We start from the raw sequence: 116561 nt of genomic DNA, 5'->3' as shown, positions 1-116561 counted from the left end.
GATCGATAAGATCTAATATGTCATCAACTATATCTCGTGAAGAGTCTTTGCATTATTACATTAAGATTCATATAATTTACGACGAATAATTATTTTTATATGTGTAAGTATATTAATATTATATGAGCAACATAACAACCCTCGATCAAATTTCTCAAACCAATCAAGCGAGATTTTCGTACCAATGTTATAATATTCATATTGCACGTATCAATTTGATTCTCGAGCAACCCAATAAAAAAATATCTTCAAATTTTTTATAAGTATAAAATATAAAAAAATACTTCAAATTTTATTATGATTTTGTTAGATTTAGAGAATTTAAGATAAAGAATTATAATGAATACACATGAGAGCATTTATGTTTAAGTTATGTTAACTTAAACTTATAATTAATATCATATATTAATTAACTTAGTTTTCTTTGTTATAGACCGACGATACATGAAGAAATATAATATACTCATAAAATAATCAAACAATTATTTTGATGGATTATTTTATCAACAAAAAAAAAAAATCTTTCATATCTCTAAAAACAACCCCGACAACACATTCAAACCTCCCGTGACCAAATCCCATGGACATGCTGCCAAGAACTCCTTTTTATCCACCCACCTCTCCAACAATGGATAACATATTTTTATCCACACTCCATTAATTAAATGTCAATATTGCACATACGTGCCTTCCAACCCAATGATTTTCCAGTCAAATTTAAAATAGATTTCTCTAAAAAAGTTATTGTCTCACTATTCTTTGAAACCCTAAACGATGCTAAAACCCTTTAAAAGCCTATCGGGTAAGACCACTAATATATTAATATAAACTAATCAGAATTAGTGGTGTATATATATATATATATATCTTCAAAATTAATATTTTTCATATATGCTCTCAAAGTGTATTATGCAATGTTCAAAAGTCGAGAAATTTATTTATATATATATATATATATATATATATAAAATTTAATTTGAGACCCGTCACTTATAAACCAAACATCAGAGACAATGTCAAAACACATAATAATATTATAAAAATATTTAAAACAATAAAAGAGCATTCAAGTAATTATTATTTTTGAGAAAAAAATTATTTATAAAAAAATAGTTTTTAAATAAATAATAACTTTTTTTAGAGGTATATTAAAATTGAAAACATAAATCAATCTGAGGGGATAATGTAGGAACACATAATAATATTATAAAAATAGTAAAAGGAATAAAAGAGTATTTATTATTTTAGACAGATTTAATTATTGAGTAAAAAAGATAGTTTATTAGATGAACAATAACACATAAAAACGAGAAAATTAAAATTTTGGAGGTATATTAAAATTGAAATGCATAAAAAAAGGAAAAATGCTTGCGTGGATGATTCTAGAACCCAGGAGAAAGAAACAGGTTGCAGTGTCCAGGATCACAACAGTCCCCACAGGGGACCACCATTAATTCGTGCCCCGCACCTCAGTAGAAAAATAAAATATAAGAGAAATAACATGCTTCATCTTATTTATTAATTATTTTTTTTTAATTTTTTTGGGCGAGTCTTTAAAAGGTCGCCCCGCTCGGTATGTATGGGGTCATTAATGACCGGCCTTGGAGTTTAAATTGAATAAAGAAGCGATCTCATGCTCGCATAGTGGTAAGTCGAGTAGAGGGGAGGGGAGGAGTGGTGGAGTGGAGAGGAGAGGAGGGGAGAGAAAGAGGATTAGGGTTTGTTGGTCGAGCGGGTGAGGAGCGAGATGGAGGGAGACGGGGGCGACGAGGCGGCGGAGGGGAAGAGGAACCCGCGGTGCTACATGGACGTCAGCATCGGAGGGGAGGTGGAAGGGCGGATCGTGGTGGAGCTCTTCGCCGGCGTGGTGCCGAGGACGGCGGAGAACTTTAGGGCGCTCTGCACCAGGGAGAAGGGCGTTGGGCCCCACACCGGCGTCCCCCTCCACTTCAAGGTGACGCCGTCTTGTCTCGCTCACACCCTCGCCTTTCGCCCCATCCCCGCCCCCCATTTTGTTTCCATGTGTTCTGGTCCGGTCTTGTTGGTTTGCCCTTTGCGTTCTTGCGAAATCACGAGCTTAAGTGGTCGTTCTTGACGTGGGTTTCTTGGTCTCGGTGGGGGTATTGTTGTCTTTTTTGCTTGGACTTGGAGCGGGTTCTACCTTGTCTCCTCGGCTGGCTAATAGAGGAATATTCAGAGACGACGGGTAGAGTTTCTGTTCTTGTTTTCTCTCTCTCTCTCTCTCTCTCTCTCTCTCTCTCTCTCTCTCTCTCTGTCTTGTTCTTATGGCGTTTGATATATCGCTGCTTGGGGGAGTCAGGAAGCGACTCTTTGGATGACCAAACTAAGTAATTTTCGTAGGCAATGCATCTTTCACCATCCCTCGAGATATGTTGGCATGAAGCAACTAAACAAGACAAAAAGAAACGTATAGATTCGGCTGTTAGATAGTTCAGGAACTGCTATGTAAAATTCTATAAAATATTGTGATGTTCTTGAACGCGAATCAGGAATATCCTTGAGAGCCTTCTTCCATCTGTTGCCGAATCCTATCATTCAGGTTATGCCTTATGTTCTAGTATTGAGAAATTCTTTTCTCATTTTTTTCAATTTTGAAGTATATCTCGGCGAGAGGAGTTGATTTATGCATGCCAGGTGCGAAGACATGATAAAATTTGAGCTGACGTTAAGATTAATGTCAAATTATTAAAATTTTGTTAAACCATAATTCATGAGTTGAAATGTGCATTTACTTGGAATGTCAATTTGCTATACAACTTCTTATTTCCAAAGGAAAAAAACAATAATAATGCTTTGAGGAACTTCCTGGTTCTTTTTCAATATAGGATGATGTGTGTTTTTCATGTATACTGAAGAAGCCTTTGCTGGATAGGATGGCTGGGGTAATGTATGTTTGAACAACTAAGATGGTGGGAGGTGAGGCCATTTGGTTGAGAAATTAAGGTGGTCCATATATATTAGCATTGGAGGACAGTTGGAAGGCAGGGCACAGTCAAGCTTTAACTATGAACTTTTTAATTTCTTTGCACTAAAGATAAGGGGCATTAGACCATATAGGTTGTTTTGTGCCAGTTTAGTGAGGCTTTGTTATGATGGGTGTATTTGTGTTCCTTTTGTTGATAGAATTCTCTTGAGTTGTCATGGGGGATCTACATAATATTCACCGAGCAGCTATTATCTTTTAATCAGAGCCAATCTCCTTGTTTTATTGAAGCAGGATCTAATACAATATTATCAAAATATTGACGTTACATGATGATATTTTCACAAGGGATTTATGTGTTGGTTGTGAAGAGGTAATATTTTTAATTTAGCTACACCTTTGACTTCTCCATGAGGGCCTTGATCCTTTTAGTATTGTTCTGACTGGTTTACCACTGTCTGCTTTTGATAAATTGTTTGGTGGAAATTTGTTGAGACGAGGCTAGTTGAGTTATTTTTTTTTAAAAAATATAGTCCACTGATTATGATTAGGATTCATTTTCAATTGAGCATCTGCACCACCCTAATCCTTTGCCAAATTTATGTGAATATTATGTTTCAGTTGACCCAGATTGGCATGGGATTCTTGATTGATTTGTTCCTTTGTGTTCTTGTCACTTTTTTCATGAACATTTTTTTACATTTGAAAACCAGATATACATTGTTGTTAATAAAATTTGTAACAAGTTGACCTTGTTTAGATTGACATTGGATTCTTGATTGATTTGTTTCTCTATGTTCTTATCATTTCTTTGTGAACATTTTTGAAAACCAGATGTATATTGTTGTTAATAAAATTTGTTACAATTTTTTGTATTCCGCAGTTCTGCTGAGTCCTTACTATTTTATTTCAGGGCTCATGTTTTCATCGTGTTATAAAAGGTTTCATGATACAAGGGGGAGATATATCTGCAGGTGATGGGACAGGAGGAGAATCCATTTATGGATTAAAATTCGAGGATGAGAACTTTGTACTGAAACATGAAAGAAAAGGAATGCTGTCAATGGCAAATTCTGGCCCTAACACTAATGGCTCTCAGTTTTTTATCACTACTACTCGAACATCTCACCTAGATGGAAAACATGTTGTGTTTGGGAAGGTGCTTAAGGGCATGGGAGTAGTTCGTTCGATTGAGCACACTCCTGTTGGTGATGCTGATTGTCCTACTGTTGATGTTGTAATTTCGGACTGTGGAGAACTTCCTGAGGGGGCTGATGATGGTGTATCAAACTTCTTCAAAGATGGTGACTTGTATCCTGATTGGCCAAATGATCTCGATGACAAACCAACTGAGGTATCTTGGTGGATGAATGCTGTGGACTCTGCCAAGACATTTGGGAATGATTTCTTCAAGGTGTAACATATTTGATGCTGCACATTGGTCTCTATAATATCTTCTGTTTTGGTGAAATATTTAATTTCTTTTCCACTCCAAATTTAGTTTGCTACCAAATACAGCTTCTCTTTTTCGGTTTTTTCTTTGTTTTGATTTTTGTTTTTCACCTTGTGTTTTGGAAGTTTCATGGTGCTGTACTTGCCTGGATAGCTTAGCATGTTGGTGTTGTGACTCTAGCATATTTTTGTTCACATGATGTGATGTTTTTATTCAGATCCTTTCTGTTTCTTTAATTGCTCTTTTGTCCTGTTTTAAATTTATAAAACTTATACACCATGCAGAAACAAGATTATAAGATGGCTCTTAGAAAATACAGGAAGGCTTTGCGCTACTTGGACATATGCTGGGAAAAAGAAGAGATTGATGAAGGCAAGTAACTCCTTTCATGAACGTTTTTGTGCTATTTAACGAGCACTTGTGATTTCTTAGCTAAACTACTCTTTGCTTTGATTTTTGGATTGTATAGAGAAGAGCTCGTTGTTGCGGAAGACCAAGTCAATTATATTGACAAACAGTTCTGTAAGCTTTCTTATTTTCATTCACATGCTTAAATTGTAGATTAAGGGAGACAAAATATTGGTGTTTTGTGGCATGAAGCTTTGCCAATATGTTTCTAGCAAAGTTTGATTATGGTGCTGAGCCTGTTAGCACGCCTTTCTATTGAACAGCATTGGGCAGAAACTGGTTATTCATTTCTCTAGATCTTTTGTTTGAGATGACATAACATGCTTCGCTATTCTTTTTTTTTTTGGGCACAGGATGTTCATATTTGTGCCATTTTGCAAACAATTCTTATGTAAGACTTTTATTAGTGTTAATTTTTTAATCTATTTATGCTGGTGTGACCTGAATAATTCCATGTATTTTTTCAGTAAAGGCTTCATTCCACGATTGCTGACTGAACTAGGTTTCTAGCCTGGGTTGATCTTTCCCTGGATTTGAGTCTGAACCCATGAAGAATTTTGGCATTCAACTCTTGGTCAATATCTGTCTAGCATCTTGCTTAGAACCCCATATGACATATTTCCAAATCATCTATTGTAAAACTCTGTATAAAGATGAATATCTTTCATTTGTACTTTTTGGTGAAACATTTTGATTCACTTTCTTTGGCACTTCCTCGCAATGACAGCCTCCATGAATCATTTCCTTTGATATTCTTAATGTGATGTGAATACATGGTAGCACTACTGAGTTTTTTTATAATAAACTGCTATAGGTACTGGTTGTTTGTCTCAAACAGTGCCTTGATTATCTTTCGTACTTGATTAGTCGACTGTCTCTTCATCCTGATTTGGTCAATGTTATCTGACTATTATTGTCTATCTGTCATATATCTTTTTCATATCTACATTTTCTGAATCTTTTTTGGGAAATGATATCACATTACACATCTAGACATCAATGCTTGTAGATATGGCTAGCATGCATATGAAAACCTACGTATTAAGAGACATTCATGATCATGCAGTCACATTTGCAAACTTATCTATCATCAAATGTCTATGTACTATGTAGTATTATCTATTGATGACAATCTGTAGCACAAAATTAGATTGCTGAAAACATAGAGAAAGACCAGGAATTCTCTGTCTTCTATGACAATACTTATATTATCAAATGTCCATTTTGCAATATTTAGTAATGTCTATCTGTAGCAAAGTTAATTGGGTTGCTGAAAGCATAGAAAATACTAATAATTTTTTTTGTGGTTTCAATTACTGGTTGGATTGGTATGGACCAACCAGTGTTTACTGTTCCTTGATTGGTGCTGGACCATATAGGTTGGTGCGGTTGGTTTGTTATTTTTTAATTAATTCTTTCTGGTGGTATCGGGTGGTTTATATGTCCTTTCATCATCACAGATCCTCCGGTGATCTTATTTTCCATCTGTATTTTCTCATTTGCATTGCCAGTTGAAAGTTGCCACTTGTCTGCCTTTAACTAATGTGACCTTGGAACTATAGATGTAGATGTGGTCATCTTAGTTAATAGCCTTTTGTTGACATCTTGTATCCTTAGTTAAAGTAGGATCAATAACTTATCCTAGGAAATCTCTCATTTTCACTTATTTTGTTTCCGCTCGTGTGCATGGAAAATCCTTGACAACTAGGAGATTGCTGAGGGTTTTATTTGGCATTCAGTTGGTTTGGAAATAACTGTAATAACGGAAATATCATAAATCATGCATATGATATGTTGATTTTTCTGATCTCGTTCTTGCATATTACTTGATGTCGGTTATTTATACCAAACAGTTATAATCTTCCTTGATTTCTTCATGCTGACCTAAGATTATTCATACTCTGATGAGTGTATCTTGTTTCATCTTTGTTTTACATAATCCAGCTAGTATTACTACCAGAAAGCGTTCTTTGGTAATTTCCAACCTCTAGTATATGCTTCCATTCTGAACAATATGAATTATGTGCATTATATTCTGATATAACTTTGGTAGTATGAACATTCTGGACCTTCCTTGGACAAGGTTGAACTAGTTTCATTCTCATGAAGATCAAATTATGTAAAATTGGTAAAGACTTAGTTCTGGTTGGTGGGAAGGAGTTTCTTACCCTGTTATATTCAACCATTTAGTGTGTGATAGCTTGATAGTTCAAATACTTCTGATAGACTGTTCACAGAAGTTTTACCATAACCTATGACCTAGTTGCGTGTCATGAACTCTCTGCGTAAAAATATTCTAAAAGTCAACTTTTGTTTAATTAGATAGAAGACAATGATTGGAGTGAATGTGGTATAGTTGCTTGTTGCTTGCAATTTTATTTCACTGTATGATATTTATTCTTTTGGCTTCATTCTCATTGGCTTTTTCCCTTAGGCTTGCAAGTTGAAGTTAGGAGATTTGAAAGGTGCTCTATTAGATGCTGACTTTGCATTGCGTGAAAGAGAGGGAAATGCAAAGGCGTATTTTCGACAAGGTCAGGTTAGTATGTTCTCTTTGAAGATTTATCTATGTTAATGCAACATTATTCTGAGGATCTTTATGCTAATTTCCAAGCCATACCTTATTACAATAACTTGGAGACAGCTACACTGCTATAATAGTATGTTTATGACATGATCATTTCTTGGTTTAAAACGTTTCGCTTTAGTATTGAATTTCCATAATTTGAGTAAATTGCTTGGTTGCAGTCTATCTGACTTGACATAGTAATAACTTTAGTACAAACTGAATCTTTCCATTGCTCTCAATAAACTGTATTTAATAAGAAAATTTCATACAATTTGTTATAATACTGATTTTATACACTTATATTGATTTTGATAATGCTTTCAATGGTCTGTACTTGATAGGACAGTGTTTACCTGACAGATGTGTGTTTTTCTCTTTAAAACCTTTGTTTCTAAAGTTGAATGTACTGTTAATCTTCAATAACCTACATACAGTAGAATCTGCAACGATATATTTGAATTGGTTGCTTGGGATGTGATCTGGACCTTCGTGTGTAATATGCCTTGATTTTTTTTTCGTGTATTTTTATGCAGATTTGCATAAAAAATATGCCTGTTTGAGATGCTGATGGCATGAAGCAGCGAATCTTGTAGTGAATGATCCTTTGCTAGTTTATTGTCTCTGCCTGATAGTTTATTGTTTCCCACATATGTAATGCGACCAAATGCATGTTTCTTTAAAATTCCAAGTGGTCACGACTGCTAGTTTTTGCTTCTTTCTTTTGTTTTTTCTTTTGCTATTTGATACTGTCTTTTGATCACATTGTTTATAAAAGCTATAACTATGCAAGCTATTCATTCAAAACTCTTACCAGGCACACATGGCACTCAATGATGTGGATGCTGCAGTTGAAAGCTTCAAGAAAGCATTAGAGTTAGAGCCGAATGATGGTGTGCTTCTTTTATATTAAACATGCATCCCATCTATGTTGTAATTTTAAAGATTTTGATTCGATTTTCTGATATTCTCAGGAGGCATAAAGAAAGAACTTGCAGCTGCAAAGAAGAAGGCAAGTAACCATCAAGTGAAAGTGCTTTCGCCAATCTTGATGTTATCTCAATTGCTAATTTGTCTACAGATAGCTGATAGACGAGACCAGGAGCGCAAGGCTTATTCCAGAATGTTCCAGACCTCTGTCAAATCAGTTGCGACAAATGAGGTTATTCAACAATGACATTTCTCAAGGATTTTAAAAACATATCAGGATGTTTCTTTGACATGTTTTCACCCTTCATGATAGACTTTTGGAAGTCTTATTCACATGAGCTGACACCATTCCTCTGGCCATGTCGTTATTGCAGGATAAAAATTGCTGAAGAGACTTCAGCTCCGAATTTTTGTGCATGAATTTTCTGGGTACAAGGGTCATATACATAGAGATTTGATTAGCATAAAAAATCATCAGGTGAATTTTTTTTTTCCATGTGATTTACCGAAACGAAGCAATTCATCCAAGTTGATAATTCACTCTTCAGCCTGTAGGTATGCACAGTCGGGGCTGAGAAGACAAAAGTTTCCGGATCCCGTGAGAAATCATTTTCCTTTTCTTTGAGGTTAGAATTTCAAGTGGACATTTTCATGATGGATAACGAGGGATTTTTCCCTAAACATTTCAAAATAAATTTAGGTTCTTCCGATCAAACATCATTGTCTCTTTTTTAAAATCTCCAGACATTTGAACACGTCTTCAACATTGCTGTCTTGCTTTTTTCGCTTGCCCATGTCGTGGTGGATGTGCCTATGAGATGAGTGTAGCGCTGTGAAACTTTGTTGCTGATTATTGCTACGTTCTCTTTTGACCAGTGTTCGTTGGTCATTTTGGAGTGTTTGTCTGCTTCGATGGCAACGAGATCTCCTTCCCCTCTTCTTTGGACAGCAGAGGCTGTTTCATATCGCAACTTTGCTCTATGCTGCTTTGAAAGCACACGTTAAGGACACATCTACATATAGCCAGCTGGCGGACTTAAAGCTCTCAGTGATTAGTGACGTGAGCCGAAGGGTTCAACCTTTCCAAATCTTTCAATGATTAATTATGTAGTTGTCGACACATACAAATAATGTGGGGCAACATGATTTGGATGTGCCCATTTCATCACCACTCACTTAATATGCACCGGATCTTATATATATTTTTATTATTCTAACAAATCCACAAGATCCATTTAGGTTCGAACACCTATTTCTCGAGATATGTCGAAAAAAAAGAAGGAAGAAATAACCGGAGAAACTTCCACCAAATTTGTGGAATGCTGCTCCGTCAGACGCCACGCGAACCATAGTCTGGTCTGGCGATGGGATCGGGTGGCCACCGGCATCAACGGTCAGTAGACAGTCACCTCATAAGCTGGGCCCCACCGCGATTTTTTCTCTACCCCTCCGATTGCTTGGGATGGCCCTTAAAATCCCCAAGCGCATGGCGGTGGTCACTTCGACGGCTCCCTGGGCCACTCGGTTCACTGCTCTCTTCGCCGCCCCCGCTCGTCTCCGCATCTCGCTCTCGATCGGACTACCGGGGAAGCACCGCACCCTCCCGTCCAGCCTTCGGAGGACCATGGCGTCCGCTTCGGCGGCGACTCCGCCACCATCCGGTGGCGGCGAGAAGGTCACGGCGCCGTACGGCTCCTGGAAGTCCCCCATCACCGCCGACGTCGTCGCTGGCGCTGATAAGCGTCTCGGCGGCATTTCCGTCGGGGGAGATGGCCGCCTCGTCTGGATCGAGACCCGCCCCGAGGAAGGAGGGTACGTCGAGAGCTTTGTCTAGTTGCTTTTCTGTGATCCTGTTACATTCGAGGTAGTTGTAAAGTATTTAATCGACCTAAAGATTTGACAACAAACCTAAACTAATGATTGTGACAATAAGGGTCGAGATAGGAAATAAGCACTCAAGTCATTATGGGTACGGAGATAAAAGGGCGTTTGCACAAAAGCGTAACTAGGCTGATCTCTTATGCCAGTCCTAAAATCCACTCTTTGAAGACAATATTATTGACTGGTCAGTTGCGGAACCAAAAGGTTACCCACAAATGAGCAGCCTTACCATGGTTACAAAGGTTGCCTTCAAATTGAGATCTTAAATATCAGGCGGCTTGGGGTGTTCTGATATGTCGTTGGCAGGAGACAACTTGGTACGGTGCACATGTCATACCTTCTGTGACTGCCAAAACTAGCCAAAATGTGGCCGCATGGAGTAAAATAACACTTCTTGTTACCCAAAACTTCAATGCTTGGTTCCAGGCGATACTTGCAATTATAGAGAGTTCAATATATAATAGCTGTTAATCTTTTGCAGGTAATTTCTGCATGGCATACCATGTTTTGGTATTTGACTATAACGAGTAAAGACTTGTTCATACCTATTGTGTAATTTACTATCAACCATTTTTTCCCTTCTTTTTGCAACAAAATTTGTATACTTGTAAGGGGCAGAGCTTACAATGCAATCACTTGCTTATTATGTTGCCGGGGAACCATCTGCTAAATCAATTAAGTATTCAGACGTGCAGTTATTGTGAAGGAATCGACAAAATTGGAAGATAAACCAACAGACGTTATACCTTCAGAGTTTGCATCACGAACCTTGGCCCATGAGTATGGTGGTGGTGCTTTTGCTGTTTCGGAGGATATCATTATTTTCTCTAACTATAAAGATCAACGCTTATATAAATATTTTGTTGGAGGTACAAATTGCTCCTCTTTAACTTTGTTGTTATGATCTTACTCTTTCTTTGATACTCCCTGCTTCCTAACGTAAAAAAGCTGGTGTGTGTGGAAGTTATAATTCGAAATCCATTAAGAAAAATGGTACCTGTTTCTAGTCTTAATTATTTCACAGAGCAGCATCTAGAGCTACTCCTTTGCAACGGATGTTAAAATAAACAGCACTTTTGACATCATTTCTATTTTAGTTGTAGGTTCTTTGTCTTCCATATTTTCAGTTTATCATACTACACTTATTATAGTTTTTCTGTTCTTTTAATCATCCCCTTGATAGCAGGCACTTTTGTTCACAGGTCCTTCACCAGTACCTATTACTCCTGACTATGGTGGACCTTTAGTCTGTTATGCAGATGGCTGTTTTGACCCTCACTTCAGTCGCTATATTACTGTAATGGAAGGTCAGTTAGAGACATTAATTGCTGTGCTGAACACCTGAAAGATTCAACATTACAAGTAGCAAGTTCATAGCATACTCTTCAATGTTACCCTTCCATTTGCTTTCTACAGATCATCGCAAAAGCAACTTGAATCCCAGCACTACAATTGCTTGTATTCATCTCAATGATGTAAACATTCAAGGTAAAACATTTTTGTGCAAATATTTATCTTAGCACATGAAATTACATCTTATGCTACTAAGTGTTCACCAAGTACATGCTAGTTGTGACATAATTTTTGAGGGACCAAATTTATAAATAATGCTTTTCTTCTTAATCTTATGTCTTCAAGATCCAAAGGAACTTGTTAGCGGCAATGACTTCTATGCTTTTCCACGTGTTGATCCAAGTGGGAAGAGGATGGCATGGATAGAGTGGAGCCACCCTAACATGCCTTGGGATAAAGCTGAACTTTGGGTTGGATATTTCTCTGATAATGGGTGAGGACATGCGTTGATATGGAAATAGACATTTCATGTTTTACACTGTGTAAGAGGTTATAAAAGCATAATTATGTTGCTCTTGATAGTCAGTGACTGCATGGCTGAAGCAAGGAGTGCCACGTTGACAACTGTCAGGCATGTGCTGGTCAAGATGCCACTATGCCAACCAGCACAGGGCAAAAAATTGGCCTTGTCATGTGTTGGCACTTGGCACCTTTAGCACAAGTAAACATGATGTGCCAATCAACATGGAAATCTTTGGGTTGAGTCATTTGTTTGATATGGTATTTTCTTTTGACAGTCAATTCATTGCTTTCATGTCCAATAAATGAGGACACAAGGCTCTATCACATTCTAAAATAGCTTTTACTACATAAAATAGTTGCTTTATTTGAGTGTATTATAATTCTTAGAGAAGTTTAATGGACTTTCCTTGATTCAGAGCTTTCGAGTTGAGATCAACAAGGTTCGGTGACCATAAGAGCCTTGTCAATGTCAACTTGTTTTTTTAGTTTGTTTGGGTTAATTCATAAATGCGTATATGTGCTTAATATAATATCTTTTTCTTCTATCATTCGGGTTTTTCAACTTTTATCTAGCTTATTAGTTAGCTTTTGCTTTGGAATTTCCATCTTGATCATCATAAGGTGAAGGTGCTTTACTCATCTGTCTTATTGACTTGTGGTGCAAAAAAATTCTTTACTTATTAATAGGATATTGATTTGAATTTTTGACATTATTTGAGATATTTCCTTTTACAGGCTTTGATTTTACAATGTAGTTAACTTTGATTGTAAGTATTGGTCTTCCAATACTTATTGTTTGTTTCATGTTTATTCACAGAGAGCTGTCCAAGCGAATATGTGTTGCTGGTGGTGATCCTACAATAGTTGAGTCTCCAACCGAACCAAAATGGTCACCCAAAGGTATATTTCCTGGTTTCGCATATTTCCCTTTTTTATGATACCCAAGATTTGCCTCTTGATAGCCATCCCATATGTTTTCCACATGATTTGAAGCAACTCATTTCTTAAGTATTTTCATGATGCTAATTGCTATTTTATTCAGCATCAGATTAGTTTCTGCTAAGTTATTCATTAAGATCTGATAAAATTTTCATATATATGTTCAGTTTGTGTTTTTGTCCATGTGAAAACTGTATGCTTTAAGCAAGAACTGAGCTTGAATATGGTTCATGTTGAATGGTCTTGTGATGCTTCTTGTTATTTTCGAGAATACTCTAGTTCTTGGATTTTCATGTAAGGTTTACATTGACATATGGATTTGATCTACCAATGTGGATGTTGAATTTGAATTTGTTGGGCACTTCTAAAATATGATATGTTGGTGACTAATATGTACAAATATGTATTTACCTATTTGATCAACGGTTAATAATGCATATTTTTTTATTAATTTTCCAATGATACTAAAATCATTAAGGTCAGCAGGAGTTGTTGGATTAGGTCCAAATTGTAGCCTCCATTTTGCTAAAAAAAAATATTAGATAAACAAATCAATAAGGTCGGAAGAATTCATAATCAAATGAGTAATTATATTGCTAGAACATGATTGATGAGCACTAGTCAGCCGTTTATTAGACACCATCTCCCTCGTGGTCTGTGCTTCATGAGGTTTGTGATGACAGTAGCGACATCAATAGTGGTGCATCGAAATAGTGGCGATGTTCAATTGATTATTATTGCCACTTAGTCTGAGGTTGGGCATGTATGGATGAGCCATACTTTACACATGCCACCCAAGATTCAAATCGCGAAGCTCGAGGATTTATACATATTGTTTATGTTAGGAAGGATAAAGGAAAGGATAGACAATCGATGACTTTGAACAAATGCGTCAGAGGGTCTACAATGTTGACACTAATAAGAGCTCGTTGTATTCGTAACCTTCATATTATGGAGGATCTCATGGCCAATAGATATATGGTGATAGTTGGTATCTTTTTCGAGTCTGATCGATCGTACATCATAGAGGAATAGGTTAGTTAGTAGATTCCAAACTTCGCTGCCCTACATGCCATGGTTATACTTAGGAGGCTCCTAGAACACGTGTTAATGATGATGATGGTTACCAATACATCAAGGGTTCGCGCACTACCAATATAATATGCCATGGGAGCAGCTCCAAAATCAGGTACGACGAATCTACCATATCTCATAAAAAAATATAGACATACAACTTAAAAAGTGTTGAGGATCCTGATTCACCAACTGTAGAGTCCTGTCATTCAGTTTGGTAGTAGAATCATGTTATTTCCATCAGACCAAGGTGAATTTCCATCAATATAATCTCTGTTCAAATCACTGGCCCAAGATGAATTTTAAGTGCATAATCTTTTCTTTTTTGCATTGTATAATTATTGAGTTTGAGTCCTCACAAGGATCTCGTTACCTGCATTTATAAATTGGAAATTTTGAATTGTTGGTGTCCATGCATTTCTATTTCGACAACTTGCAGAATTTGACCTGCCAATGCATTATGGATCTAGAAAATTATTTTCAACCTCTATATCCTTGTTGCGGGACTTTTTATGCTATAATCATATTTGTTGTTGGTGCCGATAAGGTAACATCTCAAAATTTTTAATATACTACTGTACCACACTTGCTATGTCTTGAACAGATGCCCTTATGTGTAGTCTCAACTCGGCACCACAATTATCTTTTCACATTGTACCAACTTCTCTCTGTGATGGTCAAACATCCAATCTTGAGATGGCATTTTGTATGGCGAGACAATTATGTGTGCTGTAGATTCAAAAATTTTATTGTTGGAGATGTTTATTGCCCCTACATTCGCCAATCTGTTACTTCTCATTGTGACTTCACAGGGGAATTGTTCTTCATCACTGATCGAGGCAGTGGGTTTTGGAATATTTATAAATGGGTAATGTTTTCTCTATCTTCAATTTATTTTGTTACTCTGCTTGTTACTTTATTTTTCTGTCTACTGTTTTCATGCTCCCATGCTTGTTCTGTTGCGCTTTCTTGTTTGTTCTCATAAAAAATGATGATAATCCTTTCTTTTTTACGTAATGAATTTGAGCTATGTCCTTTATGATTCCTTATGAAAACCTTGGTTCCTTTGTATATACTATATACTGCATACTGTTCTTCCACATAGACTAATAACAAAATATTAATTTTACTAAAACTTGGTTTACAGGGATTTTTGTTAAGGATAGTGTATTCAGTGAGACTATTAACTTAAGTTAACATGTACAAAAATTAGTATCTATTCTATCATTACCTGTATATTGTTGTACGCAAGATATGCAATTTCGAATAATACTATCCGGTACGGGTGGTACGTATCGGTTCGTCAGCTGACCGATACACGGACCGCCCGTTACCGGACGGAACGAAATATATATATATATATATGAGGCGACGTGACGTCGCCTTTTATAAAAATATTTTATATATAAGTATTTATAAATAAATAAATAAATATACATATATACATACATACAAACATACATACATACCTTGGTTGTACCATACCGTACAACCAATATCGTATCGTACAACCAATACATACATATATACAATATCGTACCGTACCGAGCGAATGTTGAAACTCCGGTACGGTACGATATTGCATGCCTTGGTTGTACGCATGATCTTTTTTCTTCAACAACAAAAGTTTAAACTTTACTGATTAAATCTGTAACTAAGCAAAACATCCACAAATGCTAATTGATTGAGTGTTAGAAAATTAAGAAGAACACATAAATGTTAAAAAAATATATAAAGAAAGATTTAACAAATTAACTATTTGAAAGATTAGAAATTATTATTTAAAAATAAAAATATAATAAAATAATTAGTTGAAAGATTAGAATTTATTATTTTAAAACAATGAATTTAAATCATTATTATAGAAATTCAAAGGCAAGAAATAAGTGTGCCTGATGCTTTTATTGCTCAGCCCGACGTTCTGTTTAAGTGTTCTTTTCACCCTTTTTAACAAGAGAGGAATAAACTTATCAAGAAGTCATCCTTGAGTTCTTCAACTTTACAATAGGAGGTTGTCAAGTTGATCATATGGGGAAAAACCAATTGCTAAAATGCATCCTAGTATGGTATTTTAGGTATGAAAGTTAATTACTTAATGGTTTTAATTAGGGTTTGACTTATTGTTCCGACTAGGGCACGTGCCGCGTTGTACCGATGTGCCTAGTGTTGGTATGACAAGGCATGTCGATGGCGCCAAAAAACTTGAAAAACTTGAAAAATGAGATAGTGTGGAATTTGAGATATTATCAGAGGATTTGATAGGAGGTCAACACCTGATATTGTTGATATTGATTCACAAGCCTATCCTCCACACACAACAAAACAAACAAGAATTGATGATGCTTACTCAAAAGAAAAGAAATGGGATATTGTTAAGGCAATAGTAAAGTGGAACAACTTTCACAAAATTCCAACAAACACAGCTTAAGGTCCATATTATCTGAGTATGATGTCTTCAATCCAAAAGACTGACACAAGGATCCAACCAACACCAAAGGAGATACACAACCTTTATTTAGATGAGGAGGTGGCAGAATTGAATGGTTGGATCGAATCCTTCAAGGGCCGATGGAATGAATATGGGGTTACACTAATGTGTGATAGTTGGATCGGATCTACAAGAATGAGCTTCATCAACTTTCCTATGTATTGCAATAAAAGGGTCATATTTTATTAGTTGGTTAATGCTTCCAATAAAATTCAAGATGCAAACTATATTAAGAACCTAATGAACACTGTGATAAAGGAGATCGGGCCATGATACATTATCCATATTATGATCGAAAATGGAGCTAATTTTAAGAAGGTCGATTTACAATTGAAGGAGCGAAAGAAATACTATTTTGGACTTTATATGTAGCTCATCATGGACCTTATGTTGAAGGGCATTAGTGAGTTATCATCAGTAAGAAAGTGTGTGGCAAGGGCACAATTGGTGACAAAGTTTATCTACAACCATCATAGTCCACTCGTTGATGCAGAAGTATACAAATAATGAGATACTTCAACCCGACATCACTCGGTCTGTTACAAATTTCATCGCCTTAAAGTCAATCAAGCAAAAGAGGCACGGTCTCAAGGTAAAGGCCATATCACAAGAATGGTCAGATTAAAGGTATTCAACATCAAGTGATGGAAAAAAGTTAGAAAAGATAATTCTCTTTTTAGATGTTTTGAGGTCGTTAATGAAATTATAACAGGAGTGGAACCGCTTTGCGTTATCCTCCGTAAGGTCAATAAGGAAAAGCATTTACAGATGACTTATCTTAGATATATGCTGCTTACAACAAGAAATGTGATATAGTAAGCATTCTCCGATGAGTTTATGGCTAATCAATACTTACAAATAATCGACCGTAGGATCGAAGCTCATATTAGATAAACATCAAGCTTGGAGTTTGAGCTTCACAATTCCCTCCGTTTCTTTTTTCTTTGTAACAATGCTTTTTCTCCCTGCTAATTCTACTAGCTCATTCACTAAACTCAATGTATTAGATAAACAACAATATTGAGAAGGCTGGGGGTAGTTTGTTGATTATAAGTCGCACTATAATGGTCATATAAGTTAATGATTATTTTATAACTTTCCTCATTTTTTCACTTTCTAAATGTAAACAATCATGATAAGTACTCAATAATTTGTACTGTTGCTATGCGTATAGAAATAGTATTATATTGCTGCTATAAATTGTGTATAGAAATTTATCTGTTTTGATGAAAATTTTGAAAATTGTGTATAGCATTGTATTGCTACTATTAACTTCCCATATAAGTTAATGAGAAGGTTTTCATGTAAGTCGCATCATGTCTATAGAAATATATCCGTGTTGATGAAAATTTTGAAATATAATTATGATTGTGTTACTGCTATAAATTAAAATTTTTAATTAACAATTAATTGAAAAAAAAGCAGTTCTGGTTTAGAATCACTAGAACTGAAAACATCGGTTTTGGAATCGAAACGGAACTGTTGGGATCCTCTTTGGCTCCGGTTCCAGAAAATGTAGAACTAGAACCATCTGTTTCAGAACCAGGAACCAGGATTCCTTAAGGATAAAATGGTTGAAGTTTCCTCTGGCTTCTACATAGTCCGTTGCGCTTATGACATCATGCTTAAAATCCTGATAAAGTAAATCACTTGTTATATGTTAGTTCTGTGGAATGTGTATTTTCCTTACATTTTATCATTTGTTTTGTTATGAATTTGATTTTTTTATATCTTTATGTGCAGATTGAACACAAAAACAATGTTGTAGCTGTTTATCCATTTAATGCCGAGTTTACAAGACCTCTATGGGTATTTGGCATTAGCTCATATGATTTTGTTGGAAAAGATGGGGAAAATGATAATATTGTTTGCACTTACAGGTTCATATAAATTTATTTTCTCTTTTGAATTTCTGTTAGTATTTTTGGTAAACTTTACCTGAAAATAACTTTGCCTTTTGCAGACAGAATGGGAGGTCGTACATTGGAATTTTGGACTCTGTTAAGGGTTCCTTTTCGTCACTTGATATTCATTTGACTGATATTGGTAACATTGTAAGTCTAACGGTTATAGTATAAAAGGATAACTGTTGAGTCATGAGTGGTTGTGTCAATTGACAATTTGTGTCCCTCTAAAAAAAAATATAGTGGATTATTATTTACATCTTCTTGTGTCTCCCTTAATTAGACGTTTAATGGCTTAAACAACTGATAAGTTCTGACATCTGTGGTCCAGAAGATTTTTATTAATTTATGATTTGTTTGATTACTTAGAATGTTGAGTGGTGACAATTTGTGTCCCTCTAAACATGGACTGTTGAGTGGATATACATTTTATTGTGTCCCCTAAATCAAGATTTTAGTTGCTTAAACAGCTGATAAGTTCCGATACCTGTGGTTTTGACAGGTTTCTGGCTCCTGTTGCTTATATATTGAAGGTGCATCAGCTACCCATCCATTGTCAATTGTGAAGGTTGAACAATGAACCACTGAAGATTATTGTTGGCATCATGGCATTTAAGATCTCAAATTATCAATGACATCTGACATTTTTCTGTGTTATCAGGTGACACTGGATGCAAGCCAATCAAAAGCAATAGAATCTTCAGTACTTTGGTCGTCTTCCCCAGATTTAACAAAATATGAACCATACTTTAGCTTGCCGGAAATTATTGAGTTTCCAACTGAGTGTCCTGGCCAGAATGCTTATGCATATTTTTACCCTCCTTCAAATCCCATTTATCAAGCATGTTCAGATGAAAAACCTCCATTATTGGTCAAAAGCCATGGTCAGTAATGATATTTCCTGTTAAATAACAATTACTCTTTTATCTTTTTAAACTGTCAGTTCTTTTCTGTGCATTTATCTTTCTATGTATGGTTAGTTAATGGAGCTTTTACCTTGTATAAGATAGTTCATTCAGGATGTGACATGCAAAACTATGGAATATGTCTATTCATGTTGAAAAGTGTATCAGTTCTGTTTACTTTGATTTTTGTTGAAGGCTGAGGGTTACATATTTTACCATATTAATATCTTACCATATAATAAGGCTCACTGCTAGCACAGACCCGTTTACTGGGTTTGTACGGGCTGGTAACCTCACATTGCGGTGTTAGCATCCATAAGAGGCATTGGAGCCTCTTTTGCCTGCCTTTTAGCAACCACTCACCCTCTTTTTCTCCCTTCACTCTCTCTTTCCGACTCTCATTTTCTTTTAAATCTCTTTTAGAACTCACCTAAATCTCTCTTAACTTCCTTCCAATTTATTTAGGTCTATTGGGGGAGATTGATTGGCACAATAAGAAATTTTAAATATTAAGATCCAGTTTGTATTTTCTTTAAATCAATGTAAATCCAAAACTACTGTCTAGGTTAATTTCATGCAATTATGTTAGGATTTATGGTTGATCTTCAAAACTTGGCCAATTATACCTAAGTTAGGGCTTCATATACAAAATTGAACCTTAGATTTTTGTGGATTTAAGCTATATCTATAAGGATTTTATATTTTTATTTTGCATCATATTGTTTTCTAAACTAATATAACTTCATTGTTATCAATACTTATTGTAATTGTCAAGAATAGTTGAGAAATAACCCTAAATTAGGTTTCTTTCATTTTCTCTTGATTTTTATAATGTTTTTTTTTATTTTCTCTATAAACAAAACCTGCATGATATGCGATTGGACCTACATGGGTCTTGTACTTAAAATTAACTTCCTTGATACGGAGGTCCACCAGTTTTGAGAGAGCTTCTTATTAGTTGTAAAGATGAAAGAGGTGGAGAGTTACCTTAGGTCATTGACAACTAACGTAAAACTATGTCAGATCTCATGAACATGAATCTTAATATATTTCAGTATAGAGCTAGGTCGTCATTCGAAAGTGATACGAGTCACCTTCACCACATAGATATCTCGAATTGCAAACGGTGGGTTAGGAGGTCGTCCAGAAGCGGCCATCACATCGGTGCCCAGATGTGGTGTCAGCTGTCAAGTAGGCAAGGGTTCTCTTATTATTTTGGACCAATAGTCTAAGAATAGAGGGTTAGGTTAGCAACTTAGAATATAGGAACACTATCAGGGAAGAAATTAGATTTGGCAGACAATTAAAAGAAGAATAAATATTATTTGCTTACAAGAGACTAAGTGAGTAGGGTAAAAATCTAGAGAGATTGATAGTATTGGATTTAAAATTTGGTATGCTCGAAAAGTTAAACACAGAAATGTAGGAATTGTTGTTGATAAGGATTTTAATAACAATGTTGAAGATGTAAAAAGATTTGAAGATAAAATTATAGTTCTAAAATTTATGAAAGGATAAGATGTTTTTAATGTCATTAGTGTTTATACCCCTCAAGTCGGATTGGATAATCAAACAAAAAGAGAATTTTGGTAAAGGTTAGATGATATCATTCGTTATAATTGAAGGAGATTTGAATAGTCATGTAGGGAAAATATATAGTGAATATAAATGGGTGCATTAGGGCTTTAGTTATGGCGAGAAAAATAAAGATGGTGGTATGATTTTGGATTTTGCAACTTCGTATGATCTTATAATTGTAAATACTCACTTTAAGAAAAGAGATGAACATTAATTACTTATAAAAGTAGTCATAACTGTAATCAAATAGACTTTTTTCTCACTAGAAAGATAGATAAAGTTATTTGTAAGAATTGTAAAATTATACCTAACGAAAGTTTGATGAATCAACATAGGTTCATGGCTTCATGGTATTAGATATATACTATAGAAAATGAAAGAAGAAAAGACAAGGTTTTTAGTTTTGAATAATATCGCCCGTACCAGACAGTATGTATCGGTCCGCCAGCAGACCAGTACATGGACCGTCGATTAGGGACCGAGGGAGAAGAAGAGAAGAAAGAAGAGGGAGAAGGGGAAGAAAGAATAGGGAGAAGAGGTGACGTTGGCGTCGCGGGGAGAAGAGAGGTGACGTTGCGACGAAAACGGTTATATATATATATATATATATATATATCGCTCAGTATATAGTACCGTATCGAACGAATCTCGAAACTCCAATACGGTACGAAATTTCAATCCTTGGTTTAAAAAATTACTAGGATTATATGGTGAAATTTTAAAGATGATAATGTAAACACTTTTAAGAATAAAATGGAAAGGGAGACGATTTGGAACTTAGATGAGGATAATATTAATATTATTTAGAGTACAATGGCTAATAATATTAAGAGCTTAACAAAGGAGATTCTTGATGAGACTAAAGGTAGAAGTGCAACCTTAACAGAGAGTTAGTGATGGTGTAAGGTGTAAGGAAGTTCAAAAAATAATTTTTACTAAAAGATTATGTTTTAAAGATTAGCAAAATTATAAAAATGAGAAAAAATTTAAAGATATAAAGAATATAAAAAAGAGGCTAAAAAAAGGGTTAGTATGACAAGAATGATATAAAATTTATGATAATTTTTATAATAAATTAGGTATTAAAGATGGTGAAAAAGATATATATCAAATTACTAAAGCTAGGGAAATAAAGTATAAGGATTTAGGTAATATTAGATGTTTTAAAAATGAAGATCAAATAATACTTATTAATGATAACTATACAAGGCTTAGGTTTAACGATAAATAATAGTGGTAGATTTAATAATTATAGATTTATTCATAAAATTAAAGCTAATTAAGTAAAATATACATTAAAGAAGATGGAAATAACTAAGAGTGTGGGACTTGATGATATCCCTATTGAGGTCTGGAAAAGTTTAGGGGACAAAGAAGTAGCTTGGTTAACTCGCTTATTTAACAAAATCATGAGATTCAGAAGGATGCCTGATGAATGGAGAAAGAGTTTTGCCAATTTACAAAAATAAGGGTGACATACAAAATTGTTTAAATTATAAAGGAATTAAAATCGTGATCCATACTATGAAACTTCGGGAAAGAGTTATCGAAAGTAGGATAAGACTTAAAATAAATATCTTTGAAAATTAATTTGGTTTTATACTTGGAAGATCAACCATAGAATTTATTTATTTATTAAGACAATTAATGGAAAAGTATAGGGAGAAAAAAAAAGATTTGCATATAGTTTTTATTGAATTAGAGAAAACCTATGATAGGGTTCTTTAAGATTTATTATAGTGTGTCTCAGAAAAAAAAAAAAAGGTGTTTCCATTAATTATATTGATATTATTAAAGATATGTATGATAATGTAGTCACTAGTGTTAGAACTATAGGGAGTGTGTCTAGTGAGTTTCCTATTAGTATCAGATTACACTAAGGATCCGTATTAAGTCTCTATCTATTCACATTGTACATGATCGACCTTCGTAGTGTGTGTTATTTACTGATGGTATTATTTTAGTTTATGGGAGCCTAAGTGGATTTAGTTATAAACTTGAGCTATGGAGGCAAATCATGAAAACTAAAGATTTTATATTAAGTAGGACTAAAACTGAATATATAAAATGCAATTTTAGTGAGTCTAGAAACAGACAAGAGAATATAGTTAAATTGGATGGACAAGAAGTTCCTTTAAGTAAAAATTTTAGGTTTTTGCAATCAATTATTCAACAAAATAGAGAGATTGATAAAGATATTATTCATAGAGTAAAAACCACGATGGTCAAAATAGCGAGGGGTGTCAGGAGTCTTGTATTATCATCGGATACCTTTGAGATTAAAAGAAAAAATTTATAAGACAATTGTGAGATCAACAATGCTTTGGATCTGAGTGTTGGGTAGTTAAGAAAAAACATATATAAAAAGTTTGTGTTGCCGAGATGAGAATGTTGAGATGGATTTATGGGGTTACTAGGAAAGATATAAAAAGAAATACCTTATTCGCGAACAACTAGGTATTGCTTTGATGGAGGATAAGATGAGAGAAAATCGTTTAAGATGATATGGGCATGTGCTGAGGAGATCTCTGGATACGATAGTCAGAAAAGGTGAAATAATTAATATTAGTGGCACGAGGTGAGGTAGAGGAAGATCTAAAAAGACTTTAATGCAAACTATAAATAAAGACTTAATGTATTCTGAACTTAACTAAATATATGACTTTTTATATATCTCAATGGCTATAGAAGATCCATGTAGCGAACCCCAAATATTTGAGACTAATGACTTTGTTGTTGTTGTTCTTATAAGTTGTAACCCTTGGTTAGTCCAAGTTCTTGATTAATTCTCAGAATTTCTTTTGAGTTATGGCTACGCAATAGTTGAAGATATTATAAACTGCAATGTGTACATAATGTGAGAGATATTCCTATTGAGTTTTTTTTTTCCCTTTCCATCCAAATAATATCTAAAGCTGAAGATTTGACATATATAGTTGTGTAATTAGAGTAGGTTCATACCTAATCTTTTTGCTTTTGCTTTTGCTTTTGACATGAAATTGATTTACTCTTATAGACAAGTGTAATGTCCATGGTGAAGCAGCCCAGTGCAGGAGGCTCATGCCAATGTAGGGTTTGAAGTCAATTAATTACTCAAACTTGTCCATGCAATCTAAGAAGCTAGTTTCTGGATTCGAACCTTGGTTAGGTTATAAAAGAGCATTCTTGCTATGATGCTATGGTGGGCAAGCAGATATCTATTTAGGTTTTATTGATCCTTGGGCAGTGCGTTTCTCTTTGATTTAGGAAGTTAAATTAGTTAGTTGTTACTTAGTCAGAGGATCTTCATATTAAGATTCTGGACAACTCTTTTCTAGTAGCATGAGCAAGTAGATTTTATGATGTAATGGAAATCATTATAAGCAATGTGTGTATGCACTGAAGGCATGCTTCCCTCTGTACAACTCATGTCTCAACAATTTTAGTTAAATCTAATTTTCAAGTTCTATATCAGAACATTTTTCTTGTATGATTATTTTCTGTCTGAATGTATAGCAGGTACTAAAGTTGATAGTGTGGGTCTATGGGTTCTGATCAGGTCCGAGTTGTTTCCTCCTATTGGAACTGAAAAAAAGAAATTACCATGTATATGGTCTTGTATGCATGTATGTATGTATGTATGTAGAGAGAGAGAGAGAGAGAGAGAGAGAGAGAGAGAGAGAGACAGCTGGATTTAAGATGATATACTTTATACTTATTGGCATGTGTGAACTTTGCAATTTATCATTTGGGTCTCAGTCACATGTCAAGGCACACAGGTACACGTGTTTGCATGCATGCATGCTCACAACTTGTATGTGTAAAAAGTGGGTATGTGTATGCATGTACAAGGATGGAACTCAGGTCTGTATTGAGTCTGGGTATAGTAGGAGTTACTTTCAATAGGCACGGACTTACGCCCAACATGAGTTCCTGTGTGGAGTTCTCAGCTGTCTGTCAAATGGATTCATGTTGACTTCAACACATGACAACCCTCATTATCATGATTTCCTTCTTCTTTGATAAAATATGGATTCTCAAAGATTAATATCCTGCTTTGACATTTCACTGATGTGTATACCTTATGCTGTAAAGAAGCATAAAATCTCTTTATGACATTTAAATGTGTGGACTGCTGTCTTAATATGCAATTCTTATATGTTTTCCATTGCTCTTTGTTCAAATTTTGTCAAATGTAGGTCTATTTTTTGAGAAGTCTAAATCTGAAGTTTGCTGAGTTGATACAAGGAATTAAAAGTATGTGCTGGATAACTAACAGCATTTGGTCTCTTAATAATATTGCAGGTGGACCAACATCTGAATCACATTGTATACTGGATCTTAATATCCAGTACTGGACTTGTCGAGGGTGGGCTTTTGTAGATGTTAACTATGGAGGAAGTACTGGTTCGTTACTTATAACTTTTCTTGTTTAAGTCACTCTTTTGACAACTTACATGTTCAGGCTATTCTGGCCTTTTGATTTTCTTTTCCAGTGAACCTTTTGCTTGTTCAAAACTAGAAAGAAGTTGGTTGTTACTACATCTTTAATCTTTTTATTTGCCACCTTAAATTTTTTTCCATGTATTGTTCATGACAACTTATGCTTGTGGAATACAGCAAGAAAGAAACAGAAATACGATATTGACTGACCTAAATGTTTTTTAAGGTTATGGGAGAGAATACCGAGAAAGACTTCTAGGACAGTGGGGCATTGTTGATGTTAATGATTGTTGCAGCTGTGCTAGATTTCTGGTATCTGTTTTGCTGAATCTCTTTTTTTCTGTGTAAGCATGAGCTTGTTGATAATAACCAAGAATATAAATCTTTTGGGTTTCAAGGTAGAATGCGGAAAGGTGGATGGAGAACGGCTTTGTATAACTGGAAGGTCAGCTGGTGGATACACCACATTAGCTTGTCTTGCTTTCAGAGAAACATTTAAAGCTGGTGCATCTCTGTATGGTGTAAGTTGATGTTGATGTATCAGGCACTATCATCGTGACTAAATGCCGAGATTGCGAGTATTAATTTGCATGTAGTTTATATTTGATAGAAGGTATTACCTGTGATATCCGTGTCTTTGATAATCATTTTAAATTGATTATTTTAATACTACAGTGTAGACTTCATCTGTAATAGTGGAAATGGTTGTCATTGTTGTGTAGCTACAGAACCTTTTCAGTTAGCTCAAATACTATTGCCAACCTGCCGAAATAATTTACAGGCAATGTATTATCCTAATGATGTAGGTTTTCTTTGGTCCTAAACGTAACCTGCAAGTGTTATTGAGTTTGGTTCCTTATTGCAGTAAAGTATGATCATCACACTTTCCTGGGAGTATAGCAGACAAATGGAAACTATAGTGTATTAATCTGAGGTTCCAGTCCCAATTTTTGTTGAGAAAGCCCAGTCTAAAAAACTAAAATAATATGGGAATAGGTCAATCAACCATATTGGTTTCTTAAGCTCATGTAGCTACCAGGCAAACATTCTGGACATGATAAATAATCGGAGTCAACCCAACTTTTAGTTGCAACAAAATGGAGCAAAAAATCCCTTTAATTATGATTATAAGCAGGTAGCTTCTAATCTTCGGATAGTTCAGTTACACAATTGACAAATGATTATTGGTAGAGCTTCAGTTTACATATTTGAGCAATATGATCCTGGACAACTTTTTGAATCCTAGTAAGTCAAAAAATTGAATGTCTTTGCTTATGTACTCCTTTTTTATTTTTTGCACTAACATTTGCATTTTGTTATGTTACTTAATATCTTCAAGTTTTGACCTTTTCCACATTAATGAAAAACAGGTAGCTGACTTAACTTTGTTGAGAGCAGAAACTCACAAGTTTGAGTCTTACTATCTTGACAATCTTGTTGGTCAGTATGGAATCTTATGTATCTAGTTACTATCTGACTGCGTATCTAGGTCTTCTGATAACATTTATCTACTTTGGTGATTGTAGGAAGTGAAAATGCTTATTTTGAAAGGTCTCCGATTAACTTTGTTGATAAATTTACCTGCCCAGTGATTTTGTTCCAAGGTTTAGAGGACAAGGTATACACACGAGTTAATATTTGCTATTGTGACTTGCATTTTTTCTTCTTTCACTATGTTATTTTACTCTTTAAGTCACATGAGTTGAATATCTTTGTTTGAGCTACAACTAACAGGTAGGGCTTTCATTTGGTTAAGTTGACAATTTATATCTTCTCAAAATCATATATGGCAGACACCTGCAATGACTACATACCTAACAAATGCTTTATTTTGTCATGAATAAACAATGAACTAGCAATTTTTGGTTCATATATTAAAATGGACTTTTGCATCCATGTTAATCTAGCAACACATGCTACCTTTTTTTTTTTTCAACACATGCTACTTGTCGAGGGTTTTATTTACAATGGCCTCCGAGTTTTATACTTGCCATCAAACCCTCAAGTTCTACACTCCTTTTAATTCATGCGGATTGACTCAATATATACTCTGCTTTCAATGTGTACATAAATTTAGTAACCAGACTTTGCTGACATGCCTCACTTCAAGAAGTCAGCATTTCTACATTTGAAACAATCATCTCATGGTAGCAAAGCAATGGCCTTACCTGCAAATTTTGGTTATGTACTGCAGGTTGTACCCCCTGTTCAGGCTCGGAAAATATACAAGGCTTTGATAGACAAGGGTTTGCCAGTTGCTTTAGTAGAATACGACGGAGAACAACATGGGTTTAGAAAGGTGCTTCATATAAAATATTGACATTTTCCTCCTAATTGAATATTGCGGTCTGTGAGTTCCTGACGTAATCAATCGCTTTGTGGCACAGGCTGAGAACATCAAGTTCACTTTGGAGCAACAGATGATGTTTTTTGCTCGTCTAGTGGGGCACTTCCAAGTTGCTGATCCTATTTCTCCAATCAAAATTGATAACTTTGACTAACATATCAATATCTCTGTCCTAATGCCTAAAGTATTGATTTTTTTTCTCCGGAGCTCAAAAGTATGGTATTCTGATTACTTGGATTGAGAATAATCAAAGATCAGAGGGGCTACCTGGAATGTATAAATTTTACTATATAAATTAAGGTGGGTGAAAAAAAAAAAAGGAGAGCCTCCTTTTTCTCCCTTTATGCTCAATTGAGATTTTTTTTTTTTCGTTTTATCCATTTATTTTACAGTTCTTTTCTTGTTATTCCTTTTAAAAGGTGTGAAAGGCTTACGAACACAAAGTAAAAAGAAAGGAGCCTCAACTGAGAGCAGAAAGAAAAATGGCACCCTTTTTCTTGGAATTCTATACTTTTAAGTAAGTCACTATTACTGGTGTGTTTATTATCTTCTTATCCTCCACATGCCATCATGTTACCATGAAGTTCTACAAATGTCCATTCTACCATGAAGTAAGTCACTATTACTGGTGTGTTTTTCTCCTAATCCTCTTCATGCCATCATGTTGATTGTGTGAGCTCACCACCATGAAGCCCTACATGACTTCTAAGGCTAATCGCTCAAAGAACAAACTAACTAAACATGAGACTGCTGGCTTGCCTTCTCTCTACATTTAGCTCCTCTAATTGTGTCATCACCTGAGCTTAACATTGTGGGTGAGAGAGGTTGGTGTCATTGTGCAAGTTGTGCAGATTTAAGTCCTTGTTTCATGATGATCTTATAACCCAACCAACTAATAAATAGCAGGATGCCAAACCCAATCCAGTATGCTTATTGGATAACATCCCTCATCAGACATCCAGTGTGGCTCAATCAGGTAACATCCCTTCCAACATATTCATGGCTTGAGTCTGTGCCATCATCTTACTACAGTCAAAATTGTGACCTTTCTGATAGATAAGGAATGACTGTGAATCATAATAGTAAGATTAGAAATCCATTTCAGGAGTGTTGGTTGTTGGGTTCCTCGACTTTTCACCTAACTCACAATTAGAAATCCAAAAGGCGCACGTCACAACCTGCATGTCATATAATTTAACTTCAGGAAGACACAAGTCAACAATGAGCCCATCCATGCACATAGTCTATTGTGACCAGATATTGAAGCTTTGAGAACCTGACAAAAAGCCTGCATCAAAGCACAACTAGTAGCAGGTGGAGTCATGCTATGTCAGTGCTGAAACAGGTGACTTTTTGGGATGAATCCATTTTAGCTTTTCAAAATTGCAATGCACTTCTAAGGCTTTGCACCTTGTGACCTCTTAAAAAGTGTCTCATGTTCAGTAGTTGCAGCTAAATTAGATACAAGGATCTGTAAAGGGTAAAAGTTTGCACAATAAAGTTGCAGCCCTTTTGTTGTGGGGACCATGCAAAAGCTATACTTACAACCTAGTGAGGAAGTCAACAAAAGAGATGAATATATTCAATTGGCCACAATATGGTGTATGGAATAATATCCTTTTTCAACTTGAGAGATGTTGGTCAGAGTTACTGGAGAAAATCTTCTTTTTTTTGCTTTTCTTGGAGAATTACTATGACTCTGGAGAGCAACTCTTGATGCAGATGAAGCATATGGTTTGTGATCCTGCAACACAAGTCTTTAAGTCTCTAAATATTTCACCACTGGGTCAGGCTCTGCCAAAGAATTATACCACCAGCTGTGCTGCAGTGCAGGCTACACTCAATACATCCTTTGCCAGCATCAGATTAATATGCTCACCAGTCTATCATACCCAACAAATAGATGGTATCAGCAAAAGGACCACAGCCTTCTCTAAATGGCACTAACTACAGTGAGACCAATCTGAATAATGTGAGGCCAACCTTCAATCTCTGGAAACCAGACCTCACAAGGAGAACACCTGCAGTTTGTTCCCGCTCAAACAAGCTCTGCTAGTTGGATCCAACTACATTTTCCTGCATTGGTGAGTGCAGCAGAGCACCTGAAACAGTACTGCATCAGAAACCAATTGTTTTGTGTGTGGTGCCCAAGCCAAGTGTTGGCAGTGCACCTTAATTGCATTGCCAGATTTCTTCTGAAGTTCTTCATTTTCTCTCACCATGGAACAACACAAGTTTCCCTGTGTGTAGTACTGTATGAGTCATATTTACACACATACTGAGATGGTTCTGTGCTTCTCAACAATGGTAACACTGTTCATTGAAAGTCTTTTTCCACTATGTTGTTCATCTCAACAAAAGCAAAATTCTGTGCAGTAGAGCATAAGCAGTCATTGAAGTGTGTAGTTCTACTCCATTACTCATGATCAGTAGATTTGGGATACTGTCTGCCAGTGTTATCCATCTTGGAATTAGTCCCAGTGCAACAATGACCACTAGAATCTGGTCCACAAATTGAATGAAACAGCAATCATCGGCGAAGCCACATGGTGTAGGTCAACAAGGACCGGTAGATCAATGCATGCCTTGGAAGGCCAACCTCTTGTCACGGAGGGACAGTCTCAGGAATGCAATGCCATGGAAGGCCAATCTCTTGTCACAGAGGGACTGTCTCAGGGAACCTTGCTGTGTCATATTCACTGGATGTCCACAGGTCCCTGTCAGATACCTCACAGGATCTCTGGTTCAACATCAGAACACCTTAGTCTGGCAAAAAGGTTGAAGTGATGATGGATAGTGAAAGAAGTTGGAAGTCTCATCAGCTGTTTCAGTGAATTTAATGCTGCCTCCTTCAAAGCTAATCTCCTGCTTTGATCCTTATGAGTTCAGAATTGTGTGTGGATATAGTTCATCAGCATAAATTTCTCTGCAATTGCTGGAGAAATGGTCAGCAAAAGAGCTAGAACTGCTTATTACTTTGTCTCCTGATTCTCGAATGATGAATGCAAACAAGATTGTGACACAGCTAATGATCATGGCTTCAAATGCCTCATTGTGGAGGCCATGGGACAAATGATTATGTTTTTCTGCATCACCCATCCTTCTACTGATCAATGCTTAAGATGTAACTTGTTCATAACCTATGGCCTTTAGAAGAATCAAATCTGGATAATATTTCTTTCACCAGAAAATTTGATCTGTTAATTTCTTCTAAACAAGGTTCAAACTCATCGATGATATTTCTGTACTGTCTTTATGGCAGATGCATACATTACATGAGCATGCAAAACAAACTCAGAGCTACAATCACAAAAATGCAAAATCTTATTCAACAAATTTCAATGTTCTTATCAAATCGATATCACAAACCATTAACACTTGGGATACCATGGAAAGCATCATACTGTTGTGAGATGTACAAGTCGGTTATGGAGCCAAAAGGTATCTGAATCTGAACTCATATGGAAGAAGTTGAATCAGCTGCTGAATTGGACTTCTTTTGGCCATCTCAAGGCATTTGATTGCTTCAGTCCTCAACTCATCTGGCAGTTGCAAGCAGATCCAATCCATTAAAGAATCAACATCTTTGGCAAAATCACGTAGGTACCAGTCGAGCAGCTTAGGAATTGCCAATCTGTTTGGTGTGGAAATACCAATGGCTGCTTGCAAATAGTCTCTCTTGGCTCTTTCCAACTCATTCTCGACTTGATCTGCTGAATACACTCTCACCTGGATTACGAGAAAACAGAATTATCAGTTTTAGACTGACCGCAGGACCAGAATTAACCTAATAGTTCAAATATACCCGAAAAAAAGGGGGCTACAAGACTCCATAAAAAATCTTTGTACCTTTAACTCTATGCATGTCTATTGTGGTAGAAAAACAGTCTGATAGACATGCATGCCTTGTTTAATGAATATATACGAACTACATCCTGCAGATCATAATGCCGGCAACCTAATCCAGAAAATATGCAAAAAAAACGTATATGAGGTTTATTTCAGAAACTTACAGCGGGGGACGACCAACTTCCACATGAAAGTGCAAATGTAACCAAGGGTTCAGGCCATTCCAATCCAAATATGCCTCGCATTGTCACATAATCACTTTTAGAACCCTTCGGGGAGACCTTTAAGTACACGAGAAGGAACAGTTAGCAACCAGAATAATTCAATCGAATAAGGTAATAACCTACTTGTGTCGACCGATAAGGCAGCCTCAGTATGAAATGTTCAATTGTCATTGCATTGAGTAGGTGACCACCCACATTAATCATAGCCTGGTAAAAAGAGAAAGATGTTAGAATCCTTTGTCAAAGAAAAGAACATTCTTGATATTATTTCTCTATTCTGCTCCCAGAAAACAAAAAAGTGACAAAATGAAGCCGACATTGTACCTTTAGCATCAGTGCAATAATCATCTCAGGATTAGCAGGAATCCCTTGCTCTAGAAATGCCTGGAAAAATATAGATAGATATAAGGGATGTTAAAAAGTGACATAAAGATGACTTTTTCAAGCATCTGTGAAAAGTTTATCAGAATTATATAACTAATAGTCGATTGCATATTTCCTAATTTGATAAAATAACAGTATATACTGCTCAAGAAAAGTGGAAGATAGATTCAAATCGTCAATTTCCAAAACATGTAATGCAAACAGGTGGATGCAACTTCACAGTTTCGCCCATATGTAGTGCACAAAACGAAACGGCACACATGTATTGATCGTGATCCATAATGCCTAAATGCTCAAAACTAGAATATTAAAAAGACTTTTAGTAATACTCTAAATGGCTTTGGAGGTCAATTAGCGCGTTTCGAGAATCAGCTTACATTCATCATGCATGAATTGTAAATGTTAATCCAGAATGCAATCTTCTGCTGATGTGTAAGACCTGCTAAATCCACTGATGCAAGTTCTCCGAGCAGACGTCTGAACTTTAGGGACAAGAAGCAATTATACTCTTAGTCAATAGACTCAACTAAAGGAATGACGAATCAAGTTAGGAACAGAAAGCTCACTTTAATCTCGATGTAAGAAATGAACAACCCATGAGAAGGTCTCGAACATTCAAGCTTGTTTCAACTGCTTGGAAAAGTTTGTATGGGCCAATGTCTCTTCTTCCAAATTCTGCACAGATACCATATGGGTCTATGGAATCCGACTCTTCCAAACGCCCACTAGATCCTGATACTGATGGAGATGTCTCCATGTGCTCTTTTGTGTTCCCCGGGGAGCTCATCCGTGAGAAAACATCCATCAGGCACTTCAAGATATCCTCAGATAGTTTGTTCGGGCCATTCGGTTCATGAAGTGTTGATTCACTTGTAGTATTGGCCTTCTCAAATGCTGCTTCTTTTAAACAACCACTTAACTTAATTTCAGCTCCTTCATCATAGACAGAAGTGCATTTTGGCTGAATAGATAACAAGAGTACTAATGATCATTTATGCTGTCATAATTAGTGGATAAATTAATTTCTAAAAACTATATAAATTAAACAAAGCTGTTACCCACGAATCTGCCTGTGTATCTCTCTTTGCAGCAGCGCTCACTTTTGGGACTTTCTTTGCTGGAGATTTCTTGCAGTTCCTACCAACATTACCACTAATAAGGTTCTCTTTTCCTTGCTGCTTATCAGTGACCGCCAAAGATGAGTGCGGCTTCTTTGGTGCAAGTTTGCCATTGGTGAAACGAGTAGATGAAGTGATGGTTTGGTCCATGTTCGAAGACCGCTGCACAGAGGTTGGCTGTTTGATGAAGACCGAGTCTTCAGAATATGCTGAATCCGAATACGACTTTGGTTGCTCCAATGTTTTGGAGCATTGAGAAAGGAACCGAGCATCAGATCCTAATTCCTTCGTTTTCTTGCAGGATGAGATAAATATAGCTTCGTGATAGAGGCCTTGCCAAAAATTCACCACCTGTTCTTCGAGGCGAACCACCTCTTCTTCTAATACGGCGACTTCAGCCAGAAGTTCCAGAGTCTTGGGAGAAAGAAAGAATTCAAAGTCGAGATCAAATCTTTATGCAACTGTAATTACAATTAACCTGTTCTATGATCCATAAGATGGAAGATTAAAGATTCCTGGAGCATATAAAGAGAAGATAAAAGGAAGGAAGAAGTAAAGGATTACATGTGAAGGCAGATATGGTGGAAGGCGAGGAAGAGCACCCAAAGGTCTGGTGAAAGCCCTCTCCAAAGCTCTGTGGATATTCTCTTCGTTTCTCAGCTTCTTCCTTAGCTTATCAACCTGCAAACGAGATGACAAGTTAAATCATATAAAACCAAATCAAGAACGAGGAGCTGAGAGACTACATCTTGCTGTTTGATAACAATTCAGAGAAGAACTGATACATCTTGCTGCAGAGCAAGCTTCCTATCGCTTCTAGATTGGCATCTCTTGGATACATCCTCTGTAGCCATTGATCCATTACGCTCCATCCCAGTCTTCTTCTCCTTGCCGCTTCCCTTCGCCCAGCAAAATTTGCGAGAACAGATAACAGATTAACACTTGGATTAGAATGAAATCCACACAAGGAAACAAGCATCCATTAAAGAGACAAAGAAGCCATCTCGAATCCAAGCACGATGTTTTTGTTTTCAGCAAGGAAATCAGTGAAACCGATTCGTATTCTCATCAAAAGCCACCATTTTTCCTCAAACTCCCAGAAGAAACATAGCAGACTCTCTACTTGAGAAAGAAACCACAGTTTTTACGAAAAAAATATCGAAGTTGTCAAAAGCCAACCTCGAATTTGCCAATCCATATCATTCCTTATGCATCAACAGCTAAAAAAAGATCCAATTTTGGTTTCAGACGAAGATCCACGGGCCCAGAGAGAAACACACGGTACTCTGCTTCGCAATAAAGGAGCCAACTTTCCAAGGCAAAGAGCAACAAGACCCAATAAAACAGACGACTCGTCTCGAATTTACGTCAAAGGAGCTCACTTTCTCGTTCTTCGGGGAAGCTTTCGTGCCTTGCGACCGCGTCCGCGCTTTGGCATTCATCGCCTCCACCACCACTTACTCCTCCTCTCCGCTCTGAAAGAGAGATGACGCAGAAAAGTATGCAAACCTCAGCAACCCAATGCCACTCCACACGACAACAGAATCACTAACAACATCGACGTAAATCCAGAAGAAAACAAATACGAAACAGTGTTTGGACCCGGGGAACGATCTCATTCGCTTGTGGGGGCGGGAGGGTTGAACGCAATCGAGAGGAAGACGGCGGAAGAAGGGACTCCGGACGCCATCGATGGAAGGGGAAAGAAGCGGTGAGGAGGCGGAAGCTTGAGGTGGTTAAAAGGGGACCGCTTTAGCTTTCGCCATCTCTCGCTAAAGCTAAACTGCGTCTTCTTTTGAGCTCACAGCGAGCGAGGTGGCTTTTATGGAGAGGACGCGCGATGTCGCGGCAGGCTCTGCCACCCTTCTTCCCTGTCGCTCTCGTTTGCCTCTGCAGGCTTTCGTTGGCTCACCGCGAAGCAGCAGCGCCTCGAGGACTGTGGAGCGGGCGGGGTTAGAGTTACTCGCTCGGTGGCGCACGGTAGCATGGTCCGGTGCGGCTGGGCGCTGAGCCGGCGCAGGTTAAGGCGCTGGCTTTTGCCAGGCGGTTTACTTGTTTCCTGTTTTTTGTTTTTGTTTCGTGTTTTCTGTTTCGGGAACCAAAACTGGGAAAGTTAGACGTGAAACATTTTTTGGTGTTGCTGTTGCGGAAATCTTTGGAAACAAAGGTGGGGTGTAGCAATAATTAGAATAATGCTCTGCTCAGAATAATGACGTAGAAATGTAGTGCTATCAATAAACCTACAACATAACCATCGTAATTATTCTTATTTCTGAAAAATAAGAACTATAATTTTTAATTTTGTAAACATAAACATAAAAATGCAGTAATTTTTTGTTATTAATACGCTATTGTTACTTGGTCCATAAAAAAAAAATTGGATGGGAATATGGTGAGAAATTAGTAGATAACATAGTTATTATGAATAGTAAAGGTTTAATTTGATGAGTAACAATTATTTTCTATAAAAAAATTATATTATGATTTCAAAGTTCTACAAAAAGGACTTGTGTAAGTCATTGTGTAATAACAGATATATATATATATATATATATATATATATATATATGTATATGTATATGTATGTATATATATATATATATGTATATGTATGTATATATATATATCTTACTCTACAAAAGACTGCCAAAAAATGATTGATAGATCAATTAAAAATTTCAACTTCCTAATTAAAAGACAAACAATGACCATTAGCATTAAAAATCAAAAGATAGGAGAAGAATCTGAACCAGAAGAAATCTATGCATGGGAATAAAATATATACCACATCACATGGTGAATCCAACTAATGTTCAAAGTTGAAGTTAGAAATCGAATCAGATATAGAGTGATCTTCCGATAGTGTTTGCATTAACTGCATATCATGTGAATGTTGAATCATTAGAGGATAAATTTGTTGCAATCTTTCTGAATTAAGTGCATGAGGTCCACAGTGACAAACTTCATGTCTGGTTGAATGCTGTGGTTCCCATTGCAGTTTAATATTTCTATTTGCAAAGGATTCATAGCCAACATTCATTTCCATTGCAACCTTTTCTTAAACATAACTTAGAAGAAAAGTCTTACCTTCATTAAATATAGCATGAATCACTGCTTATATCCAAAAGAGAAACACTGATTTCTTCTTCTTGTTCTTCTTCTTTTTTTCCTTTGCAACTTTTGATCTGTTTGGGGAAAATAGGGCATGGTGGGGATATATTGATGCCACCAATTGGTAAAGGGAGCAAGTAAAGAATAAAGGTGTGTTATGAGTGAGTGAGAGAAGCTAATTGCCCTCACATGCATAGAATGAAAAGAATAGCAATTATTCTTTTCTAAAATACATGATTCATTAGAATTATCATACACTGATCATGAGTGCATTAATTGATCCAAAGATTATGTCCATGATTCTCAGCAACTGAACTAATATAAAATCATCAAGAATTGTCCTATTGCCTTTGACTCTTATCAATTACTCTTAAATGAAACTGTAAAATTCCATTTGGCTTGAAAGGATTTGGAAGAGAGGATGCAACATGTCAAAGGTTTGGACAGATGCAATCTCAATCATATAAGAAGGAATAACTCAAGTCTCTTGGACACTAAAATCAACTATTATTTCTTGGATCAAGGTAGTTGGTTTCTATAATATGAATGGAAATGTATGTGTGTTTGTTCTTAATAGAAGGGATTTATATGAGTTGAATCTAAAGAAAATTTAGCTCATATAAGGAGGGCTTGTGTTTCCTATATCTCTCTAACACACCAACCATTCAACAACTTGTTGCCACCACCAAATATGACCTACTTACCACCACACCAAGTCAAACTTGGGTCCACCAAAGATTGCTTTTATTTGGAGCCACTACAAACATTATGCATCAATGGGACATATCTACAAGAATAATCTACCCTCTAATAATAAACTTAGACACAAGAGATACTACCACCACCACTACTTGTGTCTTCTCAGCACAACCATTCACCATGGCCTAATGTATGCATTCCATGTATTCCAACACACTTGTAGAAGATTCTGCAATATCCATGTCTCATTTTAACACCTAGAAATGTAGTGTCAAATGCATAAACACTAGTGTTATTTTTTACACCTAGAAAGTTCTAGTCAAAGGCATATATTTTGTATGTTTCTCTCCAGATGAAGACAATGCATTGGACAAGGCCCTCTTGAGTGTTCACTATCCATGCCTTGGATTCACTGAACTATCGATGAGAAGGGACCAGAGTCCAATATCACCATGAGTTCATGCTCCTCAAATCACAGTCTTTGAAGCTAAATGAAGCAACCAAGCTGCATCAAGATCAACTCTCTTAAGAACCCTTCAAATAGCAAGTAGCTTGGAGTTTGAGCAGCAAAACACTGAGCCAACAGTTTGAAGCTTATGCCAACATATATCTTAGATGGTTCCCCCTTGTCTCCCTCATGACAAAAGATACCTGTTTTGGAAGTTGCAATTTACTTATGTGAAGCTTGATTATTTTAAACATGCAGACATGTGACTCAACTGTGATGCATGCTATTAGTTTACCCAAATGCCAGTCTTCTGCAGACAGTCACTTTTCAATAAAGAGTGATGCACACAGAATGATACATGGGAAGAAAGATGACCGAATAATTATGTTCCAATCTGTACACCCTGGCTACTAGTCTCCTTGAGCAACTGTTTCAGTCATGACATGGAAAGGAGGCTAGCTTCCCCTAAGATTCCAAGCACACACAACACTCACTGATCACCATGGGTGAACGTTCTAATGATGATAAACAGTGAAGATCATTAGGAATTCAGTCTTACACCTTTAATTTGCTTGTAAACGAAGCATCTTTCTCCTCATTCGGTAGCATCGTTATTATATTGTCATAGGGAAATGAAGTAATCCATGCTCAGGCGTAAGAAAACAATAGGCATTGTTCCCTGGAAACCATTAATCTGTGATTGCAAGCCAATGATCCCTCCTATTCCTGCTAATCTAAAATTAGTTCCAGCAGCGCTTGCATGAGATACCGCAATGCTAGTAGTAGGATCGGAGAGGGTGTAATTATCATGTGACTCGACGGGGTGTTCACTATCACCTCTGTGAAAAGTTATCTTCTTTGGGAAACATGGATGTGAGGATATGATGGCCAGCAATGATGCATCGCTGTGAGAATTCTTTGCCGCCCAGCTTGAGGAAGGCAAGCATGCGCAGCAGCGCTTTGTATGGGTGGTGGAGTCTGCATTCACGTGTGGGAAGCATAATGCCACACTCTTGAGCTTTTCTCCTTTGCCAGATCCAAGGACATGCTTTGCACGTGGAGATGTTGGGCGACTCTACACTCACTTCAGCTCACGAACCTAATGCAGATTCACAGTGCATCGTATACGTACAGATCGAGGAGGAACTCTCTACCATTGAGTGTGTGATTTAACACCAGCAACAGATGAAAACGACGGAGTGTAGTTAACATCAGCAAAGGCGTCTTGCGGCCACAAAGCATCTGCCTGCGTGTCGTCTACTGCAGCGAGCCATTCTGTGCTGGTCGAGACAGGAAATTGCTGCTTTTTGGCCGGACTGACAAGTGGAGAGAAGATTACAAAGGCAGCAAGCTGGGCCACCCGAGCTTGCTCCTTAATCACCACCTTGCTCCGGTCCAAAGCAAGCAATCATGTGCCAAAAGATGTCAGTTTTATCTTTCTCTCTTTCTTCCTGCCACTTCATCCTGGGAAATCTCTTCGTTTTGCGTTTGCTTCTTCAAAGGACAGACTGCAGAAGAGAGAGAGAGAGAGAGAGAGAGAGAGAGAGAGAGAGAGATAGAGATAGAGAGAGCAGCGTGGTAGCTCTATTCTTCATCGTATAAGGAAACAAGGATCTATCAATCAATCGATTAGCAGTAGCTGTTTAGTTTAGCAGATCAAACTCAACATTGTTTTCCTTACGACCAAAATCAACAGAGTCGCATCCAAAAATTGCGGTCTAAAGAGACTCTTTTCTTGCAGGCTGCAATTATTTCCTGCCACACTGCTTCACTGAAAGGATCGGACAAGACATGGATAAGAGAGAGGTTTTGCTGCTAAAAAGTGGTCTATTTCCTTTTGTGCTGGTTGGTGCGAGCATAATTGGAGGCCATATGGGAGTCGGGTCTCCTTTGTGGTGCCAGCAATGAGCATCTTCTTTCCGTAACCCTTCGAGACTTTGCTGCTCCATAGCTTCACTCTATTGCATGCTATTGTCTGCTCGCATGCAGACAACAGGGCTCGGGTAGGCATTTGAACTCGAAGAAGCTCAATATTACTCGGGAGTTTTATAGGTTCAAGCTCTTAATTAGGTTGAGCCGCTATCTGGTTCGCACATGACTTGATCTCCTCGGTTCGGCTGATTCGACCCGACCCGATCCGAATTAATTGGGCTTGATCTAATTGGGTTCTGCTCCATCTCCCAATTGGATTTCAGATCTAATTGATGGATCCATAAGTTTGGCATTAAATTGATGTTTGAGTCACAGCCTTGTTGTACTTAGTAAATGGGCTGAGCCCAAACCACTCTAGATTGGGCCCAGTTTGACCTGTCTTGACTCCGATTTCCAATCAAGCCGAATCGGAATTGCATGCGGCCCAAGAAGTCTTGCTTAGTTCTTGAGTTATATTAATTGATCGATCATGCGAGTCCGATCTCGTTCGACTCTAATGGTAAAGCGTATTTGTTATTGCAGATCTTAGTTTTAGAATATGTGTCCCTAAAAATATTATTTTTTTAAAGACATTAATGCCACACATATACTTGATGGATGAATATGAAGTGATGTTAATACATATGCAATTTGTAATTAGGGTTATGATCAAGTCCACTGTTTCCAATGGCAGTGGCGATGCTATGGGTGAGCAGTGATTAGGACTGTGAGCTTGTAATTAGGGTTATGACCACCTTATACACATTTGTTTTACTAGGCAGGAGAGGCAAGAAGAGAAGATGTGCATGTAGCATCTGACAGGAACAGACTCTGGGCTCCTTAGGAATCAGAGAGAGAGAGAGAGAGAGAGAGAGAGAGTGCTCAATTCGTCATCATCATCTGTTCTAAAGGTAATCTATATTAAAATAGAATTATCTACTTATAAGGGTAATAAACACGACAATACGCACATGACGTCAGCTGTCTTAAATGATGCCTCACACCCCCAGGTCAATGCAGACCGGGGCGTCGACCGAGGCACATTAACGCCCTGCTCAAGCTCAGTTCTTCACGCCACGCCAACACCAAGGTCAGACGCTACCAGCCTGTCCCATTGCAAGCAGACAGGAAACAGTAAGCTTCCCTATAAATACCCTTACATTCCGAATGGAATGAAGAGGGGGAAAACTTGGACTTTTGGGCTCCATCTAAAACCCACTCCACATCGATTGACTTGATCGTCGGAGGGGTCGGGCCGAGCTTCCGACCCGACCTTTGTGCAGGTACGAAGACGACGACTTTCCGCTAGGCTACCGAGCGAGTGGCCGCCTCCCGGAAGAGCTAACGACCCCGCACGCGACCACCGCGACGGACTCGAAGGCCGCATCGGAAAGATCCCCTGTCAACCGGGCCCGAACCAAAACGTCGGCCCGAGACCACGACTTAAAGTTATTTACCGCAACACTACTTGTGTCTATATATATATATATATATATATATATAGGCACACTTCACACAATCGCGATCATTTCATTTGAGAGAGAGAGCTGGCCATTCACTCTTCTTCCCGCTGTTCCTAATCTTTTATCTCTCACGGGGCAAATGGACGTCGACTTGTCAAACTCTCGTCAACAGAACCAAGTGAACATGATGAACTTGATGCTGGAACTTGCTGAAACCGATCAGGTCTCCACGGATCCACTGCAAGAGTACTTACCTACTCCCACCTTTGCTGCTCCTCAAACCCCCACACATCTATCCGGCAATGGCGACCTATCACTAGTGAGGGAGATGGCGTTCCAGATAGCCGCGATGCAGCCGATCGACATCGATCCGGAGTCCGCCCGGCCGCCGCGGAAGCGCCGGAACGTCAGGGTCTCGAAGGACCCGCAGAGCGTGGCGGCCAGGCTCCGCAGGGAGCGCATAAGCGAGCGGATCCGGGTGCTGCAGCGAATGGTTCCCGGCGGGACGAAGATGGACACGGCGTCGATGCTGGACGAGGCCGTCCGCTACGTCAAGTTCCTGCAGACGCAGGTGCAGTCGCTGGAACGAGCTGCGGCTGCTGGAGCTGTGCCGGCCCACGGCAACTGCTGCTCCTGCTTCCGGGACACGTATCAGCTGCAGTAAGGGTGTCTGAATGCTACGTATACGTGAACAAGATATGTCGAAGTGGGGTTGCTTGGAGAAGAGCTTTTGTCTTCGTTCTTCCACCCTTTCTCCGTGTTTGTGTGAAATCATAACATAGTCGATCTTTGCATGCTGTTAATAGAGCTTCCTTTTCACTATCTTTCCTCTCTCTCTCTCTCTCTCTCTCTCTCTCTCTCTCTCTCGCGTTGGGTACGTGAATGCATGGGAGTGGCACGTGAGAGACTGCATAGTATTTCGATTGGTGTCTAGTCTTCTTTAATAGTTGATCGGTGTCATTAAGATTAGTGCATGACTAGAGATTTTTTCCTTGGGTGCTTATAAATGCTACAAGTAGGATGGTTATATATATATATATATATATATATATATATATATATATACTGCACAGTTTAGAAATAGTATAATAATTGTTAGAAATTTAAATACAGAGTACATTATATCATTAAATCTATCAGAAAAATCAATTTAATTATTTATGACAGTAATAAACATTGGTTTATTTGAGTTAAATAAGCATACAAAATATAGAATATAATAAAGAATAATTGATGAGAAGGAAAAGTAAACCTTTGCAAATATTACATCTAATTATCCGGGTTTAGTGAAAATTGTTATTTATCTTAATTATGTGATGATTGAGGGATGAAAACTTTTAACACTATGAATTTAGTCTGTTTGATAAAAAAAGCTATGAATTAAGGATGTTCATGGAATTATCTATCTCCTAAAATATTTGATTCCATTCATTAGAGAAGAGAGGAGATCAAAGAGAGGGAAGCCGATCACCATATATCATATCATATCATATTATATTTGTCACATTTGATGCACTAATGTGAATCTGGTCAAGCTAATAATGAAGCAAATCAGGCTGACCGATATCCAATCTAATTGTCATTTGCTCATTGGCCAAATTCTACGCGATTTAAGTTACGATCATAGAGCTGTTCCATTCCTCCATTGATTAGATCACACATTTAATCAGATCGGATGAAGAAATTTCCCACCTTTTTTTTAATTTAATTTTCTTCACTTCATAGATAGATAAAAGAATACTTTTATCCGTCACAATGACATTTTTAGATATCATTTGACCTTTAATTAATTTAGATTATACATACATACATACATACATACATACATACATATATATATATATATATATATATATATATATATATATATATATATATATATATATATATATATAGAGAGAGAGAGAGAGAGAGAGAGAGAGAGAGAGAGAGAGAGAAAAGAAGAAGAAGAAGAAGAAGAAACTAAAGCATACATGATTTGTGTGTTATAATATGGAGGAAACAAATGACAATTTTTTGAACCAGAAGATGCATTACCTGAAGAAAATGCTCATACAGTGGATAAAATGCAGGCTAATTTTCTTTTTTTTAATGCAGATTATTAAAGCAGCTTCTATGATTGATTCTTAGGAGAGTAACATAAAACTATTGCTATATTGTTTTCATAAAACATTATGGTGTTTTTTCCCTCATCCAATCTGGTCCAAGTAAGAAGTTAGAACAAGTTCTTATGGCTCTCATTTTGCTTGTCTTGGAGTAAGCATAACCAAAGCTATCACAATCCATCCATTTCCTTTGATTGTTTGATGCATTGATTGCAGGATATTTGTAGAATTGCATCTCTTTAACAACCATACATTGACAATATTACAGAAATACACTTATTGATGAATAAACATATCCTCTCTCTCTCTCTCTCTCTCTCTCTCTCTCTCATGCATTCATACAATCATGCGCTTGTCAATAGAACCAGGAATCATGTGCTGAACTGGAGAACAGGTGTCCACCAAAACCTTCTCCTTCATCCTCCGAGACCACACATACATCATCATCTTAGACTTGTTGTCAGGGACCATTCATTGTTTGCAGTCTCATGTTTCTATCAATGTCTGCAAAGATGTTGCTTCCACCAGGAATGCCAGCAAACTAGTCATGAACAAGACCCAAATTTCCAGGAAGGCCTTACAAGACTCAGATCTCCTCAGGATTCTGCTGCATGTCGGTGCATCCCTCCTGGCCAAAAGAGACACAAGGATCAAAGCATCGACAACAACGAGAACAGCAACTCGGATGAGGAGTTCTTCCCACCAGCCTCATCTGTACATCTTTGTCCATCACTCCAGCCACCTGCATGGACTTGTACTGCAGATACCAGTCATGCTCATGGATCCTTTCTCACACCAACCTCATGAGAAATGCTGAGGGGAATGCACTGAACCTGCTCTGCTTTCAGTCCATGCATGGCCTTGTGGGATGTTGGGAGCTCAGTGCTCCTCACATGTGCCTGTCACTGTGCCACTTGACCTTTTGCTTTCTTTCCTTTGTTGTGTTAGATCTGAGATGGGGAAGAGCTCTTGCAACATTAACATTTGTTACCATTCCTTCATGTGCTTCTGGGACCAGACTCATCTCTTTCATTCTGACCAAGTTCCCTTTCCTCCTCAGTTCCAGACACTTGCTGTTGCTTAACAGCAAATTGGTCTGTGAACACCAGTGCTCTTATTTTCCATGTATTACGTACTGCATTGCAATGATGAGATGCTTTCATGCATATGGCAAAAGCATTTGCTTTCACTTCTTGTAATCAATGCAAAGAGTGTATATTAGCTTAATGCTGAATTCATCACAAAATGACAAGTCTTTTTCTCCTGAGGTTAGCATAATTTGGAATGATGGATGCAGGTGTACAGTGTTGTGTAAGTGCAGCTAAAAGGTCATTGATTCTCATGTAAGGAGTCACCAGAGACAAATATATCTCAGTTAATTATAAAGCTTGATCAATTTATAGAGCACTTCAATGTTGGCTACATTTAGATTGATTAGACAACAGTTTCTCCACATGCCTAATTTGAAATCATGAGTAATAAAACCACATAAACTGCAACAAAGAAGTGTAAAAAATGTGGTCTTTGATGGTAAATCACATTTACTATAATAATTTAAGGGCAGCACAACCTTCATATATGACTCTTTAGGATATTGCAATGCATGATTTTGTGAACCTTCATGACAATCAACAACAGTCATTATCCCAATTCTATAAAAAATTATAACAAAGAAGCCATGACTTCTCTAAAATTATTATAGCAATCATTATCACAAGTGCTATTTCTCCAAGCCAATGTGTGCCTCCTAAATTCTCCTCTCCAGTGATCTGGTAAGGCAGCATAAAACTGATAAAGAAGACATTTCAGTGACAAAAATTGTCATGATCACTATTTCATATTGATACCAGAAAACAACAGACGCTCTATAAGTGCAGCTAAGCTACATCAAAGGCAAACAAACAGCTTAGCTACTCAAAAAACAGAGCTCATTGGATAGGTACATGAGGTCCACCTCCAGATGAATTTAATGAAGAGAGAATTGATTATAATGTGCTACCCGAATAGTATGCATTCTACAAGGAGAGCAGGATAAAGCATTCGAGGACAAGTTGTTCCTTGTAGTAACATTTGAGGAAGAAACCAGACCAAGTTAATCATCACATGAATGGCAATTCAACAAGCTCATGGCTCCTCTGTAGTATGTGCCAATGATTCTGATAGTTGTTATTCCACCATGCACAAAACCGAATGCTGGTGCACCATCATTCTTAGCTGCAATGATTCCATGCCAGCGTAACTAGGGAGAACAAATTCCTTCCATGGCCTCATGCAAATCCTATCCATGAAACAAAACAGAGGAATCACAAAAATGCTTACAGACATATAGTATTTGTCTCAACATGTAGTGTGTGTCCATTAAGAAAGCTGTTTTCATTTCGCCTTCCCGAGCTTTGTTCTGATGGAATACCATTATTTGCAGTTGACACTAGTAATTTCTTATTTATACTCCTAACTGTATGTTGCTTCAGAGCAGCCTAAACCAAAGGCACCTGAAACTAGCCAGCAGAACAAATTGCACCACTTAAACACCTCCATCTCACTTCGCATATCATCAAGAAATATTTAAAATAATCATTTACCTACAATAATGAAAAATATTTCAGAAGACATACAAGCATATATGCTCTTTTTTAAAGAACAGAAACTTACCAAAAGAAAATATTTGATCGCCAAAGATAATCATTCACCATTACCACAAAAGCAAAGAAAAACATAGGTCCCGGGGATTGGACTGACAAGGTTCCCATATCAGAGCTAAGACTCATGCCACAGGACACGGTCATTAACTGAATGTCATTAAACAGTTTCATAAAAGTTCACATGGTAAAAGTTTCATAGTCTGCGGGAATGTCATGACTACGTTTGCTAGAAAGCAAACTCAACAGGAAAATATAACAGTTTTTTTTTTCAGAAAAAGAAATAGAATGCTGCCTTGTTTTAGATAATCAAGCCCATTCATGTGCCATTAGCAGATTTAGCAAATGACAGCAAAGGAAGAGATGCTGAAATCATTCCCTTGTATTCAAATAATTGAGATAATTAAGGCTATTGGTTTAATGCAATATTGTTCTTTAGTCTCATTGGGGTTCTCATGAGTCATGGGTGCCATGTGTAATCCACTCTTGTTGGACACTCGTTGAGTTCCAACTCGGGACTTCAACATTTATATAGATGTCGTGAATAGAAATAAGACAGCATCTGTCCAGCTTTTATTTTTCAAAAAATAAAAGAAAAGATAATTTTTTAAGCATCCGTTGTGACAGAGGAAAATTAGGAAAGTAGAAGCATTTTTCAAGCTATATACATTTAAATGAGTGCCACATAAACATCATAGGAACTTGATGATTAGCTAGCTGCTCCTTTCCACTCAATCCAAAGGCCATTACTAGTGAAATAAAACTACTATAATATCAACACAAATATATATCACATGCAGCCATGGGATTTCATTGCAGATAATCCATTCAAAAATCAAACTGCTAGTCCCTGATTCTTGACAAATGGCTCCATTCCTAAACAGAGAAAACAAATACAATCCTACATACAGTGATCACGTGTTACTATGAAATATAGTGTCCTCAGTTCTTTAATTAGATTGCTGCCATCAAACCAGACTAAAGACTGAATGACAGAAACCATTGAAGTAGCAGGTATGGCAGATTGGATGCCTCTACATGCTAAGCACGAGTATAAGAAAAAATCTGCCATTTTAGAAAGATTAAATTTGTTCAAGACAAGACAGTTAATGAATTGAATAGTTTATTACATAATCTATATCTCTTGGATTAAATAATAATAAGCTGACAGATTCCTCTCCTAATTTTAATAAATCTAAACTCTAACCAGTACCAAAAAGTGGTAAGGAAGATTTGATGAAACTTGGAAATTAAAATTACATGATGTATAATCAACTTACTAAATCTATGATTCTAGTGAAGTTTACCTTGAAATATGAAGACTAGAAGGCACAAGTGAAGCAGCCACTCAGAGAACTGATCTGACCACTCTTGCAGAAGTATGAAGCCTTTCTGGTGGTCTTTCCTAGCTGGTTGTCTTGGCTGGTAGTAACAGTACTTCGCATCTCCTGTGCTTTCTTCTGTGCTGATCTAAGTTTGTTTAGAATTTTTTCCATCGAGGAAGATCTTTTCTTTTCTAATTTCATCTGGAATCAATAATTTGTGAATGAGAAAATTGTTTTCCAGAAAACTAAGGAAAAGTATGATAAATAATAAACTACGTTGTCCAATATAATAAGGTAAACCATTCAAGTTCTGAGCTGATCTAAGTTTGTATAGAATTTTTTCCATCGAGGAAAATCTTTTCTTTTATAGTTTCATCTGTGATCAGTAATTTATGAATGAGAAAATTATTTTCCAGAAAACTAAGGAAAAGTATGATAAATAATAAACTACAGTGACCAATATAATAAGGTAAACCATTCAAGTTCTGAAGCACCTCTAGTTTCCTGATTTCTGCCTCAGCTTTTGCCTTTTGCAAATTCTCCCATGCAGTGATCTTGGCTTCCTCTCTCTTATACCTTTGAATATGTTAAGAGTGGTCAGAAATTTGGGCATATATCAGACCAATTATAATACAATTACCCATATCATGTAAGCAAAATAAGCAAAAGGTGTTCAGAATCTTTCTATTTCTCCAATAAAAAGCGGAACTTATCATGTAGATATACATGTATAAATCAAGTAATTTTTGATAGAAGAATGATTACAGGCTTGCTCATGGAAGATTGCTCAAGTAAGGCCTTTAAAAAGACTAGCGCAGCAAGCTAATCACTTTTAGGAAGATAGTTAAGCTTAAAGGGGCGTATAAAAGACTACTGTAGCAGTTAATTACTGTAAGGAAGACAGGTTCAAGTTACATTCACATAATGCACTCTCATGGTGTAGGCAAGGACTATCTCTGTTGGACAAATATCTGTTGCTGCCATTCGGCACTCAATGCAAGTGCTTTAATATGGTGTCACTACACAATCATTCAAATCTACGGATTATTAACAATGTGCCTCAAAGTTTATTGCATGCATAACATGGACTGACTCGAAAAGGATAGCATAGGAAAAAGATGATGTTACTTTGATGTGGATTTTGCTGTTTCATCAACTTCCCAACCAGAACTATTTGATGCCTCAGTCTTCTTTTTCTTCCATTCTAGGATGCTCGCTAAACGCCTATCAGAGCCTCGTGCTGTGTGTTTCTTGGACCATCTGGTGACCGTAACTTGATCATCTACCTGAACATCCCTAACCACCGACTTTGAGAAGTGATTCTCTAGCTCCTCAAGGGGAGGGACTGAAGATGGGGAAGGGGAAAAAGGCCTCCCTTTGGGAGAGGATGGAATACTTCCATCTGGACTCATTTGTGTTGCCACATCCTTTCTCAAAACTGCGGCCGAGACTGTGGAAGCTGATTCTCTGTTACCTTCAGATTTCTCATCTGCATGTGAATCCAAATATTATCTGGTAAGTTAAACTACTTGAAAAGGTGATAGGATTTATGCTCATTATACCACCATACACAGCATAAACTACAGTATATTCTTGCTTAATATATTTCAAAAATCCAAAAAGCTGCAAGACAAGGGCAATAAATTATAGCTTAAGGTGTTCTGTTATGTATACGAAGATACATTAAAGTCATGCTAATTTACAAAAGTATGCTATCATTTATGAGTTATTAGACAATCACCCACTCTGAGGAACTTGGTGTCAAACATGGAAAGAACTGGAACTGCACAGGGAGGTGTACATGCCCCCAGCTAATAGAAATTATATCAGAGATGAATGGAACTACCATGCAGCATCCTTATGACAATAAAGTATAAATGAATGAAGTCTTTCAGAACTCGCACGCAACACGATAATAGAAACTCTTTGCTTTGACAATCAGCATTACTTGTTTTACTTAAACATGTAAAATTGAATAACCATGTAATGTGCTCAGGAAACCAAAGTGGTTTACATAGAAAATATTGTATGTGATATAAAATACTTTGTTCGAATAGGAAATGCATATCTAGAGCATGTATGTCAAGTTAGATAGAAATGGAGATAAATGAAAAAAAAATGAAAAACAGCAAGTAAATCAATATCGGTATCTGCAAATGGCACACGATTAAATCAAGCCAACAAAACACAAGATACTAGAATATTGTTTTTAAAACATGATCAGTAGTTGAGTAGCAATTCTCTGACAAAGAATGTTGAGGCAGAAGCAATTAATGAGTAGAACAAATCCTCAAAGATTCCTATAATTTGCACAAAATCGACTATGGTGTCTGAGGTTTTCTGACATATCCTTAATAAAAAATAATTGTAAACATATCCATCATGAGAAGCTATTATCATAAAAAAGATTACATATATTAATAAACAGCACACACTTATTTGATTAGTAGCATAGACTATTAATCTGAAATGGAAATATATTGCTGGCCATGAGCACAAGCAAACATATAAAGTTCTTCATAGTGGCATGTGAAATTGCTCATGAATCTAGGATTTATAAAAACAAACAAGAACAAAAAACAACCAGTTGCATATAGTCCAACTCTTCCTAGCTCATCGGGGTTTATGCGGAAGTAATTGTTATTTGCAAACAGTGTGTGTTGTCAACATGGAGAAAACAGAAATTTTGATGATAACTTGCAGATAAAGGGATGAAGAAAGCAAGAACATTGTCCGGTAGTACCCTGGGAGCTGGGCACTGATGAAGAAGACTCGATCAGTGTGTCTGACCACCCATGAATACTAGCAGATCGAACAACATAAGGCTCTCCATTACCAGCATGAGATTTCCCACCCATGCTGCCACCACCAGTACCACCAACTCCTTTTGTTCCTCCTCCACCGCTACCACCGTCTCCTCCTCTTACTCCACCACCATTGCCACAAAAGCTGCGTTCCGGCATTAGAACTCCCGCCAAGAAAGGCGAGTTCGCCGCATAATTCCGAACCCTGCCACTGTCAAAGCAAGGAACCAGCGGTGACGCCGATGAATATGCCCCGGCTTTCCCAGCAGGAGCTCCGAGCGGGCCGCTCTTTGACTTTGGCCGCCTATGATGCGAGGGGGGCACCGACGAGCTCCCGACCCCATCACCTGAGACCGGGCTGAAGATCCATCTCTCTGCATCCTCCCACTTCGATGGCAAAGCCCTCCCATTGGCGAACGGCAGCAACACGCCGCTGCCCCCGTATCTCCGGTTGCAGTGCGTTGGCAGCGGCACTCGTTCCGAGCTCCATCCGTTCTGGTACGCGACCGAGCCGACGCCGTGCCGGTAGATAGGCGTCCCGGGGCTTGGGAACGTCCCGGATCTGCTACGACAGGAGGCGCCGGAGCTCTTCTTCATCCCTGCTACACCACCAGCGAAGTGCCGCGGCGGCAGAACAGACGCATAGGCGCTCCGGCCGTCGGAATCGAGCGATGGAAAGAAGCAGCCTCAGATCTGCATTGCCAGCTGTAGCGTTCTACAAGGACAGGAACTATGGTTCACAGCTTTACAATGTGAGCACAGATACGAGGCTTCTTCTCCGTGAGAACTGAAAAGGCTTGCGAGATGGGTGTCTTTCCCTTCTGAAAGGGGAAGTGGCGGTAACAGTAGCAGAAAGAGGAGCAGTACAAACCTTTGGAGGGATTAGGTGGCGGACGACTGTGTCACCGAGGGAGGGTGAGGATATCAGGGAGCGGGCTAGGAGAGGACGGCCTGCCCGCTGCTTCTGGGCCCGTGGGAGGGCCACTACCGGCGCGCTCGCGTCCGGCCAAGGGCCGTATCAATCGTGGAAGCTTGAAGCGTCCCTGTTAAGGCAGAGGAAGCCAACCGGGACCTTACAAGGCGCCACAGAAGGAAAAGAACTCGATATGGATTGGGGAAACCAAAAAAGTTGTCATTTTTCAAACAAAATTCCCCCCTTTCATCTATTTCTTTTCCTCTTCCACTTGTCTCTTGCCCTCCGCTTCCTTCACTGTTCTTGCTTGTTTTCTATATCGCCATCGTTGTCTTCTTTCCCATCCAAAGAAACGGCAGATCCGTTTAATTACGACCCAATAAATCCCTCGAACAAGTGCGCACTATTTTATTCAAACCTGATCTTTAAAAAAGCTGTCAGAAATGTTGACTTCCTTTCTCAAAAGCTACCCTTTCTTCCGTCTCAAGGAACGAATCCGTGGAGCCGACAGAGATCAGACATTAACACCACCACATGTCCTTGGTCCGAAACAACAAGGAATTCGGGAAAAAGGCTCGATTTTGAACAGAGGGGGACGAGAGAGAGAGAGAGAGAGAGAGGGATGAAACCAAGACGGAGATGCCGTCGTCGCGGTCGGATCCGACGGCGCAGTCCCGGTCGAAGCGTGGTGGTCGGAGGCGCAGTAGATTAAGGAGTCCAGGCTGCCATTTCCACCGCCGGTCGTTCCTCTACTCCTCGTCACCTTCCCATCTCAGCCATAATGTAGGCGACCTCGACTCCGCGGTATCCCCTCCGGCATCCACTCTCTATCCGCTGATGCCGGTGGAAGGTCGGAAGTCATCAATTCACGTACCCAAAAGCGATTCACCTACGTGGCGCGTGACCGGTGGTCGCAAACTGCAACATCCTCTGCAGCGGATCTCACCGCGGCTCACAATGTCTCGCGGGCGAACCCCTGGAGGAAGAATTCCACCTACGTGTAAATAAACTACTGGTGGACGTTCCAAAGGCCGAGCTCGCCTGTCTCCCGTGACACAGGAAACGCCTTTCTGCCTCACGAGCAACATAAAATGGAACCATTGTTAAGCTGTTGGAGGGCGAACGTGTTTCGTGTCTGGTTGCTTTTTTTGGGATATTATGTAAAACCTTAAATATACACTATAATATTAACGTACGTCAAATGATATTATTAGTATATTAATATATAAGCAATAGATGTCATATTCGAATATATAAAATTATATAAAAATTATTTATGAAGATCTGACGATGGGGCTATCAAATCAATCGGATCACATGCTCATGTTGTTTTCCCAGTGGACAATTTTGTTCTCGTGCATGGAGAAGAAGATGAGGCAGCTGCAGTGAACACGCTGTGGCGACGGTCACGTCTCCTCTTCATAGTCCACACAAAGTGCACATCGTTTAGCTCTATCCCAGTCTCACGCTTGGATCTTCTGCCTCGCGGTGTTTCACGAATCATGATTGATCACGGCACGTGTGATGGAAAAGCAAGGGTGGATATAACAGGTTACGAATTCATGACTACGTCACGACTACGACCACGACTCGTTCCTGGTCGGTCATTACGTTGCTTCCTCAATGAGAACGTGAGTAGTACAGACGATAAGGCTTCTTTCTATGAGTAATAATGGAGAATATTATGGAAATTACATACTAACTATGCATCTAAAAATATTATATTTTTAAATGCTTCTTTCTATGAGTACTATGCATCGTTAGAGATGATTTTGTTCCATTTATTGACCCTAGAAGAATTATATCTGATATAAGTTCAAATAATATATTTGTTTTAGGATGCATGACCAGCTTACATCTGATGTCTCATCTAAAACGAGGAAAAGCCTCCGAAATAGCGGTTGTCATCTGTTGACCGAGTCTTGTCTTACCGGAATAAGGTCGTCTTCTCTACTCCAATTAGGCAACAGTACCTTTGTATGTCATCTCCTCCCCTTGTACCGGCTCAAGGATCCCTTACTGTGTCACCAGGGAATGGCGCAAGTCAAGGTGCAAGCCATTGCCTCCATGTTACAGTCCAAGGACACCATCCCTCCCGAGTTCGTGCGCATGGAGGACGAGCAGCCCGGCGCCACCACGTACCGCGGCCCCGCCCCCGCCGTCCCGGTCATCGACCTCGCCGACACTGACCGGGTGGTGGACGCGATCGCCGACGCGAGCCGGGAGTGGGGGATCTTCCAGCTGGTGAACCACGGAATCCCGGCCGCTGTGATCGGGGAGCTGCAACGCGTGGGGAGGGAGTTCTTCGAGTTGCCGCAAGAGGAGAAGGAGTCTTACGCGGCGGATCCTCGTTCCGGGAGCATCGAGGGCTACGGCACGCAGATCCAGAAGGATCCCAACGGCAAGAAGGCTTGGGGCGACTACTTGTTCCACAACGTCTGGCCTCCTTCTCGCATCAACCATGGAATGTGGCCCCGTCAGCCTTCTTCGTATAGGTATGCTTACTCTTTCCTTCTCTTCCCAACTCACATCTACGTGTGCATGAGTCCTCTCTCTCTCTCTCTCTCTCTCTCTCTCTCTCACACACACATACACACGCACACATCTACGTGTGAATGAGTCCTCTCTCTCTCTCTCTCTCTCTCTCTCTCTCTCTCTCTTCACCTCATGATACAGGGAGGCTAACGAGGAATACACCAAGTACTTGCTGGGAATCTTGGACAAGATACTGGACAGCCTTTCATTAGGGTTAGGGCTCGAAGGGAGTGCTCTGAAGAAGGCATTGGGAGGGGAGGAGATGGACATGCTGCTCAAGATCAACTACTACCCGCCATGCCCCCGGCCGGACCTGGCGCTCGGGGTGGTGGCTCATAGCGACTTGTCGGCGGTCACTATACTCGTCCCCAGCGACGTCCCCGGCCTGCAAATCTCCAAGGATGACCGCTGGATCGACATCGATTACGTTCCCGGTGCCCTCATCATCCACATTGGCGATCAGATTGAGGTAGCTGCTACCACCCGTGTTGCTTGCTCTTTTACCTCTCTTACCAAACATTTCATGTACTTCTTGTTTCTTGCTGTAGATTTTGAGCAATGGGAAGTACAAGAGCGTGTTGCATAGGGCCACCGTGAACAAGGAGAAAGTAAGGATATCATGGCCGGTGTTCTGCTCACCGCCGCCGGAGATGATGGTCGGCCCTCTGCCCCAGTTCGTGAGTGATCAAAACCCTGCGAAATATAAGACGAAGAAGTACAAGGACTACCAGTACTGCAAGTTGAACAAGTTGCCACAGTAAGACGATGATGAACCCAACATAGTCCGGCGAGCTTCATCGTCTTCATATCCATGTCTCTCTCGTCTTCAGATCGTTGTCTGGTTTTGTAGCTGATGTTTAAGGTTCAATATTGTGGTACTATCTTTCGCTTTTGACAATGTTCTCAAGCTACGACTAATGTTACGACTCGGATCCGATGACGTCGTGTGTTGTCAGACTCAAGTCGACGGTGTATCCCATATTCCCGCTTACGTCACGATTTAAGTGATGACAACGTGCTGTCGCACACATCACCAGGCCCAGCCGCGGTCGTGCCATAAGCGGTGACCCCATGGGGCGTTAACCCGATTCCAGACAACGGTTTCGGCTCGTCCCCGGTACAGCGCACAGGGATATGATCCGCACCGTCCGCGTGTGCTGTTACGCATCTCAAAGTCATTAATCGAAGTCTCGACACGTAGCTTGAAGCGAAATGGAGGCACAGTACGCGTCGGAACGAATTGGCTAATGGAGCTCCAATAGTTCAGGATCCGAATTAAAAATTGGGGTTCCCTTTCTGGTCTGTTACGGATCCTTGATCCAAAAGCCCGCTGTCTGCCTACGGTCGAAACGCTGATGTGAGATACCAAAGACGGCCGGAGGTGAGGCAACGGCCGCGGTGCCAAGAAAATGGCGAAGGACGCGATTCTAGGGTTCCTCCAGGCCGACGACGGGATCACCGACTCCCACGAGTTCACCGCCGTTGACGGAGTCGACCATACTGAGCTCGAGAAAGTCATCAAGGGTCTCTATGGCTTTGAGGTCGTCGAGGCCAACGCCTTTCAATCTCCCAACCCTGGTCTTTATTAATTGTCTCTTGAGGATTCCTACAGGAAATTTAAGAAGGACAATTATCTTTTTAGCGAAGAGGGGAAACTGTATGCGGTTAAAGGATCGCCGGAGGTCAACTTCTTCTTGGCCGTACCTCCGAGGGGATTTCCTTGGAAAATATGATGGTCAGTGTTATTTTTTAGTTTAATCTTGGTTCTGGAAATGGAATTGGTTGTGATATTTGAGAAGTACGAAAATATATTTAAATCCGTCTTGTGGTTCAGGCAAGATTGGATACCTAGGTTTTCAGTATTGGGTCATCATGGGCTAAAAAGAATGATCGAATTGAGATTGCCAGGGGATCTGTATCTAGAAAGGTAAAATTTCACCACCCTTCTTGTTCTCTTATTGATGGAATGCCCTTTTTGTTCTTTTATCTTTACTATCGTTTACTCAAATGCTTGAATTTGTTGTATTTGGTTGATATGAACATGTCAAGGCTTTATGTGTTAGTTCTGTTTCGTATGCATTGTGAACCTATGTGTATTTACACTTACCAAACCTGTATTCGAAGGGCAGTCAGTATTGCCAATGCAATCATAGACTCTAGGATCTTGGATAATGTTACTATGCACAATGCAAAGTTATGCTTTAGCAAAAAGTTTATCCTGCCTGACTTGTGTCAATGCCTGCATTAGGTTTACACAGACATCAACCAAAAAAAAAAATTATTTGTTTATTATAGTTCCTAGTGATTTTTTTCTTTTCCTGGAAAGCTTGATTTTTAAAAAGAAAGGGGATAACCTTGAATTCCTCAGGAAGATCGGTGCCTCTAGTTAATGTCGAATCATGTCTTAAGTTCTCTTATAAATCTTTTAAAGTCCAACTCTCTGAACTCTGAAATACCTTATCAATGTTCTAAAGTTCATGTGTTATAGTTACTATTATATTTGGTTAATTTTTGCATTGCTACAAATGGATCTTTGTTCTCCCTAGTATGGCTTATATGTATGAGGAGAGGAGAGGAGAGGAAAGGAGAGGACGGTGATTGACGGTCGACAGTCTGACAGTTTGCAGTCAATAATCCTGTTATTGATAATCAACAGTTCGTAGTTGGACTGGTATCTTAGCCTGGCGTTGGCTCTCACTAATAGGACTCCCCACTCCTCAACCTCCTCTCTTTTCCTTCTCCTATTGGGCATTGGGTTATAGGGATTTTGGTTCCTAGTTGGGTTTAGCGAAGAGTAAAGATGTGGTTTGTTGCTTATAGATAGATATGCTTTTCAGTTTTGAGACCCAAAAACTACAAATTTTCATTTGAACTGATATTACATATAATGAAAAAATAGCCCATCTTGCCTCACTCAACGCTTGTGAGGTAAGACACCAGTCCCATAAACATCAAAGTTCTCCAAAGTATATGATTACTACTAATTCTGTATTCTTCGTCATTTGATTTCATAATCACTTGTTATGTTAGTAATAGGGCAACCATGTCTTGATCTAGGAGCTCTGGTGTCTCCAATCATAATACCTAGTTCAAAGCCATTCCATTAGTATGAGAAGGCTCTGCACCTTCTTTGTAGTTTCAGGTTTTCAGGGTTTATCTGTTTGCATTTCAGTCTCCCTTACTTGTCCTGATTTTACAAAGAGATTAACCTGCCTGTAAATAATTTAGTGTTCAACTGTAGAACTTTAGAGCACCTCAGCTCGGATGCTGGCTGAAGCATTATGTTCAGAGTATTTTGCATTTCTTTATCTGACTACGGTATTTCATCCTTGTTGTTTAGGCATATTAAAGCTTGTGCCTAAAACCAAGCACGGAAATCTTTTGGTAGCAAATTCTTTTTTCATATCTTGAACTTAAAATGTTCCTGATCTTGTCTGAACTGGTTCTGTTGTTCAGTTATCATGAAGGTTTGAAGAAATGGGTGGAGGTTGGGAACTCTGGCATGTTCACACCTGAAATGGTGCTCCCTATGCACGGGGTTTCCCTTGAGAGGTAATTGTGTTTGCTTGATTCTTTAGAACGCAAGGCATATCATGATTCAGAAAGCAACCTGCTGTTACCATTGCAGCGTAAGTTGCTTGAGGCACAACTTAAATGAGGTCTAACATAAACTATTTAAGTTTTGTTAGGCTACATTAGAATGATCATTCAGTTGTTGTCAGATGTGATGTCAACAGTTTGTGGTCGACACAGTTAAAGATGATTGACCTTTTGTCTCTTGTTTCGGAAAATATTAGTTTTGTTGTAGCATCCATTTTTATCCATGATTAGATGGAGAAAAACTAGACATAGTACAAAAGTACCAAAGTCAGGGTGAACTACTGATCAAATGCTTGGTTAAGATCCTGCGTAAATTACTGCTGTTCGGAGCTGCATCATGCATTCTTAACTCTTGTTATAATCTACGAAACAACATTTTTAGCCTGTACATATCTTTGTCTTTTGGTACTCTATGTTACTCCATTTAGTGGCTTTTAAATTTCTGTCAATTCCAGGCCAACTATGATTTATATAGAATTGACAAAATTCAAGATCTCTTAGGACTGAAGGTCTGACAAATTTAGTCAAGTATGGTTGGATTAGAATATTGGTCTGGAACTAGGGTGGTAGATCTACTCCTGACCAATTTATGATCATGTTTAAGATCTGATTTTGTAATATCCAGCCAACTGGGCCACTTTTGTTGCTAAATGATTAGTACTACTCAAGTTTAGTAATATTTTGATCAACCATAAACTTTTTTTCTCTTTTTTTATTAATCAGTGAATTTGTTCAAGAACCTACATGTGCCAATTGTCCCATATTTAAAGAAAAATAAGAGATAGGTAATTTGAATGCTCAGGGTAGGTATTATTGGTTGATCCATGGGCTGATCCATTTGCGACCATTTATTATTTTGTTGGTTTCCTATACCCATTACCGACGCATTTATGAAAGTTCTTCCATATCTGTTTACTGTCTAGCTGGCTGGTCTAGTTTGCTTACTATTATTTATAAATGTTTTGATTTGCTTTCTCCTTATTTATAAGGATAAATCCAAGTATAAATTGGCATATTATTCAGCTGACTTGCCTTCAGTAAATTGAATCATCTGGTTCTCTCAACTTTGCTTCTATGTTGGAATTTTTAATGATATGAGCCTAAGTCTTAGGACTAATATACATAAGATTGAAAACCAATTCAATTCAAAATCTTAGTAAGTTGCACATAAAACTCAGTGTGTGTCACCCAACTCTTTTAATCCTTAGCCATGTTAATTTTAATCATCACTCAATATTCATCTCATGCATAAATATTTTTCTAACAAATCCCACCTTTATTAAAAGAATTGTGTTACTCTGTTTTCTTAGACAATCTCATTTGTCCATGTTATAGCTGTGAGTTTTGCTTCACCACTCTAATTTGTCAATTACACTCATGTTTGAAAAATGTTGACAAAATGACAATCACATCCCTCAATGAATTGACAGTTCTTCCCTGCTTTGCCTAATCAAAAGGAACCAAACTAAATGAAAAGCCAAAGACTTCAGTTTCTACAAGAAAAATACAATGTACTTAGATGGTCTCTCAGGGAGGTTTAGCCAGATTCAAAGCACCCATAGGAACAAGACAGCCATTTTCTTGGACTGCACCACCGGCAGTAGGCCACTCAAATTGTCATGTTTATGATAAGGAGCAATAAAGTGCACAGACACAACAAACAAGTGACCCAAACATGACTTTAGGGAAGCCCCATGAGACTTCCCATCCATATCCCATGGACCAGCTCATAAATCATTCACATCCCTGGATGTGTACACTCCACCAATGTTCATAATCCCCCCCCTACATTTCAGATTCAGGAGCTTGCTGGTCCTACATTTATTTTACCATTCCTTTAATTCTAAAGCTCCTTTGGCTTTGTTAGTACTGAGATATCATTAAAGTAAGCTGAGACTTGGAAATACCGAAATACTGGGGACAAAGACTTTGGAAATATCTGAATTATTGTAGAATATGCATGAAATTCCCCAACTGAACACAAAATTAGGAATAAATTTGAAAAAAAAAGAATCATGTAGTTGAATATTAATTGAAAACTTTCCATCAGAACTTACATGAAGATTTTAGAGAAATATAGAAGTTATGTAATTATAGATCAAAAGAGGTCTCATGGAACAAAACATGAGGACAAGGTTGGCTTACCTACTTGGATAGATGTAACTTGCATTGGGGTCTTAGTTTACATGTCCCACACAGATTTATTAAGGTCTTGTTATAGCTATGATGATTGACCCTTGTTTGTATCAACAAATGCACAGAACTCTTTGGTTGACCTTCAATTGCCACTCGGCACTTTATTGTCATGTCATGCATGCAGCTTCCCCAAGATCTATAAAAGAGGTCAAAGCCCTAAATAGAACAAATGACCTTCTAATTCTGTTAACACTTCGTTTACAAAATAGATGCTTAGCATAATAGACATGATGGGAACTTTGTGAAAACCTTGTCTTGCTTTAGACAGCTTTATTTTTCTCTTTGTTAACACTTTAGGGATGGGATGCATATAATTAATTTTCAGAAAGAAAATTACACACATGTCAGGTCTAAGTTGGATCAAGACAAGCACAATAGGCTGTGAGTTGATCACTACTGAAAAAAGGGGTCCTCAATAATTTCTTGCCGAACGTATCTTCTTTTATGTGAATCAAAAGCTAGATACGGGCCACAAGTGATACATATATAGCACTCCAATTTCAAGACAAAAAGGAAGTCTTTAGAAGATGCTGAAGCCCTTCCTCTTGGGAAAGTGCAAAATTATAGGAGGTGGTGTAGGGCCTGAAGATGTCTCCTATCTTTTGTTCACGAACCTTCCTTCTCCCCTCGTCAGATCAGGACACAAAAATGTTTGCTTGTGAGAACACTTGTGGCGAGAGGTGATTGGTCCATTTCTATGCCTCCTGTGATTTATTTGTCTTTCTTTCAGAAGTAGAAATGATTTATGATATTATTCAGATGCTGAGAATTCATCTTCTTCAGTTGTGTCAGTGACGAAACCAAGCAAGTAGCTGAAAGAAAGAGAGGACACTCGAAGGCGGTCCTCTTGAGCTAAACTGAGGTCCAACTTACAAGGTCAGTGTTCTTCTGTTTGTCCTTCCTGGTAAATATTCGCTATGTATAGGTTACATACATCTGGTATATGCCTCTTAATGATTAGGGTTGTCTTCTTGCTCATAGACTGACTAGTTGACTCCGTGTAGTCTTCTTCTATCCATGGTAGGCTTACTGACCCATATAAAAAGGAATAAATATCTAAGACAATTTAACTACAAGTTGAAGTTTTCTACTACATGATAAAATTTTACCATAACTCGAGATGGATATGAAAGAAGCCCTGCAATGAGCCTCTTTATTCACATGATGAGGTCTCTTTCAAGTCTTCTAATCTTTTCCCCACCCAAAGGTATAAATGATAGATGAGTCCCAACTGCAAATGGGTTCTATTGAACGTGCCCACCACATGTTAACTCTCATCTTTCTCACATATTTCCATGGTTTTTTTGTTTTTTTTTTTTGAAGCAAAGTAATTTCATTAAAACTCAAAAAGTATTCTGAAAACAAAGATAATGACATCGTATGCCTCTTAAAATTACCTTCCCAAATGCTACGAAATTAGCCTATGTGCCTCATCATTATATTGGCAGTTAAACAAACATGTATCACTGTGCAGATTGCAAAGGTGCCGAGGCACCACCCTACTATGACCATTGACAAAACTGATGCATTCATTCCATAGACACTGTACAAATCACTATATTCCTCCAGTCTCGATGTTTTGCCTCGTCAAAGGCAGCCAGCTTGCATGTCCAGCAGTTACCAGTACATTCTTTGTTTTGACTACATATCTCCACTTTGTTGGCAAACCCATGTTTTAGATTACATTATGTAGTAGTTAACGGGCACACATGCATGCACAGTACGTAGCCACGTGCAGAGACACAACCCATCCAATAGTTGACTCTTAATATTCTCCTTTTTTTTTTATTTTTAAAGATACTGACTAACTTAGCTAAGTAGTAAATTAACTTGGACATGACATATATATATATATATATATATATATATATATATATATATATATATATATATATATATATATATATATATATATATCAGTTAAGTTTGGATATATTTGCCCAGTGATAATGAACATGAAACATTGATGGCCCCATTTATATACTTCCTCTCTTGAACCTGCGTCTGATAGCAAAAATTTGGGCCATGGACATACAACACCACCAAAGGGAGAGAGTGAAGACAGCTAGTGAAGGTAATAAGGGTGGTGTTGTTCCTCCACCACCCCCACCATCATCAGCAGCTGCTTCGCCTTCTCATGAGTTCTCCTTCACCATCTCCTTCCACCCTCCACTAAGCTCAGCACCAAAGACCCTCAAAAGCGGCAAGGCCACGGCCACTTCCGCCGTCGACTTGGCCCCGGCCGACGATATCTTCCTTCACGGCCACCTCCTCCCCCTCCACCTGCTCCCTTCCCCGACCAGCCCTCCCCGCCCCTCGGACATTACCTTCGAAAACTTCGGCCTCACTGTCGACCACGCCGACGCCGACCGAAGCCAGAAGCATGAGGCCGGCGTCGACCACGAAGACGACGGCGGTAAGAACAGGGAGAAAGCCAAGGGCAGGAGCTTGTCTTCCTTCTTTGGCTTCGGGTGGTTGAGGAGGAGGAACGGCGATGGAGAGAAAGAGGAGGACTTCAAGAAGAAGCCGCAGAAGAAGAAAAGAGGGTTAGACGTGGGCCGGCTTCTGAGGAAGTACGCGAGAATCGTGGAGCCGCTCTTCTTCCTCCGGGCGGAGAAGGAGAAGCCCGACCTCCGCCGGAGGCCGTACTCCTTCTCCGGCCACTCCACCGGTAGGGAACGGGAGGGGTGGCGGAGTAAGTCGCAGCTGTCAGCGCCGGACTCCACGACGACGTCTCGGACCAACAGCGGCCTCCTCTCCGCCACATCCATGGCCTTCTCTTCCTCCGACAACAGCACCATGGAGGAGCTGCAGAGCGCGATCCAGGCGGCCATCGCGCACTGCAAGAACTCCATTGCTTCCAAGCAGGAGATGCATGTAAACGCCGCGACTAGGTAGTAAATTTGTGTGCAGCGTAAGAACCGATGGCACGTAGAAACTGTGCAGGTGATGTAGATGATTGAGATGTGTCTCTGTGCAAGAACATGTCACTGAAGAGACAATTCAATCTTCAATTAAAGGATTTGTTCTTTTAATTTTCTACCTCACTTAGAATAACTTATATTTTCTGATAGTGACTCCCATGGTTTCCAGCTTGAACACGGCAAAGCCCATATCATTGAAGTGTTTGTAATTTATGCTATCTATATAAAGTTTTATAATTAACAAATAAAAGTATTTGTTGATCTTTATTTTCAGCAATAGAATTTTAAATTAAGATTAATTCTTTAGTCAATTAATGAAGCCATTGCTATTCTCCAACTAGTGAATTCCTTTTTTATTAGAGTTGCATATGTGAAAAGCATGCAAGTGTTTCACTTACATTAGAAAACATGGACACATGACGTATTGTCATATGTGCATGTCTTGATTTACATGTACAACAAGATTCTTGTATTTTAGGTAATTGCTTTATTTGTTAAACCAAAATTAGAATATAAGTAAATAATCACATCAAAATTATTTAATTATTGATTAAATAATGAGTTGGGGATTCTTATGGTCTCTTGTGATCTGTGTGTGATATGTATCCATTTCTGACCAGAAGATGAGATTTTATTAAATAAGAAAAATATTATAATATCTCAAAATAGTCTAACACTAAAGTTTCTCAATACAAATGAGTTTTTATCTCATAGTCCTCAAGAGCTTTTTTTTTTTTTTTTTTGTTTAAGAAGAGAAATGTACTATGGAGCAGCTACTTATGAACCTAAGAAGATTATTCAGCATAGATAAAAAAAAGCTTTCCATCATACACATTAAAGGAAAACATAAAGAGCAGAAAATATAATGTCCAGAAATTGGACCATTATGGATTTTGCCAATTTGTATGTATAGGATTTCCACACATTCGACTTGATTTGTTCAACCATATATTTCTACTATATCACTGAATAGTTTGGCATGTATTCCATGGTTGCAATACATTATTATTCTTTTCTGAAATCCTTAAGCAAAGCTAATTCCTATTTGGCGTACCGAATTGGATGGGCCAATTTTGATTTGCATTTATGACACATGCATGTTGAGAGCCAATACAGAATTATAGGCTAATCTTTTGCAAATCAAAGCTCGATACATGACACATACTCCGATCTAGTTCTCGAGTTAGACTCCAATTAATATAGAGTCGCTATCCGCCATCGAAAAGTAATTTATGAGTACTTTGATTTCGAAAATAGTTCTCGCGCTAAGATTATGACAACATATGATATTAGAGCAACAACTATTTGTGAGGATCATATCTGAAATTTTATGAACAAGAAAACAAAGAGATTAAATGCTCTGTTGTCAAGTTTGGACCCAGAGATTAAGCAAAGCCATGGTTGGCAAATGCAGATGAAATAGAATCATTGGTCCCTCCATAGATTGGACTACAATAGCTGAGGAACTACCTGATACCCTAACCAAAGACAAACCATTTAATGTTGTGCACCAAGGTGATTGCAACCCCTCATCAGACTGTAATCATGCAGATGTGCTGTTGGAGTTGGCCCATGAATTGCTGCATTAATCACTGCACCTGTTACAGCCTCCAATGTTGATCATCATGGAAGCTTAGGATGATTTGGAAGGGCACAACTGAGTCCAATGGAGATCTGACACAATCCTCAACTAAAAGGAGAGCACTAAGCAAAGGCAAGCAATAATTCTGTGTGAGGTCCATCAAGATAGAAATGTCTCATTCAGAATAGGTTACATTTGATTCATTCAGAATAAGCAAAAGCCAAGGATTATAGTGCAGAGAGCACCATCATTGGCTGAAAGGATTTGCTCAGATGAGGTTACTGTTATGTGAACATAAATTTAAGACTCCTGAAGTGCATGAAATTAGATTACTGTCATCAAGCAAGGAGAGAGGTCAGATGCATATGTAGAACAGAGAGGCTCATGTTTTACATGCACCAATTATCAACAATGAGCTCACAATTAGTTTGTAAATGATGTTATGAACTTCATATGAGGAGGATCAATGCAATTGCCTGTAAATATATGCTTCCATGAAGAGGAATACTGTAATGTAGGTGTCTCAGGAATACTGGTTGTTAAGATGCTTAAATGTCTCAGACATCAGAAAACACTAATTATAAGCACAACAATTTAATAGGAAAGAAAGATGGCAAGTTCCCTGAATGTGATGCCAAATTGTCCCTGATATCTTTATGGAATCTTTAGCTGAATCATATTGCCAATCTAGTGTGCACTGTGGACCAAATAAATTCTGATAACCTTGAATGTTACAAAGAAAGTTAATGGCAACAAATAAGCAGAGTTGATGAACAAACTCAAGCATATCAAGATGAAGATGACTCCAAGTCAATTTGCAATTAGCAGCACATTATCTAAAATTTGGTTTGAGAAGCTACTTGAGTCATTCGAACAAAGTCACAACATAAGAAAATAATGATGGTAACTGAAAAAAAATAATGCAGTTTACAAAAATTTTAAGAAGAATGTCTGGTACTCCCTTTGCAAATAATTAGCCTTGAAAATTTGGATCCAATTCGGTAAGCGAAACTCGAAAAACATTGGCACACTCAGATGAAACAACAGGTGTAGACATATGAAGAACTAATGGCATATTTTCTTAGCAACAATGAGTTGAAAAATACAAAGAATGAACAAAGAAATCAAGTATGAACTTGTAAATGATAATAAATAAAAGGACTTCATGATAACTAAAACAGGGAGTATATCATTGGATAAAGAATTAAATTGATATAGAAAGCTATTAGTTGAGCAAGAGAACATCACCATAAGATCTCATAAACCCTTTTCTTGTCGATCTCATGAAGGAAATCCTTTTACAAAAAATTATATGAATTTCTAACAATGAAACTCTGAGGTATAAACCTTTCAAAATTGGTGCCAAATAAATTATCCCTCTCTTCTGACTAGAAAGATGAAAGCATTCTACAAGATAATTCTGAAATTGCAGTATCACTTCAGCTAATTATGTTGAAGCAGACAGTGAAGCAGCAAAAAAACACCAAGAAAAATTCAATCATTGACAAGCCAAAGTTGTCATCAAATGATGATTTAGGGCGCAAAAAAAGCAGAGAGTATATCACTTAGGAGCAACAAAAGATAAGAGACTTGGCTAGAATCTAGAGACTAATTCTTGATCCAGTTGTAGTGGAGACAGATGACATGGAAGCAGAAGAGGCACCTCCAGACCTTAAAAATTCTGTAAGATGGCCAGTGTATGGGGATAGCAGATAAGAAGCATTGTGTTAAGTATCATTCACAGCATCAATTAGGTGACAAACTAAGGCAATCAGATAATACAGAGTGGGGTAGCAAGCACAAGCAACATTGAAAGACAATGTACCTTACTAACTTGCACTACAACATCTGTGGTGGAAGAGATTGGAAACTATCATGAAGCTCTCAGCATCAAGAACAACCAAACAATGGTTCCATCATTCATCTAAATGATGCAGTTCCTCCATTATCTTACCATGTCAACAAAGGAGCCTCATTCAATTTTGAAGAACAACACTTCCGAGTACGTATAGTTTTGAGATGATAATCTTTTTCAGTGGAACCAAATTTATTCTGAGAAGGTGATTCAGATGAATAATGCTATGTTTCCACAGGCTTCACATGGAAGGTAGCATCTAACAAAACTGGCTGTAACAATGATAAGTCGATTTCATTTTTTTTTTCCCTTTGTTATCTTTTGTACAGTTCTTATCTTGTACATTTTAGATTCATATATTTCTTGAGAGGTCACACATCATATGAAATAATAGAGTAGAACAAGTTGTTGGCATATAATATTTTCTAAAGTTTGCTGGTAACAAGAACAAGGACATGAGTGACAGAATCCAAAATCATGTTACCTCCACAGTCTCTGTCTCTGCTCTTTGTTCCTCAGAACTCAGACAACAGGACAAAGGCATGACTGTTCCCCAACCAAGAGGGACAAACTAGATTGCAGCAAGAGAAAAGCTACCGAGAGAACCTCATCTGCACAGATTTGAATTCAGGTTCAGCATTCACACAATTAATCTTCCAGCTGAAACTTTGTGTACAGCAGACAAAGGGAAGAAGAGAAGGGCCGTAAACACCACATGGTTGAAAGTACAGTGAATTAATTGACAGAAAACAGACATTGATTGATGACTTAATATACAGCTGCCTCCTCAAATCCCAGTGCCTGCACAATCCACCATCATTTCCAACTTAGCTAAAGGCAATAGCTTCAACAAGATGAAGAGAAAGAAACCTGTTCATGAACTGTCCTTTCTCTCTTCGTTGCTTCAGTATCATGAAGAGTTTATCATTTCCGCCATTAGAGAAGGCTCCTTCTTGGCCGTAGAGGTCCTACAAAACACAACAGGGGATAACAAAACCCCATCTATGAGACACTGTAGGCAGATGCAGCAAAGATCTAAAGAAGCCACAGTAAGAAGAAACGTTCCGTTCCAGATTAGCTTGCCAAAGGGAACGAAATCGGACCTATGTTGGCTTGACAAGAAGCTCATCATCAACCTCGTCGCTCTTCTTTGCCGTCACTGCCGCCGCCGAGCGGCGACGGGCCTTCTTGATTCCAAACAACACCCACCAGTTAATGGATCCTTTCAGCGGCCGCTCCCACCGGGCCCCGTCCTCGTCGGTCCGAAGCTCTTCCCTCAAGGTGGTGATGACCCGCTGATGCGGCCCGCGTTGGTGGGTGTCCTTGAGCGGGAGCAGCCGGCCCTCGAAGAAGAGTCGATCAGCGTCGATCATCGAGTGGCTGCCGACGGCAAACTCGAAGTCGGGATCGGGCGGCGGGCTCGTGGTCCGTGCGGCGTGCTGCTCCACGACGAAGTCACTGGAGAACGAGATGCGCGGGTTCATCGGCGGCACCACCGGCGCGCCGCAGATTGCCTGCTTATCCAAGTTGCACCTGTTAATGCATGCCATCTCAAGGCGAAACTGGTAGGCTGGTCAAGCCTGTTTTATATGGTGTGTGTGTGATGGTTATATAGGGTGGCATATAGATCTGTGCAAACATTGTTCATCAACCGATGATGTCTTTGTTCTCTACAAGCATTGCGTTGATGTTTTTTGTGTGTGTATGTATGTATACATATATATACATATATATATATATATGTATATATATATGTATGTACATATGTACATATATACATATATATATACATATATATACATATATGTATATATATGTATACACACACACATATATATATATATACACACACACACACACTCAAAGGGGCCAGTAAACTCATCACCTTGCCAAGTTTCTGTAGATGACCTTAGAACAATGGAACCAACCATTTTGTTGATAGCAAACACGGATCTTTCTCTCCTGACTCAAACTAGATCTCACTTCAAGGGTTACAAAGCAAGTGATTTAGAACAGTCAGGAAATGACTACTTGAGACAAAGTACCTCTTAGTAGTAGCCAAAAAGAGATGATCTCTCCCTCTTTTGGTCTCCCTTGTTGGTGGCAAGGATTCATCCTTGAGGAACTTCATATCAAAAGGAGTCTTGAGTAGGCATGTGAGTGATATGTTCCCCACCCCAATGCGGTTCCAAAGGCCATGAATGCTATCATATATCAGTTGAAGAGGCATGCGAGTCTTGTGTTTCCCACCCCTACACAGTTCCAAAGGTCATCAATGTTATCGAGCACAAACATAATAGAAAACAGCACAGCCAAGCAGAAAAGTAATAGAAACCAGGCTCTCCTGATTCCAGGATTCTAAAGGGAGCCCAGGGTAATGCAACCATACAATTTGCAAGTTTTCAAGTAAAAAAGTCGAAAATCCGATTGACGAGATGAGATGTAGTTAGTACCTCTCCTTGAAGAGACCATTACCCTCCAGAAAGAACAGCCAAAGCCTCCACCTTCGACGAAAATCAGAAAAGACGCTATGAGCTGAGGTTGGCAAGGAGGAAAAGAGAAGAGAAAAACAGGATGAGATATCAATGGATTTTTAATCTATTTATACTTCTGCTGATAATTCATGAACAAAGAATTTGACATTAAAAGAAGATAATGGTCTTCATGACCAGGAGAAGACAATCATATTGGCACCAAATTAGGGATCCATAATACAAGTAAGAAAATAAGATAGCTGAAAGTGTACCAAAAGCTCTAACTGAAGGAACAAGATACTAAGTTGCTTCCTAATGACTAAATGCACTTCTTTAGAATATCAAATAATGTATGTAGATGCTGTAATTCTAACTCCTAATTCTTAACAAATTTCTCGATTCAAGTTTGAGAGAGCTATTTTTTTCGATCTATGGTTCGATGCAATAATGCTTTTGTATCCGTTCATTGATAATGTTCATCGAGCCGGTAACTGTAACTTGTGTAATGATTTACTTGACAACTTCTGAAATTATCAATGCTATGTACTTAAGGCACAAGTGGCGGACATGGCACTGCAGGTAATGTGTTGTTAAAATTGTGTGCTGTTGATGCATGATCATATCTACTTGATGAATGGTATTTACACAACCAAAGCCTATTCCTACAAGCTCTCCATGTGTGAATAGCTAGTAATAGAAACTATATATTCCTCTGGTGTCCCTGGTTTCACACAATCTTAAGCTACATTTTGCGACATCTGATGCAGTAAGCCTTCATTCAAAGGTATTTAATTCAGCAACTGTCTTAGGGTTTCTCCCCCTAATCTTAAGTTCAGATGCATGTTGCATGATGATTGTAGCATAAGAAAAAGGAATCTCAACAACTGATTTCTTGCACTTACATGTCGGCATATACACCATAATGAGACAAACAACTATAGATAATAGTTCCAGGGTTGGTCTTATAAAAGTGGTCTAAGAAGTCTCAAGATACGAGGGATGAGAAAGAACCAGGAAGCAGGTCCAAGCAAAATAATAATGGCTTAAACAGAACAAAAAAAAGAGATATATGAAAAAAGTAAATGAGAAACGAACAAGTATTAGAAGAGATAATGAATCCTTGTAATGACTCCCTCCTTTCCAACATATGCCTCCTTTTACACTAAATATAATATATCATTTAAATCAGACCTGGATAAAACTACAATATATGAAAGGAATAGAAAATGCACATGATTATATGGAAGCACTTTTTTGATGCACTAAAGTTCATCGGACAAGGCACATTTGCAAAAATGCTAAACTTACTGTAAACCTTGCACACATCAGCTGCTTGCAAAAATGCTAAACTTACTGTAAACCTTGCAGAAAGAAGACCAAAATTTAGAAGTGAGAGAGAGCTGCATTAATTTTAGAAATTGCATTAGCTGTAAAACAATACAAAACATGCACGGAATAAAAGTCATTCCTGGCTCTATTTCCAAGGGCTCCTGCTTAATTTGACTCATAACTTATATTAGGTCAACTTAATCTCGGCTGTAAGAGCTCATGACAGCCGATTGCCATTCTTGTCTACCTTTGGTGTTATTCTGGCACTCATCTCAGGGTGCATCCTTGAAAGGTATCTTTTTGTGTCCCTTTGAACAATTTCGGCCATCACAAACTTGATCGAACATCCAAAAAGTGCCTCCAATATCAAGGACCTTAAAGCCTTTCTCAGTCCGCTTTGCGAACTTGTTAAAGCTATTTTTGTTAAGTCAGCAGCTTGCATTATTTGCCACACTCCCAACCTTGGTTTTGCTTTCAGTTTCAACTTCTATCTGATTTTTTTTGTTTGATACTTGTTGAACTCCTGCATCATCTCCTTAACATTTGGGGTCAAAAAATAGCATCAAGCCTGTAATCTGATAACCACTTTACCAGCTTCAAACCAATGAACTTGGATAGTCAGATTGAAAAAAAGAATGTGGAGTCCTGACATCCGCTTATCACATCAGGAGATGGAACAGAAGCAGAAGTATCAGCGGTGTGTATGCCATCACCAGAATTTGGATGCACAAATTTATATATAATTCCCTGCCAAACTATAGATTCGTTAGAAAAAAGGTTCCAAGATTCATATTCCATGGGCAAAGGTATGACATTTACCTTCACTCTCAAATAGCATAACATATTTAGGCTATCACTGATTAAAAATAAGGGGTAGAAGACAGAACACTTGACAAGAATATGAATCTTCAGCAATACTCACAACACAATAAGTGTTTTTTCTCTTACATATTAATGCACAAATGTTTGGAAAGCATAAAGTGGATGAAACATTTTGTTAAATATTGGCTTGTCTTGCAAGCTTAGCACCCTCAAAAAACATTTGGTCCACACTAAACTGCCAAAAACATAGTCTGTGATTTTATGGCTGCAGAGCATAGATGGCACTAAAACCATATTAAACAAAAATTGAAAAATGTTTCTATATCTGCTCTATGAAGGAATCTTAAGTATCATTTATCAGAATTTACTTGTCGAAGGAATGAATTAAGGTGGTTTTCCATTGTCTACATCTTCCATCACATTGATGTCCTCCCGTACCGTTATTTTCTGGACATATCCTGGACAAGAATCAAACTAAAAATGAGATATTCAGACTAGTAAAGTGTTTTAAACATCTATGTGTCATGCAAAGGGAATCTTCTGTTATAATAGAATTAGAAATGTCTTAGACTCATTCAAGAATGGAGGTCAAAATGCTTTTTAGAAAGAATATATCAATGAACTTCTGTGAAATGATTCTATATAATTTGGCCAATTATCTCAATCATGGAATATCAATGAGAAAAACATCCATGTCACTAATGGATTCCCTGCGACTTTTGATTTATAGACGAGTCAAACATCTGATTTGCGAACAGAAATAGAAATAGTATATAACAACTAGTAACATAAAACTGCAATAAGATTTAGATATATAAAATATATTAGTCAACCACACTGCAATGGAAAAAGTGATATATTCTTGAGGTAAAAATGGCAACTGTACCAGAAATACTATGGCAAGAATTTTTGTTCACAATGATTATGAGCCATTTGATTAGTACCCATACTGCTATTACAGGATTAATCTTCACCCTTCACTGCACGAACATGCAAATAGGCCATTGTTACGTCCTATCCTGTTACCCAAAAAAAATGTAACTCCCTGCCTCCATCAACACCTCTTTCAGGTCAACTGTTGTCCCTAGGCTTCTTAACAAAATAAAAGAAGGAACAAATACAGAAAAGCTTGTTTTAGTAATGGTCAAGATGGAGCAACTCATCAAACTTCACTACGTCTACTTTTTGGAATAAGGGATTATTAGAGGATAATATGTTATGAAAATGCACGTTGGGGTGAGGCAAGACAGAGGAGTTTAAAATGGTCATATATGGCTGTTACCAAATCAAAGAAATTTTTTACTCAACTTCTGAAGCTAATTTTAATATGAGATATAACTAACTAGATTGTGTTTAATTTTGAAAAGTGCTTCATGCCATAAAACACACTTGGAACAAACTTCATAAAGTCTTTGATGTCAAAGCATGGCACACAAGGTTCTAAATAATTCACATTCTTTAGAAGCATACACAAGAATGTTTCTCTGTAATCAACATCCTCTAAATAGAGAAAACACAACCTTAGATAGAAGGTCACTTCTACTATATTCTAGATTTTTCTTTAACTGATGTAGATACAGTACCAGAAGAGACCAGCAATTTACTATGATAAAGGAAAAAAATGTCATGACACATTTAATGGACATAGAACCAAAAAAAATATGTTCTATAGGCGCTTGTTGGATTGTACCTTAGATCTAAATCATCAATCTAGATCCCTGCAAATTGAGAATTTTAGGGGAAAATTTGTATATTCAATATAGGAGCCCATGAATAACCAAATTAATAACCATGTTGCAACCCAAAAAGTGCAGAAATTAACCTAATATTCCACTGCCAATTCTCATGTAAGAAGGCAATCCCACATCATCTAACAACCATTTACTGATTCCAAATCCAATAAAACTTTTGATTTTTGTTATTCCATGAATGACAATTCACTGAAGCAAATCAAAAAATGATCATTCAGTCATTGGCACTCAAGCGGAAGAGATTTACCTATCAAAGTTGCAAAAAAAAATCAGCATAAAAGAGTAGCTGGACTTGAGAGATAATGTTCCAATTAAGATTCTCAGAGAAAGACTCCAAATCTGAGAAATGTAGACCTAATAGATGAATGCTTGTCGGTTCTAGTCAGGTCTCTCCTGCACCCACTATGAAACTGCCGCATGACATTATGGTGTTAAAGACAGAGACCAATCAAGCACTACTGATGCAGTATCCTGAACCAAGCCAGCTATAGAAATCATAAATAGTTCAGCAGCAACCCAGTTGAACTGCCAGTTTGCACGGATTTCCAGTTAAGTGGCATGCTGGTTTTATGATATGAACATGAATAGAAATATCAATTTTAATAATTAACGCGGCCTCATAGAAGAATGCAATCGATTGTAAACCAAAATGAATAAAATCTCAAACACATAAACGAAATGTACGAACCTATTCCAAGGCAGGGAACGCACTTGCAGATCGTCTCCCGCCCCCTTTTGTTGTAGTAGCTCACCAACCCCGTCCCCTGGCAACTCCTACACTTCCCCGTCCACTCGTACACCACTGGCTTACAATCCTTCCGTAGGAAAATGTCAAAGACCAGTCAGGTCCTCACGGTTAACGAATCAAGAAGGCAAATCGAAGGACAAACAAGAACAAATTGCAACCTCGATACTGGGATCACACTGGAGCCTGCGGTCGATCTCCTGCGGTGACACCGGGGAAGAGTCAGGGTAGGTCATCGGCAGCGGCAGGGCGTCGGAGTCGTTGGCCAAGTAGCTCTCCCGGTCCCGAGACCACCACCACCACTTGCTTTTCTTCTTCTTCTTCTTATTGCCGCTGCTGCTCTGGTCCGTGCTCTCCTCCGTCGCGTTAATTCGAGTCCCGGGGTCCCGGGCAGACATTCTCCCTCCATCGGGCGGGTCGCCCCGGGGGCGGAACCAGTCCGAGGAGGCGTCCGCGGCTGCGCGGCAACGGAGGAGGCAACGCGAGGGGATGCGAAGGAGAGGCGGGGCTACGGGGTTGGAGAGAAGGGGATTAGGGTTGGTGAGGGCCATGGCAAGCGAAGCGGGAAACGAAGGGCTTCGTGTCCTCCTCCGGCATCTTTAACTGCCGGGCGAGGAAGACCATTTTGGATCGCAGAACGAAGGGAGGCTTCTTTGTTTTTGTACCCGTTGGATCGGTTGCAGTTGGTCGGTGATCATGATGAACGGAGATCCCGAACTGAAAGAAACCTCTCCGAACTTGAAAAGTTGTATTACCTAACATTTTTACCCGCAGAACGTTACCATTATATTATTGGAACTATATAGGACCCACTGCACGTGGCACACATGTCTCGCCTTTCTGCGTACGTGAAGGGATGTCAACTTTTGAGTGATTTTTCAACGAACCAGATTAGAGAACGCCGTCTGCGTGATTCGCGTGGAATCATAACGTGAAACATGCACTGCTCGATGCATAGATTATCCACGTGATCTTTGAAACCCTTCTCCAAGATCTGAACGCTTCAGTTTACAGGCTTGTAGTATGAGTTGACCTTTACTAAATGACAGGGTAAAAGACTAGTAGAAAGATCTATTCTACTCAGACTATTGACTTAAGCACCACTAACTTCGTGTTTCATGAACTGTTCTAAAAACGTGTTGACTATAGTTCATTTATTATCTTGATTCCTTGAAGAAGAAGTGCCCTTTTCACGGAAGGTGTCTTTGTCTTTTAGTAGAGCCTATGATCTTTCTTATGCTGTTCTCAAACTACAGTAGCACTCTTAGTGGACATTCAGATCTGATGAGTAGTAAAGTATGCATGCAAGAGTCTACTTAATGCCTCCTTAACCGAGTGCTTGATCTCCTCGTCGTGTGATCTTGCTGGTTGTCAAGATCCAGTTGCCGCTTCATTTGGTTTCCGACGGGCAATGGCGACTAGTATAATATCATTGTAATCTTTGACTGCATCTGGTTATCACATGCACGCGCGCACTTCGACGTCCAAAGGTAATCAAGGGTTGACTTTACCCTCGGGGGAAGATGAAGTTTAGGCGAGGAAGCTACTTGATCGACTAAGAAAACCAAGAGAAATCGTAGTGGCATGGCCACTAGGCAACGAAATCGACGGCTGGAGAGGAACGAGGAAGAGAGGAAGACCATGGATTACAATATTAAGGAGTGCACTTGCCGTGTTCCGAGGTTGGATAAATAAGTAGGCTGAGTTCTTGTAGGCGCTCGAGGACGATGGGGATGAAGCGCAGCAGGATCGGCTATGGCAAGATGGAGATAGCGGAGGATTCGGAAGCCGAGATGGAGAGTAGCAACAGTTCCAGGAACTGGACGCTATGCGTAGTCCTCGCCTGCATGATATATCTGCCGCTGTTGGTGCTTCTCGTTGGAGCTTACAGGAAGCCGTCCTTGGAATGGCTTCGATCCGTTGGCTTTACTGCGGAAACAGGTAACTAAATCCTTGTTGTCGAGGCAGATCGAAGTCTTCTTGCTTGATGCAGCACTAAGTTTTGAGTGTTTAGGGTTGAGATCAGAGAGCTCGTCTTCGCCGGTGCCTGAGCCAGTGAAGGACAAGCTTCTTGGCGGCCTGTTGGCTCCTGGATTCGATGAGAGCTCCTGCCTGAGCCGATACCAGTCCGTGCTGTATCGTAAGGCGTCGCCTTACACACCTACGCCGTACCTCGTCGATAGGCTTCGGAAGTACGAAGCTCTCCACAAGAAATGTGGCCCGAACACCGAGCTCTACAACAAGTCCATAGAGCAGCTGAAGTCCGGCCGCAGCACCGGGCCGTCGGAGTGCAACTACGTTGTTTGGATTCCTTACAATGGCTTCGGGAACAGAGTACTGACCATCGTGTCTGCTTTCCTCTATTCTCTGCTCAACGACAAGGTTCTGCTGGTCCATGTCCCCGAGGACCTCGCCGACCTCCTCTGCGAGCCGTTCCCTGAGACCTCGTGGACTCTGCCGAAGGATTTCCCGGTGGAGAAGCTGGAGAGCTTCGAGGTCAGAACTCCGCAGAGCTACGGCAACATGCTCCAAAGTGGGGTCATCAAGAACGACATGAGATTTGCTGCCAACCTTACACTGCCGGCTTACGTTTACCTCCACCTGACCCACGATTACAGCGCGTTGGACAAGATATTCTTCTGCGAAGACGCTCAGCAGATGCTCCGGAAGCTGCCGTGGCTGCTGCTGAAGTCGGACAACTACTTCGTGCCGTCGCTGTTTCTGGTGGAGGAGTACGAGGAGGAGCTGCGGCGGCTGTTCCCGGAGAGGGAGACCGTCTTCCATCACCTGGGCCGATACCTTCTCCACCCGACCAATGTGGTGTGGGGCTACGTCACGAGGTATTACCAGGTCTATCTAGCGAAGGCTTATGAGATGGTGGGCATTCAGATCAGGGTCTTCCAGCACGCGCCTGTCTCTTTCGACACCATGCTCAACCAGATCATCAATTGTTCGAGAAAAGAGAACCTGCTGCCGGCCGTCAATCTCGAGGAGCCCGGCGTGCCCGCAAAGGATGCAAGAGAGAAGGCTGTCCTGGTGACCACCTTGTACTCCGGCTACTTCGACAAACTCCGGAACATGTACTACGAGCACTCGACGGCCACGGGCGAGGTCATCGGCGTGTACCAGCCGAGCCACGAGGAGCAGCAGCACACGGACCACCAGAACCACAACATCAAGGCGTGGGCGGAGATCAACCTACTCAGCTTCAGCGACGTGCTGGTGACCACCGCGTGCTCGACCTTCGGGTACGTGGCGCAGGGGCTCGGGGGACTGAAGCCGTGGATCATCCCGAGGCCGGCGGATCGGAACCAGGCCTGCCGCCGGGGCACGTCGATGGAGCCGTGTTTCCACTCGCCGCCCAGCTACGATTGCAAGGCCCACAAGGACGTCGACAAGGGGGCGGTGGTCCGCCATGTGAGGCACTGCGAAGACCTCGACGAGGGCCTCAAACTGTTCGACTAGCTCACTCTCGACCATGTGTTCGACATAATTACTTGTGTTTCACTTATGTTTTCCTTGGAATAGATTATATGTAGCACCAATTGATGCATTAAGCCACTGACGATTTATATTCATGCAAAGTCGATTTCCTTTTACAATGAACTTACTATTATATTTAGGAGGCTGAATCCAATGAGAGGATCTGGTCCTTCAGGACACAGACCGAGAGGAGAAGAGTTCGTAGACTAGAATAAGTTGGGGCTCTTCTTCTACCACTTCAGTTGTTTTGTAGCCTTTGACATGATGTGATGTCGACTAACTCGCTTGTCCTTACGGAACAGATAATGTTTATTCATCTGAGAAAAAGAAAAGAAACATGAAAACTCAAGTTTCCTAAGTTCAATCCAATTTCAAATTCATGCAAATGTTGTCATAAGCTTTTGGGGAGTTTGAGAGTATTATTATTCAAATGTTGTCCACTTTGTTGGTGTCAAATGACATGCTCATATGAAAACTGAAGCTGCTTGCTTGATTTATTGGTTCAAAGTTCAGGATGTTAGAGATTATAGCTACTGAGCACTTCAAGTTTTCAGCAGCTTAGATGACTCATATACTTCCCCAACCTCTTCGAGACTTCCAACCAGAGTTTCTCTCCGCAAGCATTTGTGTGTTGGGGAAGATGGAATTGCCTTTGTGCAGCATGTAGTACCACTGCTCATTAATGCTTTCTAGATGGAGATCCTGATTCAGCCTTCCATGGTGATGATCTAAACTTAATGCTTTCTAGATGGAGATCCTGATTCAGCCTTCCATGGTGATGATCTAAACTTACTTCAACTGAAGACCTGTGACCCCATATCCATATTTCTTCATGTAGTGCTGTTGCACCAGTCATGGGACTGTCCTCATCTCAAGTTCCACTCGCATCATCTCAGGTTTCTTTTCTCCTTCGCTTAAGTATATGATAAGAGAGAAGAGAAATAGATCCATTCGTCGCTCATGGTGGATTGCAATGATTCACCACCGCACGCAGTAGACTCAGCTAGCAGTCCAACCAGAGATCCAAGAAAGAAGCCGTCAATTTGGACCAATGGAAGTCTTCCCTGGAGATCTCAATCCCAAGGGCTCCATCAAGCATGATCGCGAGCAGCATCACCAACACGAAGGGATGGGTCTGTTAGATAAACGTGTTTTCATGGATTGCATCAATGATGATGATAATGACTATGATCTGATGGTATATTGTCGATCCTTAGCCACATTTTATTTTACAGAAAATAATTAGTCCCCACGCAGCCTGGAGAAGAAGACGATGGCGACGACATGCCGATGCTGCACATGCACAGTCTTCTACTGTGCTGCTGCAGTCGTCGCCCGTCCTTCCCTCGATCGGAACCTGTCCTCGGGCTTTCTCCCAGGCCCAGGTGATGCCATGGCAGTCCGGGCATGGCCTCTGTCGCGTGGTCGGCAGCCACACACGGAGCTTTGTCGGTCGCCAAGTCGCTTCGTTTGCAGTACTCCCTTGCGTTGCGTCTGTTGTCAACATATGGGCGGAGCCGGCGAGAGCACAGGAGTTGGCGGCGTCAAAGCTCCGCCCGGACCTCACCGTGTGGTCGAGCATTACATCGAGAGGGAACAGTTCTCGACGTCCAACTGTTGCCCAACAGTACCGCTACATCTTTGAGACTTCGACGACGGCTGCGTCACACCTGATCACCATCATCAAGATCTTCCACGTCCTCCTCAAAATCCTGCTCCACAAGTTAAGTTAGGATCGCCGAAACGAAAGCATCCTCGCCCAACACGGAGAAAGCAAAGCTTGTCTCTGCTACAGTGGTCGATGCGACGTGAGGAGAGCACGAGTCAGAAGGAAAGAAAAGCTATGGGTGCCTTCAATTATCTTCTCATAATCTCAACCGTTCATCTGATTTGATCATATCATAATTATTAGGGCGATTTTCCTAAAAATGCCCTGTTTTTGCTTTTTTTCCCCAGAAAATATGCCCATGTTTTCGTTTGAAAATTACTATTTACAACCATCTATTTACTATTTATAATTTTATTTTAATTTTTCAAAACTACATTTTTACAATTAAACTATCTGGATAATTTTTTTTTGACTCATTTATAATATTTTCTTATATAGTATTACAATATTTTTGTTAAAGTGCTGAAAATGATTGAAAAACACTACCAGTGATATCATATTATATCTTTTTAGATACTATTTCTTGTAAACCATTTTGATATTATATTTTAGAATTATAATTAGTTTGATTGAGGTTAGATTTTCTTTTTTTATTATTTATAATATTTTTAAATAAATTTTATAATATTTTTATCATGATTATCAAAACATTATATTATGAAGGATATTTTCGGTATTATATGATATAAAAATACTATGAAAAAAAATTGAAAATAGGAAACAAAAAAGCAAAAGAGACCTTTTCATACAATCCCCCTTATTATTATTGGTGACATAATGAAAGTTGACTTAGATAGATCCGTAGGTAATCGGATGGCCCATGAAGGAACGCTAGAACCATCTCGAGTCTCGACCGTCGCCATCTCGGCACGTGTTGTCGGCACATCGATGATTTGGACCGGTCGGGCTGCACGTCATCGTGGCTAAGCCACAACCGAATCTGAGTACGTTGCGTCCGTGAGATGTCAAGTCTAATCGGACTCGCAATTAATCGAGGCGAACCCGAATCGAATTCCATCGGCGCATGGCAACCTTTCTCTACATAAACCCTCGACTGCTCTCGCTCCCTTTGCGAAGCCTCTCTCCACGACTCCCTCGAGAGACAGAAGGGACGGTGGGAATGGCCTGTGGGGTTCTGTACGCCTTCCTTCTCCTGGCCATTGCAACCTCTCTCTTCATGCGGAAGCTCAAGAAGAAGTCGCAGGACAAGCTTAAGCTCCCGCCTGGCTCCATGGGATGGCCTTACGTCGGAGAGACCCTTCAACTTTACTCGCAGGATCCTAATGCCTTCTTCGACACCAGAGAGAAGAGGTCCCAATTCCTTTCTCTCGCATACACGTTACTGGAGGTTGTTTCCGGTGAATGGGGCTCAGTGGGGGGCGTGTTGCAGGTACGGCGAGATCTTCAAGACGCGGCTGCTGGGTTGCCCCTGCGTGATGCTGGCCAGCCCGGAGGCGGCGAGGTTCGTGCTGGTGACGCGAGCTCATCTGTTCAAGCCCACCTACCCGAAGAGCAAGGAACAGATGATCGGCCCGTGGGCGCTTTTCTTCCACCAAGGCGACTACCACATGCGGCTGAGGAAGCTCGTCCAGAGCTCGGTGGCGCCCGTGGCGCTTCGTGGCCTCGTCACCAGCGTCGAACGGATGGTGGTCTCCATGCTGGAATCGTGGGTCGGTCGGGAAGTGGCTGCTTTCCATGCATTGAAGGAGGTCGGTGGACTTTGGCCTCTCGTGGCTTTCGGGGGGGAGTAATGCATGCTCTGATCACTGATCTACTTCTCTCTTGCAGTTCTCCTTTGATGTGGGAATCCTCGCAGTCTTCGGAGGTCGTTTGGACGAGCGCTCCAAGGCAGAGCTCAAGAAGAACTACTCCGACGTCGACAAGGGCTACAATTCGTTCCCCACCTGCATCCCTGGGACGCCGTACCAGAAAGCAATCCAAGTAAGCAAGAACGGAGTTCATGTAGCTTTGCTCTTCGTTGATCTCCAACCTCCTGTTCTTCTCCACCCAGGCAAGGAAACGACTGGGTAGTATAGTGGGCGATGTCATGAACGAGAGGAGGGGGAAGAAGGGCGTGTGGGAGAACGATCTGCTGGGCCATCTCATGGACTCCAAGGACGACAAGGGAGAGCTCCTGACGGACGACCAGATCGCCGACAACGTCGTCGGCGTACTGTTCGCGGCACAGGATACCACGGCCAGCGCGCTGACGTGGATCCTCAAGTTCCTCCACGACGATCCCAAGCTTCTTGAATCTGTCAGAGTACGACAGGCGAAGCATCAAGTGCTCCACCGATGTAACCATCGATTCGACCTGACCTGACGATCGTTGTCCTGCAGGCCGAGCAAATGGTCATCCAGGAAAGCAACCAGCTTGGAGCTCGACCCTTGACATGGAGCCAAACCAGAAGCATGGTGCTGACTCACAAGGTACGTACCGTGTGCAATGCGAACCTCTCTCCTTCACAGAAACGATGGAAATGGGTAACGCTACCTTCCATCGTGGTGTAGGTCATACTGGAGAGTCTGAGGATGGCAAGCATCATCTCGTTCCCTTTTAGGGAGGCGGTGGCGGATGTCGAGTACAAAGGTACAATGAAATCGCAGTAAAAGGTTCTTGTGCAAAGCTCTGTGCTTTGGTCTGAATCCAGCAAACATGGCCGTGGAGTGCAGGATTCCTTATACCGAAGGGATGGAAAGTGATGCCTTTGTTCAGGAACATACATCACAACCCAGAGTTCTTCCGCGACCCATGGGTGTTCGACCCCAGCAGATTCGAGGTACTCGTTCACGGTATTCTTCCTCCCAGCTACGTCGTCTCCTTCTACATCTCCTCTCTCTCTGCGACTGCAGGTCGCTCCAAAGCCCAACACGTTCTTGCCATTCGGTAGCGGAGCTCACGCCTGCCCCGGTAACGAGCTAGCCAAGCTGGAAATGCTCATTTTGATCCACCATCTGGTGACCAAGTACAGGTGAGCGAGAGGCCAAGCAGCAACTCCATGCATGCATGGAGGATTCATTAGCACGTACGAAGCTGAACCCAACATGTGTGCGATGCAGGTGGGAGATCGTGGGAAGCCAGGGAGAGATCGAGTACCGCCCTTTCCCTGTTCCCAAGCACGGCTTGCCGACCAAGCTGTGGAGGCGGCAGCAGTAGAGCAGACCATGACGTACCCCTGCTTGATGTGAATTGCACTCCATTTAGCTTAGCTTATATGTCGAGATATATGGATGGTTATATGTACTAAAGACCTCTGTGCTCAGAAACAGCTTTCACTTGGATACTTGGGCTAATCCTACCATACACCTCTGATTGACAATATTATTATTATCTATCTAATAGCAAAAAAGTCAAATCTTTCTGTGTCTCATCTGATGGGAAGAAATGGCATTGTCATGATTTCCTCAAGAAATTAATGCTTTGACTAGAGTGGAAGCAAAAAATTAATGCTTTGACTAGAGTAGAAGCTGGATGAATCTTCGATTAAAATCCATAATGCTCCACATCTTGTCAGAAGTTGTATCAGATGTGGAAGATCTGAGAGCAAATCTGGAAAGAACTTTTTCCTATCACTTTCAGATCGTTGCAGCAGAACAAACCAAATCGATGAAAGCTTCGACCTATCAGTGCTGCTGATGCCCTCATGACTAGGTTAGGAGCACATGACAGGTTCTGTGGAGCTCTAAGCATTGAGATACAACTCTCCAGTGAGTTCACGAGGGGTTAGACTTTGCATCTGACCATGCATTATGTCAGCATATACAGCCAGCCAAGCACAGATGAAGTGACCTGCTTCTGTCCCAGACTGTGTTAAGGAGAGAAGTTCTCGAAATCAGAAGAAGATATTTGACAACTCAATAATAAATAATAAAGCCAAAACTCGATGTAAAACTTATGTGGTTAGCTATTTATTGACTGTGTTAAAAAAAATTAATTCTACATATACGAAAATAAATCTCTCACATAATTCTCGAAATAAGAATTCTTCTCACTAACTTTTTATAGAATCATTGGAAAAAATTCTATAAGCAAAAGTATTTTCTTTTACCTCTCCATCACATACTACATAATTTATTTTGAACTTTTTTCCTACTTAAAATTTTACACTAATCAGTAATTTGAATCTAAATAAAAATCCTAAAATACTTACCAATGAATACTGAGAGATAGTTGACATTCCAATGAAAATTTGTTGGCCTCAATTTTTGTGTTACAGAAATAACATGAGAAAGCAAGAACACATGTTACAGAAACAAGAACTCAACATGAGAAAACACAAGAATTATTAGTAATTTCAAGTACAACAAGAATTAATGAGCAATAAAAGTTGACAGTATCATCATAAAGCTGAGACTCTGCATTATACTTTTATTTTCAGACAAAAAAACACTATTTAGTTGCTCAAACATGTTCAGTGTAATCTAATCATGAACAATCTCCAAAGGATGATCCAAATTTGAAGTCTATGCAACATCATAACTTCACACCTTCACATTTTCCATTCAACATTTCCATAACACAAAAAAACAGAGACCAACAAATGCAAGCAGGTCCCTCCAAATTCTCAGTTATCAAAACAAAGTAGGGTGTGAATAGGAGTGGAAAGCATATTTAGCAAAGGTGCAGAGGGTAATAGAAAACCAACAGTAGTTTTAAGCAAAAAATTCTGCAGATAGTTTAGAAAAGAAAAGGTGCTGCACAAGCATAGGCAGCAAACAAATTACAATGGTCACAACTCATAACCTAATAATACTAATAAAAACTGGTCCTAATATGAGGTAGAGGACCAAAAGGTTCAATGTAAACATAACAAGCAAGCATTTTCCAACCTGCCAAGAACCATTTCAGCTGTAATTCTTAGACACCTAAATTTGCTTGAAATTATACTGGGACCATTTCTTCTAGGAAGTACTAACACACAGATTGGGCATTCAGATTGAAATTATACTGGAACCATTCAGATTCAACAGTCTACCACAAGCAGGAGCATTCATTTAATAGGCCAAGTTCCTATTTCTGCTACTTGAACAGGCACTGCCAACAATATTCTTGAAAGAAACAGAATGGGAATTGAAATTATCAACTACTACATTTCAAATGCAGGAAAGTATCGAGCACATTTTAGTCACCCATCTAAAATCTTAAAGTAGATGTATTAGAATGAAAAATAAGAATTAGCTTCAACATAGAGCAGATTGAAAAGAAACCAATAAAAATTAGGAATGCATTTGAAGGAAGGTAAACAAACTGTTAGCTTCGGTTGTTTCGTATAAAAAGAGAATGATAAATTATAGACCCCAGCACTTAGCAGAATTGCAAGTTCAAGGTTATTTCCTACCTGATTAAAGATTAGGCATCAGTGGAACAATGAACAATAGAAGTAAGTGATAAAAAGAACTCTTAATGAATAAACAAAATAAAACAATACCTCAACATTTCAACATCCTGCATTGTATGAAACATTAAATGGTGGAATGTACCTTATCGCATAATTCAGATTGCTGAATCAGGTATACAATGAGATGCCTAAACAATAACTTCGATCTAAGAGGTGGCAGAGGCTGAGATGGAAAACATGAAGATAACTAAAGATGCCAACAATTGTCATGAAATCAGAACATATTGCAACATTAATACTACTTTGCACTAAAAGTTTCCAACGTGGTTGGAAAAGCAATATAAAAATGACAAATTTTGTTCATATGAAGTTTAATCGACATCATTCCAAGACAGTCTAACAGTCGAAAAGCACAAGAACATCCAAATGAAAAAAACCATCTTGCACTGTGTTCATGCTCTACTCCTCCATCTCAGAACCCGAGGCACCGTTACTCTTGTTATGCTTCCTTGCATACCTCTGATTCCTCAGAAACTTCGGATCCATCTGCAATAAAGAATATTAAGATCATCGATGAGCACCGAAAAACAATGTATATATACATAATAGAATAGTTCGTAGGTACAAATTAGCTAATTCAACTGTCTACATAAAACCTAAAGATTGCAATAAATATAACGGAACCAAAAACATCAGCTTGCAGCATTGCACTGAACATACGGCGTCAACTGATTGTAAATCCTCTAGAAAGGGAAAAGAAATAAGCTAAAAATCAAGCAAAAGACTACATCGGAAAAGGGTCAGAGGAGGAGAAAAAAAAAAAGGTTACCCCTTTGGTGGAGGTGTGGCGATGCTTTCGAGGCTTCTTGATCCCGTTCTTATGGGCTTTGTACGACTGGTTGTGAGCGGTGTGGTTCTTCGACTTCGCCATTTCTGAACTCCACCCAAAAAGAAAGAATCGAAAAATTAGAATCTGTATCAAATCCAAAGCAAAAAAAGAAGAAGCAATTTTGCAAGCTAAATCTCAAAGAAAACTGAAAAATGAAGGTAGAATAGATGGAAGAGGATTGACACTAAAACCGAAGCAGCCGGTGAAGGAGCGTCTCTTCGACTGCCTTCGTTGCCGACTAGGGTTTGGGACGGAGCCAAATCCCTTCAATAGTTCCCACGATATTTAATGGTAGAATGACAATTTTGTCCTTCTACCGTGGCATTATTTGCGCCTCTTTTATGGGCTTTATGTAAAACCATTGTTGGCCCAGAACTACTAATATGGGCTAACAATTTAATTACGGATTCTTATTTTACATCCGTCACTATTATCGCGTAGGAATTGTAAATCCGCACCCGATTAATAAATCATCCGATCCGGATAGAGCAATACCGGGTTCGGACCCGAAAGCATCCCTAAAAGGGGTAACAGCAGTTACGCCGGCCAATGCACAGAGGGCGACATGAATCGCGGAGTGGGAGGTCCGCTGCTCTGCATCGGCGATCTGCTGAGAGACGTCGCCGAGGACGGTGACGCCATCGATGGGGACGGACAAGAGACCGATCTCCTCTCCTCCGCCGAGCTCCCTCCTTCTCCTCATCTTCTCACACCATCTCGAGATCTCGTCCGAGTGTTCCAGGTATTTTTTCTGGATCAATCACTTTGAATCTTTTGGCTTGAATTTGATTCTGATGTGGGAAGTAAGATCATGACAAGAAGATACGATTACTTTTCCTTTGAGGCGTAAATCGAGATGATGTTATCGCTTGATGAACGGAGTTTAGAGGAAGGATCTTGAATGACCAATTAATCAAAGGTTGGTGAATTAGCAGGAGGTTGGGTTGAATTTAGGAGAAGATCTTCGATTTATTTTTATCTCTTCTACTTTGGAGTGAACTGAGGAAAAGCTTCTAAATTCTTTTCAATGTGTCATATTCTAACGTCTTTGTTTCTTTGGTATATGAGATTGGAAATCCGCTTAGAATGCACATTCAATATCAATGAGGAACAAATTATGATTGTATATTAGTGTTTAAAAAAAATAAAAATTAGAATAAATTTCTAGTACATTAAAGAGCTTACAAGTAAATTTTTTTCTCTTTTTTTAATTATCTGATAGAATCTTTTATGGTCATTCTAACCAATAGAAAGAATCTTAATATCTTATGATACATGACAAATGCATTCTTGTGATCCCAATAAGTTTTGATTGACAAATTAACAAATTGTGGATCACATGATTGCACTAAGATGAGATTTGTAGTCGAGATAATTTGGAATCTTTCAGCGCTGTAAAGGTGAGGAAAAAAAAAGTGCACTTTGCAAAGTCCAGCTGACTGATATAAGACTCAAAAGTAGAAATTAGTAGATCAGAGAAGTGTAATTACAGAGTAATATAAATAACCATGTTTACAATTAAACCCATACATGATTTGCATGAAAAAAAATATACAGCTCCAATCTCAGGTGCATCTTTCCCCTTACTTTCTGCATGTCCTTCAGACAAGAATGTATAAAACCAAAAACATTAATCATAGTCTTGCTTTCTGCATGTCCTTCAATTAGCATAAATCATAACTGTCTCAGATAGTCTTGCTGTTGTTCCTTGTTTTCCTATTATCTTTGTCCATGAATACTCAAGTTCATCAGTCTTGTGTGCTTCAGGAGAACTACGATCAGTTGATCGAGTCATTAGAAGGGACCGACCACTCGTGGACAGCTTTAACTCTAAAGGTACCATAGTCATACATCGGAAGAACAGCCTTCTCCTTTGTTTATCTTCAACATTTTAAGCTAATTTACGTTTTTCTCTATGTTCCAGTTATGTGCTGCTCTGAAGACCGCAGATAAGGTGGTGAGTTCTGCCGACTCTAATGTCGGATCATTACTAGAGAAGGTTGGATTGCTCGAGAGCATCATAAAGCGCGGCGATTCTGCTGTCGCCATGATAGAATCTATACAAAATGTGCAGACAAGTAAAGCAGGAGGGTCATCAACCATTAATTTGGATGCCAAGATGTAAGGGCAGACTGGATGTAGAAGCTAACGAAACTTCTTTGCTGCTTGTCAATCATGAAGTTGAACTTAGACTTTCTTGTTGCGGTGTAGTGAGGAGTCGTAGTAGGACTGCTGACTCTCGAGACCTTGTGCGTTTGATCATCCTTTTATCTTGGAAGAATGTTTTTGCTTTCTTGTAGAAAAAGAACAATGTTTTCATTTTTCCCCAGTAATATAAAGTATAGGGAACTAATACTGGTGTTGGTTGATGAATTATGTATACCACTTCATTGGCGTGCAACACCATCTGCTGTCAAGCTGGAGAAGAGTCGAGCAGACAAGACCATTTGCTATATGCACACGTAAAATCCTGACAACCATAGTCTGATTTCAAGAACTGTGTGCAAAAGCAGAAGCAGAAAATATAACATTATTCAGTAAGTAGTAACAAATAAAATGAAAGCTGAATGGGAAGAAAAATGAAGATTTTTAACAGAAAGATGGCAAATAAAGGAACACAGTGGGTTTTATGTTTCAAACATTACGAGAGTTCTGTTGTTTGATTGTGAAAACAGATGAAAAGAAAACATCCAGTTAGTGGATACTCTGTATGCCACATCATTGAAGTGCAACTCCATGGGCTGTCGAACTGGAGAACACTCAAGCAGAGAGGAACATTTACTGTATGCACACATAAAATCTCGATAATCATAGTCTGATTTCAAGAGGAACGGTGTGCAGCACCAAATACGACATTGCTCTGCAACTACAACTACAGTTGGAATAATCACGCAGAAATGTCTTCTACTGCATGAAACACGAGCGCCTGCGAACAGAAAGAGGAGTAGATCTACTAATTTGCCAGCCAATTAATTGCAAAGCTTGAAGATTACTAACTAAGAACGAAGTTAATTGCAATGCCCTATCAAAATGAGGATGTTGTGGAGAGTAAAGAGCGTATGCAACTGATCATAGATTCGGGGGTATGGAGAGAAATCGTAGGGGGCACGATCAACGAAAGAAGACCAAGATCTCAGCAAATCAGATCTGATGCCTGTCGTGCCCACCAAGATCGGAAAGACAAATCAAAACCAGGACCAGTGGCCTCACCTGCATGTTACACTAGACGAGATCGAGCAGGCGGCAGCCGTCGATCCCGCCGGTGGTGCAGGCGGCCTGGTACACGAGCGAGCACAGTTGGATCTTTCAAGAATCGTCTCGATCGTGGAGGAAAAGAGGAGCAAAAGGGATGAAGAGGAAACGGGGAGAAGGCGACTCGCCTACGCTTGGGTGAGTCGGCAGCCGCCGGAGGGTCGAGGCGGGCGATTCCCGCTCACTAGGGCACTTTGATTCGTATTTATAGCTATTTCATGGACGAAACTACCCATCAACATGTCGGTAATTCATTGAAACAGGAGCTGTTGGCTGTTATTATGGATATTGAGAGATGGCATTTTCGGAAGTAGCCCAATTTGATAACCATAAATTAATTTAAGGATTATATATACATATATATAATACAAAATAATTTATCACCATTTGTAGAATTTCAAATAAGTATTGGATTGAGAACCTGAAATATGTTAAAAAATTAAATATTATCTCAATTGCATATTTCTTCAACACCTATACAAAAATGTTGTAATTGACTTACGCCCTTCGCGGAGTTTAAAATAGGTATTCTTATTGGTTTCATAATAAGAACCATAAAAATAAAACTTATTTTCTATGTAAATTATGATATTTTAATATAATATATTTTTTTTATATCTACTTGAATCGTTTTAGGATGAGAGATTACTTTGGGATGTCTTGTTAGGAATATTTTCGAGTCTAAAAGAAAACATTGATAGAAAAATATTAATAAGGCGAGCACTTTTTGTTAAAATAAAAAATTCAAAATGAGAGTTTTTTTTTAGAATGTTTCCTATGTATATATCAATTATTTTAATACTTCTTTCTCTAAATTTAATTTTGCAAATGTATTCATCCCCAAATTATTAATCTTGTTTTATATATCCTCCTTAAAATTCATTATGATGCTAAAAAATATTAGAAATATTTTTGTATTAACTACACACCTTCATGAGTGGAGTCTGATACAGAGGTCAAGTTCAGTAGTCTCATGAACACAAAACAAGTGCAGAAGATTTCTGACACTAAACACAACAAAAGTAATCAAATTAATTACATAACAACAAGAATTCCATCCCAACAAAAAAAATCATTTCAATATATGCATAATGTATTGCCAACTTTAGCCTATTTTCAAATTCCATGTTAACATCTGTAGAACATTGGGTATTGTAACTTTTCCTTGAAATCTTGCAAGTTCTTATGTCATTTGATCTTGAAGTTGTCCTCTTCTGGCTCTCTCTATGATTTCCTTTAGATTATTAAACTCATACTAAGATCATAAGTTTGCCAATCTGAATCTTGGAGGTATTTCCTTGACTGGTAAGTGTTTTTTTCCTTGCAGCTGCAGACTAAACATTTTCAAGATAGCTGATGGAGAAAGCAGCAGTAATTCCAATCTCTGGTCCAACCACTGATCAGATCATCATTGTTCAAAGTGACAATTAAATGAAAGTTGTTCAACTGTAGCAGACCAAAATACTTTTTTGGAAAGGAAGGAAAGAAAAATACTGTTCATAGCATTTAGTCCATGTAGAAAGATCCATTCTCATAGTAATATTGTCATTGTCCATATTCTTCCTGTGACCTCACCTCCAATGTACAGTAATGTTGTGTGTTCATCTTTTACTTGCATTGGAAGGAAGTTTCATGGAGATCCAACAGAGAAATCTGATCTTGATGGAAGTCCAAAAATATTATAGTGTTGTCTTCAAGTTTTCATGAAAATCAAGCAAAATAGCTACTCTTTTGCTCTCCTTTAGAGTGAACTTCTACATATGAAAGATAATATCATATCAAACATGTGACTGGAAATCAATGATAGAAAAAGACCTATATTTTGGATAATTTGACCTTGAAGTTGACCTTTGCTGGCATATTGAATAAATAAATCATTCCACATTCAATTTTTTTTTGTACAAAGAATGATAAAAGAATTCAAATGGGGAAAACATCTTCAAACTTCTGTAGTCTCAGGCATCAGCCATCAATGACCAAGGATGGTTTACAAACATTAATTCCTTGCTGTCAACCTCATGAACTTGTCCTATATATTTCTTTAGTTTATCTCACATTGGCATTGGTGTGCAGACTGATCAAAACTTTGATCTGGTCTCATCCCATCCATTTCCTGTGACAAATCTTGATTTCAGAGGCCAGAATATGAAACATCACTAACTTCAAGAAGTTAGCACCCAGTTCTGAATCCAATATAAGCAGGTTTTGATAGATCTCATGCACTAACAACTTAACCAAACACTGCTAACATTCCAAAGCCTGTCAATTATCAGCACCATTATTGTTGAACCTGTGAAGAATTAATCACCAAATAGCTGATCATTTTTCTGATGGAAACAAGTTTTCTGATCGGCAAATTCCAAAAAAAAAATTCATTTTTTGTGCCCTCTGATTGCCATTGATAAGCAGATGATGATGAAACTGATGTAACCATGAAAATTAAGCATAACCAGCATCATCAAGGCAGACTTTTAGAAGCATATAAAAGAATTTTGTACTCTTTGGTGGCTTGTTAGCAGAGCAAACCTTATGTCAGCAAAAGACAATGAAGCAGAATTTAGTAATCTAAGCCAACATCATTAGAACAAACAATTCCAAAATGCTTTGCCCCCTTCCTAAGAACCTCTGTACTTTGATGGTATCAGATCTTTCACTAAATCTAATTTGACATTCTGGGTCTCCACCAATAGGTCCTCATTCTGAAGCAGAGATGCAATAATTCTGATTCTAGGATGACCAAATACGGATAAGACTGATACTGAAAAATCAAGCCAGATGCTGAGATGAATTCTTCTTTCTGGTGTTCAAAGAGTAGCTGCCTGTTTCAAGAGCTTCCTTCTCATGAAAGGCAGGCAATGATTGATTAATTAGAAGAAAAAAACATCACTGTCCTTGAACACTAATGCAAACCAACAACATGATCAAACATGAAAAGAAGACTGCAGGTCTGTCTCTTCTCTTTGGGATCACATACCACCATGGTGCGGCTCCCAGGCATGTCACACACAAGCAATCCACTCAGACCAAAAGATGAAACCATCTCATGCAATAATGCCTCCACCATACTTTCTGATGAGGTAAAGAGGTACAGCAGGGAGGAGTGGTTGAACCATAGGAGGAAATTTAGGTAGAGAGAGAGGGAGAGAACATTTATTCTAATGCCTTCCGCATTGAGGTATGAGAACCATGAAATATAGAAACATCAAGTGGGTCACCACATGCAATGAGAGCAATACTCCAAAGCCTGTCATCAAACGAAACATGGGACCAAGAGAGATAAAGAAAGGCTACTGCTTCCCATGTGCACTTACAAACACAACCAACAGTGAGCACATGGGATCATCCTTTCTGCCACCAGATTGCACTTTTGAAGTCCACAGACAAGTGAAAACAACAAGCACATGAGCTGTTGAACTTGCTGTGGGAGCACATACTCAAATCAGATACATGTTGATTTATATGCACTTTACATTTCAAGGAAGATCATAACTTGTTCTTGGAAGTTCAGATCAATATTGTCAGCCAATCTCCTATTATCTAACTCAAGGAAGCATTTGCCGACCCGGTCGTTAACTCTGGGATTGGTTGGTTTAGTGGCTAAATGTACAATTGAACCAAATGCTGGACTTAAACATCGGTATCGCAGAACTTGCCATTTATCCGATTCTGTACAGCTTTAATTGCAGCAACTCGAGCAGCGGTGGCTGCTCTATTGGCAGCTGTGACTGCTTTGTTTACTTGTGGATCCACCCTCGGAACCAGAATAGCATTTTCTGCAGACTTCCGAGCCGCCTACATGGAGACTTTTCATGTTACAGGAAAAAGAATAGAGAGAGAGAGAGAGAGAGAGAGAGAATTAGCAGAAGAGTAAGCATGTGATACCTGAAAGGCACGCTGAACAGCAGGATCTGATGCAAGAAGAGGGCTCTTGAGAACTCCAGAGTCCCAATCTCCGCATCTTGTGTCCCTAGTACGAAATGTGTACATCCCAAAACCTTGCTTCTTGCCTTCATGCCATGATCCTTCGTAGCAGTGACCATTAGCAAAGTGATACACACCAAAACCATGGATCTTGTCACCAAAGTACTCGCCGGCATACTTGTCACCATTCCTACATCCACCAGAGTTTTCCCACAATAAATAGTCCATTACTTCAAACCCAGCAATTTAGACAGAAAAGTGCTGCCAATTACAAGTCATGTAATAATTCATAATAACTTCTATAATCAAACAAAACTTGCATTAAGTAACATTTCCTGATAATTCATAAAAACTTCTATACTCAAACGAAAAAGAACTTGATGCTGACACCGGAAAATCAGTAAAGGCAACTAAATCAATTATAACACAGTTTATTAGGAAAAAATGTTAAAGATCAGAAAAACAAATTGTTGGAGAGGTATGAACAGGCTGTCAAGAATTCTTCACCAGAACAGAAGACCAAGACACTAAGACCAGTTCTTGCAAGAATAGCACCACGTGATCAACTAGAACCCAAAGTTCCAAGTGGTTTAACCTTCATGACACCAAGTGAAGAAAAATTGAAGGTCATGACTGCATCTTATCTATTTCCACCTCAAACATAAGAAGAGAGTCAAATTTTGTCACAGAAAATTGACCCCTGCAGAGAGCCAGTGAGAAAACTAGACAAACCAACATAAACGATGTTAGTTACTACATTCCTTGGTGATAGACATAATATTACAATTTCACTACAATCCATGACCATTATCATCTAAATTGGTCCATGACTTCGTCTACAAGCTCCTCATATTAGAAGGAACCAACTTAACACGATTATGATATCCTTGAGCATCATTCTATATTATGATTCCTAAATACAAGACCTTAAATAATCTCGATTTCAGGACCCAGTTATAACTATCAATCACTAACAGGCAGAGTGCAAACACTAGAAGGATCAAAAGACAAACATCAAACACACCAAAAACAGTGAGCAGTAGCATATTCTACATTTCAATTAATTACTTTTAGACAATAAGACAGTAAGTTTCCACAACCAGCACCACAACAATTATTGGCTTCAACACCAAGCAGTAAATTTTCCACAACCATCACAGCAATGCAGCAAAAAGAAACAGCACCATCAACAGCAAAGACAACATATTCTATCTATCAATTAATTCGTTTCGACAATATTGCAGTAAAAAACCTACCTTTCACCGATCAAAGGGTTCCAAATGAATGGAAACAGAACAATCAATACCGAAGGCCCAAACTTTGTTCGACTAAATCGACGCAACCAATCAAAAAGAAGCGAAACTGAGCAAAAAATCTTGCCTGAAATGGTAGTAACCGAGGCCGTGCTTGATGCCGCACTTGAACTCCCCAAAGTAGCAGCTCCCGTCGGAGCACGTCTGCATCCCAACCCCGTGGCTCTGCCCGCTGAACCACTCGCCGGCGTAGCTGTCGCCGCTGTAGAACTTGTACACCCCGAACCCATGACGCAGACCCTGCCGGTACTGCCCCCGGTACCGGCTCCCCCTTGCCCAGCTCTCGATCCCGTAGCCGTCGTACTTCCCGTCGATCCAATCGCCCTCGTACCGCCCCTTGCCGAAGAAGTAGTAGACGCCGCTGCCGTTGCACCGCCCCTTGTGGAACTCGCCCTCATAGTAGTCCCCATTGCTGTAGTACTCGACCCCCTCCCGGACGATCCGCCCGACGGCCCTCCTTTCCTTCCTCTCGGCGCCTCCGATGAACCAGTCGACGGATGAGGCCCGGCGGACCGCAGCGGTGGCGCCACCGCGGAAGAGGGCGGACCGACGGGCGGCGAGGGAGGCGGCGGTAACGAGCGAGGAGAGGAGGAGGACGTTGGCGAAGAGTGGGGAGTCATCGCGGAGGTAGAGGAAGAGGAAAAAGATGAGGGCGAAGGGGAGGGGGAGGAGGAGGAGGTGAAGGAGGTGGTGGCGATGGCGAGGCTGATGGCGGTGAGGGCGGTGGGGCTTCTCCTCCTCCTCATCGTCGGCGATGGAGGAGAGGCTGTGGATGGAGGATCGGACGGTAGGGGAGCGTAGGAGGGACGACGGCGTACGGGTCAGCTTACCCTTCTGCAACTCCATCTCTTTTCTCCACTAGCTCGGCGTCATGGCGAAGCGAAGCGAAGCGAAGCGAAGGGCTGAAAGCGTTAGGGATATAAAGAGGCGAAGGCTTTGGGGGGTCAAAAGAAAAGGTCGTAATCCTCACCGCGAGTGACGGGATCTACCTCGGACGAGTGGTGGCGTTGGATTCGCAACTGACGGCTGAGATGCAGCTTTCCGGACTTCATCCTTCAGCGGATACTTCTACTTACCCTTTCATATCTACTCACTTTTCGTATCTAACTTATGACTTGCAAAAATCTGGTCCCCACTTGAAATCTCGAGCAGGGTAGATGATGGGGCTACTTTTGATGGAGAGGAGAATTATTTCTTCTTTTCTAGGACGCGTCTTAGATCCTGGGCTGCGGGACTATTAAAGCTCTGCGTGCCGTCGGATAGAGGAAAGCGCCCATTATTTCGGATCTTGATGCACTTTTCTTGCAAGCAAAATAATAAATACACCAAAAAAGAAAAAGGTGCTTTGTGATTAACGCACGATGGCTTGAAACTTGTTTGCAAAGAAACATGACAAAGAAGACAGATCTCTAATTAAACATGCAAAGAAATTTGACAAGTAGCAAAGTAGGTAAGGTGGGAGATTTTGACCATCATTAGCTTTAGCTTATTATGATCCATATATAAGTGGCAAGAACAGGCCAAGAAGTGATGCTAAGATCAAGTCTCATGTAGGTGTTCACAAGGAGACTTTTGACAGGATCAACATGATTAAGATATGAATGGAACTTTATTTTATGAGATCATTGAGTGTGATAAAAGGACCAAGTCTGCTCTCTCTTTTCCACCCAAACCTACCTCAAAATGGTTTGGACTTGTTGGTTGTTTACATTGGACTTTGATCTTGATGGATGAATGATATCAGTCTGTCTCAGGACTTTCATCTACTGTGGCACAAGCAAGATTTTTTGAAGATGATTAATGGTACAGCATGAGCATGTATGACTGTACTATGCTTTGGATGTATTAGTGACGATCAATAATTTAATATGATATCGTGAACTCGATACCTTATCGAAAATTTTATATTTACAAATAATGTTTAGCACTCCGATAAATAAAAATAATTGAGTGTGTGTATATCTTTAGGACTCCGATAAATAAAGAAGTTATTTTTATGACTCAAACTCTAATCACTTAGGTGTATATATCATATAACTAGCTTATAGTCATGCTTTGGGCTGAGTTATATATATACACTGGCCCATGGTAGCACTAAGTCCAATTTACACAAATAAACCTTATGCTATTATATATATGTATATATATATATATATATATATATATATATATATATATATATATATATATATATATATATATGAATTTCTTGCTAAAGTACATAGTTTAATGAACTTAACAAGAATATAAATTTCTTTTCCTTTTTAGAGATGCATAATTGCAATGAACAATCCTTGAGATTCTCCTCAATGTATTATTTTCCTTTTCTTTCTAAATGATACAAATTGGACTCCACCTCTCATTTCTTCCTTCATTTCCACTTCTTCTAATGATTCACAATTTCACAGCTTAATTCAAGTCTTGTGTATTGGAATAGAGGAGCCAATTACAACTTGTATGTGATATTTCTTGCCTTATAACTATCAGGAACTCAAACACCTAATAATGCTTCGATGATTCTTCTATCACCAATTACAAAGACTTCCTATTCTTGTGTGGGTAGTAGTAAAGAAATCTATTCCAAGGGAGAGACTAATACAAAGGGAGAGAAAATTTTTCTTTATATTTCTTGTGGACTAAAAAGAGAATGCAAAGAAAGGGAATAGAGAGAGAGAGAGAGAGAGAGAGAGAGAGAGAGAGAGAGAGAGAGTAGCAAAGTAAGAGGGAATAAAAATTGATTTTTTTTTTTTTCTCATGACCTGACATTAATGAGTGAAATATTCAGAAAATTATTATTATTTATTTATGCTAATTGGAATTTACTGCATTACATCCATATATAGCTGGGAAACCCAATGGAGCAGCCTTAAAAGATGTTGCTCCATCAGATTTCCTCTTATTTTTGGAACCAATTTGGCCATTTTTACAGTGAGCAATCTACTTGACTTCCACCTTAGTGAAAGTGATGAGAAGAGTAGTGCAGGTAGAGATCATCTGAAGCTCCACAGATGGATGTCAGCTTCCTCACCCCACTCTTCGGCTGGAGGAGCAAAGAAGAGAGATGGGTTAAGCATGTAATCCCTGCACTTGGGTGACTGGAAGAAGGTCTCGAAGTTGATCGAGTCATCGATGGGAGAATCCTCCATGGCTAGTCCATCGCCCATTGAACTCGAGATCAGTGTTTCATCCTCTGCAGTATCTGATGACACCGACGGCGACGCAGCGTTCGTGGCAGCTGCGGCAGCCACTCTTTGGATGGACTTGGGCGACATGACGCGATCCGGGAGCTGCAGGAGCAGAGAGGCCGGGAAGTTGAGGCTGGCGGCGGTGCCTCTCAGGCAGAGCAGGGCCGCGTCGTAGGCTCGCGCCGCGGCCTCCGGCGTGGAGTAGGAGCCCAGCCAAATCCTGGTCTTCTGGTTTGGTGCTCTGATCTCGGAGACCCATGAGCCCCAGCTCCTCATCCTCACACCCTTGTACTGCTTCTTACCTTTGGCTGCTGCAGCACTGCTCCTTGGGACACTGTGATCGAGATCCCCTCTGATCTTGCTCTTCACCATTGACGGTGGTGCTGTGTCTTCTTCAATCTTGCTAGGATGGATGCGTAGGAGAGAGAGCTGCAGCTTATTTATAGAGGCGGGTTTTCCTGATGCAATAAAGCCGGGCGAGGAAAAGAGAAGAATCCCTCAAAACGAGGATTCTGTCATTGACATTAATTCGTGTGTCATTAATTTAAGAGTGATCTGATGTATCTCTCAGTCTCATCGTATAAGCTGCACTAGTTTCCATGAGCCATGTTCTACACTTGTGATTGGACTGACATGGCCCTTTTCTTTGGGAGAGGTGCTTTGCAGACATGATAGATGGATAGATCAATTATACATGACTTGCATGGACAATCCAAATGTATGTAAACAGTTCATGAAGTCTTGGCATTCACAGGATTAGTTGGCTCACAGTATCATCCAATGTGGTTCACAAGAAACACTGGCATTCTCAATCAATCATGGAATTAATTGCTTCGGGCTAACTACAAGTATTATTTTGTAAAGCATCCCCTACTTGACGTTATACTCGTTTTCAATTTATGGCTTGCGATCCAGCAAATCATCTGACTGAGTGATCTACTTTGACCCACCAACTTCAACTTCTGGTTTCACATCTGATACAGATATGTCTGAAAAGTTTTTATCTTTCAAAAAATTTTATGTAGCTTTCTAACTTTAAGAAATTTCCATACTTTTGATTATATAAAAAATATTATTTCACTTCTATCTCCATTAGATTTGACGTCCGTCTCTGTTTTGCATTGTCACCTTATATTTTCTTCTTTTTGCTAAGAATAATGATGAGTAGAGGGCCATGAGCCCCGATCACAATCCTCTTTTTCCTCAATTATAATCTTTGTAATCTCTTTATTTACACATTTGTTGAATGCAGTACAATCCTCTTTTATCTTTATTGTTAAGATAAAAGGAGAGAAGTTAGGACAACGAGGGTTAATGGTTGCCTATGCCATGGTCGAGAATAGTGAAGGCAAGACCTTCGTCGTTGATCGTGTTTGCACATAATCACGCCTATATTGCCAGCGACGAATGATTATTCTAGATGAATGGGGATGATTGATGAGGTGGAGGCGTGGTCGCAACCCCCTAAGCAAATCGCTTATGGGGTATAGCAAAGATGATGGTGCTAGTCGAAAGCGATGGCTCACAGAGAGAATATCATTATTATTATTTAAAAAATATTTTATGAAAATTTTTAAGAATTAGAGTGCCATTTGAGAATTTTTTAAAAAATAGAGATTTTTTTTTTAAATCGCTTAGAGTATTCGTATGAAAAGTTGAGATTGGATCGGTGCAGTCCAGCTGAACATGAGGCATATGATGTGAAGCCATCGTCACCACGTCAAGGTCTGTCTTCTTCTTCTTCCTGTTGCAGTTGAGGTGGTGTGCAGGAATGGAATGGGTAGAAAAAGCCATGGGGAGCTTGAAGAGTGTGCTGAAGAGGAAGCTTCCTGGGTTGGACGGTTGTGAGAGCGGCGGCTGGTGATGGTGATGCGGTGGGGACACGAGATCGGAGCTTTTGTGGTCTTCTTCCAGCTATCACTCGGCTGGAGCTCTACTGGCTTGCAGAACCAAACGCGTCGATGGATCGCATTCGACGCGTCGACGCGCAGCTCTTTTCGGAGAAGAGAAGGTTCCTTCCTCTCGATCTGACGGCACGTAGGAATCGGCTTGTTTGCATGCGGTTTGGGTGGCCGATCCAACTTCGCATGACGTGGGTTTCGTACCTTACAATCAAAGAGGGGACGACGTGTCTGTGCGCTCCGTATACCACCGCGACAAACTTAAACGTCTGGGGTCCACGGCTGAGGTTGAGATGACCTCACGGTGGGTTCCACGTAAAATCCAAGACGAAACCTGATCCGAATTCCGACCCGTTTAAGATAGGATTACCGCATTCATTAATCAAATTTAAAGGCATAAATATAATATATATATATATGTTTATTTTGTCTTTCTAATGAAGTATTTAAAATTTTTTTGAGAAGATAAATAACGAAAACAAAATTCAAACTCAAAACCTCATGAAATATTATTAAAGTCTTCACCGATCAGATTAAATGACACCTTCAAATGTTTATATTTTGATTTAGTCATGCGGTCATACATACGATGGAACAATGACAATAGTTTATACAATATTATATTTTCTTTAGGTATTGATCCTTATTAGATTATAAATACTAATCATCTACAAATTAATCGTGACACAATGATTAACACAATGTGTCTCGAGTAAGGCCTGTCAACTTAAATTGATACGGATTTCAACCCATTTAAAACAGATTAGAGTATTCTCTAATCAAGTTTAGGACCAAGAAAATATAAATCTGGTACATAGGTAATTTGTCGGATGAAAAATGGATAAAGATAATTTAAGAATGCCCCCATATTAATCTTTAATAAAGAAGCTCACTATTAGCAATCTTTTTTTGGGGGCTATTAACGACCTGTGCTTATTCGTTGGTCGCAGACATGACGAGATCATATGAAATCCCTAAAAAAATAATGAGTAGATAGATCTTCTCCTAAGTCGAAAAAGAAGAAAAAAAGAAAAAAAATAATATAAATAGCACGAGGAGGAAGAAGAGAGAGCGTCTATGTTCGTATATAAAGGGATATTTTAAAAATATTAAAAATTATTTATATATAATTATAAAATAGCAAAAGAGTTGTGAATAAAAATATCCTTAAAAAAAATAATACAGTTGCACTAATGCTTATCTGATGTTGGATTCATTAGGTATCAGTTAAGCAAATCCAGTTCCAATAAATCAGATACAATACAAGAATTGAAATTTTCATGCTATTCCACAAAATAATCTCCACAACATAAACAATATCAAGTAGTATAGTTTTGTGACAACATGCAGATCTATCAACTCTGTTTCTTCAGGATGGATGACTAACACCCATGCATGATAACCTAACTCCAATAAGCTACACGAACAAAAAAATTTCTGTTGTGTAATTTGACAATAGTGATCAGACATAAGCAGCAATGCAAATGCTAACCTCGAAAACTATCAAATATACCACTCTGACAAACATTGGTGACAATGCTGATTACAGTGAGCAGACAGCTCAATCTGACGAGCATTATCAAATACATTAGAAGAATAATACACATCAGCATAGCTCAGGAATAAGTCAAATGGAGGTACTCTGCTGGAAAGGAAGTAAAGGAACAGCTCACCCTCACATCGATAGCCTTGAAGTGCTCCAGCCCTTTGGGGAGAACCTCTGTTCAAAAGGAAAAAAAGGTTGCCACCTTTGCAGCTATAACCTGGTATCATACTATCTATCTTGTATTTACACTTGTTGAGGTATCTCAGATCGGCTGTCCAGACATGTCCTTGACTCTTCCACTTCAATTCAGAGACTCCATTAGCAATAATAACTGTTTTCGATGAAAGCTACAACAAGCATATGCCAGCTGGACTCCAGATGCTGCTGATGCTCCAATTATAGAGCAGTATATCTCATGCTGCATGAACCACTTCATGTCCGTGCTGGATGTGTTATCGCGGCCCACATACAAGTTGAAATATCATGAGTCCCAGTAATCCAGTCAGGTTCATCTCCCAGAAAGCATAGGTTGCAGCTTTGGCTAAAAAGAAGTAACGACATAAGTAAAAAAATGAAAATCTTTGCTTTCATCTCAAATAAAGCAGAAATTTTAGTAGACAAAGCAATATCTCAACTACTGGCCCAAACTAAAATAATAAAAGAAAAATACTTCAATATGCAGAATAACCACATCACCCTTCATATGAACTAACAAAAGATAAAGAATCCTGGTTGAAAAAAACCATATCAATCCTGATGCAAGATTACAACTAGATATGATAAAGGAAAATAAAATCTTTGACTTATTTTATGGTTATTTTTTCTTTGTGCAATGAGTTAGTTAATGATGATTTCTCATGCCTTGCAATTCCCAGCCTAATCAACATATTATTTTGTCTGCTTCAGACTATATTTTGATCCACACAGGGAACACTCAAGTACTCAACATGGGAATCTCCTGGAGGAAGGACAATGCTAGAATCCTTTAACTAGAAACACTGCCAGATGAGGCTGTTGAAGTATATATTTTGATCAGGAAGGCAAAAATAAATTAAAGCATAACAATACCTAAAAACTTATTACATTAAATTACAGTACGCAGGAATTCAGAGCAATTGTAACAGGAAAAGACAATGAAAAAATAATAATAATAAATAAATAAAATTATTGCCTGCGATGGTGAAATTTGACCTGATACAGACATGTATTGCCAATTCACACGAGCACTTGCCTTACTCTATGGGGTGTAGATTGCTTACTGGATAATAATTCCAGTACAGCGCTCAAAAAGCTTTGGAGCAGCTATACTAATTTCACATTGCAAGTAATGACTGCATGGAAATGAAATTAACTGGACTAATTATCTTGAACAGTTGAACATAATTAATCATTTAATGTATGTGTTCTATGTCGAGGATGGACCTTGCTTGCCCACCTGAATTGCTCAACAGGCCTGCCCAATCAATCTTGAACACCCAACTAGCCTATTCAGTGGGTCTCCTGCACCTGCACAGACAGTCCAGCCAAAATGTCTTATTTGGACTGGGACGATAAGTCTGAGATGGCTTGTTTAGAAGTTCTAATCAGTTACAATCAGATCAAGACAAGAGAGGAAGAGCTAAGAAATCCAATTTATCAGTTGCAACCAGTTCTAATCAGCTTTTTTATCTTCTTTTATTTCACACAATAAAATCGATTGCTTTTTTTTTTCTTTTTTCTCTTGGAAAGTTTCCCACCCTCAAAGAAGAGAAGTCTTAGTTAAGAGAGGTCATTCCTAAACTACATTGGCTTCACGATTAAAATAATAGGACTCAAGAAAATATCAAACATCTTAATAACAATTGTTGACATGCTTCTTTCTTGTCTCAAACTAGTGAGCAATATCAAGCATCTTAAAAACAAGCATAAAGACCATCTTATCAGGTTCTCCGTGTTGGGCAAAAGCTTCAAAATGACACCAACAAAAGCTTCTTAAAGAGAAGCAAAAAGGACCTGCAATACAAACATGAATTTGAGATAACAAAGAACAAGTTATCTCATTTCAATCCCTATGATCGTAAGCTTTAGTAGTTAATATAGCTACAGAAGTGAACTGTTGGCCAAGATTCAATTTCATAAAATCAGTCAACACGAGTGACAAACCTGAGGTTTGGTTGAACATCACGGAGTACATAGACATATCTTAGGACACAAAAGGATACAAATCAAAAGACACATGCCATTAAAATTTAATGGAGCAACAAATGTAGAAGATTCAAATGACAAAACGCAGTTCAATTTTTTTTGCCAGTTCCAACGATATTAAGAAAAAGATAACTAATTTAAAACTTTATCCATGATGATTTATAACATAAGACTTGTCCATATGTAGCTATATTTTAAGCATCAAATAAGAAACAAATCTGTAATGCTTTTCTCTAGACAAATTGCCATGTCAATTAGTTAGCAAAAACAACTTACAAAATAAAGAGGATGATGCATATGATAACAAAGTTGCTGGAGACACTCTGCTACCACTTTCACTGACTTGTACAGGCCTGGAAGCATAGCTAGCTGCAGGTGATGATGGTGATTGTTTTGAGTGCACTTTGGGAGTTGGCCCCATTGCTTTGAGACTTGGAGGACTGGTCAAGTGTCGTAAATGGCCAGAAAGAGTTGGTGGATAAGGATGAACTGATGAACCAGTATTTGGTGCAAGAGATGGACAAGGAAAGCAGTTAGTAAAAGGATCAACATTCCTTCTTGAAGGTCCAAGTGCACTTGCAGACTGAGAATCTGGCTGGATGCCATTTTCTGGGGCAGGTGCATATGCCATTGGATTTTTTATTGGAAAAGTGTGACAACAGAAACATGGAGGCGGTCGATGGTCATTATCTGATGGAACAGGAGCAGGAGAGAGAGTAGGGTTCAAGGAAGCAGGAGGTTCAGGGTAAAGATTGCCAACAGATGGAGAACCAGATGGCGATGGACCAGGGGCCATTGAGAGTGAGTGTTCAAGGTACGATGATAATTGCACTTGCTTTACTTTTCCAAAAACAGAGTTGTTGAGGCCAAGATTGTTAGCATTGGGCCTTGTGATAACCTGAGCTAGTTGTTTCATTCTATCTGGTAATAGACTACCGCTCCCCATGTCTGACAAAACAGAAGCTTCAACAGTAACTGGTGGTGTCACCGTGGAACCGTTTATATTTGTCAGCTTCACGTATACATTCTGCATTGAGAGAACATATTTAACTATTTATTTTACAGCTAGAACATTAATCACGAAAATAAGAAAAGCGTATTGATGGGCACCTCATAAGACCTCAAATTCAATCCGAACTTAAGTTCGTCCTTCAAGCGGTCAATGTTCTCCAGAATCTCTTCAATGTTGTTATTTAATGTGAAGTCAAATAGGATTTGAGCAATGTCCCAAATGGAATCTGACTGCAAAGGTATCACAGTTATCCCTCCAGGAAACTTTAAAAGTTCAAAAGATGATGGATGCCCAAAAATTGATGATGTCAAAGATATATTAATTTGCTGAAGGACCAGATTTATCAAAGTTGATCTCAAAATACTTAATGCTGGTAAGCTTATTGAGGCATTTTTTGGGTCAGGAAGAAAACCAAAGACCACGTATGTAGAGTTTTCTGGATCCAGCGAATGCATGGAGATAACTGAAACCTGTTTTGATGATAAACTTCATTAATGCTCCAAATAATGTGAATAATGATGAATGTTACAGAAAATAAAGTGGAAACAACCTTAGTATTTGGAATACCAATTTCCTCAAGAATGTCATTCTCCAATCTTGCAGCCTTAGTACCAAGCAGTGAAATTGGTTTTTGCAAAACAAGACTTGCCTGGATTTCAGCTGAAATGAAACAAGATAACCATTTATATCTGATAACCATATAAAGCCCTTCCATGTTCAAGTAACTGAAATAACAAATAAAACAGGCTGCAAGAGATAACCTGAAGTTACCACATCTATTTACATGTTTTGCATAACATTATGCATGGATTTGCACCACCTCTCGACTACATCGTCACATTATATGTATTAGTAGGAACTCAGAAACGTACCCAAAATGCATCAATAGCACAAGGCTTTAGTTACAGCTTTTGGTTTTATAAAGGTACCATCTGGTTAAGGTTCTACTCGTTGGCCAGGCACAACAAAGAAGCAAAATCCACATCATCTGACACAATAGATGCTATTACATAGCAAATATTTGAAGAAAAACCACAAAAAATTGTCAACTCAAATAGCTAAATTTCCTTAGCAAGAGTCCCAGCAGTTGCTGATTAAATCATGTCCGTAATATTCAAAATAAGATGTCCTGTTTTGCTAAAAAATATGTGATATACAGAAAGCTGAAGTTAAGCACATTCTTCAAGTTAAGTCCAATCAACAACTACAGGTTCCCACAGAGTTCTAATATGTAGCTGCATATGTAGATACAGTCACATTACTGCCTTGCATAAGGGCTACTTCATATTTTAATACCATGAGAGCCATGATAAAAAATTTAATATCATTGGTAGGTCCGTATGTGTATTGATTTCTTACAACTATTACAAAAATGCTTTCCTAAATGAATATAAACATCATCTCATATATTCTATTATTCTTATGTTAGCCATATTATATAATCACCTACGCATTAGCTAAATAATATTATAAATTCCTTTCTTTCTATTTAAAAATGGGAGGATCCACGGGGCTCCTGCCAATGCGGGAACTAGGGAGGATAAATGTATGTAACCTCACCCTTAAATATTTAAAAAAATTATTTCTATGACTCAAACCTTGATCTCCCAAGTCACAAAGGAACAACCTTACCATTGTACCAAGGCCCACCCTCTCTTTTCTTTTTATTTAATTATAATTATTTGAATACTTAATATGACCTGCATATGCAGCAGCATATGTTAGAAATTGCAATGTGTAGGGCAACTACAAACTTCATCCTATTAAAACTCAACCCCGGGCCAAACTTACAATCTAGGTACCCAAACCCAGTTTCAATGGGTAAGCATCCAGAAAAATCTGGCCTGCTGCCATCCTAACTTATGCATACTCTGGTAACTTTTCCAAGTGTAAACCATCTGCTTTAGCATCCTAGCAGATAGATTAAATATGACCTACCAGCCTTGTGAACCTAGATCAACCAAGCTCATCTACATAAATTGCATCAGCAACATAAGTTATTCCAAATAAACAATCTTGAGAACAAACCCAACCAAGATTATCCCTAATCACACAGCACCCATGTAAAATATCAAACAGTTAGCTTTTTAAGCACAAATTAGTGAATTAAAAATAGGTCAGGCTATCTGACATCAAGGCTGGAAGAAACCATGAATGTTACAAAGACTATCATGCTACACAAAAATGAAGAAAAAAACGCAAAAGAAGTAAAAGAAAGAAGGGTGAATTCCCAGAAAAAGCCTCTAGTTTTGAGAAATTCCTACGGAGCGCTCCAACTTTCAAAGATTTTCACAGGGCACCCCTTCTTGTGTGAAAAGATCATTTTACCCCTACCTCCAATAGACCCACAGTCCTTAGCCCTGCACCACCGCCCTACCTCTCCTCTCCTCTGCCAAGGATGACGACGAGGTGGGGGGCCGTGAGCGAACGTGAGCCCCGGGCTGCTTGCTCCTCCACGCGTGGGTTGGCTGCAACCTCAAATAGCTGCCCGTCCACCCTCCTTCCTTGCCCATGATCGACGGTGAGGGCACACACGCCATGGCACCTCCTTCCTTGCCCACAATCGACGACGAGGGGGCCTGGCGATGGCGACGACGACGAGGACACATGGGCCACCCCTCCCTCATTCCTCACCCGTGATCGACAGCATCGAAGTCAACCAACGGAAGATGTGGCTAGGGTTGGCGTGGCCAATGACGAAGGTAACCAACAGTAGGGTGACCCAAGGTAAAACCATCATTTATGAAAACAAGGCTCTCTGTGGAAATTTTTGAAAGCCGGGGTGCTTTGTAGGAATTTTTCAAAACTAGGGGCTCCTTCCAGGAATTCGCCACGAAAGATTCACACAGAACAAAAAAAAATCAAAAATATAATATATCCACATGCCAGAACTATTCTTCCAAAAGCTGATTTGTATCTAGTAGAAATCTAACATTGTGTTTTTCCTTGGTAAATCTTGACATCAAGTATTGTACATTTTAATCTTAAATTCACTCTACAATGGATTATTACATCATTAATCATGTTCCAATAAATTTGTTTGACCATCTACATTCACATCACTAGGACCAATTATAGGAAAGGTAGTAACTGGTTGTGTTATGAAACAACAAAATATCATGTTTAATCTTTATACACCCTAATAAAAAAGGAACAGCATGCTGTAACAAAATCCTGCCTCTGAAATTTATAAACATATTACATACAACTACATCTTGTGCTCCATCTTAAAGTTAATTTCAGCCATCTAGTTCTCTCCAATGACAAAACTATCAAACATATCCAATGTCAATGACCAATTTGCATATAATTCCCTTGTTCCTTTGGGAAAAAAAAAAAGGACCCGGGGCTAGCATGGCCAATGACAAAGGTAACAAGCGACAAGAGTGACCTGGGGTAAAATCATCATTTATGAAAATAAGGTTCTCTATGGGAACTTTCGAAAGTTGGGGTGCTCTGTAGGAATTTTTTCAAAACTAGGGGCTCTTTCTAGTAATTCACCAAAAAAGATTAGCATAGAACAAAAAAAATAAAATATATAATATATCCACACGCCAGAACTATTCTTCCAAAAGCTGGTTTGTATCGAGTAGAAATATAACATTGTGTTTTCCCTTGGTAAATCTTGACATCAAGTATTGCATATTTTAATCTTAAATTCACTCTACAATGGATTATTACATCATTAATCATGTTCCAATAAATTTGTTTGACCATCTGCATTCACATCACTAGGACCAATTATAGGAAAGATAGTAACTGGTTGTGTTATGAAACACCAAAATACCATATTTAATCTTTATACACCCTAATAAAAAAGGAACAGCATGCTGTAACAAAATCCTGCCTCTGAAATTTATAAACATTATATACAACTACATCTTGTGCTCCATCTTAAAGTTAATTTCAGCCATCTAGTTCTCTCCAATGACAAAACTATCAAACACATCCAATGTCAATGACCAATTTGCATATAATTCCATTTTTCCTTTGGGAAAAAAAAAGACCCGGGGCTGGCATGGCCAACGGCAAAGGTAACCAGCGACAGGAGTGACCTGGGGTAAAATCATCATTTATGAAAACAAGGCTCTCTATGGGAACTTTCGAAAGTTGGGGTGCTCTATAGGAATTTTTCAAAACTAGGGGCTCTTTCTGGGATTTCGCCAAAAAAGATTTGCATAGAACAAAAAAAACTAAAATACATAATATATCCACATGCCAGAACTATTCTTCCAAAAGCTGGTTTGTATCTAGTAGAAATCTAACATTGTGCTTTCCCTTGGTAAATCTTGTACATTTTAATCTTAAATTCACTCTACAACGAATTTGTTTGACCATCTATATTCACATCACTGGGACCAATTACAAGAAAGGTAGTAACTGTTTGTGTTATGAAACAACAAAATACCATGTTTAATCTTTATACACCCTAATAAAAAAGGAACAGCATGCTGTAACAAAATCCTGCCTCTGAAATTTATAAACATATTATATACAACTACATCTTGTGCTCCATCTTAAAGTTAATTTCAGCAATCTAGTTCTCTCCAACGACAAAACAATATCAAACACATCCAATGTCAATGACAAATTTGCATATAATTCCTTTGTTCCTTTTGGGGAAATAAAAAGACTTTCAGGTCCATTTCATCGCTTGCAATCTTGCAAATTTGCCTCCTTTCCTCACAATGATACATGAAGTCATTCTTATGGCTCAAGAAATGAATTAATCAAAATATTTGAAGGCAATGAATGTTCAGTTAACTATATAGAAGAGTTACGTATTCTCTAATATGTGTTTTACATTATGACTTAAGAACATTGATGACTGTTCATCATACAATGAAATTTGAACAAAGACAAACCGAACATAGATACGATATACAACTTCAAACTCAACTTAAAATTTGTTGTGATTCTAAAAATTATCCTATGTAGGTAAAGATAAATGGAATAGAGTAGACAAGTAAATTGTAAGCAGGACATGGCATCATTTTTCTCTCGTTAAAGCCAAATTGCAGGAACCTAAGAATCTAGATGAACTCTTTATACAGGGAAACAGTTAATAATACTAGCTGCAAAGCCAGAAACCATGGCCATCCTCACCTGCAAAGTAACAAAGATCTATCCTAATCTACAGCAATATGCATACCCTCCCAATGTTCTCTACAACGTATACCTCTGCAAAAATTGGAAGACAAAGCCCTATTAAAAATCGAGGAGGCCGCAGACTTCCCACCGCAAAATCAAGCAAATGCAGTTCAATCTGCTACAGAAAAAGAAGCCCTAAATTCTCGAACCCCGAGATCCAACGAATCCCACAAAGCCTGATCCAGATCACAGGATGCACCTAAACGACCAGAAGGCAACCCGCCAGCACAAGACCGAGAAAGGACACCGAGAAAAAGGACCTCACCGTGAAGGCTGTCGGGGTCGTCAGTGACGAACCCGGACCGTCGGCTGCGGAAAGGAGGGAACCAGAAGATGGCAGAGAGCAGGACGCAAGAGCCGAGGGCCAGAACGACGAGGCACCTCAGAGAGACGGCCCGGCGGATCCCGGCGTCTCCTCCGCGACCGCCCCCTCCTCCGGCCGCGGAGTTGGCGTGGACTCGATCGGGGACCTCGACGCGGACTTCCTCCGGCTTCCCCATTTATCGGGGCATCGGAAACCGCCTCCCCAAACGGATGGGAGGAGAGCAATGCGAGCAGTTGTAGTAACACAGTCAGTTGAGGAAGAAAGGAGACGTGGGAGAGGCGGACGAATTTGGAGACGAAGTGGAGGAAGCAGCGACTCAGCTCCCTCTTAGTCTTTTGGGAGGGAATGGAATGTTCTCGGCATCATTATTTTCTTTAAATAATTATATTATTTGATAAAATCATATATATATATATATATATTATTTATCTCTAATTTTTTTAAATAAAAAACCTACAAAATATACTCTTATTGATAATTAATTACTATTCGATTACTACTTGACATGAATTTTCTCTAAAAACATATAATATGCTTACTTTATATATATATATATATATATATATATATATATATATACTATTATGGTTAATTTATTTATCATTTGACTATTACTTCAAATTCTAGATGAGATTAATACCCTTTAGAAATTTAAATGCATATAAATAAATATACAGAAACACCGAAAGATAAGGTAAACACATGGATTGCACTCCATTAGATCATGACAAATTGGCCCCACTCGCTCCTTGTGAGGGTTGACATTTGGGTTGCAATGCCAAATTGGAACCCATTCTTCCGTAGACAAAAAGTAAGAATAATAAAAGATATCATGATCATTAATACTACTTTATTTTTTGTATATATAATGTTTCTTTCCCCAAATCATGGTCTTATCAATACAGTCTAAGTAGCTCTCAATGTACATACTCCCACTGCCACTGGTTGCATAAGTTGCTGGTTTTATCTTCTCAACAAGGGTTTAAAAGAAATTAAAATTTTATATGCAAGGATCAAAATGAATTAATTATCCTATGAAGTATTTTCGATTTATTGGACTTGGTTCTAAAGCTTGAATTATTCCTCACTTGCATCAACTTCAATGTTCACCCATAAAAGGAGACTTTAGCATCTATCTGTGCATAGCTTTAAATCCAAGCATTTTTATACATAATGCTTGTCATGTTCTTGAGAGGGATTGGATCTTTTATTATTGGATACATTAGATTATTGCCATCAACACTTAATGATAAAGAAGAAACACTAATGAAAATTGATATGATTCATCCAAGAAGAATATGGAATCAATTCCAAGCTCTTTGAGCAAATATTAAAATTAGAGTAGAATAATTTTTTGGTGTTCATGATTATAATTTGATCAACCATCAATGTGATCCACTATATTTGGTCAAAAATAAATAAAAAGTAGACCACATTTTCCAATCACTAACCTCTCTCTCTCTCTCTCTCTCTCTCTCTCTCTCTCTCACCACATTTTCCAATCAATAAAAAGTAGACCACATAAATATGAAAATATGTATGCATATTTGCATACAAATTTGCATGGCTCATTTACATCAATTATCTATTATTTGATCATTAAATCGTTTTAATCAGAACTCAGTACGACAATAAAAATATCAGAAATAATGTGAGTATTTTACATATCCATTTAATACAAACCAATTAAAAGTAACTATAGTTAAATGTGATTAATTAGAACGAATGGGACATATATGAAGGACAAGAATGCAAGAATAAATATGTGATTCCCCTAAGTAATTAACATGAATGTCACCATTGATGGCACTCGCATACCAAGCATGAAATAACACTGCAACCAATGAACCAACATGCATGGCATGGGACAGGACAAGGAGAGATGTTACCATTCATGTCATTGTTGATGCCTCTGACACACCAAACATTAAGTCATTCCTTAACAGATGAATTTTCTGCTTGCAAATAAGAGAGTTGGATTCCACAAAATTAGTAATCTTTTGATACAAAAGGTTGATCAATGTATACAATACATGTATTTATGATTTGAGCACTGGTAATATAAATTGTAAAAGAGCAATGTCACTTTAGATCAATTCATACACTACAAATATGGGATTAAACATATATAATCTGACATGTAAATAATGTATTTCTTAAAAAAATAAGGATAGCATTATTACACAACTCTAATAAATGGAGCATTTACTTTGAACAAAATGAGGGAAAAGAAAGAGAATTTATGGATAGGTTGAACTGGATAGGAAACTACACAACCATCAGAGCATAGAGTTGTTGAGCAATGCTTGTGTCCAACTTCTTGTAGGTAAGAACTTTGGCTGTAATTAATCATTGTTCATGCACCAAGACTGACATTTGCCCACCTAGTTGGAAAACTTCTAGACTCACATTTCTCTCCTAACCTAAAACCATTGAAGCTTTGTCAATTAAGAATCTAAAATCCTCAAGTTGAAAGCTGGACAAAATTTCTGGTGTTCACTTGATGCATATTGACATAATTTGTGGATATTGAAAGTCTAGGACTATTGGATAAATGACATCAGAAAGTCCAGATAACTCCCAGTTCTGTTTCCGTTCTCAAACCATGTTTTCCATCAACTGATCTTATAACATATATCAGCAATCTTCTCCTGATTTCCAGAACAAAATTCCATTTATGACTGGACCATTTAGAGACAAAGGTCCCACTAACCCTTTTTTTTCCTTAAAGAAATCCATACATATGTGTATACAAATAATATATGTTGGGAAGAAACCAACCATGCAACTACTTGGAAGGTCCCACCTACCTGTAAAAACCAACCACCACCCATTTTTTTGTTTTTTTCTGAGTGACATCTTTGCACCATGTCATTCTCAGAAGCTTTGCTTCTCTTATTGGCTTTAGATCTCCAGCCAAGATTTCATCTTGTAGAGAAATATCACCTGCAAAATTGTCTCATCTAATCAATATCTACCCTGCTCTTTAGTCTGGCAACTATAAAGAAAAAAATCACACTCACCAAACAAGCAAGTAGTTGTCGACCATCTCCAACTCTGAAGTTTGTAGGCGATGAAGTCAAATTCAATCAGCTAGCAACAATAGACGAAAGCAACCTTAACAATTTGGGTTAGCAGTCGTGGTTCTGCAGCTTATAGTCTATACCTCAGAAATGCAGGTTCATCTTTGAGCAACATTTCTGTTGGTAAATCTCTGACATTGCATTTACATACTGTTGTGATCTTAAATGTCCTGAAACTTTTGAAGTACTGTGTAGCAGAATATTATAGAGAAGACAATAGTGGAGATGGCTAACTATCCAAGAAGCCCATAGAAAATCTCCCTCTCTCTATCAATCTCATATATGCTGATTCGGATTGCTCTAGATGATAATAACTGGAGATGTTCATAATATGTCTAATATAGATTTTAGTTACTGGTTAAATTACGTAGAATATGCTGCATAATGTAGAAGACTTGAATTAATCTTCTTGGTTTTATTTATGTTCAGTTGCTGATATAGCTGAAACCAGCATTTGTGACACCAATAGAAAATAAACATAGTTTTACTATCCTCACAGTCATACTTAGCTCTGCATTTAGTTCAGGTTTAACGAGGGTTAAATTGAAGGATACTAATAATGTCAAGAAGGAACTGAACCCAGATAATCAGGACTAAATTAACCCACTTAATATAGTGAACTAAAATAACAATCTCTTTTCTCATTCTCTTTGCTAATTCAGACAACTCTATTAGCGAGCTGCATCGAACCAAATAAAGAATAATTAAATTTAGTTAATCAGGCCAGAGTAATTTAATCATGCTTATCAGGCTAGAGTTATTTAGTCACGTTAGCAAATCCAATTTAAATTGTCCTCATCCACCATTGACCTAAGAGGTCAATACATTGCAGGTGAGATTAACTTTAGATGGAAATATGAAGTAGCCAATTTCTGACAGCTAAAACTAATGGTTGCCAACTTATCTCTGAGATACACATTTCAATATTATTATCATTTCATTATTCACCCAAACAAATTAGAAGCATCAAATATAAACATAATAGTCAACATATGTGAATCTGTCACAAGATAGATTATAGATAGTTCAATACTATTTTAGTTTAATTATTTTCATGAAAGCACCGTATATAACCATAATGGTCTAGATATGTAAGCCTATCAAATCTGGTTAGGTAGCAAAGGAAGAATATTTTACCTTCATTATATGATAACCAGAGTGGCATGTATTGATATCAATTGTTAACATGTGACTAATCGAATTACAAGAAAGTTTCAAATGATGTTTGGCATTGTTGTTAACATGTGACTAATCGAATTACAAGAAAGTTTCAAATGATGTTTGGCATTGTTCTTACATATATTTAGAAAAAGGAAATATTACTTTTTTTTCCTATTTTATTATATAACATCTAATTGGCATGTAATGACATCAATCCAAAGATCGCAAACTCACTGCAAAAAGAGTTTTAGATGAATAGTTGATGATGTTTAAATATTGTCACAAGACTCACGACGACATTAAGCTCCAATAGTATTAATTTACTAGTCATTTAAGTACCCTGGTGTATATTATTTGTTGATTATATTATTTTAGTTGATAAGAGTTTAAATGAAATTAATTCGAAACTTGAGTTATGAAGACAATCTTTAAAAACTTGATATTTTAGGTTCAGAAGGATAAAAATTAAATAAATAATATAGAATTTTAGTAATAACAATAAAAGAGAGGAGAATATAGTGAAGTGGGATGAGCATGAAGTTTTATTACGTAAAAGTTTTTAGTATCTTGAATCTGGAGAGATTAATAAAAATATTATTTATAAAGTAAAAACATGATGGTTACAGTGGTGGACATTAGGAATCTTGTGCAACCATTGGGTATCTTTGAGATTAAAAGAAAAATTTTATAAGACTATTATTAGCTCAACAATACTTTATAGTTTTGAATGCATCTAAGAAGCAACATATACAAAATGTTTATATTACTAAGATGAAAATATTGACGTGGATGTGCAGAGTAATTATGAAAGATAGAAAAGAAACTTTTTCATTCGTAAATAATCAGGTGTTGCTTCAACAAAGGATAAAATGAAAGAGAATTGTTTCAGATGGTACGAACATATGATCCGGAGATCTACAGATGATATAGTTAAAAGAGGTGAAATTATTAATATTAGTGGCATGCGGGGAGATATAGAGAAATCAAAAACAAATTTAATAAAAACTATAAATAAAAATTTAAATACTAATTTTAGTCTTTATGATCTCAATGACAATAAAAGATCCATATAGGCAAATAGTTTGGAATTTACAGTTTTATTATTGTCGTCTCAGAGGCAATCGATTGTAAGAGTGTCCTGATAGAATATAAATGCAGGAGGTATGCATTTAGAAGCATTTAAACAGACCCTCGAAAAGATCCATAAACAATTAATTGCTACATAAACCCAAACTAGACAAGTAGACCTTAAAAGATCTGCAAAGTAAAACAGATACTTGTCATTAATAAATACTGCAGTAACTTAATAATTCACACAATACTTCGCTAGTACATACTAGAAAACAAAATTAAAATCACTTGAAACACAATGCTGATCCCATACATGCCGTACTACTAGCCAACAATGACAAGGAAGGAGAATTCACAAGACTCTAGCTAGAACACTATGATCAACATGAGTGACCAAGCAGCACTTACAACAATGTTCTAAGTTCTAACTAAACTAAAGAAGAACTATGCAATACGTTAAAGGTAATTAACCTAAAATATAAGCTACTACACTTATCCCTAGTTAGAACACTATGAACAACATGAGTGACCAAAAGAAGTAGCACTTACAACAATATTCTAAGCTCTAACTAAGCTAAAAGAGAACTATGTAATATGTTAGAAGGTAATCAACCTGAAATGTAAGCTACAGTTCTCAGCTCTTGTGGGCATCCATCAGAAGCTCAGATATCTCCTTCAACAAATCGAGCCGCTTCGCCCACAACTCCATCTCGGCCTCGCACTGCTTCCTCAATTTCTCCTCCAGCAACTTCCCCTTGGAATCATCGATTAGTTTCAGTTTCTTCTCCAAGAGCACGCCCGACAAGCACCGCCCGTACTCCGCCACGGCTTCCCTGATGAACGGATACTTATCGTCCTCCCTTCCCGCATCATCATCCTCCTCGGTGGCAGCGGGGGCCACGTCCCCGTTTCCGTCCTCCTCGGCGTCCCCATCGGCCTGCTTGGCCTCCTCGCCCCATATCTCGGCGGACAGCTCGCAGATGCGCCGGTCGTGGGCGGTGACAACGGCGGAGGAACCAGCGGCGGAAGAGTGGACGAACTTGCTCTTGAGGCGCTTGAGCTTGTAACCGACCTGCTCGGGGGTGAGGTGGGTGGCGATGGAGGTCTTGATGGAAGCGAAAAAGGCGGACATGGTGGGCTGCTTGGGAAGGGCGCCGGTACGGGAGCGAAAGGCAAGGGCGCCTTCGAGGAGCGCGACCTCGTCGGGCTCCGACCACACCTTCATCTGCCGGAGGCCGGAGGGGCTCCGCCCGCCAAACTCGCGGGGCTTCCTCTTCCGCCCGCTCCGCCTGGACATGGCCGCCGCGGCGGAGGCCGGCTCGTCGGGTCCCGGGATGGGCTTCGAGGAGGAAGGATTCAGGGGGGCCGAGCAGCCACCGGGGCCGCCGTTGGTCGACGGTGAGTCCTCCGTGGTTGACGGTCGCGGATCGGGCGGCGGAGGATCGAGAGAATTTGGGGGCGTCAAGGTAGGCATTCGGAGCGCTCGTGACACATCCCAAACAGGTCACGACCGTCAAATAATCCAAACGGGTCCGGCCAAATGTCGAGTGTTGAGTCTGGTCCGTGTTTGGTTCGTCCGTTCCGGTAGAAACCAACGATCACGAAACTCATACTCTTCTCGCATTTATCGCTGTGTCCGACGTGGACGGTGGGACCCTTTGTTTTGAGTGGGTGAAAAGTGAGCTCTCTGTTTGATTTCATACACCCGAAAGAAAAAAGAATATTTCGCCCACCGTGGGGCTCGAACCCACGACCACAAGGTTAAGAGCCTTGCGCTCTACCTACTGAGCTAGACGGGCTTATGACATTTCGTCAAAAATAATAAATATATAGTATACAAAAAGGTAATAATGACATCAACATAATACTAAGAGAAAAAATTAGTAGAATATGTGATATAATTCACATAGTTCAATATAAAAAATGGTAATGAATATAAAATTAATATAATTTTTTTTCTTCTGATCGAATGATACAGTGACAAATGAATTCAAAGCACATTTTAAGGCACTTCCATTTAAGAAAGAGAAATAAGTAAGATTGTTTATCGATCGATAATTGATTAATAATTTATTGATAAATATTTTAAATGAATGCCATTAGAATCAGTATATAATTTGCTATATGATTATGAAAATATTTAGTTGGTCCTGAACTATCAAACGAAACAATAATATAATAATCATCTATCGAATGAAGTCAAGACACTCAAGTTTATGGAAGAACAGGTTGTAAATAATTATGATTTTCTAATAATTTGATTCGAATAACAGGAATATGGAAATCAAGTAACTTTATTATCATTGGAAGTACGAGAGTATTTTTACCTCTCGACTTAAATGAATTTACAAGTTATTGATGCTTTTAGAGATTAATTGTTAGTCATATTACACTAAAATTCTCCTAAGAATAACAATATATCATATCAAAAAAATGATCATGCATTTGATCGATTCGATTCACCGATTAGAATCTTATACCATTAAATTCTTATTTATTAAAAAAAATTAAGCAATTTACCAGCAACAGCTAATTCAAATATGGCATCCCTATATTTAGGTTTTATCGAGGGTTATATGAGCAATTCAGATTGGATCACTTTTATCAGGTCAGACTTCATTCGATTAGTTAAAGAATATAACTAAAGTATAACCAAAGTATTTAGTATCTTTTTCATCAAACGAATTCAAAATTATTTGCAACTATATAATACTATTCAAAATTCTTTAGAACTATGGTATATCATTTCATTATTTTTTTATTTTTTATAATTTTAGGATGAATAAATTTTTAAAGATGATGTTTTAGGTTAAATCGATTATCAATCTAACTCATTGATTTTTCATCAAATCTATCTAAACTTCTTCACAATTAATAGGGTGAGGTAATAATATATTTAGTAATATTTTAATTTATGAATATAGAGTAATTAATTTTTTAAATAAGATATTTTTGTATTAAATTTGTGATCGAATGTAACTCTATAAATTTTTATCAAACATATCCAAACTCCTCTCGGACTATTAAGGTGAGATACTAATACGTTTATTATTATTATTTTTTATTTTTATATATTTTAGGATGATTAATTTTAAAAAATATAATATTTTTGGATTGAATATTTGATCGAGTGTAACTCTTTGACTTTTTACTAAACCTATCCAAATTTTTTTAGAACTACCAAGTAAATATTGATATTTTTATTATTTTTTATGAATTTAAGATGATTAATTTTTAAAATAAAATATTTTTACATTTAATCTATGATCGAATGTAACTCTTTGAGTTTTTTTATTTTAAGATAAATTTAATATGATTAATTTTTTAAATAAATTTTTGTTTTTGTGTTTGAACATGTAAGCGAGCGTAACTCTAGTGTAATTCAAATTAATTTTCATCAAACAAATATAAACTTCTCCGAAACTACTATAACTTAATTCTAAGATACATAACATCATTTTTTATTTTTTTTATCATGATTAAGTTTTCAAACATGATGTTTTTGAATCGAATATATACTCGAGTAGAACTTGAGTTAATTTTCAACAAATCAATGTAAACTTTTCTAAAACTATTATCATATTATTATAAGATATTTAGTATAACTTTTTTTTTA

General features: G+C 38.8%; 15 protein-coding genes, 1 long non-coding RNA gene and 1 other non-coding gene across 35 annotated transcripts; 8 read left to right on the top strand and 9 right to left on the bottom strand.

Moving 5' to 3' along the window:
- The first annotated feature begins 1645 nt into the window (after nt 1-1645).
- Nucleotides 1646-9065, top strand: LOC135619761 (peptidyl-prolyl cis-trans isomerase CYP40-like). Of its 5 annotated transcripts, none has more exons than XM_065122063.1 (10): nt 1662-1954; nt 3858-4358; nt 4682-4769; nt 4867-4919; nt 7240-7344; nt 8189-8264; nt 8346-8383; nt 8453-8533; nt 8676-8779; nt 8857-9065. In XM_065122063.1, exons 1-9 carry the CDS (start codon nt 1748-1750, stop codon nt 8688-8690), a joined length of 1164 nt encoding a protein of 387 aa, XP_064978135.1. In that variant the 5' UTR covers nt 1662-1747; the 3' UTR covers nt 8691-8779; nt 8857-9065. The 5 variants fall into 5 exon arrangements, with proteins under 5 accessions (XP_064978138.1, XP_064978137.1, XP_064978136.1 ...); XM_065122062.1 differs by having other exon boundaries at nt 8850-9065; XM_065122064.1 differs by lacking the exons at nt 8676-8779; nt 8857-9065 and having other exon boundaries at nt 1652-1954; nt 7240-7339.
- A 705-nt stretch (nt 9066-9770) lies between these two features.
- Nucleotides 9771-28005, top strand: LOC103995219 (uncharacterized). Its single transcript, XM_009415757.3, has 18 exons — nt 9771-10113; nt 10870-11051; nt 11385-11489; nt 11599-11670; nt 11821-11968; nt 12815-12897; nt 14823-14878; nt 18242-18378; nt 18462-18552; nt 18905-18970; nt 19064-19286; nt 25170-25271; nt 25534-25619; nt 25706-25828; nt 26678-26747; nt 26834-26925; nt 27502-27606; nt 27695-28005. Exons 1-18 carry the CDS (start codon nt 9788-9790, stop codon nt 27806-27808), a joined length of 2181 nt encoding a protein of 726 aa, XP_009414032.3. The 5' UTR covers nt 9771-9787; the 3' UTR covers nt 27809-28005.
- A 2884-nt stretch (nt 28006-30889) lies between these two features.
- Nucleotides 30890-35255, bottom strand: LOC135619760 (uncharacterized). 3 transcript variants are annotated; one of them, XM_065122060.1, is made up of 11 exons: nt 34821-35255; nt 34612-34704; nt 34015-34128; nt 33794-33910; nt 33170-33643; nt 32678-33072; nt 32489-32588; nt 32052-32111; nt 31851-31934; nt 31668-31784; nt 30891-31383 (listed from the first exon to the last, which is right to left on the bottom strand). In XM_065122060.1, the coding sequence occupies exons 2-11, from the start codon at nt 34669-34671 to the stop codon at nt 31081-31083; spliced, it is 1824 nt and encodes a 607-aa protein (XP_064978132.1). In that variant the 5' UTR covers nt 34672-34704; nt 34821-35255; the 3' UTR covers nt 30891-31080. The 3 variants fall into 3 exon arrangements, with proteins under 3 accessions (XP_064978133.1, XP_064978132.1, XP_064978130.1); XM_065122058.1 differs by having other exon boundaries at nt 34832-35254; XM_065122061.1 differs by lacking the exons at nt 34612-34704; nt 34821-35255 and adding an exon at nt 34409-34584 and having other exon boundaries at nt 30890-31383.
- A 5702-nt stretch (nt 35256-40957) lies between these two features.
- LOC135618461 (transcription factor HEC2-like) lies at nt 40958-41647 on the top strand. The gene has a single exon (XM_065119326.1). The coding sequence runs from the start codon at nt 41001-41003 to the stop codon at nt 41523-41525; it is 525 nt and encodes a 174-aa protein (XP_064975398.1). The 5' UTR covers nt 40958-41000; the 3' UTR covers nt 41526-41647.
- A 3160-nt stretch (nt 41648-44807) lies between these two features.
- LOC135585122 (uncharacterized) lies at nt 44808-51543 on the bottom strand. 6 transcript variants are annotated; one of them, XM_065122057.1, is made up of 6 exons: nt 50606-51541; nt 49674-50464; nt 48059-48419; nt 47425-47506; nt 46913-47131; nt 44816-45244 (listed from the first exon to the last, which is right to left on the bottom strand). In XM_065122057.1, the coding sequence occupies exons 2-5, from the start codon at nt 50329-50331 to the stop codon at nt 46928-46930; spliced, it is 1305 nt and encodes a 434-aa protein (XP_064978129.1). In that variant the 5' UTR covers nt 50332-50464; nt 50606-51541; the 3' UTR covers nt 44816-45244; nt 46913-46927. The 6 variants fall into 6 exon arrangements, with proteins under 6 accessions (XP_064978128.1, XP_009414038.2, XP_009414039.2 ...); XM_009415765.3 differs by having other exon boundaries at nt 49674-50449; XM_065122056.1 differs by having other exon boundaries at nt 44808-45548; nt 49674-51543.
- A 1091-nt stretch (nt 51544-52634) lies between these two features.
- On the top strand, nt 52635-53943 carry LOC103995223 (flavonol synthase 1-like). The gene is made up of 3 exons (XM_009415767.2): nt 52635-53142; nt 53324-53651; nt 53731-53943. The coding sequence occupies exons 1-3, from the start codon at nt 52682-52684 to the stop codon at nt 53941-53943; spliced, it is 1002 nt and encodes a 333-aa protein (XP_009414042.2). The 5' UTR covers nt 52635-52681.
- Nucleotides 53944-54499: 556 nt separating this feature from the next.
- On the top strand, nt 54500-64163 carry LOC103995224 (BRI1 kinase inhibitor 1). 5 transcript variants are annotated; one of them, XR_010489490.1, is made up of 5 exons: nt 54500-54917; nt 55017-55109; nt 56639-56734; nt 59762-59854; nt 63454-64163. XR_010489490.1 is itself a non-coding variant. In XM_065122053.1 (5 exons), the coding sequence occupies exon 5, from the start codon at nt 61004-61006 to the stop codon at nt 61874-61876; it is 873 nt and encodes a 290-aa protein (XP_064978125.1). In that variant the 5' UTR covers nt 54500-54917; nt 55017-55109; nt 56639-56734; nt 59762-59854; nt 60990-61003; the 3' UTR covers nt 61877-62013. The 5 variants fall into 5 exon arrangements, 2 of the variants coding, with proteins under 2 accessions (XP_064978125.1, XP_064978124.1); XR_010489489.1 differs by having other exon boundaries at nt 56639-59658; XM_065122053.1 differs by lacking the exon at nt 63454-64163 and adding an exon at nt 60990-62013.
- A 1559-nt stretch (nt 64164-65722) lies between these two features.
- Nucleotides 65723-73078, bottom strand: LOC108953651 (protein disulfide-isomerase SCO2-like). Of its 2 annotated transcripts, XM_065122055.1 has the most exons (7): nt 72622-73078; nt 72404-72530; nt 67793-67874; nt 67385-67591; nt 66443-66853; nt 66210-66307; nt 65723-66140 (listed from the first exon to the last, which is right to left on the bottom strand). In XM_065122055.1, exons 1-5 carry the CDS (start codon nt 73009-73011, stop codon nt 66820-66822), a joined length of 840 nt encoding a protein of 279 aa, XP_064978127.1. In that variant the 5' UTR covers nt 73012-73078; the 3' UTR covers nt 65723-66140; nt 66210-66307; nt 66443-66819. The 2 variants fall into 2 exon arrangements, with proteins under 2 accessions (XP_064978127.1, XP_064978126.1); XM_065122054.1 differs by having other exon boundaries at nt 65723-66307.
- Nucleotides 73079-74129: 1051 nt separating this feature from the next.
- LOC135619758 (galactoside 2-alpha-L-fucosyltransferase-like) lies at nt 74130-76253 on the top strand. Its single transcript, XM_065122050.1, has 2 exons — nt 74130-74401; nt 74475-76253. The coding sequence occupies exons 1-2, from the start codon at nt 74188-74190 to the stop codon at nt 75923-75925; spliced, it is 1665 nt and encodes a 554-aa protein (XP_064978122.1). The 5' UTR covers nt 74130-74187; the 3' UTR covers nt 75926-76253.
- A 2418-nt stretch (nt 76254-78671) lies between these two features.
- Nucleotides 78672-80983, top strand: LOC135619757 (abscisic acid 8'-hydroxylase 3-like). Its single transcript, XM_065122049.1, has 9 exons — nt 78672-78923; nt 79003-79321; nt 79401-79553; nt 79624-79875; nt 79953-80042; nt 80124-80202; nt 80286-80392; nt 80466-80584; nt 80673-80983. Exons 1-9 carry the CDS (start codon nt 78733-78735, stop codon nt 80767-80769), a joined length of 1407 nt encoding a protein of 468 aa, XP_064978121.1. The 5' UTR covers nt 78672-78732; the 3' UTR covers nt 80770-80983.
- Nucleotides 80984-84379: 3396 nt separating this feature from the next.
- LOC135619756 (uncharacterized) lies at nt 84380-86193 on the top strand. Its single transcript, XM_065122048.1, has 3 exons — nt 84380-84582; nt 85608-85676; nt 85765-86193. Exons 1-3 carry the CDS (start codon nt 84406-84408, stop codon nt 85963-85965), a joined length of 447 nt encoding a protein of 148 aa, XP_064978120.1. The 5' UTR covers nt 84380-84405; the 3' UTR covers nt 85966-86193.
- LOC103995230 (uncharacterized) lies at nt 85996-87259 on the bottom strand. Its single transcript, XR_672503.3, has 3 exons — nt 87051-87259; nt 86224-86766; nt 85996-86133 (listed from the first exon to the last, which is right to left on the bottom strand). It is a non-coding gene; the product is annotated as an uncharacterized LOC103995230 (long non-coding RNA).
- A 3264-nt stretch (nt 87260-90523) lies between these two features.
- On the bottom strand, nt 90524-93220 carry LOC135619755 (phosphatidylinositol 4-phosphate 5-kinase 9-like). Its single transcript, XM_065122047.1, has 3 exons — nt 92394-93220; nt 90975-91203; nt 90524-90884 (listed from the first exon to the last, which is right to left on the bottom strand). Exons 1-3 carry the CDS (start codon nt 93170-93172, stop codon nt 90720-90722), a joined length of 1173 nt encoding a protein of 390 aa, XP_064978119.1. The 5' UTR covers nt 93173-93220; the 3' UTR covers nt 90524-90719.
- A 1886-nt stretch (nt 93221-95106) lies between these two features.
- LOC135618246 (ethylene-responsive transcription factor ERF012-like) lies at nt 95107-95955 on the bottom strand. The gene has a single exon (XM_065119116.1). It carries the CDS (start codon nt 95881-95883, stop codon nt 95317-95319), a length of 567 nt encoding a protein of 188 aa, XP_064975188.1. The 5' UTR covers nt 95884-95955; the 3' UTR covers nt 95107-95316.
- Nucleotides 95956-98673: 2718 nt separating this feature from the next.
- Nucleotides 98674-107955, bottom strand: LOC103995234 (uncharacterized). Of its 3 annotated transcripts, none has more exons than XM_065122045.1 (6): nt 107571-107955; nt 102705-102814; nt 102253-102624; nt 101419-102169; nt 100394-100464; nt 98674-99499 (listed from the first exon to the last, which is right to left on the bottom strand). In XM_065122045.1, the coding sequence occupies exons 1-5, from the start codon at nt 107803-107805 to the stop codon at nt 100403-100405; spliced, it is 1530 nt and encodes a 509-aa protein (XP_064978117.1). In that variant the 5' UTR covers nt 107806-107955; the 3' UTR covers nt 98674-99499; nt 100394-100402. The 3 variants fall into 3 exon arrangements, with proteins under 3 accessions (XP_064978117.1, XP_009414053.2, XP_064978118.1); XM_065122046.1 differs by lacking the exon at nt 98674-99499 and adding an exon at nt 99528-100289; XM_009415778.3 differs by lacking the exon at nt 100394-100464.
- A 5177-nt stretch (nt 107956-113132) lies between these two features.
- Nucleotides 113133-114443, bottom strand: LOC135619754 (probable transcription factor At4g00390). The gene has a single exon (XM_065122043.1). The coding sequence runs from the start codon at nt 114417-114419 to the stop codon at nt 113580-113582; it is 840 nt and encodes a 279-aa protein (XP_064978115.1). The 5' UTR covers nt 114420-114443; the 3' UTR covers nt 113133-113579.
- A 228-nt stretch (nt 114444-114671) lies between these two features.
- On the bottom strand, nt 114672-114744 carry TRNAK-CUU (transfer RNA lysine (anticodon CUU)). Its single transcript has one exon. It is a non-coding gene; the product is annotated as a tRNA-Lys (tRNA).
- Nucleotides 114745-116561: the final 1817 nt, after the last annotated feature.

Source organism: Musa acuminata, chromosome BXJ2-8 (assembly GCF_036884655.1).
Source record: "Musa acuminata AAA Group cultivar baxijiao chromosome BXJ2-8, Cavendish_Baxijiao_AAA, whole genome shotgun sequence".
Taxonomy (NCBI): Eukaryota; Viridiplantae; Streptophyta; class Magnoliopsida; order Zingiberales; family Musaceae; genus Musa; species Musa acuminata.
The sequence above is the reverse complement of the archived record's forward strand: the minus strand, read 5'-3'. Positions and strand labels throughout refer to the sequence as shown.

Excerpts from the sequence above, each read along its gene's own strand:
- LOC135619761 (XM_065122063.1), top strand. The coding sequence starts at position 1,748 with ATGGAGGGAGACGGGGGCGACGAGGCGGCGGAGGGGAAGAGGAACCCG. Across the intron at positions 4,920-7,239 it reads TTATATTGACAAACAGTTCT|GCTTGCAAGTTGAAGTTAGG; the intron begins GTAAGCTTTCTT and ends TTTTTCCCTTAG. Across the intron at positions 8,265-8,345 it reads AGAGTTAGAGCCGAATGATG|GAGGCATAAAGAAAGAACTT; the intron begins GTGTGCTTCTTT and ends TGATATTCTCAG.
- LOC103995219 (XM_009415757.3), top strand. The coding sequence starts at position 9,788 with ATGGCGGTGGTCACTTCGACGGCTCCCTGGGCCACTCGGTTCACTGCT. Across the intron at positions 11,052-11,384 it reads ATATAAATATTTTGTTGGAG|GTCCTTCACCAGTACCTATT; the intron begins GTACAAATTGCT and ends TTTTGTTCACAG. Across the intron at positions 26,926-27,501 it reads TCCAAGGTTTAGAGGACAAG|GTTGTACCCCCTGTTCAGGC; the intron begins GTATACACACGA and ends TATGTACTGCAG.
- LOC135619760 (XM_065122060.1), bottom strand. The coding sequence starts at position 34,671 with ATGAATGCCAAAGCGCGGACGCGGTCGCAAGGCACGAAAGCTTCCCCG. Across the intron at positions 33,911-34,014 it reads AGCTTGCTCTGCAGCAAGAT|GTTGATAAGCTAAGGAAGAA; the intron begins GTATCAGTTCTT and ends TCTCGTTTGCAG. Across the intron at positions 33,073-33,169 it reads ATACACAGGCAGATTCGTGG|CCAAAATGCACTTCTGTCTA; the intron begins GTAACAGCTTTG and ends TTATCTATTCAG.
- LOC135618461 (XM_065119326.1), top strand. The coding sequence starts at position 41,001 with ATGGACGTCGACTTGTCAAACTCTCGTCAACAGAACCAAGTGAACATG.
- LOC135585122 (XM_065122056.1), bottom strand. The coding sequence starts at position 50,331 with ATGAAGAAGAGCTCCGGCGCCTCCTGTCGTAGCAGATCCGGGACGTTC. Across the intron at positions 48,420-49,673 it reads ATCAGTGCCCAGCTCCCAGG|ATGAGAAATCTGAAGGTAAC; the intron begins GTACTACCGGAC and ends ATTCACATGCAG. Across the intron at positions 47,507-48,058 it reads ACAGCAAAATCCACATCAAA|GTATAAGAGAGAGGAAGCCA; the intron begins GTAACATCATCT and ends ACATATTCAAAG.
- LOC103995223 (XM_009415767.2), top strand. The coding sequence starts at position 52,682 with ATGGCGCAAGTCAAGGTGCAAGCCATTGCCTCCATGTTACAGTCCAAG. Across the intron at positions 53,143-53,323 it reads CGTCAGCCTTCTTCGTATAG|GGAGGCTAACGAGGAATACA; the intron begins GTATGCTTACTC and ends CTCATGATACAG. Across the intron at positions 53,652-53,730 it reads ACATTGGCGATCAGATTGAG|ATTTTGAGCAATGGGAAGTA; the intron begins GTAGCTGCTACC and ends TTCTTGCTGTAG.
- LOC103995224 (XM_065122053.1), top strand. The coding sequence starts at position 61,004 with ATGGACATACAACACCACCAAAGGGAGAGAGTGAAGACAGCTAGTGAA.
- LOC108953651 (XM_065122054.1), bottom strand. The coding sequence starts at position 73,011 with ATGGCCCTCACCAACCCTAATCCCCTTCTCTCCAACCCCGTAGCCCCG. Across the intron at positions 72,531-72,621 it reads AGTGTGATCCCAGTATCGAG|GATTGTAAGCCAGTGGTGTA; the intron begins GTTGCAATTTGT and ends TTCCTACGGAAG. Across the intron at positions 66,854-67,384 it reads TTTTTGGCTACTACTAAGAG|GCAATCTGCGGCGCGCCGGT; the intron begins GTACTTTGTCTC and ends TTGGATAAGCAG.
- LOC135619758 (XM_065122050.1), top strand. The coding sequence starts at position 74,188 with ATGGGGATGAAGCGCAGCAGGATCGGCTATGGCAAGATGGAGATAGCG. Across the intron at positions 74,402-74,474 it reads TGGCTTTACTGCGGAAACAG|GGTTGAGATCAGAGAGCTCG; the intron begins GTAACTAAATCC and ends TTGAGTGTTTAG.
- LOC135619757 (XM_065122049.1), top strand. The coding sequence starts at position 78,733 with ATGGCCTGTGGGGTTCTGTACGCCTTCCTTCTCCTGGCCATTGCAACC. Across the intron at positions 79,322-79,400 it reads CTTTCCATGCATTGAAGGAG|TTCTCCTTTGATGTGGGAAT; the intron begins GTCGGTGGACTT and ends TCTCTCTTGCAG. Across the intron at positions 80,393-80,465 it reads TCGACCCCAGCAGATTCGAG|GTCGCTCCAAAGCCCAACAC; the intron begins GTACTCGTTCAC and ends CTGCGACTGCAG.
- LOC135619756 (XM_065122048.1), top strand. The coding sequence starts at position 84,406 with ATGAATCGCGGAGTGGGAGGTCCGCTGCTCTGCATCGGCGATCTGCTG. Across the intron at positions 84,583-85,607 it reads ATCTCGTCCGAGTGTTCCAG|GAGAACTACGATCAGTTGAT; the intron begins GTATTTTTTCTG and ends TGTGTGCTTCAG. Across the intron at positions 85,677-85,764 it reads GGACAGCTTTAACTCTAAAG|TTATGTGCTGCTCTGAAGAC; the intron begins GTACCATAGTCA and ends TCTATGTTCCAG.
- LOC135619755 (XM_065122047.1), bottom strand. The coding sequence starts at position 93,172 with ATGGAGTTGCAGAAGGGTAAGCTGACCCGTACGCCGTCGTCCCTCCTA. Across the intron at positions 91,204-92,393 it reads CTCGGTTACTACCATTTCAG|GAATGGTGACAAGTATGCCG; the intron begins GCAAGATTTTTT and ends TGGTGGATGTAG. Across the intron at positions 90,885-90,974 it reads CTGTTCAGCGTGCCTTTCAG|GCGGCTCGGAAGTCTGCAGA; the intron begins GTATCACATGCT and ends GTCTCCATGTAG.
- LOC135618246 (XM_065119116.1), bottom strand. The coding sequence starts at position 95,883 with ATGGTGAAGAGCAAGATCAGAGGGGATCTCGATCACAGTGTCCCAAGG.
- LOC103995234 (XM_009415778.3), bottom strand. The coding sequence starts at position 107,805 with ATGGGGAAGCCGGAGGAAGTCCGCGTCGAGGTCCCCGATCGAGTCCAC. Across the intron at positions 102,815-107,570 it reads CGACCCCGACAGCCTTCACG|CTGAAATCCAGGCAAGTCTT; the intron begins GTGAGGTCCTTT and ends GTTTCATTTCAG. Across the intron at positions 102,170-102,252 it reads TGAATTTGAGGTCTTATGAG|AATGTATACGTGAAGCTGAC; the intron begins GTGCCCATCAAT and ends CTCTCAATGCAG.
- LOC135619754 (XM_065122043.1), bottom strand. The coding sequence starts at position 114,419 with ATGCCTACCTTGACGCCCCCAAATTCTCTCGATCCTCCGCCGCCCGAT.